The following is a 116328-nucleotide window of genomic DNA, read 5'->3' on the forward strand; positions in this document are numbered from 1 at the left end:
TTTTTTCATTAATATCCCATAATTCATCCACTATACAATTTTCGTTTGAACATTTGTCAAAACAGAATTATAAATGAATGTAAATCCAAGGCAAACAAGGTAGATTACGATTAAAATTCCATGAATTAAATGTAGAGTTTTATTTAGGAGACTGTTAAAAACGGGGAACGAAGAAACGTAAACGAATGATGTTTCCGTATGCAATCTTATAAAAATATCTCCGATGAGTTGGATAACCTTCTATTCACTTCGATATTTGTACATGTAACGTAATAAACGTCGTTTGATCAGTAAAAAATATAGAAAATCTGCTATTTAATATATAGCAAAGTAATTGGAAGTGATTTATTTCTTCTAAATTATAAAGTGCCCTTACTGCAGTGACGTCATTTAGAACTGTTCTACAGTCCTGACTGATTAAGTCAGTTCTGCTGACAGTTCTACGGTTAGAAGTGATTTGGACAGTTCTACCTAGAACTGATCCTGACAGTTCTACCCTAGAACTGATCCTGACAGTTCTACCTAGAACTGATTTAGTCAGTTCTACCTAGAACTGATTCTGACAGTTCTACTTAGAACAGTTCTAGGGTAGAACTGTTCTAGGTAGAACTGTTCTAGGACAGGTTAGAACAGTTCTATGACAGAATAATCTGACAGTTCTAATGAGAGGTTAGAAGTGATCTCCACTGTATAAATAAACAAACGAATGTGAGGAGCAAGTGCGGAGAACTAACTGAAACCGACTGTCTTGATTTTGTCATTTTTTTGTTTACTACCAACATCGTTGTCAGTTTGTTTTCGAACATAGATGGACTAAACCTTCATCTATGTTAAGACTTCTGAGTTTGAATATACCTTTGGTATCGCCTGTATCTCTCTCTTAATACAAGTACAGATGAGACGAACCGATATAGAAAGAAAAGAGACCCACTGAGTGTACCAAGTTAAAGACAAAGTTGGGCTTTTGTTACGTGACCCATATCTGAACCTTAGAGGCCACTGAGTGGCCAACTGACGTTCAACTTTTAAAGTTCATGAATTCATAATGTGTATAATAAATTTGTAACATGTTACTTTTTTGAACAGTTTCGTGTATTTTCTTGCATTGTTAGTAATAACTAATTATGGTGTCAAGTTGAAGATATTTACACCTGTTAGAAAAAGAAAAAGAAATACTTGAACTAATAAAAATGAAAACAATATCTCCGTAAATAGTTATCAAAGGTTCCAGGATTATAATTTTATACGCCTGACGCGCATTTCGTCTACATTTGACTCATCAGTGACGCTCAGATCAAAATAGTTATAAAGCCAAACACGTACAAAGTTGAAGAGCATGAGGATCCAAAATTCCAAAAAGTTGTGCCAAATACGGCTATGTTAACGTAACACTTGATTTAAACTTGATTGGATTGAAAACTTCCTTGAAAGACATCTTAGTATCACTATACGCTGATATACTTCATTCCTTTAGGATTTGTCTGCAATCGAACAGAGAACCAAAATGAAATAGTGATAAACCAAGTGAAACATGTGAAACAAATAATTTAGTTCGATCTTAAAATATCTTAAGAGATGTTGATCAACATGCATACAATCTCATATTGATAGGCTTTGCTCATTGTTGAAGGCCATAATGTGACCTATATGTTTATTTCGGTGTCATTTGGTTGCGTGTGGTGAGTTGTCACTTTTATAAGAAAAAAGTAAAATCACAAAAATACTGCACTTAGAGGAAGATCAATTGGGAAAGTCCATAATCACATGACAAAATCAAATAACAAAACGCATCAAAAACGAATGGACAAAAACTGTCATATTCCTGACTTGGTACAGGCATTTTCAAATGTAGAAAATGGTGGATTAAACCTGGTTCATGTAGAAAATGGTGGATTAAACCTGGCTCTATAGCGCTAACCCATAAGTGTTTTGACATGTTTTATGTTAAATAACCAATCAATTGAAGAATGTTAAATGTTATGATTTCTGTCTTCATTGGCACAACTGTTTGCCTGCGGATTAAATGATCGGGAAAAACAGTCTTAATGAATTAATTGAATAATAGCATTTACAATGAAGATTACAATTTGAATTCAAAAACAGTTGTCATTTTATCATATGCAATGTTCAAAAAAATTATAATAAATTGTTTATTGCACTTATTCCTAAAACATATCGCAGTTGCATATTTATTATAAATCACAATGATGAAAATGACAGAAAGATGCATTATCATTTGATTCGTTTGAGAAAATGAACCCGGTCGCCTCGTTCCATTAGCAGATATTCACATATGCCTTTGTAATTGATTTTCAAGAATTATTTGTTCAGTTGAATATATGATAGATGTCATTATTAATGAAATAAAAAAAATCCAAATCCCATTTATAATACATTTATTACTATTATTTTAGGAATAAATTGTTCAGCGAAAAGAGAACCCATCTGTTTGGCGAAATAGCCGCATTCAGTGTCCTTAGGTATATGAGACAGATTAACAGTCTTACAGTTACGTTATCGATTGAACACAACTTTCTGCGGCATGCGAAATCATGTTTTGTTCAATATCGTTTGAAAATACCTTTCAGTGTAGGCCTGTCCCATTGCCATCACGAATGCGACAATTAAGAATCTTTTAGATTGATACTGATAGAAATATAAAAATCAATATGTTAAACAAAAGAATTAGTGAAATGCTGTCAGGTGTAACATCTTTTGAACACAAACTTATAACTTATTTACACATGTCACTTTTATAATATTAACAAAACAATATGTTACACATGTATCATGTGTATAATTTCAAAGTTTAATAGAGTTTTGTTTTCAGTTTTAATAGAAAATAGTAGAAATCACTTAAATTGGCGTTTTATGTAAACATAGATGAACTCTTATAGTAATGTTCAATTTGATGACGATAATTAATTGCTCATGAAACAACAGGTAAGCCTTTCTTTAATTAGAATATTTGAATAGTGCCTAGTTTTGTTTTGGGGTGTCACTCCACAAAAGGGATATTAAAAAAAAAAGGAAAAGAAAAGAAACTTATATTCAAATGCATACTTGTTTTATTTTAGATTAAAAGGTATTTTCCACCAAGCATTATTTTTGACCGTGAAGGGAATCGAAGCTACTCTTAGATTTCAGTTCTTTTTCAATTTGATATGAGCGTCACTGATGAGTCTATGAAGACGAAACGCGCGTCTGGCATACTAAATTATAATCCTGGTACCTTTGATAACTATTATAGTAGTTTTTCATGTTACTCAGAAATAAGAAAGTATATAATTATTTATGTGACTGTATCTTACTATCCTTTACAATAGATAATTTAGCTAATCTGTAATCAATTCCGTCTCCATGTTTATATGTCATGTACTGTGTTACAATTCTAGATTTGACTGACGAGGAAATGTAAAATAAGGCCACCGAGAGCTGAATCTTTAATTCAGTCTAGGTGACTGAGTTGTCTAGAGCAATGGAAACAGTGCAGACAGTGTTGTCTCGATATCACAAAACCATTAGTTCGAATCCCTGTGCGGGAAGAACAAAACTTTGGTTTCTGCAAACTTGCAAATTTTATCTTGCTGATAAAAAGAATAAAAAGATTAATTATGAATATAGTATGCTTTTTCAGCCATTAGGCCACACCAATTTAATTTCTTGTTCTACGGATTTTTGGACTCCAAAAATTGGGGCGAGCGAGCGATTTGAAAATTTTAATAAAAAAATATTTATTTTGCAAATTTTTGAGGCGAAGCTTGAAAAGTAAAGGCGAGCGATTATATTTTTTTTTGTAAACATAAAATAGTAGGTTTTGACAATTTTAAAACTTGATTTATCACTTATACTTTGGCATTTCTTTAATTTATGAAGTATTTTTCCCTGTTCACCAATAAATAATTGAATAATTAGATTTGGTATATGTATTTGTGCCAATTAATGAGACAATTCTCCATCCAAGTCATAATCAGGTTGGGAACAACCCCTCAATTTTATAAATATCCTTTTTAAAAGGGGTCAATATAAGTTGCAATATATTTTTTTTGTAAATAAAACTTTTTAGTACAAAAGAGCTCATATTTTCCCAAAGAACTATATATCTATCTGGTATTAAATGGTCAAAACATGCCGAAGAATTTTGTAATATTCCTGGACTTAGGCCATGTTAACACATTTACTTTAATATTATTCAAAATAAGTGGACCTCTCTTTAAGAATAGTAATGTTGTTTAAAATATGATGTATTTCTCCTCTTTTTAAGTAAATTTTTTTAAGTTCTTCAAAGGATTTGTATAGAAACACTATGCAAATCCGTGATATTTCTTTTTTTCTTTTTTACAACAGTAAAATGACCCCATATGTGCTCTGTCTGAGGGATAATAGCAAATACAGGTCATAGTACGTACGGTAGGGCTTTGACCTAGACCAAACAGCAAGCTATAAGGGACCCCAAAATTATAAGTGTACACAATTCGAACAGGAAAAACAACGATCTAATTTATATATTATATACAAACGGGAAAATACCAAATAATATTTATGAACATCAACCAACAATATCTAACTGCTGAACGACAGGCCCCTGAATCAATCAGGACAGGTGCATAAACATGCAGGGGTATGGATAGTTTTGTATCGCCAGCATATTGCAGTTGAAGGCATTTCTTTCCTAAGTTCTTTGAAGTTTATTACTAACAACGAACATATTTTAATAGGGAATGTAAGTAAGGGGGAAGGAAACCAATGTTTTGTTCTGTACAGATATTTTCTTCTGTTTTCTATTTATATCGGAGCACTCCCATTTGGAATAAATGGGTTTCATGCTGAATCAAATATTATCACAGACATTGACATAGTGTACTTGGGTGTTTATAATATTTACAAAAAAACGGTGCGGGAAATGGACACGATTAAATTTCCGGATGCGGGAAGCGGGAATATAAAAAAAAAAAAAAATCTACTTTGAAAAAAATAGGTGCGGGCGGGTCCGTCGAACAAGGAATTAAATTGGTGTGGCCTTAAGACCTTCATTTGTGGCCCATGGATGGATCTGTCGTAGAGTTGTCACTTGTTTAGACGTACTTACCATGTGCTATGATGTAGTTATAATTGTCTTACTTGGTATTGAAGACTGGCCTAGGTTTATTGTAGAAGTGATTTTAAGCAGTCGATTTGAGTTTTACCAAGAAATCAATTCCTACCAAACTTTACTACGTTCAACAAAGGACATTGCAAAAATAAGCAAAACATGGCACAGCTACCGCCACGATTCTTGCCTAACTACGGTACCTCTTTGGCGTTTACGTTAAGTTACTAGAACGAAAACGTAACGACAGACATTGACCATACACAACCACTGAAAAATAGACTCCCGGCTTAGGACATTTAGTTCAATGTTGGTTGTGTTGTTTCTATTTATTTATTTGATTTTGAAGATCAAGTCAACTGAGGAAAGTTCAGGGGGAAAAGTCCGCGTCCATGTTAGGTTACACTAAGAACACTGCATTTTTCATTTCCAGACCATTTTGATAATACTCATTTTGTTTTGAATGTAATTTCATTTTTGACTACGAAAAAAAAAACTTAAGGCCTCTATCCTGATTTTGCATAATTGTTCTAGATATAGACTTAGTTCATTTGACCAAAGACGATTGCGTAATGATAGATTTTCAAAGGAGTTAACTGCTTTTGATTTTGATTTGTTTTGCCTGTGGAATGTGTAATAATTCATAGTTGCTTGGTTTATAACAAGCACCAATATGAAAAAGCAATACGGCATATCATCAACTACTTAAATATGCAATAATTTGACTTGATTACGTTTATTTCAGTAATAGGAGTTATAGATAGATAGAATATAAAGTTATGATTACAAGACATAAAATTTGAAAAACAAAGTTCACTAATCATAATTAACCCTTAAAGTTTCCTCTTTTGTACATTTTTACGAAACAGATATGTCTGGAATTAACTGTGACCCATGTAGTCGAATGGGATCAAACTGTCCAGCACTTCAATGGTGTTCAGCATGCCACGAACTTCTATGTACGCGTTGTTATTACTACCATAAAGTGCACGGTATTACAAAAGACCATACTGTTATTACCGTTGAGGAGTATGAAGCAATACTACCGTTTATAGCATCAGTTCAAATTAAATGTAGAGGACATTCAAATAAAGAATACAAGTATTATTGCAAGACACACGATTGTACCTGTTGTGCTATATGCAAACGAAAGTATCACTTTGAGTGTAGTAATATTCGGAAAATAGAGGAAATCATAGAAGACATAAATACACAAGAATCATTTCACGGACTAAATGATAGGACTCTACAAATAGAAAAGATTCTGAAAAAAACTTGCATATATTACCGATACGAACATTTCTATATTGGATAAAAATAGGAAAGAACTTTTCACGCAGTTACCAGCCAATCGTTAATCAATAATGCATTGGATAGTTTTGAAGCAGAAATAAAGCTCGAACTTAATCAGAATTCTGACTCATAGAGAAATAGACTTTTAGTTAGACGAAACGATTATCTACAGAAAATGGACGAGATTAAGAAAGAAAAACACATCATTAGTAACGTGGCAAATATTGAAATCAAATCAATCAAACAATTGTTTTTACTTCAAGGACAAATGAATGATAAGCTGAAATTAAACGAAAGTGCAGTTAAAGATTTGATCACTTCCCTCGAAGATGTTAGTTCAGAATGCAATGTTGATTCGGACATTGATAAGCACTCAGGTTGCCTAATGTTGACGAGAACAGTCGCCTTTCGCAGAAGTCCATCTGAAATAGATTTAAAAGTATTGCATATTGAGAGTGAAACTGAAACGATAGAAGTTATCGAAGAAGATGAAATACAATAGTGTTGATGGGACAATAGTCCATCTTGAAATTTCAGACTAGTGAATACTTGTATTTATAAGGTTGATTAAGACAGGGGAAACAAATTCACAAAAATGTAAACTTGAACAGTAAAGTCATTGAAAGTCGTCATAAAAACTTAATTTCTTCAATTAAAATTTGTCTACAGATTAGTGTGAGGGATGGTATAGTATAATGATATATGAATGTAAATTGGAAATATATTGTGTAATAATTATGATAAAAAAAGTAAAAGATTGAAGACATTACATATGTGCAGATGGCCAAAAATGTTGAGCAAAACGACTGCCTGTGTGCTTAACTGAAGCCACCCGAATCTGCTCAATATGAAGCTATTAAACCAAGAGTTCCAAATTGTGAAGTTGAAATAATCCCTTCGTAAGTTTACGGACGCCATCACGAGTTGGTTGACCATTATGGAATATCCGTTTCACAGATGTTATCGGATATGAGACTTATTCCATAACTAAAATTACGATCTCTTTTCACGAATGCATGTGACCTACCGAATCGACTATTTTCCGGGTTTGTAATTAAATTAACAAGAGGACGGGTGCCACATGTGGAACAAGATCTGCTTCAATGCATGGAATTATTAAACTGCATTTTGGATATATTTAACAGATCTTTAATGGTCTCATTCCTCACATCTCATCTAGACTAATGACAGCTTGATATATGACCCTAAGATCATGTCTATTTTGTAAGACTGTATGTTAACTCTAGATGTTTGTTGAATTTTTATATTGTTGGGTTGCTGTCAAATTAACATATTCCCTCAACAAAAATACATATTCTTACCCGTCAATGGTTGAATTTATGAAGTACCATGTATATTTACAATAGATTCTTTCTTGGAGCAGGATCTGCTTACCCTTCCGAAGCACTGGAGATCACCCCCGTTTGTGGTGGGGCTCGTGTTGCTTAGTGTTTAGTTTTCTACGTTGTGTCGTTTGTAGCCTTAGATGAATTTGGCTATTTATTTAGGTATTTTTGACATATAGCTCTTTAACGATTTTCAGTACTTAAACATCTTCAGATTTCAAATGTTTAGCTTTGAGCTTCCCGATGAAGGTAAATCCAGACAAGCTCTTCGGATGCAAGAAATCATTAAACGTGTTGTTTTCAATTTTGTACCAAATACTTGTCTGTTTGCCTTTTTCTTTTTTCGCCATGGCTTTGTATGTCCCTCTTGTATCCTTTGCCTCTGTTATACCTCTCTTCTCTATAAACATGTTACCCGGGGTAAAAAAAAACCCGAATAGAATGCACCTCCTATGTAATAATTAATAAAATTGATAATGGAAATGGGGAACGTGTCAAAGATACAACAACTTGACCATAGAACAGACAACAGCAGAAGATCACCAACAGGTCTTCAATGTAGCGAGAAATTCCAGTACCCGGAGGTGTCCTTCAGTTGGTCCCTAAATAAATATATAAACTAGTTCAGTGATAATGAATGTACGAATGTAAAAACTGTTCAAAGTGAATGAAAAACATTAAATTAAGCTTAAAGAACCAACAGGAATCATTGTAACAGATCCAGAAGCTATATATTTGTAAAAATGTATATGCAGCATTTACAATATTTACTGTTATGGAGGTAAAATAAAAGAAACACTGGGATGAACGTCAGTTATTATGTCTTTAGAGGGAGAACATCAAGTAGGCTTGTGATTAGACAACTGTCTCCACATTTTTTTAGTGAGCTACAAAACCAGGTGTAATCCACCATTTTTTATTTGAGAAAATGCCTGTACAAAATCGGAAACATGACAGGTGTTGTCCACTCATTTGATGTTTTTGAGCTTTTGGTTTTTAGCCTTTGATTAGGGACTTTCCGTTTTGACTTTTCCTCGGAGTTCAGTATTTTTGTGATTTAGTTTTTAATCATGTAGGCCAAATTATGTCGCACCTGTATTTTACAAAATCATCATACATCTGTGGTATGTTACTCTTGCAAAAAGGATCTAAATATCCATCTCATTTTCTGAAATATCATTTAATTAATTCTTCGAAAAAAAAATCACATTTGTAGAGTGTAGAAAAAACAGATAAAAAATTGTGAAAACCCTTCAAATTATAAGAATTGTCTCAAAATGTATTCGAAATGACATGCTATAGCATTACAAAAGGACTATGTTACGCCTAGTTAAGAAAGTTTTACCATCGTTTTTGAAAGATTTTAATGGCAGTTGTTATCTTATAGATCGTTTCTGTGTGTGTTTCATTGTCATTTGTTTTTGTTACACTTCAGTGTTTCTGTTGTTTTATTGCTTTACTGTTAAAATTGATGTGTTTCCCTCGGTTTTAGTTTGTAACCCGTATTTTTTTCTCTCAATCGATTTATGACTTTCGAATAGCGGTATACTACTGTTGCCTTTATTTACTTACATTCTTCATAAACGTTCAAACTTTAAAGGGATTTTCAAACAATCATTATTTAACTTTTAAAAGAGCTGAAGGGATTTATTTTTAGATTTTCAGTTACAGTTCAACGTGCCAAAGTTGATGCAAAAGTTTACCAAAAGCTATAACATAGTCTATTTTCATATGTAAAATGCAAAACATGTGCATGCAGTCTGCAGTATGTTAAACTTTTAAATGTATGCATTTTTGGAGACTATTTTCTGAATATTATTCAATGAATAAGATTCAAATTTTTAGAGAAACAAAAACGTCCGTTAGAAATCCACGCATTCGAATGGATTTAGATTCATATGTTAACTTTAACAGTAAGTTCCTTTTAAAGGTAAAAGCCCATTTCAAATTATATTGGTTCAATATTTTACTTCCTAAATATTTTTTAGTTTTTAGATGTACGACCAGCATCCTACACCAGAATCCATTAATGAAATATGTTTTAGATACTTCGTCTTGGTTATCTTGCGACTTGTACATTTTAACCACGGCATATAAAACAATATTTAATTTATGTTAAAACTACTTAGAGACTTTAAAAGAAAATGTGGATGTTTATTCTAATATTTCAATTTTATTTATAATCAAAAGTGTATGTAAATTTTTTTTTGTATTTGCACAAAACAACATGGACACAAAAAATGTTATGCAAAGCTCTACGTTTTCGGTAGGTTCATCTTAGTAAGAAATCAAAAGACATTTAAAATCAAAACAGTACATTTATATTGTTACTTATAAACAACGATATTACTCGACAGAATTATTGTTTTATTTTTAGTTGCACACATCTGTGCAGAAGAGAAATCCTAGCCTATGTTACATTTCAATCTTTTGTTTCGATATTAACCATATTATTTTGACCCTTCTATTTAAAAGTCAGCATTACAAAAAAAACCATGTATTTGATTCATTTTACGTTCGTAGTAACATAGCACATTCCATTGTCGGTCACCTGTGTCAATTCACGTGCACACTACGATTGTTTTGTTGTATTTGATTCGTTTGTGATACGCTAGAATGTTACCAATAAATTACCAAATGCTAAACTTGACTGCAATGCAGTGTAATGACATCAGGAAACGTGTTTTACGAAACACATCCGGATTTATAATGCGGCGAACGCATCAACAGTTAATGTCAGTCTTCAGGGTTAATATGGAATTTCTTGAGACCGAAAACATTTCATAAAATAATAGTACGGCGATGTTGTCGTCGTCCGAAGACATTTGGTTTTAAGACAATTACTTGAGTAAATTAAGTGTTTTGTATAAAATGTTTCCTCAGGGTTTCCTACCACAAAAGGATGAGTGTATTGAATTTCGGGCTTGTGGCTGGATCCACATATAGGATCAAGGGGCACAAAAGGGGTAAAAAAACCCTATTTATGACCAATGTATGACCAATTTTATGACCAATTTCAATTGGATTTTAATTATCTTTAAATATGGGGTACTTAATTTGACCACGATTAAGAATATTGATTTTTGGGTCGTGTTTTCGTGTGGTTTCAAACTAGGGTACAAACGAAAGTTTTATTGATTTCAATACGCTTGATGTAATAATGTATCTTGATTTGGCCAAATTTTTAAAAAGGTCAACACCATGCTTAAATGGGTACAAAATTATTTTCCCCCCCAAAATGGAATAGTAGGGTTTATGCTATGCTGAATTACTTATATGTGTTTCGTTTGTTGTTCTCTTTACATAACGAGTTTCACCCTGACAATGCTTTATCCTATAATATATGTCGTACTTTAAGGTGATGCGCAAATGAGAAGCGGTCATTATATTGTTTAAAATTTTAATATTGAACCATAGAATGTAAAAGTCCAATTTCACTTTTGTTTTTTTCTTTGACCACATTCAATCTCTTTCAGAAACCATGCTGTCTCAAAAGTTTAATCACATTCCAAATTACGAGCTGTATAAAACTTGAATGTACTGTATATCTGTATATCTGTACTTACACAAACTCAAGGTTCGACCTCTGCGGTCACATCAAGCTGCCTCTTGCGGAATATCAGCAGATAAGGTTGCCCAAAATTATTTTAACAATTATGTCTACGAAGTAGAGAGACATCCAGAATCGAAAATTATTATTATGACTACCTATAAAAAAGAAGATGTGGTATGATTGCCAATGAGACAACTATTCACAAAAGACCAAAATGACACAGACATTAACAACTATAGGTCACCGTACGGCCTTCAACAATGAGCAAAGCCCATACCGCATAGTCAGCTTTAAAAGACCCCGATAAAGCCTTTTAAATAAAAATGAACGAAAAACAAATATGTGATACATAAACAAACGACAACCACTGAATTAAAGGCTAGTTTAATCAATTTAAAATACATAAATTGAGCATGTAAAGCATTGAGTTGTTTTTCTTTATATAGCTTCATAATGTATTATGATTGTTGTCTTTTTTAGTCTTACAATTCATAAACTTTCAAGAAAAAGGCTTATTAAATGTTTAATCGATCATATTTCAATGATATAATGATTTATGATTATGTTTCATGGTTATTATAGTTTGTTTAAACACTAGTATAATTTAGCAATACAGATATCATGACCTCAAAATAAAATGTTCACCCTCTATACAAATGCAAACAATTTAATCAATAATGAATGACGCAAAAAGCACGCACTTTACTTCCCATGATAACATTTTTGTTGAATTGAATAATCTTAGATGGTACGTTTTAAATCTATATTTAATATTTACATATTTCTGACTTGAGTATAAAAATTTGACAATCTTCCAAATAACGATAAAAAAATGAAGATAAACAAACCAAAGACAAAAAAACAGTAGTTTACCGCTGTTAAACATTTATGAATCGATTAAGAAAAACACAGATCTGGGTTATAAAAAAATTTGAGGGAAACACACAAAATATAAGAGGAGAACAACGACACAACAGAAACACAACACTAAAATGCAACACACACAGAAACGAAATATAACAATGGCCATTTTCTTGACTCCACTTTTATGGCAATGTTAAATATAACATTAAATGACAACATGACAGGACTACAATACAAACTAGAGGCTCTTAAGAGCCTGTGTCACTCACCTTGGTATATGTGCATACATGTATTAAACAAAGGACACAGATGGATTCATGACAAAATTGTGTTTTGATGATGAGGATGTGTTTGCAGATCTTACTTTACTGAACATTCTTGCTACATACAATTTTCTCCATCTATAATAAACCTGGCCCTTTAGTTACAGAGGAAAATATTTTGTAAAAATGAAAAATTGTTAAAAATTGACTATAAAGGACAATAACTCCTTAAGGGTTAAACTGACCATTTTAGTCATGTTAATCTATTTGTATATCTTACTTTGCTGAACATTATTGCTGTTTACAGTTTATCTCTATCTATAATAGTTTTCAAGATAATAACCAAAAACGGCAACATTTCTTTAAAAATTACCAATTGGGGGGCAGCAACTCAATTCATCGGAAAATTTCAGGGCAGATAATTATTGACTTCATCATCAATTTTACCCCTTGTCAGATTTGCTCTAAATGCTTTGGTTTCAGAGTTATAAGCCAAAATCTACATTTCACCCCTATGTTCTATTTTTAGCCAAAAACAAAATTTTGAGCTAAAAAATGGGAGAACATACAGGACAAACAAACACACAAATAACAGATATCAAATAGTACCAGGCTTATAATTTAATACGTCATCATAAGACTCATCAGTGACTCTCCGATAAAAAAAGTTCGAAAGCCAACACAAGTACAAAGTTGAAGACGATTAAGGACCAAAAGTTCCAAAACGTTGTGCAAAATACGACTAAGGTCTGGGATAAGAAAATCCACATAAACACATACATAGAATTAATTGCATAACAGTGTGGTCGACAGTAAAACGTTTGTAGGTTGTAACTTGTTTGTCAACGGCTATGATTTTATGCTCACCCAGTCTGTCAGAGGCCTTCCAGTGGGGATTGAAATATTCACTTGTTACACATTCCGATACATAAAATGAAACTTTCTTTTTACAAAGCTTGAAAGGAATTTGTTTTAAATATTTATTATAATCATCACATACAACCGTGTCATTTATAAGAATGATAATGTTCAGAGATGATATTATTTAAAAATAATAAAACAATAGGTTTATCCATTGTAAAAAAAAAACTATTAAGTTGATGGGGTTAATTCACAAAATATCTCATTGATTAAGAGCACAACTACTTCTACGGTGTGACCATTTAAGAATGGCCTACTTTTTATTCAATGCGTATACATGTGGGTTTTGTTTGTGAAGAGTTCTGGATAATTAAAAAAACATTTGATTTCTTTGTTTAATACCATAAAACGATTCATTCTTTCAGGTATTTGTCACTTTGCCTTATCTTCAAGTCCAACACAATTTCTCACGTTTCTTACAAAACTTATATTCTTCTGATGTATTCTTTTGTTGAAAAAAAAATTATATAGATATAGATAGATATAGGAAGATGTGGTATGAGTGCCAATGAGACAACTCTCCTCCCAAGTAATAATTCATAAAAGTAAACCATTATAGGTCAAGGTATGACCTGCAACACGGAGCCTTGGCTCACACCGAACAGCAAGTTATAGAGGGCCCCAAAACTACTAGTGTAAAACCATTCAAACGGGAAAACCAACGAGAAACGAAAAACACATATGAACTACATAAACAGACGACATCATGCATTGTAACTTTTAAAGCCAATTAAGTAAAAAAAAAAATCTGAAAGAACGTGCGATATCATATTAGGAAAATTGATAGTCAAACCATAACAAAAAATCAAGTAAAGAATTTTAAGTATTCAACCTTTATAGCTTGCTGTTCGGTGTGAGCCAAGACTCCGTGTTGAAGGCCATTTTTATTTATTTTCAAATTACAAAGGTTATTCCTGATTAGTATTTTTAATTATTTTATTTAGGCGTTTAGAACCTTTGGTGACCTCACAGTTTAAATTTCTATGATAAGTACGTCGTGAGCAGTGGGCATTACAGACGAACGTTTACCTAATTTTCCCCAGTCAATGAATGGCCATAGCTACACTGTTATGAATTTCATTCTACTTTTATTGTGATGAAATTTGTTTACTATATAAAATATCACGTAACACATCCGGGTAAAAGAGTAAAGCAGAAAGGGAAAGGAAGAGAAGATATGCACAAATAGCAGTAGTATGCACAAGTCTCGATCCTGGACCATATGCATCCTTGAAAAAAAAATGTGCAAATAATCGCTAACAACAAAACCGATAACAACAACACAGAATGCTACCGCTCACAAGTAGAAATTTGACATTATAGCCAATAATTAATAACTGTAGTAAAAGAAAACATTGATCTTCGGGCGAGGTAACAACTGCAATATTGATTGGTTGATTGTTATTTGATGTACGTCAAGTGGCAAATAAATCAGACATTATGCGGGAAAAGGAATTGATTAATAAAATTTAACCACGTGGACTGTGCTTTGTAAATCGACACAGGAAGAAAGGCGCGAAACACAGATTGGAACTATCAATGAATTTATACACGAGACTTTATTCTCTTTCAATAGCACATAGTCGATATCACTAATGGTGGACTGCTAGTTTCAAAGTGTATCATCAGGTCAGTAGTGAGCGTTTCAGTACTTACATGATTTATCATACACTTTTTGTAAACTCTCCGTTGATATGTTAGGTCAAATTTTATAAAATAAGATAACAACTCAGCCAAAGTCGACATTAGGTAATTTGGTTATTCGTTTTAGTGAAGCTGCAATTTTACTTTCGACGAAATATTAATGCTGTTAAAGGTTGATTTATCTTTTGTGTTGGTGTATTTGATATTCATATATATAATTTCCTAGATCCTTGTTTGTTTTGAACAGAAAAAAAAGTATTTTTTTATTAAATTTTGTGAACCCCCATCTTCGCTAGCCAAGGGTTACGATCCACTTCCCACCTCTACACCCTTGGCAGGGTAAGCCAACATTTATGATAACAATGTTGCGCCACTTAGTGCTAGATTAAAGTCACGCCCATTCCGAATACATTATTCTTGCCTAATGGTAGCACTTGAACTTTTCAATTTGGAGGTAAAAACACGGTATCGTCTAGATTCTACACACTTGGTAAAGCAGGAAACGAAAATAAACGTTGACATTCTTGCATTTGTGCAAGAAACATACACAGAAACTTCTATAAGTTGATTAAGACATTCAAATTGCCACTAAATATGGTCGTATGTTTAGGAATGTAAAGACTTGTTGCAAAATAAGCACGTGGCAATTGTTTACACTTTCTAAATTTACATGTGGTCATGTTATAGGCGCTTTTTGATTGGATGTAGCGAGTTTCGACTGCAACCAATAAAAATTATTACCTTGTGTTCTCCGAAATTCTATCTCAGTCCGCCAAGGAAGAGGGGACGGAAGTGGATCGTAACCCTTGGCTTTCGAAGATTTTGAACCCCTTGTAATTTAAAAATTACCATTGAGCTTGTAGTTCACAAGGAATTGTGTATATGATTAAAAAATTCCTACAAAACAGTTCCGGTCTGCATCTTCATGATAGTTTTTAGCTAGAGTGGTAGACATGGAGTAATTGATTCCTTTTCTCTAAATGTCCTCTTCCCTTTACCAAACAACCCACTTCCCTTGCCAAACACCCAATTACCCGAATTCCAATCATTTCCTGGATCCAATTAATATGTCCACCACTTGTGGAACTGTAAACTCAGTGTGGATATTAAATAGGTATATTGCATATAATGTTCTCCAGAAACCTTTGATAGCAACCTATCTGCACCTTATTCTTATGGTGTAACTGTCAAACATGCATATTTTCTGTAGCACTGTACACTCTTAAGGTTAAGTATCTTCATATGCATATGTAATAGCTTGTATGGAAAATTATAATTATTGTAGGAGTTTTCCACCTAAATAATTTTCTTTGTCAATTTTTTGTGGTTACTACTTAAATGTAGGCTCAGACGTGAACTCATACTGTCATACATATCTATCATGTACATGTCATGTAAGGTCTAACTACATTGTACCATAATCGAACAATAATGTTAGATATATACCTTCCTCGAACAATTTCGGATGCATTATCGTCCATTGTGTGAAATGCTTAATCGTCTGCACAAATCATCATTTCCTTGACTCAATACGCCCTCTCTGTAGCTGGGTAATTAAAAAAAAATGTAGAATTTTGAACTTGAAAAATTTATTAAAAGTTACTTATTCAAACAACCCTCTACATAAGCAAATCAAAACAAACAGTACTTAATTAAGAACAACATATTAAAAGATGCAATCTTAATGATGTCATACAAGAATATCTTTTGAATGGTGGTTCAATATTTTGTCTATCCTGTTACCATTTTCAAAAGAAATTTTAGGTTATTAAGAAAAGGTTTAGATAAAATTTTAAGCTTGTTTTACGTAGCCAATTAGATGGTTTTCAAGAGAATAAACTTCTATATATATTCATTCTGTAAAATCATAGATTATTTACCAATTTTCTAGGTTGTACTGAAAAATGGCTCTAAAAATTGGTTTTCAAAGGTTGTAAAAATTACCACCAGTAATGCAAGTCTAAGATAGCAATGTATATTGTTCGGCTTTTTGTCACTCTTTCAAATAAACCCAACATCAAGTTAATTCCTCATAAGTTAGTTTACTTTTCTCTTTATTTCGTTGGTAACAGGAACGTACGAGTTATCACTATATAAAAGTCTATCCTGTTACCTTTTTGTCTATCCTGTTGCCAATATCAGTATTGCACCTGCAAATGCTTAATTGGGAAGATTAAGACGTTATAACCTTAAGATGAGTTCAAACAATGAAATATTTCATTCGTTTTCCACCTATATCATGTTAAGATAAAACAAAAATTAACGACGTTTTTGTTTACAATTGTCTATCCTGTTACTGTAACCATAGCAACCATAGTAACAGGATAGACATAACAGGATAGACAAATTTCTTCGTTTTTGATTGTGAAATAACTAATCCCTTTGGTGAAGTGATTATGGTTTTCTATTGTGAATTTGGTTCCCAACCCGTTATTGCATTTTTTACAACCATACTGACAGTGCAATTAATCAAAATGGTTGTTAACAGCATAGACACATGAAAAAAAGTACGCACTATGTTTTTCACTAAATGTCTTCAAATTCTTTTCTATACACTGTCTTTCAAGAGACGAGGCGTTTTAAATGTAAAGATTACTTTGCACTTTTGAAATCAACACTGACTGATTCAATATTCATAGGGAGAATAATTTAACGACTGATTTAAGTAGCGGTAACAGGATAGACATGAACCTCCCGTACGCTGGTTGAATTTAGTTTGTAGATAATCTGTTACATACAATGATAAAGAAGCTACGATTTTTCTTTAGAGTAATAATTAACGTTCTTAGAAAGTCCCTTTTGCAGATATCAAAGCGATTAGAAAATCGGAAAAAAATCATTTTAAATGTGTTTTTCTGACACCGTACGCACAAAAATACCCCCAAAATCGGACTTAAATGCAGTTTAATCTTATCAAAATAGATGTAAGGTGTGTTTATTAGTAATGTTCTGAATCACAAATCCGACAAGCTTTCATTTAAACCATTACAACTGAAATTTCCATTAGAAATACAAAATTAGCATGGGTGTACTGAAAATTCGACATTTTTTTAAAATGACCCAGCTATGTAGCAGTCAGTTGATATTTTAACCAACAGAGAATAATTTTCCCGCTAAATTCATAAACAATCTAGAACCCGTCAGAACGGTTAGATTCCACTTTGTAAGAAAGATTTTGAATGGTAGACATAAATGCAAAACTTTACTGTATGGAATAAAAACGTAAGCTATAGAATTGAAAACTATCGCGTTTAAGCAAAGAACGCATTGAGAACTCATCGGGTTGAAATGAAAACAAACGTTGAAGGTACACAGCCAATTTTGCATAGGTACTATTTTTGTACTTAAAATCTGTAGTACTGAAAATTTACTTTTGATATTTAGTACTATTTCTTTACTTTAAAATTATTGTACTATTTACGTACCTGTATTTTACAGTACTTGATTTGTACTTAAAATTTTGGTACAGAAATAATACCAAAAGCGATCACAATATTCCATATTTGAAAATCATAATTTTAAGAAATTTGAAATAGACATACTATCAAAATGCTGAAAATGAAACGTTGTAACCAAAACTATGTAGTACTTAAATTTTCAAGTACAAATCAAGTACTGTAAAATACAGGTACCTAAATATTACAATAATTTTAGAGTAACAAAATAGTACTGAATATGAAAAGTAGATTCCCAGTACTACAGATTTTTGGTACAGACATAGTACCTATGCAAAATTGGCTGTGTAAGTAAAACCAATGCGATAATAATTTCATACGGAATATTTATACCGCTATTGACACAAACAGCGTCTCATATTCCCGAGTTGAAGTAGAAAACTAAAAAAAATAAATGTATGTGTTTATCACCGTTTACCAAGTCAGGATTATGGCAGTTGTTATCTAATATTTTGTTTCTATGTATGTTGCAATGTCGTTTTTTTTTGCACTTCAGTGTTCTGTTGTTTCGTTGTTTTCCTCTTATGGTTGAAGATAGATGGATAGATAATTTTTAGACAATTTTATTAACCAATCATGGTGCCCAAAATTTGAGCTATAAAATCAAATGAATTACAAAATAAAGCACAGAAAATGATTAGAATGATTAAAGTACATTTAAACAAAAAACCACATCAATACACATTTACGCTAATTAACCTGATATAAACCAAGTTATTAACAAAATATAGTTGTTATGGGTGCCACTGTGATCTGGAGAAATTACATAATTCTTTATAGTTCTAGGTCTATGGGAGACAACTCCTGATCAATTTTATTTCCTATATATATATCTATATATACTTTTCTTCTATTTTTTTTTCAAACAACAATATTTTCTATAATTTTCTTTCGTTCTTCAAAAAGGGAGTGCAATAAATTAGATAAGTTTGAAGTAACAAACAAATCTTCAGATGAAAGAATGCAAACAAATTTCATTTCATCAGATAATCTTGAAAAATTTTTGAATTTAGAATTTAAATTAGATAGACGTTGAGATCGAGTATCTTTTAGAACAGGAGTGATTCCATCGGTTTTACTTTGTAACCCTGATTTGTTTTCTTTCAATCGGTTTATGACTTTTGAACAGCGGTATACTAATGTTGCCTTTATTTATCACGTGTATTGTCTGTAATGCCAGTTTTTAATTTGAGTTCCAAAGGGTACGGATGACGATCAATACAGAATATTCACCATTTATTTTATCCTAAAGTTACATCCGTATTCAATTGACTTCAGTGACCTAAAGAAATGTTCTGTTGTTCATCGGAATATTGATCACGCTAGTTACATTATTAAACTGTACGGAGAAAAATATTTAGCTATTTAGGCTGACGTTCGATCAGCATTGAGATAACTACCTATCTCGCCAATTGATTTTAATCGTCTTGGTTTTAAAAATAATCATGATTTTTATTTTGTTTATCTAAATCCCATTTTAGCGCTTCAATATATTTGCCGTATTTAATGAGTTATCGTACTTTCTTCATTAAATATTTCTGTAAGACAACCCAAGGCAGGTATTGAACGTTATCTTGATGACTTTTTTTATTTTTGGGAAGGGATGGAACCAGTCAATTTGCTGACCTGCTTCAAACTTGTAAGGTTATTTTCAATGACCAGGGGATTCAATTAGCAGACGAGAACACCATTTCTCCCACGACATAAATTACATTCGTAGGTGTAGAAATTGAGATAAATATTTATGGCCTAACTTTAATGCCAGATGGACTTTGGACATCTAATGAAATAAAGAAAACTTCGAAATCATCAGATTTAGTTCTAGAAACTTTACATAACAACATATTATTTAATGAAAAGCACGTTCCAGGAAATTTAATAGTATAGCCGAAGCAATTTCTCGTTATCAGTATGGTATCTATAACAGAGTGATCTACTCGACTATTTTCCTACTCCAAATCCGCTAAAAATCACGGAAAAACTATTCAAGAGCTAACTATGTTCTTGCGTCAATCAAAGTTCAATATACATTGGAAAATGTATGGACAGTTCCTGTTGAAAAGTTAGTACAATTGATAAGTTACTTTTTTTAAGCACTTATCTTTAGCTACAGTTCGATCATATATAAGCGGCATATCTCTTTCTCACAAGTCCCACAATTTATAGCATGCTGATGATATTAATAAAGATTTATCATATCTAAAATCATCAATGGTTCACATAGAAGAAACCAACAAAAAGACAACTGGGCCATTATCAACCACTCGTCTGCACGTCAACACGCCTACGGTATGGCTGCATGCTGCACTTTTATCATATTATATTATTATCCCATCCATACGTTCTGACTTCGAGTAAATCCCCCTTCAGTATATTAAAAGGTCAATCGCTATTGTTTTTGAAATCGCAAACATTGAAAATATCAAGTAAATTTAGCTTTTATTTATAAGGGAGGATTTATTTCTATCAACCTCAAACCATTTCTCGCGACATTCCTTCTCTCTTTTCTTTGGGTTCATTTTGTTTTGCAAGCCCCTTGCACCCTGTAAGTTGTTCAAATGGAAGAAATATTAAATATTTGAGTAATTCTTATCACTAAAGGAATATCAATAATGAAATTGACTTCAATAAATTAAGTTTCCAAACATATGATAGGTGACACATGGAGCAAGTTTACGTTGATTTGGTACTGTGTGCAGAGCACAATCAACATTCAATTGATAAACTGAATGGTAATTTAAAAATTTATACATCACTTTTGTGTTATAATCCTAATTTTACAAATTCATTGTAAAACATACACAATTCCGTAACATAATACACCCAAAGCAGACATTTAAATAAACACAACAAAATAAACGATAGTAATTATATTACCTTGTTTATTTAATTATACTAGTAGTACATATTTAATAAGTGCAGCTTAAAAGTTTAAATCGATTGATAAAATTTACTGATAAAAACTGTCAATGGTGTCATTGTTAGGACACGTATAATATACTGAGCAATTGAATAAATATACCATAATGATTATCAAAGATCAATTCTTAAAGAGAAGAGAGGGATAAAAGTCTCTAAACTTAACTTATAATTTCAAATTTTGCTACTATGTTTTTGCTATAAACAACGATGGAATGCTCAAAATATTCAGGTGCGCCATGAGCTCATGAAATATATGTATTGTGCATTTTACAATTGTTGTAAGAATAAAATGAAAAATATAGATGCAAACTTGTAAATATGTTAGGAAATATTCGAAAAATTCTGGACTATGTGAGCCATACATGAAAAAATTGCCTTCATTTGGACTGTTTAAATTCCGTAACTCTGGAACACTATTAAATTTTTAAAATCAAAATGGAGCTTTCCTCCCCTATCCTAATGTCGTGTTAAATCATGGAATAATTGTTTCTATCTCGATTCTTTGATGACATTACATCTGAACATCAATTATTGTTTTTCAATTATATAAAACACGATACATAAAACAATTTTCTATAAACTGTAGTACAAAAACTTCTATTTTTTTTCAAATGACATGATTTATGAATTTTACCGACAACAAAACAAATTGTAAACAGTTGTTAAATCTTTGTCTTTTGATATTCACCCTTGAAAAATAAATTTTGTTCATCAGCGTTAAGTTTGATTAAATAATTGAAAAAAGGTAAAAATTTGAAAAGGTAAACATTTTGAAAAAAGTAAAGTTAATGTTTAATGAATTGGTACGTGTTTGTAGTTGACAAGTATACATGACCATTCATTAGTGTTGTCATCGGAACGGAAGAAACATTTTACCAGTAGGTAGCTTTATTTAAAGTATATAGCTTTTATAGAGTTTTATCAATTAAAGCGTGTGTATTTATTGGCATATTGTGTATATATTTGAAATCAGTGACGAGCATATGTCGTCGATCATGAAACAAGGTCAGCAATCATTTCTTTATTTATTTTCAGTTGTGACTAGGCCACTATATTTATGTTCAAAATCCCTAAAAAATAATAAAAAAAAACAACTTAATGTCACGCCAATGTGGCAGTAAAAAGGCATACTTGGGTGTAGTAATAATAAAATAAAGACGATCGTGATTCAAAACCTTTGATATGCTGTATTCGAATGTTATGAATAGCAAACAAACAAAAACAAAACAAACAAATAATTTATTAGAGTCTCACCTCTTTAAAACATTTGATATACAACACAATATAATATTAACAATTTATAAAAGAGCCACTCTAAAAAGAGTTATAAGAGACTGTAAAAACACAGATTAAAATACATTGATATTACATCTATTACATATATCAATATATCTTAGCATAAAACAGCATACTATTAAAAACAATTATACAAAAGAAAACAAACAACATTATAAACACTTATTACGAGTATAAAATACACTTTCTCTTAAAAAGTACTTCATGGCAGATTTTGGCTGTAAAATAACAAACTCTATCATCATGAAACATAAAATCTATTATTTTAGCAATTATCAATCTCATGATATTGCCATGAATCAACTAAAAATTGCTTTCGTCATAAACACTCAGACAAATGTAAAGCACCACCAGTTTTAATATTCAATATATTTCTATCAAAAAAAAAATTATAAAGATCAAACTATCTCATCTGAAAATCGTTAAATACGGGTTACTTACAGATAGGGGTGACATTTCAACTGGATCGATTCGATTGTCCAAAACAGGTTTTTTAAAACATTTATTTGACAATTTTCATGCACTGATTTTTAAAATATAAGTACTGTTCTGTAATGGCTGCATGAATCGACCAAGACGAGAGTCACTCTGGTTAACATCGGTTGACGGAAGTGTGTGAGTTTGAAGAGATAAAAACATGGTCAATAAACAATAATGTTCTTGTTACATGAGTGTTAAGAGACGATATTGTAACAATAATGTGTGCTTTAGACATGACTGCATTGTGGACATGTATATTCAGGACAGTACCCTGAATGGTCAAACGTGCCTTGCTGATATTCTTGTTTGAACTGTATTTTGTTGGTTATGCGTTGACCGATAGCCCAATCTTTAAACATGAAGTTGTTTGACCTCAACGTGCTTAGATTATGAGAAATTTCTAGAAACTGAATCTATTTATTTAAACGTGATGAACAACACTTGCTTTGTTACAAGAATGACATGGGATCCCACGTTTAAACACTGGCATCCTTTCAGAGGATGAGAAGACGTGACATTCTTCTACACCAGAATTGCGGGGTATCCCCGATTTTAACGACAGTGCATGTGTGACACTAAGTTTCAGGAACAACATTTTGCTTAAGTTATGAAAAATAAAATCAGCAAACAATTTAACGAACATATGGTTATGTATTATTCATTGATATTAATAACATCTGTGCTTTTACTTTTTCAAATATCAATAGTTTTAGAACTTCATACTAACACATACTTAGTGCAACCTGATAATATACATAGTTATACAATTTACAATACAAATATCAGTCAGCCTCCATAGGCGTATGAAGCACTTTGTTCCCAATTTGGCAACAACTTTCACTCCTGTACTGAGTAATAAATAAGTTTTTAAGTTTGTCCATATCGAAAAGATTTGTAAGATCATATAAATTATATTTGCTTTGGATAATAAATAAACTCATAATAGAAACCAGGCTTTTACTTTTATATTATAGCATGTCACCTTGATGAATGTGTGTGCTGTAAATGATGAGCAACGGATTACAAAATGAGTCTCGTCTTCAACTGAACCTGACTTGCATATGTTACACAAACGTCTTTCTGCAGAAATTCTTCGACGGTCACATTCGATTCCAAGCGGGAACACTCGGCATTTAGTCGAGCAATCACTATCTTTCTTGTCGAAAAATTTCCATTTCACATACAGTTGCACCGTGTATCAGGAATTCAAGTGCTTATAAGTCCGGAGTTTAGACATTTCCTCTTCACTGGTGTTTCCACAACAGCGGGCCCTTAACGATCCTGACAATGAAAGTCCATCAGTACTATGAGAATTTGAAAGTCCACAATCGTTCATAAGCGATTTGAAATTGTTACTACACGTATCACGATTACAGACAGAAAAGCGGCTATCCCGTAATAAGGCTCGTAGAGGTATTCTCTTCTTGTTTATGACTACTAAGCGACACCAAATTTTTATTTTCGATTTTGACATCGAACTGTAAAAAGATACTAAGCAACAATCATCCGCCAATGTGATTTCACAATTGAGAGAACTAATCTAAGGAGCTAGGTCATTGATGAATATAGCAAACAATGTAGGTGCAGGATGATCACCTTGCTTGACCCCTTTGCTGATTGAGATCCAATCTGTGAATTTTTCATTAACTCGAATACAACTATTCAATCGTGAACATTAATCACGTGGAAAGCATTCGATAAATCTACGAAGCCGAGAAAAGTGTCGAGTTTAAGTATTTTTCTTTGCGGTAGAATTGTGTGCAATTGTGTGCAATTCTACGACAAAAAGAAATTTATGAAAACCGTTTTGTTCATTACAGAGAATGTTTTCTTCGGATAACTCGTTAGTCTTTTGTTCAGAACTGATTTAAATAATTTAGCTACCGTTGACATCAAGCTGATACTCATATACCCATATGGATCACGGTAGTTTTAACCAGTTTTCAATATTGAACAAATTATGCTTTCAAACCATAACTTTGGAACCATTCCACGAGAAAAAGCACAAAGTAAATAATTGGTTTAATACGTTGATTGAATTTTCATTTTGTAGAATCTCTTTCGGAATATCACCAACTCCAACAGTTTTTCCAAGTTGTAATGTAATCATTGTTAGTTTCGTATCTTCTACACTAATTGTCTCATTCAGTTCAATGTTTGCAGACGGTCTGTCATTTGCACTAGTGTACATGTTAAGTAATTCTGCCTCCACTTTTGCATTCAATTGTTCTAGATTTGCTAATAGTGTGTCAACAACCTACATAATGTCTGAAGAGAACAACTGTGAATATTTAATACGCCTGTGATCTAAGACTCCGTTGCTATCATGTGAAATGTGCCCATTCTCCAGGAAAGCACTATCATTTTTTGTTGTTCCTTTGTTGGTGCACGCTTGATTTTTTTCCTTCGTCTTAGTTCTTCCCGAGTACGTTTGTTCCAGCGGCATCGTAAAACCTTACTTTCCGACTCTTGTATTCTTTTAATATTGTTTCTTTCCAGTAAGGTTTGTTTGTTTATGTCTTATTGGTTTATCTTGTCTGTGCTGCAGAAAATATACAAACTGTTTATATAGGTTGGTCAATTTCTTTGACTCCTTCGCGGAAATTTGGACTGCTTCAATAACATTCAACAATGCATATTTTAATTAATCATTTGAAAATATATCATTTGGAACCAGGTTCACGTTGTATTTCGTCTAGTTCCATTCAAAGTCACAAACTCATCATTTTTTTGTTTCGGTATTGTTGAATGCCATAGTCACTGATTACATTAGAAATCAACTTTACTTGGAGATTTGAGTATTTTTGGAGTTCGTTACGAAACTGGCCCATAATCCACTATCGACTTTCCTGAACTTTTTGATGAACATATTTTCTTTAATTATTTGAATTTCTTCACTTACAGTTTTCCCATTACATCAATGTGACGACCAATTAACTAAAGAAGTGCCAATAAATAAAGAAAATATGTTCATCACAGAGTACAAACCAAGCTTAAATAGATAATACACTACTTATGTGAGCGTTACGTCCCTTTTATGGATGGTTCCAGACTTATTATCTTGACGTTACTTAACCATTGACTTAATTTGTAGTGAACTAAAGGACTTTTAATAGCATTTTGAACTCATTTCTTTTTAATTTTTATTAGTGTGGACGCAGAATTCAATTTTTAGCGTATATAGTAATACTTATATTTGCGTATTTTTCTCTAGTTTCAGACAATAATGGAAAGGATTAAATGTGAGACGTGTAGCCAGTTAAAAAGAAATAGAATTGGAGAATATTGGTGTATATCGTGCCAAGAACCTTTATGCAAAACATGCTATAACTATCACAACGTCCTTACTGCAACAAAAGCTCATAGTATAGTCTCTATTGACAAATACAAATGTGTTTTGCAAACACTTGCTGAAATACAATTCACATGTGATGAACATCAAGAAAAGGATCTGCAATACTTTTGCAAGGTTCATAATTGTCCTTGTTGTGTTTTATGTAAAGATAATCATCACCAGTTATGTAAAAGTGTTGTCCAAATAAAAGATGCTTTAGAAATTGGTAAAATCAAAGAAGTGTGTGACAATTTTTCTGTTCGAATAGAGAAGAACTTAAGCAATATGCAAATGCTTACAGCAAATGCAAACACAAACATTGCAGAAATTGCTACGAAGAAGCAATTGTGTTATGAAAATTTGCAGACTAACAGAGAGAAAATGTTGAAGGCCTTAGACACTTTCGAATTACAAACAAAATGGGACATTGAGAAGTTATTTCAAGCACAACAAGACGTTATTCTAAGGCAACGAAATGACTTTTCTGAAAAAACGAAAGAAATTGAAAAACGTCGAAACACAATTGAAGATATATTTGGTATAAACATAATTCCGAATGAAAAACTATTTTTACTCCAACAGAAATTAGGAAAAGATATACATGACGACGAGTCTGTGATCGAAACATTCATAGCTTCGTCCTCAAAACTAGATTGCAACTGTTTAATCAATACTGAAATTGAAAATGACAATTGTTCAATGAAGATGACAAAAACGTTTGAATTTAAGACAACACCACTCCATCTGATCGTTGATAACGACAGTGATTTGGAAGTCTCTTCAAGCATTGCATCAGAGGAAAATCCAGCTAAAATGCCAACTTTCCCAGGATATCGAATTTCCCCTTTACCTCATTGCAATGAAATTTGCAAAACCAAATTGCTAAGTTACAAAAATCATTTCAAAATAGAGAAACACGATAATCTGACTGGAAGTGATATTACATTTATCAAAGTCCTTTCTTCAAATCGTGTTCTTATTGGTGGATCTACTATGAAGAAATTAGTAGTGTACAATAAATCTGGAGGTAGAAAAGGTGAAATTCATATGGATTTTGCGGGAACTTCTGCTGTTATTATCGACAAAAACACAGCAGCAGTAACGGCACACAGAGCCGTCGTAATTGTTGATACAACTTCCTATAAGTTCAAAGGACTTATCCCAGTTAAAGACATATGTATTGGTATAGCGTTTTTAAACGGATTTCTTGTTGTTAATTGTGAAGATCGAGGAGTAATAATTATGGACATGAAAGGAAAAAAAAGTAGAACGTGTTCACGAATGAAAGGTACTATGCAATTTTGTTCAATAACCACTGAATCAATTGCAGCAGTAAAGCTTCGCTCGTCCAAATTAATTTATCTTAATGTTAACTCTTCAGATATCAAAACCAGTAAAATGGAAACATTCGGAAACATTAACTGTGTCACATCTGATAAAAGCGGGAGCCTTTTTGTTTCGTCCTGTCATCAAAATAAAATCGGTGTAGTTAATATTTCACAAGAGAGTTGTGAAGTAGTGTTGAATGACAATGAAAGAATTGATAATCCAAGTAGTGTTGATTTTGACAGCGAATTGAATGAACTGGTTATACTAAATAACAATGGACGTACCGTATTCATATTTGAAAGACAAATTTGACTCATCTTTTTTCTTTATAATATTTAAAAAAAAATGCACTCAATTTGAAGACAAAAGGCTATCGACTCTATTAGTTGAAGATATTTAAAATGTTCTATATATGTATTTTAATAATCTTCATTTCAGTTATCATATTTTGTAACTCTATTATTTTTATGAATTGGAAGCTTTAGTCATTAAGACATCTGTATATAGCTCTTGAGCTATTAATAGCTTAATATTAATCTAGCTGGTAGATCTAATGGAACGGTCAGTGATATTTACCTACTTATGTATTAAGATATCACACCTTTTACCTGAATCCATCACTTGGCGTCCGTCGTCAAATAACTTTTACAAAAACCCTATCCTCTGATACAACTTGGCCATATTTAACCAACTTGGAAATAATCTTTATCGGTGTTTCTAATTTAAACAATGTTAGGTCTGCCTCATATCTTGACTTGCATCTAGAAATGGACAATGAGCGTCGGTTGAAAACAAAAGTGTACGACAAAAGGGATTTTTTTGGATTTAAAACTGTGAAGTTTCCATTTCTTCAGTAGCAACATCCAGCAGCGCCTACATATGATATTCCCGGGCTGGTATTTTTTTATCATGACTGTCTTGATAAAGAGTTGCTGCTCACAAGGAAGCTATCAAACCAAGAGTTCCAAATGATGAAGTTGGAAGCATGCCTTCGTCAATTTTATAAACGCTTTTAAAAAAAGTAAAATCACAAAAATACTGAACTCCGAGAACAATTCAAAACGGCAAGTCCATAATCAAACGGCAAAATTAAAAGCTCAAACACATCAAAGGAATGGATAACAACTTCCTTATTCCTGACTTGGTACAGTCATTTTCTTATGTAGAAAATGGTGGCGTGAACCAAGTTTTAGAGTTTAACTTCTCACTTGTACGACAGTCGCATCAGATTCCATTATATTTACAACGACACAATAGGTAAAATGTCACAAATATTGATAGCACCAGGAACCCCACTAAAAACTAGGGGTGATTGCAGGTGCTCCGAAGGGGTTAGCAGAAACTGCCGGAGTACCTGAGATCATCCCAAGTTTTTGGTGATGTTCGTGTTGCTTTTTCTCTAGTTTTCTATGTTGTGTCTTGTGTACTATTATTTGTCTTTTTTAGTCCTGGCGTTGTCAGTTTATTTTCGATCTATGAGTTTCAGTGTTTTTTTGGTATATTTCGCCCTCTGTCAATTCCTATGTCAAAAAGGTTTCCATTTGGAGGGTTGTCTAATTGACAATCGAACCACATATTCTTTTTTATACGTATAGTTTCTAGAATAAAATAATTGTCTACGGAAAAATATAAGTCTCGAAAACATTGGTTATTTCAGAGACATAAGGTCGAGGATGTTAAAAGTTCTACGCTCTTATAAACACAATCAAAGCACTGCATATGAGGGCTAAGTACCAGAGGTAAAAACACGTATTTGAAAGAATATTTATTTTAAGGTTGCTTCATTATATATAAAGGCATTTCAATGGGGACAATTTTAATGACACTTATTTCTGGTTTCAATAAGTTATTACGAGGTATAAACATTCAATATTTTGATTGAAATTGACGAATAATTTACCAATTTTAAATACCACAAAAGTAAGCAGAAAAACGAAAAAGAAAAACACTAATTTTGTGTTCCAAGTTTCAAATGTCCCCGTACACCAAATATTGTGGTGGCAAGACAATTAAGTTATAGCAAAAAAACAACAGATGGAGCTTCCATTGAATATTGACATGTGACCGTCACGTGGTAGATTAAGGTATATTACGCAATCAACTCGTGTATGAATTCGTATGGTGGGTGGTGCATGCATAGCAGGAGACGCTTACCTAATATACAAAAAAAATGCTCGAAACATCAAACTATTGTTGTGTTGGTTGATATCCGAGTTTGAGTACAACAGTTTTACTCTAATTTGTTATAGCATCTTTTGGAGTTCATACGATGCTTTCAATTTTCGTTTTGTTTCACTGATTCGATTTCTGAGACATGAACATCGGTTAACTACTGTCGCCTTAATGTAGCTGCTGCATTTTTACATGTACTTATTTCCATAGTATTACTTTGGTTGTTTTGAATCAAATGAAATGTTTGGTGAAAGTGTCATCCAAAAAAGTAGATCATCCCGATCATAAAAACACGATGACTTGACCAAAAAAAATAAATTCCAGATTTTAGACAGGCATATTTATTGAGGAATTTATAGTATTCTATCCCCCTTTCTTTTGTCAGCTGAGAGTTAAAACATGTAGATGGACGTCTACAAGTAAGGCAGTAAGTCGACAATATTGGTGTGACGTTAATTTCAAATGAATTATCGATGTAAATTATTTTAGATGAAATAAATCTGCCTCAAGGATGTACTTAGGTGAGGTTAGGTAAAAATTAAGAAATTTAGAAATTAAAATTGATACTATAAGCAGCTGGTGGAGCATCAATTAAGGATAAAGATAAGCTAAAAATATTGATAGGTCATGGACCTCCTTTTCGAGATATTTGAGATTTATATTTGCATTGGTATTATTTATCTCAAAACAAAAGAAAGAAAATCAAGAATCTTCTAAAATTTTGGTAAATGACCTTTTATGAGCTATAAGTCTTATATGACATTGTATTGTATGGAAAAATGCCAAGGAGTCTGAACCTTTGACACAAATCCTAAAACCTCACCTAAGTACATCCTTAAATTCAATGAAATGTCAAAACTTGACAATATTGATTGGAATATTTCGGTGCATGTACAACGGTATAGACATATAAAGGACCCGAAGGAGTTCTAAACATTCAATTTGCGCTGTATGTTAGGGACGTATTAATCCGTATAGCTAAAATGGTTTTATATCATAGTTGTGACGTCAGCAGATTCATAAACCGTGCTGTTTTTAATGAAACGGCGACTTTCCAGTCAGAAATGGATTCATATGCTTTAACTTTAGAAAAAGTACTCAGTGATTTGTTTCATAAATTTGCTTAGTTTCGATTTATTTTTGTATTACTTGCAATTTGTATCGCCATCTGATTTTTTTTGACAGATCAGATATTTTAACAAGTGTAAATGCGGTTAAATAATTTGCTTGAGTGGTCCCATAGGAATCGTGTATACGAACTATCTCCCGAAAGAAGCAAACCATGAGTATGTAGGTAAACTGCACAATAGACAAAAGGATGGACATGGGATTCCGTCAGACAAAAACAAACAAAACAAAACAAATATTTTTTTTAAACACAATAAATAAATAATTAAATAGATACATTTAAACTTAATAACATTGTACTATTCATGGCCTAACATTCTGGTCATTAATTACTCTGTACCAGATTTTGAGCTCATTTTTAGCAAATACATTTTTACATTTCCATAATTCATGATTGTCCTTTTCTTTACAAAACCAATCGTAGCTCTAACAATACTACAGAGATTATAAGATGATAATCCCTATACACTTCAATCTGATTAAAATATAGATTCTAACTCAACTAATAATCTTTTTTTAATGCTGTACAATAATGATACACAGAAATAAGAGGGTACTGGAGGTATGCTGAATAGAAAAGAAAATCACAAAATCCATTGAACAAAGAAACAATAATGGATCAAAAGAGTTCTTATAATTAACGAATGAATAATTAGCCATGTGCTCAAATATAAAGAATAGAAAATTATGGGCCAAATGATACATAATGGTGAATAATGTAGGACTCCACTCCTACGTCAATTAAGACCGTCATTTAGACATATGGAAGCATTCACAAATCTTGTGCAAAATACATGTATATTACAAAGCGACCTAAGTGATTGGTTTCATTAAAATTGACAACAAATTAAGACCAGATAGATAAATAATTTGATGCATAAGTAATTCATAGATATCTATCAAAAATGTCTACTTATTTCATACGTAACACATACACTGTGATTTATATAATAATTTAAGGAATATCGAAAGTATTTCATGAGTGCACCGGTGATTTCACACTGATTAGTCCTCTGTAGGAAACAGGAACTAAATTTGATACAAAGCTGATCAATATATCATTTTTGTCGCTTTAAAAACACTTTATCAAGCAGCGACCTGTGTTAACACTTTTTTTGTTGGTTTTTTTTTCTCTTCAGTTTATTATATCAGAGTTTTAACCTCTCACAACTGATTCCCATATCGAATGCATATGGTATCAGCAAAGAAAAATAACGACGATTGCGTACACAGCACATTTACATCACATATTTGTTTGTGATCTTCATCATTTTTTAAACCAATTTCAAAATGCTTCATTTCCTTAACTTAAAATATTCGATTGCAAGTACTATATATAAGTTATGTAGATTCCTCGGTGTAATCGTAGAAATGAATATGTTAAAAGTACAGGTTCCAAACCCGTTTGGGAGGAAGTAAATAATAATATCTACTCTAACATTAATATGTTGATTTTCAAGACACTTTATTCTAACGCCTTGTATTTGTTAATCATAAGATATCAGATGGACAGGGTAATATTTGCAGTTGTCAATACACATACACAGACATATCTTAATGGAAATCACAGTGAGTGTATTCTAAAACAAAATCGCATCTTGACATTGGGCCATTCCAGTTAATATCTGCTAAAGGGGGATGGATGGTCCATTCTGAAGGGTGTAAAATGTATACATCTTAGGGGTGAAATTTTGGGGTTTGTTCATCTGACACGAACACTTATACGCAAAAATTTCTGAGGGTCTTGCAGCAGTAAATAATTAAAAATAATTACATCTTAGGGGTTACAAAAAATACCTATTTCAGATCTTAGGGGTGCTTTGGAATGTAGAGAGTTTCGTATCATGCATTATCTGGTATTGTATTTAAAATTCTGATGGGTACAATACTTGCAGTAAAAAGTTCTGATAGGTCAATTTTTCCCATGAAAGCCCATCCACTCAATATGAACAGAAACTCTATATCTGATAGGTCTTAATTTATAGATCTGATAGGTAGTTTTTCATGATGTTTTTTTCTGGTAGGTATGAAAAAAATCTTCCCATCAATCCCCACGTGTCAGAAATTAACTGGAATGGCCCATTATACTACAGAGATGATAAGATGATAATCCATGTACACTTCAATCTGATTAAAATATAGATATATGATGTCGTTATACTTCATGCATTGTGTTTAGTTGTCCTTGTATAATACCAACGAGAACGTAACACCAATGAAATTTTTAAAGCTGATTTTAATCACCTATAGATAAAAAAAAAGATGATAAGGCGTTTGTGTATTGCTTTTTAATGTTGACGTAGAAGTGAGAAGTAGTTAAAATACAGGTTCTTGCCCGGTTGGAGAGGTAGTGAATAAACTCATTGTAGATACCAGGACTACAATTTTACGCTTTATACGCCAGACGCGCAATGATCAGATCTACTCTGACATTGTTTGGTTGATTCTCTATAAAATTGAGAATAAAAATGGGGAACATGTCAAAGACACAACAACCAACCCAAAGTGCAGACAACGCTATGCCTATTATATTGTCTATGTGTTCAAGTGTTTTAGAGCCCTGGACACGGTGTTGTCTCGATATCCCAGTAGTCGGAGTTCGAATCAAAGCTAGAGAAGAACGTCTTTTTAATGATAATTTAATCGTGTTTATATATTCATAAAAAAAACATAATTGTGTTAACAACATGCTTAAACCAAATTATTCCAATACATACAAAGGTGATTTGAAGAAATAAATATTTTGTAAAAAAAAAAAAAAAAAAAAAAATATTTATAAATAAGGAGATGTCGCATCACTATAAATGAGACTATGTAGTATTCACCAAAGGTTTAAGTGATGTGAATGTAGACCATGCCTACCTTGCAGTTTTGGTTTTTGTCTTGAAGCTTTTTGTCCTACATTATAACAACCCGAATAAATAAAAATAACTTTATATGTACAAACAGATCTTTGAATATAATAACTGATAACAAAATTTAGATTAAGTGACCATAAGAGAGGGACGAAAGATACCAAAGGGACAGTCAAACTCATAAATCCAAAACAAACTGACAACGCCATGGCTAAAAATGAAAAAGACAAACAGAAAAACACACAACATAGAAAACTAAAGAATAAACAACACGAACCCCATCATAAACTAGGGGTGATCTCAGGTGCTCCGGAAGGGTAAGCAGATCCTGCTCCACATGTGGCACCCGTCGTGTTGCTTATGTGATTACAAATCCGGTAAATAGTCTAATTCGGTAGGTCATATTCATGAAAGGGAAGGGGATTGTAGTTATACAAATCCGGTAAATAGTCTAATTCGGTAGGTCATATTCATAATTTATTAATAGAAAAGGGAAGATACCTTAAAATACCAAGAGAAGAAAGATTATGCAAAAACTGTAAACAAATTGAAGCTGAAATTCATTTCTTTTTATATTGTAATAGAAACCATAATAATAGAAAAGTTTATTTTGATTTTTTGATAAATGAGAATATCCACATTATAAATTTAAATGACAGAGATAAAATAACATATTTACTCAACCCAATTTCACACATTCAGGTAAATAAGCTAGGATCCTTTTTAAAACAGTCTATTGAACTGAGGACAGGGGACTCTTAAAATATTTACTTTTATTGTGTATATTAATGATCTTGTTGTTATTTTGTTTTTTTCATTTTGTTATGTTGTGTCACATACTAGGAGATTACAGTTGTAGCCCTTGCATATGGTTGTAATGTTTTGAGCTCCGATTGTTTAAGTTGATAATAGCTCTTAAAACTGCATTTTAATATTTGAAAAGTTGTGGATATTGTGACAGGAGGATTATCTTCGTCGTATGTGAGTTTTGAATATTTTTGACTTTTGACAAAAATCTTTTCTTTGTCACATATTATAAACATTACATACACCACAGATGAACATAACTCACTAGGCATTTAAGTGCTGACTATCGTAAAGGATTTATACGGAGTAATCATTTGGTATTGGACTTTGGACTCTGTGCCCGTATCGTTCCCTTAGACGATCAGAAGATTAAAAAAGACACTGATTACAACACAATGAAATCGGTAGACCTAGATACGAGTGAGGTGATATCTATAACACATGACGTTATTTATAATGATAATGATGAGTCTATCTCCGTTGAAAAAGATCGCACTGAGAATAGTAATTAACGCAAACATTCTAGTGGCGCTAGTGGCACAGTTTCCCCCAAAATAGCATCTGAAGTTATAAAAGTACCTGTAAGTAAAAAGGCACGGAAACAGACTGGCGAATCGGCAAAACATCCAGAAAAAAAAGTGCACCAACAAAAAACAAATCTCCAAATATTGATGTCGAAGCAGACATACATATTGATACAGAACTCACTCCGGACACCGTTGTCATGACAAAAATGATAAGTAAATTATCAGCAGATATGCGGACAATGTTTAGTGACGTTAATGATCGAATAAGTACTTTAGAGGGGAAATTAGAACAAAAGTTGACCCAGAAATTTTATCAGATTTTAGATAAACGGGTAAATAGTGAGTCATCAAAAATACGTAAGGATGTAAATAAGATTGTAGATGCACTGAGGTCAGATATTGATCAAGATCTTAAAGTAGTTGAAGATAAGTTAGATGGAGTCTCTAAAACAGTAGGTGAAATAGGTAGTAGAGCAACAAACCAAGCACAAGATATTTCAAAAAACGTGATAATTCGAAATCTTCCAGAGGGTCGGAATGAGAACCTAAAATTAAAAGTAGCGGCCTTATTCACCGAGGGTCTAAAAATAGCGAGAATAGGTACATTTAATGTTGAACGTAAAATCAACAAGTCTGGCCGGGATGGCGTAGTTGTCTCATGTAAATCAAGAGATGACCGAGAGAGTATCTTGTCAGCTAAAAATAAACTTAAAGTCAGCAGACAATATACAAATGTAGTAACATTTATATACACCCTGACATGACCCTGCAACAACGCATTGAATCTGAAAATATGAGAGTTCTAGCTAAAACTCTGAAATCTGTTAACCCAGATCTACGTGTGAGAGGATCTAGACTTGTTGACGAATCTGCCTGTTCAGATTCCCAAAGTAAAGTTCGTTCAAATAGGCGTCGTGAACATAATAGTCACACTGGAAGTTACGATCGTCATTCTTCAACCAGCCGACACAGGGACAGTTCCGATTACCGCACACAACGTAGTAGTTACAATGAAAGCTTCGACCGCCGATCACCAAGACACGACAGTGAACATTACATGCAAGACAATTCAAATCAATACCATGGAGGGAGATAGGTGAAAATAGGTTTTTGGAATGTCAACGGATGGAGTAAAAATACATTTTCTGACAATTTTAATGTTCGTTTAAATTCAGTTTCATGTTTAAATCTTGATGTTTTAGGTATAGCTGAAACTCATCTAAAGAAAGATGAAGTACTATGGAACGCCATGACTGCCTTATGTTAATGACTAGCATTATATGCAGTGCTCACACCTTTATATGCAGTGCTTACAACATTATATAAAGTGCTCACAACATTATATTAAGTGCTCACAACATTATATAAAGTGCTTACAACATTATATTAAGTGCTTACAACATTATATAAAGTGCTCACAACATTATACTAAGTGCTCACAACATTATATCAAGTGCTCACAACATTATATGCAGTGCTCACATCATTGTATGCAGTGCTCACATCATTATATGCAGTGCTCACAACATTATATGCAGTGCTCACAACATTATATTAAGTGCTCACAACATTATATTAAGTGATCACAACATTGTATGCAGTGCTCACAACATTATATGCAGTGCTCACACCATTATATGCAGTGCTCACACCATTATATGCAGTGCTCACACCATTATATTAAGTGCTCACAACATTATATTAAGTGCTCACAACATTATACACAGTGGTCCAAACATTATATGCAGTGGTCACAACATTATATGAAGTGGTGAAAACATTATATGAAGTGCTCACAACATTATATGAAGTGGTCACAACATTATACGTTTTTTGTTGTATGATGAGATTGATGTATGATGAGATCATTCGGTAAACTTCGTTTTTTATCGGAAATTACCGAATCCATAATTGGTAAATTACGGAAAATTAATGCCCAGCAAACAAATTTCAACAGTAATTATTATATATGTTTTCTTAAGGCAGTATACAATATTTAAAACTGATTGAAATAAGTAAATTAAGAAGTATGATCAATTTAACACAAATTTATTCCACACCAGGGCAGTCTAAACTTATTTTGAGGATCAGTTTCACCATATTCACAACTTAAAATGTATATAAAATTATATTTAAGTCTTTATTAAATTGCTTCGCCGAACGCAGTTGGATACGACACCAGAGGTCCAACCCTGAACAGTTCGGACAAAAATGGACACACTATTCACGCTTGAGTCAGGTCTGAATTTGGAATGTAATTAAATGTTTGACACATAATAGGTTTCTGACACAGAATAACTGTAGTCAAAGAACTAAAAATTGGTTATATAATTTGAATTTATACTTAATTTTTTGCTTTTGAACTACGCTGTTGCGAATTGCCCCACCCCCTCCAAAAATTAAAAAAATACCCTCCTTTTTTGTTGTTTTGTGCAATATACTATGCTGTTGCATACTGACCCCAACCTCAAGAGAAGAAAATGTATCCCCCACTTTTTTTCTTTTTAATTTCTGAAATCTGATATGGGAAAAAAAATCTTTACATATAATTTTAAAGCAGTGTAAGGGAGGTAATCAAACATGTCTGGATTACCTTAATATATTTGGATTACCTTCCTTACACTGGTTTCAAATTGTCTTAATTGACCAGTAACCAAGAAACCCTTGTTTTTCCCTCGTTTTTGCCTCTAATTCCTAAACGGTTTGAGTCATAACACCTCCCCCACCTACCCCTCCGAGCAAATCATAACCATCCCTTTTGTAGTTTGGAAACTTGTGGTATAATTTCAGAGAGATTCATACACTTAATGACTGGAAACTACAAAAATGTTTATTTCGACCCCCTTTTTGGCTCCTAATTTCTAAAAAGTTAAGACCATACCCCCCCCCTTCCAATTCTTTCTTTAGTGGTTATAAACCTTGTGTTAAAATTTGATTGAATTCTATTTACTTAAACAAAAGTTATTATCCGGAAAACATCTGTCTTCATCGACGCTGACGACGACGACGTGATAGCAATATACGACCATTTTTTTCATTTTTTCTTGCAGTCGTATTAAAACATGTAGATTTATACACATATATTGTGCATTTCTGAATAAATATATTCAGGTTAGGCCAAACAAAAAAGTACGTGTGGTTCCAGTTACATCTGAAAAAAAATTTGGGTAGGTAGGTAGGGATTTTTTTTTTATTTTATGTTTTTTTTTTTAAATTGAGTCTATGGGAGCAACATTCTGACTTTAACAGTGCTTAATGAAAAATGACAATAAAATCTTTAGGGTAGGCTATTATTAAGGCGAAAAAGTAGGGACGGTAGGGTTACTTGAACCACACATATATTTTTATTTGGCCTTACTCGGGATGGTAATTAAGATATGTTATGACCCAGTATTTTTCATGGAGAACCAAATATCTGTCAGAAGTATACTGTTCATTGCATTTTTTTATGTTATCAATGTTGGTCAGCAATTGCAAATAGAATTTTACTTAAACATTTACGATTTTCAATCATATTTTAAAAAGGCATGTCACAGCAATGTTTGGTGCAAAATAACAAGTTTGTGAATTTAAATTCTTTTAAGAATATAATTCGGACTATGCTATACATAAATGTCAAATTAGTTTCGACAATTTTCCATTTTTTTCCGTGAGTGATCCACATGAGAAAGAAGCCCCACAGAAACAATCAAGATCCGTCGTCAAAAGTTACTTTCCAGATAACGAAAAAAATATTCAGATATGAAATTTTCAACCTTTTACACTGATCCTAACATGGGATATGGGAAAAAAAATTAGTAGCAAAAATAACAGAAATCCCCAGACTATAGACAAGCTTGTATGTGAGAAAAATTAGAACGCCAATAACAACAACGAGAAGAATTCACAGGAAAACAATACTAGAAGTGTTCCATTAATATAATTATATTACAATTATATACTGACATAATAACGAGTATCGTTTTTTTTTGTGCTTCTGTTACAAAATAAATTGTGTGGACTTAAAATAAAATCAAAGAAGTGCTCAGCAGCAAATAGCATTCCTCTTTTATGTGTTGTTGCTATCATCTGGACCTAAACACAAATTTGAATCTTTTTTCGAGGTCCATTGTTATCAAAGAAGTGCGATCTAAAAGATATTATTCTTCTATGACTTATAGTTGATTATAATTATTTTGTATCTTAATGTACCTTAACCAGAATTAATTTAGGTCAAGTAGTTATCAAAGGTACCAGGATTATAATTTAGCACGCCAGATGCTCGTTTCGTCTACATAAGACTCATCAGTGACGCGCATATCAAAATATTTATAAATCCAAACAAGTACAAAGTTGAAGAGCATTGAAAATGACTCTTTTTTCATAGACAATCGTTACTATCCAATAATAGTAAATCATTCTTTTTTACTCACAGTTTGTTTCAATCTTTACCTAAATGCAAAACTTAGATGCATTTTTTATTTTATTAGTTGTTAGTGGCTTTGAACTAGCTGTCAGTAACTGCGATTACTCTTAGATCAGTACTTATAGTGTCTTTTTGTTGTTGGGATATACAAGTACCCGCCCACGTCCACTCTATTTTCTTGTTAGATGTATTTATATTTGTACCCATCTGATGAGTTAAGCCTTTTACAACTGAATTTCATAGTTCGTTCTTATGTTGTTCTGCTACGCCACTGTCCCAGGTTAGAGGGAGGGTTGGTATCCCGCTAACATGTTAAAACCCGCCGCACATTCTGTATATATGTGGTTGTCCCAAGTCAGGAGGAGCCTTTATTTCAGTGGTTGTCGTTTGTTAATGTGTTATATACATGTTAGTTTTTCGATCGTTTGTTTGTACATAAATTAGGAATGTTTTACGTTTATCATTACGGGGCCTTCTATAGCTGACTATGCGGTATGGGCTTTGCTCACTGTTGAAGGCCGTACTGTGGCCGTTTAGTTGTTAATTTCTTTGATGTCATTTTGTCTCTTGTGGAAAGTTGTTTCATTGGCAAGCATACCACTTTTTTATATATATTAACCGTGCAAACTGACGAACAAACTTAGTAAACGTTTTATTCATCCCCACAAACTCAGTTTTCATAAGAGATGATAACTTTAAATGAAGATGTTAAACTGGGTCTTGAAAGGGTAAATTTTTCTTATGAAAGTTTATATGTCTATCTATATAATACTGCTGATCATATTTAGAAGACAAACTACTTGGCGTGCTAAAAAGCTTGTAAAAAAATGGAATAATTGATGTAAAGTTATGTTAAATACCCATTTTCCATATCTGTTAGATACTTATTCATGTAAAATGCCAAATTCTGAAAATCGATGCCAATATTGACTCTATCATGACATATATAAGCTAGCGTAATATGGCACTTATGTGTTATAGAAAGCCGACTGTTTTATTTAAAAGGTAATTAAGCTTTTTAAAAATTGAGTACGGACTATAAAGTGGCACCTTGCTAAAGTTCTTCAGTAGAAAATGAACTCGAGGAATATATCATCAAATTTTCCTTCGATATTTCATTAAATAAACATTTTATTATTTAACTTGCATTTTGCCATTCGTATTTCTTACGACGAATAGAACTACTTCAATCATTCACCTCTTAGTTTCATCTTTTCCATACTTATTTCAATCAGTTTTAAATATTGTATACTGCCTTATGATAACATGACTTTAATAACTGTTTAAATTTGTTTGCTGGGCATTACCGTAATTTACCAATTATGGATTCGGTAATTTCCGATAAAAAACGACGTTTACCGAATGATCTCATCATACATCAATCTCATCATACAACAAAAAACGTATAATGTTGTGAGCACTTCATATAATGTTGTGAGCACTTCATATAATGTTTTCACCACTTCATATAATGTTGTGACCACTGCATATAATGTTTGGACCACTGCGTATAATGTTGTGAGCACTTAGTATAATGTTGTAAGCACTTAATATAATGTTGTGAGCACTTAATATAATGGTGTGAGCACTGCATATAATGGTGTGAGCACTGCATATAATGTTGTGAGCACTGCATATAATGGTGTGAGCACTGCATAATGGTGTGAGCACTGCATATAATGCTGATCATTAACATAAGGCAGTCATGGAGTTCCATAAAGTACTGTTTGTAAATGATTTTAAATGGTTTGGTCATAACAGAAATGGCATACATAAAAACGCCAAGTGTGGGTCAGGTGGAGTTGGTTTTTTAATTAAAGATTATTTAATTGAAATTTTTGATATTGGTATTTTAGACCAATCTTTTGAAGGTATTTAATGGTTGTACCTGCATCACAGGCTGTCAAATTTTAGATTTAATATATGTGTTTGCTATCTCCCACCTGATCACTCTACTAGGCAAGTAGACAAGGAACTATTTTTTGACACATTAATTTCAAAGTTTATGAATTCCAAAATGATGGTTTATTTTATATTTGTGGAGACTTTAATAGTAGATGTGGCGATGAGTATGATTACATTCCTGGAGTCGATTGTATAAATATGAGAAGTGTTATAGATTTTACACGTAATAGTTACTGTACTACATTTATTGATTTTTTAACAAGTAGCAATTGTTGTATGTTGAACGGTAGAGTTGGTACAAACAATGACTTCACATGTGTTTCATCAAAGGGTCAATCGGTTGTTGATTATTGTATTACTAGCTATGAAAATCTTCATTTTTTTCAAGACTTCAAAGTTATTAGAGCTTCGGACTTAATTATAAAATCTAAGCTTAATATGACTGGGTTGGATGCGAGATCGATACCCGATCATTCTTTGTTGTATTGTGAGTTAAATATCGGTGCCTCATTACCGTCGTGTCATACCTCAGGAAATCGTAGTCCTGAATTTATTAAGTTTGATGTAAAAAACATACCTTCAATTTTTTGTAACGGCGAATATATACATTTACGACTTTTAGATACTATCAATGGTCTTGAAACAAATGAAGTATCCCAATGTAATATTGATCAAGTTTATACTGATTTTTGTGCTATTGTCAGCGAAGAAATGAATCAGAAATTGCATTCAAAAGTAATTGTCATGTCTGATAGTACGTATTGTAATAAGAGAAAGAGAATTAAAAAACCTTGGTGGAATGATAATTTAAGTGTATTTTTTAATGATATGTGTTGTGCAGAAAAGTTATGGAAAAAGGGCAAATTGTCTCGTGTGTCTAGTGTTGAGTTAAAGTCCAGTTTTGTGTCAAAACGAAGGGTTTTCGATCATGAGGTTCAAAAAGCAAAACGTAAGTACTGGTACACATTGCAGCAAGAATTATTGTTGGAATCAAAAACTGATCAACAAACGTTTTGGAAGAAGATAGGTAAGATAGGAATTGCTTCGGAACGCAAAACTTTAATACCAAGGGAAGTTGTAGACGCAAATGGTAATGTATCTTCAAATGTTGATGATGTTTTGTTAAAGTGGAAATCGGACTATGCCGATCTACTTAATCAAACAGGTAACCAGGTTACTACGGATAGGAACATTCCAGTCGATCATACCCCTGCCGTTTTGACAGAAAGCGACTTTCTTTTAACAGAAGAAATTTCGTTTGAAGAGGTTTTTAATGCCGTATGTAAAAGCAAAAAAGGCAAAGCCTCTGGTGTAGATAATATTCCAGCTGATGTTTTATGTAACCAGAATTGTATTATATTTTTACATAGATTGTTTAATTGGTGTTTTAAAACTGGTAAAGTCCCAGAGATGTGGAATAATATAATTATTAATCCGATACCCAAAAATAACATGTCAGATAAAAGAGACCCCTTAAATTATAGGGGTATTGCTTTAGCCCCAGCTTCATATAAATTATATTGTAACATATTAAACTTGAGGTTGTCTCAATGGGTTGAAGATAATAAGTCCTTAGTTGATGATCAAAATGGGTTCCGGAAGGGAAGGAGTACCATAGATCAAATATCTCCACTTACTAGTTTAATCGATGTTCGCAAAAAACTACGAAAATCCACCTTTTGTGCATTTATCGATTTTAAGAAGGCGTATGATACGATTAATAGGACATTGTTATGGGAAAAACTCACATCTCTGGGGGTTGATGTAAAAATGTGTATGGCTATTAAGTCCCTTTATAATGGGGTCAGGTGCTCGATCAGAGTCAATAACTCAATACAGATTGGTTTATTGTGAACTGTGGTTTAAAACAAGGTTGTCCACTTTCTCCTTTATTATTTAACATTTTTATAAATGAATTAGCTGTATACTTAAAATCATTTGATTTTGGTGTTGACATTGGGGGAGAAAAAGTATGTATTTTATTGTATGCTGATGATATCGTACTGTTAGCATATACTGAGAATGAGTTACAAAACCTCTTAGATGAGTTATATCATTGGTGTACTGACAATAAAATGACTATTAATTCATGTAAGAGTAATGTTGTCCATTTCAGAGCGACCTCATTTGAACGATCAAGTCACGTCTTTAAATGTGGGGATATGAATATTGCTACTAGCAGCGAATATGCTTATCTAGGCCTTAGGCTTGTTTTAAATGAGTTTCTAGACTTTAGTATTACTGCAAAAGCAGTTGCTAGGTCAGCAAACAGAGCTCTAGGTCTAATTATAGCTAAGTGTAAAGCTATTGGTGGCATGTCATATGGCGTCTATAAAAAACTATTTGATGCACTTGTGAGTCCTATTGTTGAATATGGTGCCGCGATTTGGGGCTGCAAGAATTTCTCATTTATTAATGCGATTCAAATGAGAGCGTGTAGGTTCTTCCTTGGTGTTGGTAAATATACACCTAATCCAGCTATTATGGGAGACATGGGGTGGATTCCAATTTACCATACTCAATGGAAAGTAATTGCAAGACACTGGCACAGATTAGTAAATATGGAGCCAGATCGTATTAATAGGAAAATATTCATATGGGCAGATGAGGTCAGTCTGAAACATAGAATTGTGAAAAATTGGAATTTCATTGTTAAAAAACATTTCACGGAACTTGAATTGGTTGACTTTTGTAATACATGTACAAACACTAATATTAATAAAAATATGTTTATTGATACAGTCATGTCAAGAATGTTTGATATTTATATTGAAGAATGGAAAAGTATTGTTAGTTCATCCTCTTCCAGACGGGGAAATGGGCGTAATAAATTGAGAACCTATAATATTTTTAAGCAGGAGTATGTTGTAGAAAACTACTGCAAACTGTTAATGCCTTTTTGTGAAAGAAGCACCTTTGCAAAATTTAGATGTGGGGTGGCTCCTATTAGACTGGAAACTGGGAGGTATGAAAATTTGCCGCTGGAAGAGAGATATTGTTTTAATTGTTTTAATACTGTCGAAGATGAATATCATGTTATTTTACATTGTCCTGTTTATAATGATCTTAGACAAGTTCTTTTTACTGAGTCTCTTAAAATTGATGAACATTTTAATAGTTTTACAGATTGTCAGAAAATGGTATTTTTATTTTCGAATCAAGATATTATAAGATTATGTGCCAAAACCTGTAATTTTATTCTTAAACGACGCCGAGAAGTTTTATATTGTAAATAATAACTAAATACTTTTGTTGTATAATTTTACCATTCAGGTTTAATATTTATTATGTACATATACATATTCTTTTAAGTGATTATCGTCTCTCATAAATCTGTACAGATTGGCTTATGTATACAAAATGTATCTTTTATAAATGTATTTTATACATAAGGTGAGACGTAAATAAAGTATTGAATTGAATTGAATTACTGTAAATATGTAGTTTTAATGGCAATAAAGATTTGAATTTGAAATTGAATATAATGCTCAATATTTGCCATTTTATTGTTCTTCAATACTTTTTAAAGATTGGCACGATATTAAATCTAATTAACTAGGTTTGTGCAACATATATCAGTACTTAACTGATTGTGATTGTATCAAATTTCAAGAATCCTCATCCTGTCGCAATAGGGAAAACATAAATGTCGGAACATATAAAGTCTTTTTCTGAGAAAATCAAAAATAAAAAAGTTACTATACATCGAAATACTAAACACAGTTTTTTCCTGATTGCCAAAAACGGATTGTTAAAAGGCATCCTTATTCCTGGAACTTAAATATGTATCAATATAAACACTCAGTGGTGCTTTGAGCTGATCACTAGACCGATCGTCTGCGTTCGGCTCGTTTGCATTTTTATAGGAATCATATCATATCATGTATCATGGACGGTAAGAAGTTTTGCAAATCATAATCAACAAATTATGATCATTGTTTTAATATTTAAGTGACATTTTTTTTTTAAAACAATTTCAGCTAAACGTTTACATTAGTAAAATTGAATACCGTGCTCATAAATTATATCACTAATAATGATTTATTTCAGTAATGACTCATTTGGTAATTCAAATTTTGATAAATTATTTTATAAAACAATGAATGATATAATGAAGAACGAAAGGAAAAGAGAAGAAGTTACTTTCAAGATATAGTTATCTTTTTTTCGTTATGAATACTTTAATTTCTGTTTGCTTAATTTTACGTTTGATATTTCTATTAATTAATCTTTTGGAACGAGACGCTTCATTTCTCTCAATACCGTATGTGTTGTAGCTATAACAGAAATAATAGTCCGGAAAATTTTATAGTTTTATTTGAATAAAGTATATAGTTTTATTTGAATGAATTTTAGTAGCATACATTAAAGTTACTGAAAAAAAACCAAAAAATATTATTGAAATCTTATTATCACTATTATATTTTAGCTGAAAAAGTAGTAGCTTGCTGTCGCTCTACGTTCACGTTGGAAACGCTTGAAGATGCTGCTCAAGATTTAACGTCCTTCCTATTTAAGAAAGTTTTAAATAAATGCTGCAGCATAAATACGATCTTTTTGATAAGATTTTGGTTCGGGATAGCAGGTAGTGTTGCTGCAATGACGGCGGTGTATTCCAGAGAATGCGAGGCGAAAAACACAACTGGTATTACGCTATATATTGCTGACACCTGTGGAGCCAAAGGAAACTTATCCGATGTGGCAAGCGATTTGACCGTTGATATAGACCCTGCACCAATTCAATGGATTTTCAAAATTTTGATGATGACAATGTTTGTATTTCTCATGGTGCAAACTTCATACAGTTGTAGAAACTGTTGTAACTGTTGCAAAGCGTGCTTCGTTTTGTGTCTTGAAGAGGGAACAAATGCCAAGAGATTCCGTTTTTGTCTTGTAATAATTTATAAGTTTATAGTCATTCTAGCAGACATCTTTGTTATTTGTGTGATCCTTATCGTATGGATACATAAAGGTGTAAACGATGCTGTTACATTCCTTCTATTTATTTGGGACCTTATCAGTCTTGTCTTAGCTGTATATCAAATATACAGCTTGACGAAGAAGGGTATAAACAATAAAGCACTATCTGACGAAATTGATTGCGATGTTGCACTTTCTGGCGAAATTGACAAGACAGGCGTTAACAGTTAATTGGACCAGATTATACATTGTATTCCACTGTATAGAAGGTTACCCGTTCTAGCTTTAGTAATATGTTCGTAAAATTTAATGCTTGTTTTTCTGTTTTTAGTATCATTATACAAATGTTCAGATTTTTATATTTTTTTCTATTTCTGTGTAGAAAAGCATATTCGAGACGATCCAATACTTCTCTGATTGGTCATTATAAAAATATGATTTCGCATGATTGCCAATGATAGAATTGGCCACTAGAGTAACTAGAGTAAGATGACAAAGAAATCTTAAACAACTATATGTCACCGTATGGTCTTCAAAAATGAGCAAATCCCATGTTGCATAGTAAGCTGTATAATACCTCAAAATGACATAATCAGAGTTACATTGTGTAAACAGATCAAACGAAAAAAAATAAGTGCTTTTATATTAATGAACAAAAACAAACACAAACATAGCCTATTTTTTGGCACTTTATCCTTAACTTCTGACAGTGGTGTAACTGTACATCATAAGAACAACGATAAAAACTTGTTGAAAAGGGCTTAACTCATCAGATTGATTACAAAGCACATGAAAACGCTAACAAAAACACAAAAGACACAAATCACAAATCTGAGAGTACTTGCAGTTACTGAAAGCCAATAAATAACCAATAAAAATCATGTGTCTAAGATTAAATTAGTATACATGTGTATGGATCGTTTAAAAAATGTTTAATGTTTAGTACATCTGACGAAAAATATTCCGATGTAAGTGTTACATGAAAATTCTGTACATCAAACAATACACTGGTTTGCACCTATTGTGATGGACGAAAAGGATATTTCATTTAGAGTTTGGCGTAATTCATATGCGTACAGTATTAGTGTAACATATTTCGAGAAAAAGAATGAATCAAGTCTTCTGATTTCATGGAAATCTTTGTTTGCTTCACGTCGAAAAATAGTTGGTATCTCGGAGAACAGTAAATTTGAAGGTACCCACACTTAAACAACAGTAACAACAAAATCTTACCGAATTACGTCGTATTGCAACGTGAATTCCCACTCGGCAAATTAAAACTGCCATATTCGGAATCATATTTTGTTTGATACTAAGCAGACCAGACGAAGAAGATGGTAAACCACGACTTAGGTTTTGCTAGTTAGTGTAGACACAGTCACATCGTATAGATCAACAATTCGTGCAACATCTAGAGGTCAACATACTTATGAAGTAAAGCAACATACGAGTGCACGTGAACAGTGTACCGACTGGTCTGGTCCTATAATTGCGTTTTGTTCGTTTGAAACTACTGATAAATGTATTTAAACATCGCCTACTGGTGTTTTTCTTATTCTCTTAAGAAATGGCAATACTGTACTAATTGAATTCTAGAACAGAATTATAGTTTGTAGGAACTGTTTATGTATGTTGCAGTATATTTGATATTCTCAGATGGTTTACTTTTTTCACGCTAGTATCAACATAATAATTTGACAAAATTAAAATATACTCAAAATAAAATATATACACTTCATCTGCTGATAACCTGCGAGTTAAATTGAAGATAAAAAAGAATAATCTAAATGTAAAGAATCTCGTGAAATCGTCTAGAGTTCATAAGTCAGTGAAACCCTTATTTTACATAAATATATACATAAACTATTGCAGAAATTGTAATCTGTAATGCATATGAATATGTGAAAGTTTACAAATCAGAGTTTAGTGTCACACTTGTCTAAGATGAATTCGTAGTGGTTACATGTACTCTCTAATTGTAGAGGATCTAATGTCAGTTCTACTTGATCTAATTTGGTTACGTCATTGGCCCCTAGTAAAGTATTCTGTTTACCTCCCACTTGGTCATCACTATAAATGTGTTGTGAAGTGTTGCACCCCACAGTCCTTTTGGAATTCTGAAGTCGACTTGCGTGGTGTACACAGCAACATAAAAGAAAGAGAATAACGACCCACAAAACACCTCCTATGACACATATGATTATATATGGTAAAGGGAAAAAATCTTCAGTCTCGTTTTCATTTAATCTCTTTTCTTTCTTCAAACTGGTTGATGTTTCTGGAAAGATTTAAAATTACATTGATAATTAATTATGAAATAGTTGTATAATCATGCAGCAAAATTAAAAGTTCTTTCACTTTGCTCTTGCTCTCGATAGGTATAAACATAACTTCTTTTAACCCACAGGGTTGCGATTCTGTGACCGCCGTTTGCCAAATGTGTTGTTCGTTTAAAAGCATAAATTATGTCGTCAATTTTCTCGTTTGAATAGTTTGATATTTTGTCACAAAGGGACATTACAGCTAACTATATGATAAGGGTGTAATGTTCAATGCTACAATATGGGGATCTATAAATGCTTACTTCCCAAGCCTGTGGCCACGGGCGGATAGCTGTCTCATTGTAAAGTATATATCTCTTTATTTTCATTTTACAAAAGGAAGGAGCGGAAATAAAAAGGGGGTAAATCTAGAATCCGAAAAAAAAATTACAAAGAGGGGTAAACGAATGATAAACCTCTTTAAGTAATTTTACATCCTCAGCTTTCAGATGTTCGGCTTTGAGCGTTTCTGATGAAGGTAAATCCAGAAAAGCGCTTTGGACGCATGAAATTATTTACGTGTTGATTTCATTATCATAATATTCTGTTTCTACAATAATGACATACTGAATGCAAGGCAAATTTATAAATTTCTAAACTAAAAAAATATATATTTGTACAATAAGAAATTAACAACAAAGGTGCATGAGTAATATATATTTCTAAGAATATACCAATTGAATTCTATAATAAGAATATACCAAGGGGAGTCGAATAATGATATAGAAAAACTTACCAATAGTAGTGGAACGAGGGTATATTTCTGCAAAACAAGAAAAAACAAACTAAACATTGAATTTGTCTTAATTTAATATTTGAGAGATGGAATGAAAGTAATACCTGCTTTCTTAAAAGTATAATTGTTTCTCTGAACTCCAATCTTTTCAACATAACACCTTCTCTCCACTTTTAATATTTCAAACCAACTCAGTATCCATACTACCGAAAAGATAACTTCATTTGAAACTCAATACAGGAAGTTTTTATGATCATCATTTTCTTTAGTTAAACCGTTTTTATAAAGTCAAATGATTACATTAATTTTTTTTACTAGTCAAGCCTTTCACGATCTAAGAACGTTTTTGACATACTAGGGAATTACCTGCTCCTGTTATTGTGATATCATCAACCGCTATGTCCGATACAGCACTTCCTACCATTGCTTGGAATCCTATCTTTAAAATGCATCGATAAAGAGTTTACTTTAACAGTTACGTGATTGAACATACAACTTTTGTACTATGACAATTGCATTTCATCGTGCTAATTCATATTATATGAAAGCTATTAAAAACCTTTTGGATGATATTAAAGAACAATCAACAGTTTTTAAACATATATTTCCATATTTCTATCATTAAATAAAAACATTCTTTTATTCGCGACTGTGTTGTCAAGTAAGCTATCTAGCCTATGCCTATTTTGTTTGTACTGCGATATATTCCAATTCCAGTTTTTTGTATTATTGAAGGTTCTTTTGTTGCCTCTAGATGAACGATCAGCATATGGAATGCTGGATTTGGGTTGATGTGTGGCTCACATTAATATAGGAATAATCTTTAAACAGAAATTACCGTTCATATTAATGAATGAAAAAAAATGCTGTGTATACGTAGATGGGTTAACGATACAAATACATCTAGATGCCATGAACGTTTTAAAAGTCAAATTCAATTCATGTATGAAGTCGAAAATTAAACTTATATAACCTTATGCTTCAACACAAATACTGTCACAAAAGACCTAGAATATTTTACTTACTTTGAAAGGCCCCATATGTTCCAAATATGCCACAGCTTGTTTCCATTGCTTTCCTTGTTCATTATTAATAGCCTTAACAAGCTGTTGGTCTCCATTACCAGGAAAGACATATACTTTGAGACTCTGGATAAATATTCCATGCATGTAGTACCAAAATGTGACATTGACAACCTGATCTGTTTGTATTTGTTCTATGATAGGAGAATAAAACATGGCAATGTCTCGATGTTTCTTACTTGTAGTTTCCATAAAGATGTAGAAGCCATCTACAAAATAGATAACACATATGATGAGTAACTTAGGACGAAGTCGTGATACTTTCATTGACCTAGGTCTTAGACCTATATAGTTGTAACGTGCCATAAACTAAACGTCAGCTGTTCTTTATGTGTGTATTGTGGTATATTTTTTTAGAGAGAAAACGAGTTTCGAACTAAAAAAAATGGCAAATGTGAAAGAAGACGAGTGAATTTGGGCAACGCACCAGCATTCGTTTTGAGGGTCACAAATAAAGACTTTCAAATGAAAATGTTACATAAAACAGTTAAAACTTTCAAATTATTCATTAGCTGAGAAAATTGTATGTAACATTTATATTTTTAAACTTTCAATGTTTTTAAATATATTCATGTTGGTTGTTAACTTCTTGCATTTAAAGCTTAACTGAAAAAGCTTTAAAAGTAGTCTCAGTTTGAGATATCATCATTAATATTTAGTTGTGAGCCAAGGCTTTATCCAAAAATGTATTTTGCTAACTAAAGATATTTTTTTTTCAATGATGATAATGTGGGTAAAATATCTATCAGGGTAAGGCCGTGTCTCATATTTATTTTGACAAACACATTGTGTAAAATGGTCTTTTTACTTCATATGTATACGTTTAATATGTAATAATCTAAATAATTGTTATAAGGATTCGGATATTTTTTTTGAAATCGCCATTTTGAATTTAATTTTATCTTAATTTGGTCATACTTCAATTTTCCGTGTTCTGTTATCATAGGGGCTCATGTGAAGTGAACTTTATTCAGAAATGGTAAAAACTCATTTTATTACACAACCTTTCTTAAAATGGTCCCTCTGTGGTCCAGTGTTCGCTGTCAAAGTTGCACCTTTCCAGATGGTCCAGTTAGCAGCATATATTGTGGAGTTTTGTTCGAAGGTCCAACCAGAACACATACTACCCTCATTAAAGTCGCAACTGATTTCACCAAGCATAAGTTTTACTGTTAAATAAAGAAATAAACATCTATTTGTCAGTCTCTACTTAGTTATTGATGACATTGGTAAAATCCAACAATGAACGATAGCAAACAGCTAACAATAACCATCTAAAGCTGAAAAGTTAACCCTTTTCTACATTTACGGTATGTGGTCTAGATCGGTAAAAAATTAAAATTTAACTTTATAAAAAAAGTTTTTGTACAAAAAAAAATGAATTTCTGTATCCATATTTACCTCGCATGCAGGCCAAAATGAAACAAAAACAAAAAATCGTTCCATGTAAAGTATATTCCATAATGTTTACGAATAGATATATTCATGGTTTAAACAGTACTTCTGTTATCAGGTTCTTACAAATAAAGCCTTTAGATTTTATAAAGAAATTTATCTTTAACATAAATAGGAAACGTTAGGTACGACATATCCACATCCGGGTGTTCTATTCATGTAAGGTCGATTCGAAGTCGTCTGCGGTAATTTATTAAATGGTGAAATCAATTTCTTATTTGTACTTTAAAGGAAATGTTGTTACTAAAAGTTTAATGAAACTATTGCGCATCTAATACATTCGTTCATTTACTAGATAAAAATAACATGTGAAAACCTTGTCGTCACATTTACAACTGCACCGCATGATTCAAATAGTGAGTGTAATTTATTAAAAATATAGAGATGCACAGAAACATGCTTTATATCCCTTTCCAAATTGCAAATGCCCAAAATGAGCAAATTAGTTAAAGAAGGTAGCGCATAGATATAGGAAGATGTGGTGTGAGTGCCAATGAGACAACTCTCCATCCAATGAATATAAAAGATAAAATAAAGAAAATGCAAAGATTTATGTACTTATCAAGAGGGATGTACAAGTACCCAGGCACATTCACTGTATTTGTAAGATAAATTTCTTTTTGTATCCATCTGATAAGTTAACTAAAGCATTTTGCTACTGGGTTTTGCAGTTTGTTCTTATGTTGTACTGTTACACAACTGTCTTAGGTTAGTTGGTTGCTCGCTAACATGTTTACACCTGCTACAGTATGTATGTGCCTGTTCTAAGTCAGCAGCCTGTAGTTGCTGTATTGCATATTTGTTTTTGATTCATTATTTTGTACATAAATTATGCCGTTTGTTTTCTGGTTTGAATTGTTTTACATTTGTCATAACGGGGCCTTTTGTAGCTGACTATATGGGCTTTGCTCATAGTTGAAGGCCTTATGGTGACCTATATGTGTTTATTTCTGTGTAATCTTGTGAAAAGTTGTCTCTTTGACAATCATACCACATCTTTTTTCTTGAATATAAGAAAGATACCCAAGGGACAGTCAAACTCATAGATTGAAAATAAACTGACAACGCCATGGCTAAAAATTAAAACAACAAACAGACAAATAACAGTACACAAGACACAGCAAAGAAAAGTGAAGAATAAACAACACGAACCCCACCAAAAACCGGGGGTGGTCTCAGATGCTTCGGAAGGGTAAGTGCTTCAATATTAACGCATAAGAAACATTTTCGCGCCCACAATTATAATAATGTTCAGTTTTCAATCATCAGACTAAGTTTAAAGAAAACTTGTATATAGCATGGACCATACCTACACTCAATACCAAACCATGAATGGCCTGAATGGCCTCGTGATATCATGCTGATACTCAATTAAAAATATCTATATATATATTGCTTTACACAACTACTTGATGTAAGTATAAGAAAAGGTTTGTAGGCTTAGTGGTAGTTTATGTAATGTAATATGCATAGTTTGTCACCCTATGGACTGTTACATTGTGAGATAGAACGTTAAATCTTCTAGTAAATTATAAAACGGGGAATCAGAGTTCAAAGTCAAATCCGTCAACGTCCAAATGAATACAGTTAAAATATTACAGGCCGAATGACGAACAGACAGTCCTATACAAAAAAACCATTCCAATATATATATATATATATCTTTCATATTTGTCTTCTTTATATTACTCCTTTACCATCAAAATATAAAATCAACTTCCCATTCGGAAATAGAAGAAGACCGTTTAATCCGGATGCGGGATATTTTCGCTGCATTGAAGACTCATTGGTGGCCTTCGACTGTTATCTGCTCTTTGGTCGTGTTGTTGTTTCTTTGCCACTTTCCCCATTTCCATTGTCAATTTTATTCAAGTTAAATCAGGCATGTATGATGGCCTTCTTGTTCAAAATCTTAAATTATTTGATTATTTATAAACAATAATTTTCAAGCAAAAACACAAAAACATGTATTTAATTTTTCTTGAAACCATGACAAAAGAAAATGAAGTAGAGCAGAAAAAATAGACATGAAAAATATAATATAAAAAGCAGCCCATGTTCACACATGAAAAAAATTTGAATATTTCACAATTACACTAACCAGACACTAAATCAAAATAATCGAAAACAAAGCAAACATGACATGCAATACTTATCTACCATACAAATACTCATACATTTATGACAAATACAAAACAATTACTGTTTATTACTATATGTATACTCGCACCTATTTACATATCATAAAAGAATTACAGTATGTTAGAATGAGATATAGAATTGAACAAAGAAGGAACATGCATTGTAGTCTGATTGTATGTTTGGTTATCCTTCATCTTATAACAGACGGTCAGTCATACTTATATTCACTTAATTTTAAACTATTCTTTAAAGATTTAATTTAACTGTACTCTTCTTTTTTTTCTTTTATCTTTTCCAAAGAATGTTTGTAAGCTTATACGGAAACATTAAGGTCTTTTATAAATTAATGAGTCACGTGTCCGATTTAATAAAAAAAAATTGGACGAACAGTAATTTTAACATGCATCATGATTAAAATATCATGTTTATTTATTTTGGTTGAGAAATAATAGTTTCACATTATCTTTAAAATTTACATCCATTTCAATAATGAATTATGTATTTTGAAAATTAATACCAAGTGTGCCACGCATCCAAAAAACAACAACAACTGCATTCCTGAAGTTTCTCAGTTTGTTTTGAAGACAACCACAAAATTCATTTTTCAATAACTTACTTTCTAATGAAAGACTGACATTTCTTCAAAAACATAAACTATGATTTTAAAATGCGTTCCAAAGTTATATTAGTCGTACACATACACGTTGAATAATAAGAAAATGATCATTGTCAGCTTTGTCTGAAAGAGTTACAATCCTAATATATAATTTTTCTATGCTTATTTTACACACAAAAAAAAAACCCCAAAAAACTAAATAAATATTTACATTAAAAATTTGGTATAACAATAGATACAGGTATATGGTGACAACAAAAAATGAAAATGATAACTTCGATACTACATTATTTCCAATGATCAACGCATACAAATTGTCATAAATAAATAAAAACAATCACTTTCCTAAAACAAAACCCTGAAATACAAACAAAACATCATGATGATGATCACCTCAAAAAGCCTTACAGAGGCGATAAAAGGGACCATCAAAGACACCATTATTTATACTAAAACGATCGAGATATATCAAATGCATTGGTAATATAGGCTGAGTGGCAAAGAAGAAAAACACTAACAACTGAAGCTCAAATTATAATGAAATTCAAAACAGTGTGGCTGTGGCCATTGATTGACACATTAAATTCATCCATTGACTGGGACAATTTAGGTGAACGTTTGTATGTAACGACCACTGCTTACTATGTACTTTTTAAAGACACTTAAACTATGGGGTCACCAAAGGTTCTCAACACCTTAATAAAGTCATTCGAAAAACTAATCAGAAATAAAACAATGTTTTTATTTATATCAATTATATAAATCAAAACATAAAGGTTATTCGTGATTAATTTTTTTAATTATTTTATAATTAAAGGCGTTAAGAAACCTTTGGTGACCCCACAGTTTAAATGTCTATCGTAGGTACGTCGTGAACAGTGGTCGTTACAGACAAACGTTCATGTAAATTGTCCCAGTCAATGGATAAATTTAATGTGTCAATCAATGGCCACAGCCACACTGTTTTGAATTTCATTCTATCTCAAGCTTTATGAAAAGGTGCGAAATTACGTATTAAAACCGACTGTGAAATGAAGTAAGTATACCGTGGCTCGCAAGCTCTTAGTACTGTTCTGCGTCTTTTGTTATGTCGTCTTTTAATTAGTTGAATTTTGTGCTTCATAAGGATTTTATAAGTTAAACCTTTTCAACTGAATTAACAGTTTTTATATCAGGTGCTGTTACAGCACTGTTTTATGTAAGGGGGGAGTTTATCACCATTGCATGTTATAGACCTCGTTCAAGTCAGGGGCGTTTTATTCAGTAGAAGATGTTGGTCCCTGTCTGTCATATTTGCTTTAGCTTTATGGATTCATCATAAATAAGACCGTAGGTTTTCTTATTTAAATTGCTTTACATTTTGGTATGCCTTTAATAGAGAACAATATTTGATTTGTGTTTGTTCAATCATTGTGTAAGGTCGAATGGTGACCTATAGTTGCTAACTACCACATCATTTTGTTTCTGGTAAAATGTAAATATAATAGTTGTTTGACCATCTACTGATAGTCAGCATGATTTATATCTCAGGTAAGAGTTTTCCAGGCCCTCCATTACCAGATATTGATACCTGCACACCTAGGGGAGGTATTTGTGTGAATGATACATCATTATGTAAAGGATTTACAGATACATGGGCTCTCTGTCGTAGCAGTCAGACATGTTGTAAACCATCTCCGTCTACGACACATCCGGAACCACCATCGCCAGGTAAAAATACCAAATTTAGCGGTAATACTTATGAAATGCTTTACAGATACATTAACTAATAATCATATTGACCAAAAGAAAATCTGATCTCTAAGTAAGGTTTGATATATTTTGATATCTCGTATCTACATGTAAAAAAAATTGTTTGGCGCTGACAGCAGAAGTGCATGTGCAAAACTAAACTCCATGCTACATTGAAGATCACTTCTAACCTGTCATTGAAACTATCAGAATACTCTGTCATATAACTGTTCTAAACTGTCCTAGAACAGATCTACATAGAACTGTTCTGAGTAGAACTGTCTAAAACTATTCTAGTTAGAACTGTCCAAATTAGTTCTAGTCATAGAACTGTCAGCAGAACTGACTAAATCAGTTCTATTCGTAGAAATTCCAGCAGGACTGTCTAAATCTGTTCTAGCCGTAGAATTGACCAAACCTGTCAGGATTGCATAGAACAGTTTTAAATAACGTCACTGCAGTTAGGGTGACTCACTGGTCACCATTCAGTGTTATTATTATCGTTGATAAAGCCACACGCAAATAAATATATTATATTCTTTTGACTGATCTATATTTAAGACAAATAGTTCGTAAAACTATGGATAGAACTGACTAAATCAATTCTAGCCGAAGAACTGACCAACTTAGTTCTAGTCGTAGAACTGTCTTAATCAGTTCAAGGTAGAACTGACCAAATCAGTTCTGGGTTAGAACTGTTCTAGCTAGAACTGTCTAAAAGGTGTCAGGATGACAGTTCTACATACATGTCCTAGAACAGTTATCCTGACAGATTCTGCCAGATTTAATGAGAAGTTATAAGTTATCTCCCCTGTACATGCAGAGCCAAATTCAGTATAATCGGTTATTTTATTTTATTAGATATCATATATAAGTATTTATAATTAACTTTAAAAACTAAGTAATAAAATTGTGGAACTCTATTCAGGCATAGATTATTACCTTAGCCGTATTTTTGCACAACTTTTTGGAATTTTGGATCCTCAATGCTCTTCAACTTTGTACTTGTTTGGCTTTATAAATATTTTGATATGAGCGTCACTGATGAGTCTTATGCAGACGAAACGCACGTCTTGCGTACTAAATTATAATCCTGGTACCTTTGATAACTATATTCACGTAGTGACATTAACCATGAACAAGTGATCAGTATATATATTAAAAGTTTCTCAATGACTTTAAATGTTGAATTGGTGCACATCTCCTAGCCGACATTTTCTTATTGTCCTACGAGTAGGAGTTCTTCCAGACACTTGTGAAAAACAAGAATACCAAAAACGCTCTACTATTCATTTTTCATACAGGTATATACAGGTATACACACACGTTAATTTTTTTTTTATCTCTAAAGAAGTCGCTCCTCACTATTATTCTACCTGTCGATACATTTGTTTTGGCATTGCATAAGTCATGTCTTCTCTGACTGTTCATGACGTTAAAATACTAGATCCCTGGGATGTGTTTTAGTTGATTTTATAACCCAGTCCCACTAGGCCACGATCGCACTAGTACTACGATCTGTGAAAAAATGCCAATTTTGATGATCGTAGTGCGATCGTGTAGATCGCAGTAAGGTCGTATCACGGTCGTGGTGAGGTCTTCAAGATCGTGAAGAGCGTGGCCAACTTTGAACATGTTCAAAACAATCGTGGTGCGGTCGTGGCGAAATCAGGTCGTAGTAGAAGCGTAGTGAGAGCGCACTAAGATCGTAGTAAGATCGCAAAGGTCGCTGTACAATCGTAGCGAGAGCGTAGCGAAAGCGTGATTCTATTCGGAGAGACTGCGCTACGATCGCACAGCGACGTTATCACGACTTCACTACGACCATCACGTTCTCACTGCGACCCAACTACGCTTGCACTACGACTATACCACGCTGTTCACGACCATAGTACGATTCTAGCACGCCCTTGCCGTCCTCATCACGCTCTTCTAACGACCTGACTACGTTCACACTACGACCATCATTCTCATTGTAATTTTCACATAAAATATATAAAAAGGCTCCCTAGATTTTGTTTGTTTGAATGTAATTATCCATTTGCTCTAACGGCTCAACCATGCTTCTCGTTTTTATATAGATTAGACCGTTGGTTTTCCCGTTTAAATGATTTAACACTAGTAATATTTTGGGTCCTTTATAACGTGCTGATTGATGTGAGCCAAGGCTCCGTGTTGAAGGTTGTACCTTGGCCTATAATGGTTTACTTTTATAAATTGTTACTTGGATGGAGAGTTGTCTCATTGGCACTCATACCACATCTTCCTATATATATTGATACATCTATGCCATCTCTGCTATCGTTCACTAAAATATCGTCATTGAGCTTTATGGACCAGCAATATGTTGTAATTTAGGTTGGATTGGTCGGTCCGACATCTCTGCTTGATCAGGATTCGTTACTTTGGTCCCTCTGCCTCTACATCAACTCCTAACACCATGCCCACGTGTTCTGGTAGATTTTGGTGGTATGACTGTATTGTTTCCGGGAAATCTACGATTTAATCAGAAATAGAAGGAACTGAACTGTATTGATATGGAACACGATGTTGACGTTATTGCTGAGAACGTAGTAAGATCGCGCTATGAACGTAGTATAATCGTGGTAAGAACGTGTTATAATCGCAGTAAGATCGTGTTGCAATCGGATAACTCGTGGTATGGTCGTAGTGAGAACGTGAAGAGCGTAGAAAGATCTTGATAAGCGTACTGAGGTCGCAGAATAAGCGCGGTGAGAACGTGGTATAATCGTAGCAGGATCTTTGTAGAAGCGTAGTAGCATCGTGAAAGCAACGAAAATTTACATTTTCATGCCGCTCATACCGCGACCTCACCACGATCTAAATTTATTTTAGATCGCGGTGAGCGTGGTGCGATCGTGGTCTAGTGGGACTGGGGCTTTAGTCTCTGATGCATGATTTTTTATTATTCTATTAATTGTTTTTGGCTTTTAACTGTAACTGCGAGTACTCTCAAATCGTATTTTCTTGTTAATTCGACCTGTCGATACCGTTAATAATGTGTTTTTTTTGTAATGTTTCATTAATATGGATCTTGTCTATATACCAACATTGATTATTTGGAATATCTACTAATTTTCACTTCTTCGTACTACATTTGTATGAATTCAAGATTATTCTCCTTAAATCCTGTACAGGGAAGTTTTAGCTAGCTCTAATTGTATAGTTTTATTGTTGATATTCACCCAAATTTGTATCTAGTGTTAAATTATGTATTTATATGACAGAACTTTCTTGGTATTCTTAATTATTGGAAGAACTTTATACACATAAGTAGTATACCTAAAACGACAAAGTTATTTTTCATTTACCTGTAGATATTATTAAAACAGATTTTTTCAAAAGTGATTATTTTCGAAGGGTTAAATATTTAGCGGTGGTGTCAGTCATGGCTTTGTTTGGACTTGTTTGTTTGCTTTTTGGCCTTGAATGTTTGTCCCTCATATATTATTTACTGTGCATTCGGGTATCGCAGATAAAATTTATTCGTTCATAGTGTGTTAATTTACGTTTTTTGATTGAGTTAAGCCTTCCAATTGATATTTTATCGTGTTGTTTTCTATGTTGTGATGTTATGTTATTGTTTCAGGAAAAAGGGAGAAGGTTTGGTACCATTAAAACGTTTTATCCCGCTGCAAATGTTGTCCTAAGTCAGGAATCTAATGTACAGTAGTTATCCATTGTTTATGTAATTCATACGTGTTTATCGTTTCTCGTTTTTTATATAGATTAGACGTTGGTTTTCCCGTTTGAATGGTTTTACGCTAGCAATTTTGGAGCCCTTTATAGCTTTTTGTTCGGTGTGAGCCAAAGCTCCGTGTTGAAGGCCGTACATTGACCTATAATGGTTAACTTATTATATAAATTGTTATTTGGATGGAGAGTTGTCTCATTGGCACTCACACCACATCTGTCTATATATCTATATATTAATACTTTCTTTTCATTCTCAATCCATATTTTTATGATTTATCTAATTGGGTCCCATTCCTCTTGAACACGAAGTTAAGGAAATCAACGAAAACAGATACTCTTCCTCCGTATCATTTGTTGACATTTACCTCAAATTTGACAACAGCGATCATCTCAATAACAGAATATATGACACGTGAGATGATTTCAAGCTTGAAATATTAAAATGTCCTTACCTTAGCAATAATAAACATGTATCAGCTTCAACCGCGAATAATGTATATATTTCTCAACTCATTTATTATTCGAACTGCCACTTAGAATTTGCAAAACGTCATCGGTGTCTGTGCAAAGAACTGTTTTGCCAGAGTTTTGTCAAAGGAGGTCTCGTCCGTTTTCTCAAAAAGTTGATCGGAAAGTATCAAGATTTCAGAGATACATATTCAGTGTTTATTTCACAAATAATTCAAATTACTAGTCTTGAGTTCAGGATTCTAGGACCTGAAGTTGTGTATCTTTTTGTTTTAACTTTAGTTTCTCCGTTATTTGTCTCCGTGCCATTACGTTTCTATTGGTAGCATGACTTTTGACGGGACTCTGTATTTATGCATCCCGTCATCGGATGTTGACTTTTTTTAACTTTTGTCATATCTGGTGCAGGTAGGTCCTGAGGTGCAATTTGGACACTAATGATTTTTCTGGTTGTTTATGTTCAATTTGGACACTAATGATTTTTCTGGTTGTTTTATTTGTGTACCCTTGTTTCTATTATTTTTACCTTAAGTTTGTACTTACATTTACTTTATTTTTATTTTATCGAAAAAGTGTATTTTTACGGTATGTATTAAAATAGCACGGCCATTTTCTTATGTCATTGTGGCTTTAACATTTATTTATGTGCTTATAATCGTTGCTGAGTGTGAGTTTTTTTTCTGTATTCCTGTATCGTAGTGTTGTCATTTTGCGTTTTTTTCAAAATCATATTCAACCCACAATATCATTTTAAAATGTCCTGTACCAATTCAGGAATATGGCAGTTATCAAATAGTCCGTTTCTTTGTATGCTTGTGTTTGTTTGATTATGTCAGATTTAATGGACTTCCTCTTTAGGAATTTGCCTTGGGATTACAGTTTTACTAATATTGTCATCAGCTTGATTTGTTGCTAAGAGGAAAAATTGCAAAAAATTAAATACTTATCAATATCTATATTTTTTTAAAGAAAAATCACATAACTAACCTTGATATATAATATACGTAGTACTTGTAGACAATGGGATTTAATGTATAGCCACTAGTAACCCGAATTTAACTTGATCGGACAAAAACGTGTTAACGCTATTTAAATGAGATTGATCGTTATTTGATAAAGATTGACAAAAATTAAAAATTATATTTAATTCATTTCAATTCATATCAATTTATTTTAACGCCAGTCAAATAGATTTCTCTGCAGTCGATCAATTGAAATCAAGTTAGTGGTTAGTTGCGTCAAACTAATAGGCCACGCCCCTGTTGGGCGCACTACGTTTGCGCGCATTTGGGGATTAACATATTTTACGTTTGCGCGCAGCTTTTGATTACATTTGCGCGCATTCATTTTACAGGTAATCTCAGGTAAAAATAATAATTCATATATATTAACACAATGATTAAATTAAAAATGACTATACTTTATTGGTATTTTATCAATTATTAGTTTTGAAAATAGTTTGTTTATTCAAATTATATATTGTTCATATTGAATTCTAAAATTAATTTAAAACCCCGTTATATATATCTTAAGTTTAAATGATAAATGGGCTATGTCACAGGTTTCTTAAACTTTTGTCTACACCTTTGACTTGTTGAATTGTATATGAAAATCGAAAAAAAATATGCGTCTTTATCTCCTTTTTCCCTGCCTAAGAAGAGACTTAGACTAACTGAAGGGGTACTGATAATTGTAAATAATTGAACAAATTGATAAATAAATAAGTATTATGACCTGTATTTTCCCTAAAATATTATTGATTGAATTCTTTCAAAATAGGTACCTTAGGAGACTTAGACTAACGGAAGGGTTACTGATACTTGTAAATAATTGAACAAATTAATAAATAATAAAGTATTATGACCTGTATACCTGAGTTTACCTGTCAAAAAAATGCGCGCAAATGTAAGCAAAAGCTGCGCGCAAACGTAATGATTTTTGCGCGCAAATGTAATGGTAATGCGAGCAAACGTAATGCACCGCCCCTGTTAAACTATTTCAAACATGCATTAATTCGTTTTAAACATGGATGAGACCCGGGCTATTTACAGGTAAATCACTCAAGCAAAACGACCTCGATGTATCTATCGTAAGTAACGTGTGGTCCTTTGCAACTATTTACGAAACTTTATGTATTCCTGTATATTTACCGTTTTTCTTTTTTTCTGTTTACTAGATTGTACTCGTAAATCAAATGTAGACACGGAAAACTACACAGAAATTATTTATTGTGTTCATAATTTAAATCGATGTGTCTTATATTTCCGGGAAGCAACATAATGCATTCTCTTGCTGTATATTGATATTTGGAAAAGCTTCTAATGAAAAACAAGATATTGTTGAATAATAAAATTGACGAAGATAATATTGACGTTGAATATGATAAACAGAAAGGCATGCTCAAAATTCTAAATGAAGTAGCAGCCCACTGAACTTTTAAAACTGTGTTAAATTGTAATACCGGTCACATCTTATCTATCTGTGGCTCAAACCGAAACGAGACGGGATAAAAAGGGATAAAAAACACCCTTGTTTTAATATATTTATAATGGGCTTAATATGAGTAAGAAAAGAGTAGATTACTGGGTCGCGTTTGGGTATAAGCGTGGTATTTTTAAAACGTAAACAAATACAGTTTACCCATGATCCTTTATTCTACAATAGACATACCCGCATATGACTGTCACAGTTAAAATGAACTAGCTGGATTCGCACTTTATATACACTGTTGACACATCATGGGGTAAAGACATGTTTTCAAGGCGTTCATACGAAGCAATCTCTTTCTCTGTCAAAATTATAATTTTAGCTCTAAATAAACACAAACTGAATTTTTTTCGTGAATAATGCACTAAAAACTGTGGAACATTTAAAACAAAATTGTCTTTGTTATATATTTGAAAATGAACTAAATCTGACTAAAAATCTGGAAATGATTTTTTCAACTTCTTTTACTTTTAGAAAAAAAAGTCGAACATAAACACACAAATAAGTACCGCATGAAGCCTTTGTAAACAGATATCAAACTATTTGAAAGCTAAGTTGTTTTGATTTAAATGATTTAAATATAATTTTCAATTTTTGTCAATCTTTATCAAATAACGATCAATCTCATTTAAATAGCGTTAACACGTTTTTGTCCGATCAAGTTAAATTCGGGTTACTAGTGTATAGATATTCCCCAAATAAGTTAGCGTCACTGATGAGTCTTTTGTAGACGAAACGCGCGTGTGGCGTATATAAAAAAATTAGTCCTGGTATCTATGATGAGTTTATTATTAACTTGTCAAAGAGATATCAAGAAGTGTGACAGTTTACTACCAAAGAATGCACTATATTAATTTTAGAAAACAACATTTGTGGAAAAGTCACAAGAATAGCAAATAAAGATTTCCTTCAAACATCTAGAATAGTAGGAGGTCAGTTTGCAGAAGAGGGAGAATGGCCTTGGATGGTCAGTCTAGATGATGAAGATGGACATTTTTGTGGTGGGACCCTTATATCTAATCAATGGATCGTTACCGCTGCCCATTGCTTGGAACGGTATATTTCCCGTTTATCGTAATTATAAAAGTCCTCACTATTTAATTGCTACCACAAACTCTAGTTTTCATTATTTCCTGTGCTATATATATTTTAAATTATTTTCAATATATTTCTTTTGCTTTTTTAATTTGATTCCCTTTATTCAACATGCTCTATATTATACCAAACCAACCTTAGTTTACAAATATCCCCTCTCAACTCTTACTCAATTTTACTATACCTTAGTAGAACGGGATAATCATGCAACCAGGGCATGTTATAACTTCTTAATATGTGAAACTTTTTCTAAACACCATTCATTATAAATATTATAAATAATTGCCAAGGACACAACCACCGGTCACAGACCAAGCCTATTAACAACCCTGAGTCAATTTGTGACCTTCACCAATGAGTATAACATATTCCTTATACTGAGCTATTAAAGACCAAAGGTTACAAAATTTGCAACAATGCAACAGGAGAAGCCACACCATTATTTATGCTAATTACATTAAATGAAAAGCAATTAATTAGACCCCTTTGACTATATGCTCCTGGCTAAGGACAGGCACATATAACTGAAATACATTAGTCTTTACTCTTACCGCAGCAAAGGCAAAGCTGAAGTGAATATAACACTTGGGGAACACCATCAAGTCGTTGTGACTGGTAACGAAGAGCTAGTACAGATAGACACCTGGATCATTGTAAGTACTTGATTTAACATACATCGAACAAACACATAGATTTAAATTTAACCTCTATTGCTGTTTTGCTTTCGATACTGGCTTGATTAAACATATCCAAACGTGCAGTAAAAACAGAAGATGTTTTATTTCCATTAATTGGGCTCATAATATAACCTTGTTGAGAAAAAAACATACACATTGTAATTTTATTTAGGTTATTTTGAACTTGAAATTGGTAGACGTTAGTTGCTTTACGTTTAGTAAAACTTTCATATACAAGGCACAAACGTGTTAACTATTCGACATGTATACAAAAAGAAACTTAGAGAGGGGACAAACAAATCTGACTGCCACTTGAAATCAAGGGATATAATGCGGAAATGCTGCAGATGCAGCACGGTCACGTATTGCTATGGATGTTCTTTTGACATGCAGAGAGTTTTCTCACAAATATATTGCATTAATGTAAATAAAGTAGACACACATTGAATATACGAAAATGTAACAGGGATCTTCCGGTAAAATGGTTGTGGACTAGGTAGCTATATTTCTTACCCCGGGTAACTTAATGGGATTTATATATCAAAAGGACTACATACGAATATTAATTAAAAAAATCATCATGTAATACTATATACAATAAACGCTGTTGGAAGAACGGTCTGACATGAATATTATTTAGTAATTATCATTCAACTAGTCGATTTAATTTTAAGAAATCATTTGATATATTCCAAATATTTGTTCCCACTTGCAAATGTTGATTCATAATGACACAAACATAGGGTACAATAATTTTAACATCGGTTTACTCTAGAACTTTCATAATTGGAGTATAAGTTTTTATACATAAGTGAAACAAACATAAATACTTACCATTTGGATTTATTTTTATCTGTAACACCAAAGCATCCAGACTACATTGAAAATGTTCCTGGTATTCCTTACGATATTGCCTTGATACGACTCGTGAATCCTGTCGACATTTCTGATCATTACATTAGGACTGCCTGTCTCCCGCTCAGTAATCTCACTAATGATGATTACAGCCATTTTGATTGTTACATCAGCGGATGGGGATCCACAAAAGGTAATCCATATCACGTACGAAATTCTAGTGTTTTGTATGTCATAACATATGTGTATGATATGTCCGTTGATTTGGAACAAACGTCGTCACTTTGAACACCAATCATAATTATTATGTAAAATATTCTATTACTGACGGCATGGATGGTCAACGGACCACTTATTTGTGAAAAGGGTGTCTTGATTATATCGTTATAAGATACATAAATGTAGTACCATGTAACATTACAAACAGAGATTTAGAGGTCACAATACCATATTAAACAATAAACACGAGTATATATTATGTATTCACCAATTAAGGAGATCAATTTACGAATTGTTTGGCTCCGATTATGAATGATGCATTCAGTCAGTTATTTTATCTTGAAAGCACAAGTTGTTTCCATGCTTCCTCGCAGTATTTAAGTTTACTTAAGACAAATATCTATATTATTATATATTAGAATATGTAATGTCAAAGACACACAATTGTTCTTATAGTTTTAACGATGGCGTTGAGTTCATTTGATCTATTCGTTAGTTTTTCTCCGATGTTACCATGCATCCTGAGCTAGAGTGCTGGCATTAACAGTAATGTATGTTATATTTGCCGAAAATCTCAGATTACGAATTATGTAGATGTTTTTAAATTTAATTTGCAATTTTCTCGTGTGAAGTTTGGCGTCTGTTTCGACATTTCCTTTTTTGAAGCCTGAACGTTTTATATTATTTGTTACAAAAACAAAAACTAACTCCAAGGATAATCAAATCGGAATGTCCCTTTCAAATGGCAAGATCAAAAGCTGAAACACATCAAACAAATGGATAACAACTGTCATATTCCTGACTTGGTTAAAGCATTTCCTTATGTTGCAAATTGTTGCTTAAACCTGGTTTTGTAGCTAGCGTAAACCTCTAACTTGTATGACATTCGCTTAACATTATATCTACAACAATGTGTGAACAAAACAAATAGAAATGTTAGGTAAAATGTCAGAATATGAGTAAATAAACTCATCATAGATACCAGGACTAAATTTTATATATACGCCAGACGCGCGTTTCGTCTACAAAAGACTCATCAGTGACGCTCGAATCCAAAAAAGGTAAAAAAGCCAAATAAAGTACGAAGTTGAAGAGCATTGAGATCCAAAATTCCTAAAAGTGCTGCCAAATACAGCTAAGGTAATCTATGCCTGAGGTAGAAAAGCCTTAGTATTTCAAAAAAATCAAAATTTTGTAAACAAGCAGTGAACATGAAATTATGAAAATATGTAGAACTCTTTCGTCAAGAAGTTATTTCGAGAAACGTGTGAAATCAGTACCAAACGTTTATTGTTAGCCAGGCTCACTTACTGAATACAGATCATTAAACTGAATATGAGTTAACTCCGAATTCATATATTATTGTAGGTGGTGCTGATAGACGCCATCTTCAACATTTAGATGTGTCTATTGTATCTATCGCCAACTGTAATCAATCCTGGGAAGGAGATATACTAGATAGTCACATATGTGCAGGAAATGGCAACACCGGATCATGCCAGGTAGTATTTTTGATGCATTGTTTTCCCCACAATGTGTATCCTTCTTAACAGAAAAACCAAGGCTATGGGATACCCACCCATGACACAAAAGCAGTACAGATAAAAAGGCAAAGGAAAGGCGATTTTAAGATGGCTTCTAGCAACGGCTTGAGCGAAATTCTATGATAATACACTATAAATAGACTTTGTCAGATGTTACATCACCAAATCGGACCCGATAAAAAAGATACTGTAAATGTGTAAAACCAAATAGTTCGTACGCATAGGTGTAAATACAAAACTATATAGAATATAATATTTTAGTTATAAAGGTATCAAATGAATGGCTAAGGATTTGTGATACTTGAAGAACACATTCTGACTGATAATTTGGAATAATTCTAAAATTAAGCAGATACATTGGTGATTTCGCAGATATGAAGTACCCTGTGTATACAAAATTCCGGTAATTAGTACGGTCCGATGTATGAATTACATCACGAACCCCTTGAAATGCATATGAAATATTTAAATTTAACAATGAATACAGCATATTGCTGGTGATGTTTCATATATCAGATCATAGTCTTGTTGATAACATGATATTGTGATATTATGATTAGATTACCTGGTAATGTTTGTCGTTTTGCTCAAACGTTTTGGATAAACGTTCACCAAGTTATCAAGTATTGGTTGAATATTTTCTTACCATGGTAATCTATTATTATTACAGTAGCAATATTTTATATCTTCAAAATTTCGCATTTGATTGTCAGTATTATCAACCCCCCTCGTATTCGATTTTCTGTCCACAAGGGTATCGTCAGCTAAGCAGTCATTACTCAGGTTAAATCAACCTTCTTGAAGCAAAATGTACCTGAGCTGTAGTTTGCTGTAAATTTTAGGAACCTTTTTTCATACAGCTCTTCACATATTCAGGTAGTTGGGCATCTTTGTCTTTCCGTTTTATAAAAACGAAATGCTTCAAACTGCTGCTAGACTGTTAATCCCAAATAAAAGTAATCACTTCAGTAGTTCGTGATTCAGAACAGGCTTAAAATATACCGATGATGATTAAGAAATTTTAAGAAACTTAACTCAAAATACCGAATAGCGCTTAAGACGCACCTGATTTATGAAGTGTAATTTTCAATATATATTAGTGCCATCATTTAATTTCTTGATTATCAATATATAAAAAAAAAAATAACAACAAATGCAATGAATATTCTACATGGCATCTATATATTCACTCAGTATACAAAACGTCCAAATACGGAACACAAAAGCCATTATTTCATTTAGTTTACACCGGTTTTCTCTAGAACAGCTCATAATTTTCTCATTGCTTACTGACACATAAACATTAAAACATTAATATTTAATTTGTATTATATCTAGGGAGATTCCGGAGGACCACTTGTATGCAATATTAATGGCCAATTTGTTCTGTATGGAGTGACATCTTGGGGAGATAGATCATGTCGAACGTTTCCTGACGTTTACACTAAAGTGACTTCATACTTATCCTGGATTGAAAATGTCATAGAAACACATGATCATGTAGAACAAAACCTTGGTGAAATTATTGGAAGTTTCATTCGCAAAATTTTAGATATTCTTATAAACTTCTTAAAAAAAGCTGTTGAAAAATTTCAAGCAAATAAATGACATTATTATAGAAATCTAACACATCAATCAATTAAAAAAAAATATGACAATGACGGCAATAATTTTACACAAAGCTTAATAAAGTATATTAATGTTGGCAAAACATTTCCGAATGCCGTTGACTGTATCCTTGAAATGAATAAGTAAACTATCATGTTTTTTGGTGTGAACTTTCTAAAAAATATAATAGAAAAGCAAAGGATATGATTAAAGTTTATATGTCTTTTTTTTTTGGTTATTTTCCCAATTACTTTTAAGACTGGAATAACTTATCTGACGCCATCAAACTTCAGATTTCAGTTCATTTGAGTAAAACTCAGTGTGAATAACCAAGTAAATCTCTCCTATCAGTATGCCAATTGATTCATCTTTATTTTGCTCTTTTTGTTTAGTTGAAAAGAACCATATTTCTTGTTTGAATCAAACAAAACCACTAAATTATTAACACTTACAGTAACAAAAAAATCAATATCAGATACGTATTTTGTCAGTTGATGTATTTTCAGAATGCTTGAGGCCAACATCATTAAAAGTATAAAATCCATTACAAACGTGTAAAGGTTAATAAAACCATAAATGACCAAAAGTAAAACCAAATTCATTAAAAGAATCAGAGCTGTGCACAAGAAGATGCATTACTTACTTTAAAATGATTTTGAAATTATATAACAAACTCAAATTAAACAACTTTCATGCCGGTACTGAGAACTGCCTATTAGGTTGTTGATACCCCTGGGAATTGAAGTCCTCCAGCAGAGGTATCGACACACTGATAGTTACTGTACATTGGTTATATCATTATAAGTACTAAAATTTTATCAAGGGTACCGGGATTATGATTTTTAAAATACGCTAGACGCGCGTTTTGTCTACTTTAGACTCATCAGTGACTATCAGATCAAACTAGACTAAGTTATAAAGCCAAACAAGTCAAAAGTTGAAAAGCCTTGAGGACCCAAAATTGAGGACCCAAAATTCCAAAAGGTTGTGCCAAATACGACTAAGGTAAACTTTTCCTGGGATAAGAAAATCCTTAGTTTTCGAAAAATTCAAAGTTTTGTAAACAGGAAATTTATATAAAAAAAACCCTTATAATTGATATGCATGTCAACACCAATTTTACTGCACCCGATGCGCATTTCTTAGATTAACGTGGAGGCTTCTAATGAACAGATGTAATACATATTCATCAAATTTATAATGCACTCTCACATTGTAATTGTAATTATTACATTTTGTTGTTACTTCCGTTTTTTTGGTTATACATTTTTGGCGTTGCTCGGTACTTATGTGTTGTTTTTCTGTAGTCATGTTTTTGCATTCTTGTCTTTCAACTTCTTTGTATGTGCTTTGTCTATATATATTTTTTTTTTGGTTGACATATGTTTTTGTTTTATAGTGATTAAGAATATAACACTATCATTTATATTTATACTTGTTTGGCTTTCTAACTAGGTTGATCTGAGCATCATTGGTGAGTCTTATGTAGACGAAACGCGCGTCTGTCGTATCAAATTATAAACCTGTTACCTTTGATAACCAATTACACCTATTGATATTTCTGTTTGTTTTGTTTACACATTGTTGTCAGTATAGTAAATTTTTATTCGACTGTCATAACCAGGACAGGATTAATTTAGCATTTTATACATAAGAAAATGACTGTACCAATTCAGGAATACGACTGTTGTTTTCCATTCGCTTCGGTTGATGTGTTTGAGTTTTTGGTTTTGTCATCTGGGACTTCCGATTTGTATTTTTTCCTTGGTAATTTTGTTATTTTACTTTTCAATAAGGAGAAAACACAATAAAATTTAAAAAAAAAAAGGATGCTCTCTTCTGAAGTCAATCAAACTAAGCAACACATATTTTATTTTCAACATTTATTACAAATAGAAAATTAAGTAAAACGATTCTTCTTTTTAGCACAACAAGTTCCGTTCCATGTAGTTTTAAAATACTATGATAAAAATGGAAATTAAATGATGTGAATAATGATTTAGTTCTAAGACTTCTGATTTGCAGTTGTTACCAATTTGTAGAATGTATAAAGCTGTCCGAAATATTTCACTTCTTATTTTCTTTCCACTAAATCTAATAGTCACATAATATGAACCTAACATACATAATCTAATTCATATATGTTTTATTTTCTTCATTCTTTCACACACTGGAACTGATCTTTTGACTTTGCTAGGATTATAGAATTTACTATCGATACTTTGACATTCAAACCAGCTGAACATATCTGGAGATAAATCCCTGAAAGTACACAATTGCACAAATATGTGTTTTACATTCATGTTTATGTTTATTTCATCAAGTATTCTAACGGGTTGATAAATGGATGGACGGCTGTTTTAACATCCAGTGTCATTTTTTTTTTATTTTGACGGAAAAGACACACTTATACAACAAACTGAACCAGCATCATTGACATCGAACGAATTCATCACAAGAAGTGTTGCATGTGGTTTTGAAAAGACAAATACCATGAATAGCAATAAAGTAGCTTAAATCAAATGATAAGGACAATGCGGAGAATTACAAAATCATTGCACTATCAAACTAGTGATCGATGTAACAACATGAAACCAACAAATACCAACTGTCTTCATGTTACACCTTTCTAATTGAAACACATTTTGCATTTGCTCATATATTATATTTTAGTGATGTTTTATATTTCTATGTATGCAGATCTTTATTACTGAGTGATCGTTAATCATTTTTGTTTTCTTATTGAGTCTGAAATATTGTCGTTTTGAACCGCTGTCGCTTGGTTCTTTTACAGATCGAATTGAAAACCATTACCAAAAACAGTGTGTAGGTGTGTTACGTTATTCATTCACTTCATTTTGACACTTAAACATAACTTTGGCATTACGGAACAATCCTTTGTGGTCATTTGATTCTATTAATACTGTAGCTATTTAAAGATTAAAAATATTAACTACATTCAATATAATTAATACTTATTGCATTATCTTAATCTTGTAAAACGTATTATAAAGGATATACTAGGCCTATATTTGACGTTTTAACCTTGTAATATATGTTGTATAGGAATTGTTGTTCTATACTTACTGTGTCAAAGAGTGGTACACGGGTATTAATGGTAGCACATCAGCTGAAGATACATCAATCATTTCACTGGTTAATGGTCTTAATGCCCAATAGTTCATGTCGGTCATTTTCATCTGCAAAATAAAGGCAACAGTAGTATACCGCTGTTCGCAACTCATAAGTCCATTGAGAAAACTAAAACTGAGGGAAACGCATCAAATATAAGAGGAGAACAAATAATTCTTTTAGTTTAAAACAATTTTACAGTCAAAAGAAATTATAATTATACAATTTCAACACAAACGTGGTAGTGGCAATTAACAGTGGCATTTATGCATAAAAGAAACTTTGTCATTTTAGGAAGACATAAAGTTTTAAATAGTTTACCTGATATGGCGTTTACATATGATCATTCAATCAATACCTTACGGTTGTGCATTATCACACTTTACGGACTGCATTTACAGGGATGTTCCTCACACGAAAAACTGTTTGAAAAGAGTCATCAGGAAAATCTAACAAGTTTTCCGTCCATCATCACGAATTGATTGACCGATGCGATGTGTCGAGTTCTCAACTCAGTAGCGACATGTTAGCTCGGTCTTAGCTATTTATATACCTGAATAGTCGTAAGATCGTTTATTCTATCGGGAATGATATATGTTGTCTGCGTGTTGATTCACATAGCGGGAATGAATGCTGCTAGATACTTGAACATCGGTTAACTACTGTCACCTTAATTAACATACCTGTTGACCACGATCTGGTGTAAATCTATCAACTCCAAATCTATCACACAGATACGATAGTGGTACTTTTCTTGGTGGGAAGCCATGTTGTTCCAAAATAGTCGAAAATGCTAACTGCAAATGTTTAACACAAATCAACTTTACATTTAAACAAATTTGATTGGTTTAATTAATTATAGTTACTGTATTTACTTTACTAATATAGAGTCTGAAAATGCGTTTGACTGTAACCTAATTAAGAATATCGTTATGTTTGAATAATTATTAAAGGAAAATCACACAACACATAAACTGGATGAATGCATGGAGAATGATTGCATGATATATTGTTCATTTTCTGTTAGTATTTGTCCGAACTAATCGATACAAGAGTCGTATACATGATACAGTAAACGTTGAATCAATATATAACTGGGGGCAATACAGAAACAGCCTGTTGAGTTTGGACATTTGACTGTTAACTTAAAGTTAAGTTCGAATACCTAAGTCATAATCCATCTTCAATAATGGTCATGCAGTCATTAATATAAGTAATATTTCTGATCATGCAAAATAAAATATCATATTTTTGTACCAAGCCAATAGTATGTCCAGTGGGTTTTTCTGACAGATTGACTATCATATCTTGCCTATGCAATTTACGTTTCTCTGTCAATATATGTGAAAGCTTTGAAATTTTCAATCTGGTTATTTTCCTATAGGGTTTTACATTTTATAGTTCGTTTCTGGGTGTTTTGTATTTTAGTCTTTCTGTCGTGTCGTTGCTCTCCTCTTATATTTGATGTTTCTCTCGGATTTGCTTTATTTTGTGGCCAGGATTTGGTTTCTTTTTCTCAATCGATTTGTGAATTTTGAACAGCGGTATACTACTGTTGTCTTTATTTACTGAGGACTTCAAATCGTCATGAGAAATTATCTTGTGGTAATTAATCATTTTTAAGATTATATCATGAAATTGTTAGGATTTTATACCTGTACATCAAAATAATTATTGATATCAACGCCGTAGATTTTCTTTAATGCAGAACTGTCTGCTTTGCAATCATGGAAGACCTGAAATGACGAAGGTAATTACCTAAATCACGAAACTTAAATGGATAAGATAATATTGAAACGCATACCAGAGAAGGCATTTGTAAAAAAATAGAACGGGTTCAAGGGTGTTAATAATTGTAGAATAAGTCTGGGCACATACAAATAGAAGACTGCATATTCCGGCATTTCTAAATAGTAGTGTTTATCTTGTCATCTCCAAAGATGTTATAAAAATGATATATCGTAGAGCTTATTTAAGCTGCAGCTATAAAAATTTAAGTTTATAATTTTGAAAAAAAGAAACGAAAGACGCTTAATAAATACGTCAAACAAAATGTATTAGAAAGCATAGTTCAAGCTACTCGTTTTATTTCTTCGGAGGATCAAAATAGATAAACCTACAGATTACTATAAATACAATTCAATTATTTGGGTTATCTCTCTTCTTAAATAAAATTGATTATACGAATCAAACGTAGAATGTGTAAAACCATGATTACTCTTAAATGTTGTTCAGTCTTTGTAGTAATCGTTAATATGTAGGCTGTCTTTTTGTGTCGTTTTATGTTTTATAACATGGTTTGTCTTCAACTTGTAATTTTGTGGTTTTCCCTTTGGTGTATTCTGTCTTCTATTTTACAATGAATGTCGTTCTGAGATGAACATTCATGTAAATGCATTAACTGCAGTATAATATCAGAAGTTATCAAATTCTGTCAAAATCCTTGAAGAACATTGCGATTTAAGTAATTATTTACAAAATCAATTAAAGTCCATAGCTTATTATTTGTGAAGTTGATACAGAATCGTTATCAAAAAAGTCTTCGTATCTTCCGATGAACGTTTTAGAAAAAGGACGAGACGTTCTTTGACATAAATTCCTTCAAGACATTGGTGACTAGGTCTTAGGTAAAAATCATATTTCCCACATAATATGCTTACTTTCAAGAGTATCTCTCTTGGTTTAGGATGTTCCATGTTTTTATGTAGTAGTTATGGGACTAAGTTTGTCTCTTCGTGGGGTGTTGTCTGGTTTTCTGCGAAGTTTGGTTTTGATTGCACAGTTAATACTTTCTTCGTGTTTGAGAATAAAAAGATAGAAATTTTAGTCAAGATGTTATTCATTTCACATCGTAATTGTAGTTCTTGTAGTATTTTGTTTGTTAAACGCTATTGGTTTAATTTACCTTGACTAGTTCTCGGGATTGGAATAGTCTTATTACAGCTCCGTCAATAATTATGTTTGGTTGGCGTCTAACGTCAAAGATGTAAACGTCATCACAACAGGTACTAATTGTCACCTGCGTTATCCTACCTATGAGAAAGATTTTAAAAAATGATGCATAAAAATAGCAATACCAGAGGACAGAAATATGTGGTATAACTTAATAGAATGCCTTTTTTCGTGTTTTTACGATAATGGAATATTTTGGCGATTATTATATATTGTCTCAAACAATTAAATGTTGATTAAACATCAAGCATCAAACTAAAATAACGAGCTTAATAAATCCCACAACCCGGATCTATCATGAAAATTGTTGGCAGAAATATCAAGATGAGTTTTGAAAGTACTTCGACTGACCGTTTTAGAACGTTCTTTTGTCTATATTTATTTTATTTGCTTAAATATACAAAAGGGATGATTTTCAAGTTGATCAAGAGTATAACGATGTTTACAAAGCATGCATGCGAACAATACATCATATATATTGGATATGAAAAAACACAGATCATTAGTATACATGTATTATTTCTTCTCTATAGCAATAACACATACCATGTGGTCCCAAATCAGCACCTTTACAGTTCACTCCGATGACAGGTTTATCCAAACACAGAAGGGATTTTACAACTTTCTCTGATGTTTCCAAAGATGATATTACTTTTATCTTCGGCATTTCATCTAATGTCCGTCACTGAAACATAAACGGAAATTTATCATTATGTTTATGCTTATCTATTATATGCATAAAAAGTCAGAAAAGGAACATACTATATTTTGGTATATATATCTCCAGTCGTTAAATTTCCGTACGAATCTGCCGAGAAATGCCGAATGATGGAAAGATGCCAGTTGCTAAATAGCTCGACCGTTTTAACGTGTATAAATAAAAGGAGATATTGGATAAAACTTCAATGATAGGCACCAATGTATCTATATCACATAAAGCTGTAGAAATCACCAAGAGTCGATACAGTTGTACATTATACGTACTATGCAGAAACAATCAAAGATTTTCTATAAACACCAGTAAATAAAATTGAGAAAGGAAATGGGGAATGTGTCAAAGCGACAACAACCCGACCATAGAGCAGACAACAGCCGAAGGCCACCAATGGGTCTTCAATGTAGCGAGAATTCCCGCACCCGTAGGTGTCCTTCAGCTGACCCCTAAAAATATGTGTACTAGTACAGTGATAATGGACGTCATGCTAAACTCCGAATTATACACAAGAAACTAAAATTAAAAATCATACAAGACGAACGAAGGCCAGAGGCTCCTGACTTGGGACAGGCGCAAAATTGCGGCGGGGTTAAACATGTTTATGAGATCTCAACCCTCCCCCTATACCTCTAGCCAATGTAGAAAAGTAAACGTATACCAATACGCACATTAAAATTCAATTCAAGAGAAGTCCGAGTCCAGTGTCAAAAGATGTAACAAAAGAAAATCCCTCCCGTTAGGGGTTTAGTATCATACTATCATAAGATATATGAGAAGAACATAACCCGTGCATTTATATTTCGTCTATAGTGTTCTTTTATGTAAATGTAAGGGAAAATGTAGCATTGTTGCCAATGAAACAACTAAAGACCAAAGAACGAGAATATAAACAACTAACCCCCCCCCCCCCCCCGGGATATCAAATGTCAACATTCCGAAATTCAACTGCCAGATGTATGCTAAAACAATAATCAAAACAACGTTATGAAGGACAGCAACCAACGAAAACCACTGGCGGGGTAATATATAATAGTAGGTCAATGTCAGGATTGTATGAGGCTGAGAAACGGGGGAAGGGCGAAGTTCTACCGATCCCTTCCCCAGTTTTGTGCCGAGTACAAACAAGTTTATATTTTTATGACATGGACCTAATATTGTTTTTATACTGCAACATTGATAGATATTTTTAAAATCGACACAAATTCTAAACTTTTGTTCATCCCTTAATGAACCCCTGACTGAGGAAAAAGTGTTCCATGATGAAATTGACATTGTACAAAACATAGCTGTGTTACTATATGTAGGAAATAAACACAACTAGTTGCAGTATAAAACGTTTTATGGACGCTCGACTCCTTCAAATGAGACAGTGGTTTATTAACACAACATGAACACATACTATAAATTCAGTATGTTGGCAAGGTCTTGACTCATCAGAATAGTACTAAGAACAAAAAAAGTTATTGATAAAGACAACGGAGAAAAAGTACCAAATCAATATGTGTACTCGCAATGAATGAAATATAATTAAAATCCCAATTTCAACAAATGGTTTTCAATGACTTATATATCAACCAAGTTGTGTTTGAATTAATATAACGTATTCATACATTTGATATATATATATGCTATAAACCTAAAAGAGAAATAGCAACAGATTGTAGGTTGCTTCAATATATACAGTTTAAAAAATATATATAAAATACGTCAAAGGTCATTTGTATTTTTAAGATTCATAAATACTGAAAGTTTTAAAACATCTTACCTTGATTCTCAGATAACTAAATATTTAATTGAGTTTTCTTTCATTATTAATGATGTGTATTGATTACATGCCTAAATTGTAAAGATTTATATGTGTAAGTAGTGCAGGTCTCTTGATAAGTTATGTAATGTGTTGTTTAAGTTGTCAATAAACCTCCAATTTTACTTTTAACAAACCGTGAAAGTAGATCATGATCAACTATATTAAAGGCCGTGGAATTCGTACTTGTAAATCTATACAAAAACATTATCGAATATCTAATACTTGGGAATGTAGACAACCAAATTTCATTAAGAAAGAAGGTTGTGTGGTTTATACGTTTCATGTGACATTGTTGCTTAAACCAACAGCAAAATAAACCCTTTAAAAAAAGAGAAACAAAAAAACAAACTCACAAACACATATACAACAAACAAATAAACAAAAAGAAGAAGAAGAAGAAAAAAAAAATCAGAATGCAATATTTTAGAAAAATCAACACCGTGGCAATCAGTTCCTGCTCCACTAGTGACACCCGTAAATTCAAAATTTAATTGCTATTTATAGATATGACTTTTTATTCTCTTTGTTAAAATTGTGATGCTTATTCTAAATACAAGATCATACTTATAAGTTTTCAAAATCGATTACTTGTAATAAAACAAATGAAAATAGCATAGTGTACTAGTACATGCGTTCGAAGCTCATTCTTGGATGGTCTTTCATTAGGAAAGTTCAACGTTAAATATTCCAATAAGAATAAGAACCGAAACATATGAAGAGCTATATGTCAAAAAGGGGTCATGCAAGAGTAATATTCAAATTCATGTAACTAAAGGATATTTTCATATAAGGTTATAAGAGTAAATAGACGTCTTGTGAAATTTGAAGTTTCAAATTATTTGTTGACTAAGTCATACTTGCATGTACAGTTTTTATAAATGTCTTGATTATAAAACTACTAATGTTTTCTTTTTATTTATAAATGTAGAGCTCCAAACTATAAAATGTTTTAAAAAAATGAATTACATGATATTTGTGAATTATATTGTCACTCTTTTAAATATCTTACCTTACTCAGATGTTTTTAATTGAGATTTAAATTCTTTTATGATAATGGTGTGTCTGAAATACCTCTATTGTACGGACGAATATTGAAGAGGTGCATTTCGTTTGACAGTTATATAACCATAAGATTCGTTGTCAAGCTGTGAAAAATAGAACATTTTTTCGTCACCGTGTATTGAAATAGTACGCTTTATATGGCTATTAAGTTTTATAGTACTTTTGATAGATAAGTATTGATCTCCTGAATTTAAAAACGATTGATTAATATCGAATTTATTTTCAACAAAATCGTCCGGTATTTCTTTAATTTGATGTAAAAAGAACATTGGAGAAGGCCCGGGTCACATGCACACTGAGAATTTTCCATCAACATTTCTAATTCAATATTATTATTAAAGTGTTGCTTGCATAATCAGAGGTAAATATTTAGGGGTATGTACTTTGTTTTTGTCATATTTAAAATTTGCATTCAGTTTTCAGATTATTTACCGCGTTTGTAGCAACACGAGCAACACGACGGGTGCCACATGTGGATCAGGATCTGCTTACCCTTCCGGAAAACCTGAGACCACCCCCGTTGTTACTTAGTCTTTAGTTTTCTATGTTGTGTCTTTGGTGCTATCATTTGGTTTTTAGCCATGGCGTTGTCATTTTATTTTCGATCTATGAGTTTGACTGTCCCTCTGGTATCTTTCGCCCCTCTTTCAATCTACAACATTGCTGTAGACTCAAAATAATTTTGTACTTGCCATATTGCCATTGGCTCGGACTGTATGTTAAATTAGCCCTAGTCAAGCTTTAATACTTTAAATTTCATTTTTTGGGCTCTATATATATGAACTAGTCCATTTCGTGTTCCTGTCTCATTGATGAAATATAACAACTGCATTTTATATTGAAGTAGGAAAAAACAAAGCCAGATAAGAAATTTTATAAAAGAATGTCTATTGAAATCTCTACCGCATTAGTTATTTGGTATTTTAGAATGGATATGGTGGACTTGATGTTTCATAGACACAACAACCCGCCCAAAAAGCAGGAAACACCCCATGGTGTTCAGCACAGCGAGAAATCCCGTACCCTGAGAGGGGCTTCCATGCGCGTAGCTACGTTTACGTCAAAACGCCCGGGCGTACACTTGAATTTTGAAAATAAAACAAATAATCGACATAGAATAAGAAAATCTGATCAAAAGCACATCAGCCTTGTGCTTCTTTGTTTAATGGATTGAAATTTTGAATAAAAAGGGACTAACTTTACTCAAATAGATCATTTAATATATTTGTTCGAATCTTTTGTAAAAGTCTGAATCCACTATGAATTCTACCTTCTTTTCTTATATTCAAAGCAATTCACTATCTGCTCAGATTCGATATGCTGTTTGTATTTTTGTCGAGCATGTGATTTATGTCCCAAAAGCGAGACAAAGCGGCGTCAATATTCAGGTTCCGAATGTGGATAAATTCTTTTAAATGACTCCGACCGTGAAATTTTACGAAAGTTGTACTGAAACTGTTTATGATCAAAAGAGTATTCAGAGCAATATAATAATGCAATTATATCTTTAATTTTCCCGCATTTTAAGGATAAAATGTATTTCTTTCTGCAATTAATAAGTGGTCGCAGTTTGGGCTTACATTTTGTTATTTCTTCTACTTGTCGAACCTTCATCGAAATTTATGAAAATGTCGAAGAAACTTTTTCTATGACTAAAGCATTTGTTTTCGTTCATTTTTCGGTTCTTTTCTGATAGACAGATAGCCGGACTCTTCTTTACGTAATTACATGCTCAATTTATAAACCTGCATAGATTGTCGTGAAATATTCCAGATCAAAAGAAAATTACATTTTTTTTTCAAATCCCTTTAAATTGTGGAAGAAATCCTAGGTGTTCCAGAATTTTTTAATATTGCACCTCTTAGAAATATTTTTTTCGTGTTCATTAAAAGATGCTTTTGTTGATTATATGCTCACTCACGGCACCATTTAAACTTATCTAAAAGTAATATTGGTTTGGACGTTTTCTCTAAAACCAATGACCATTGGGCTAGCTTCCAGTTTAACACGATGAATAAGTTAACATATTACAAAATTTAACAAAAAAAGAAAAACCATTTAGATTCAAAAGTATGTTGTTATCAATGATTTTTTACTGACAGGAATCATATGGCATCTCATTCTCTATAGCTTTCGGGGGCTTCGTCCCTTTCGAACCCACTACCAACAGGTGCTTTGACATTGAGCGGTTGGCACCCCTCATATCCCTCGCCAAGGTTCGGGCGTACACGTAAAAATGACCCAGCTACGCCACTGGCTTCAGCTGGCTTATAAACACAAATAAATAGGACGTCTTTTAATAAGTTGGAAGTTTCTAAGATATAACATTACGAGTTTTATTATAGTTGTGAAAAAGGACCGAGATAATTTGCTACGGGGTAATCCAACACAATGGCCAAAAGAAAACACGAACAGGCAAAAAACAGTCTATTAAACACTTCTTAACTTGCGAAGATACATGTCTATAATATACTGAAACGTCTTTGATAAAGGAGAAAACTACAACTTTTTGAACAGTAAAGTTTTGTGTTAGTATAACTTAATTTCTGTTTTCAAAATGAAAAAAAAAATGCATCAAAATACCAAATCGATCTTACCTGCAACCATTCCTTTTATTCGCCTTTTAGTCCAAAGTGTTAATTATTTCGTTAATATCAAAGAGCTACCTGAACAAATTCACTTTTATGTCATCAATGTTATTGAGAAAACACATTTAAACCTTCATATAAATGAAATCGAACAATAAGAAGTAATTCATATTTACGTTTGGTATATATTTCTACCATTGTCAATGTTTAAAAGAGCAGTTTAAATACCATAACATAGATCTAGTGTTAAACAGACCAAAACGTTTGTTTATAATAAAAATACTGTATAATTTAAATCCAATTAAAGTTCAGTTATACAGATAAAGAATTTAATTTGTATATACGTCTTGGGAAAAGTGTTAAATTAAATTAATATTTTAAGATCGTATAAAACAATGCCTATATATAGTATTACTTTGTTGCAAAACAATTTCCTTGTATTCGAGATCTGGCATTGTGCATGTCTTTTAGATGTTCCTTGTTAAAAATACTGACTCGAAACGTTTTGTCATTGAATGACATGAAGTGCTATTACATATATATATCTAACGTCATTGGCGAATGATTCGATATTGTATGATATCCCTCTATAATTTCTTCATTGTAAATACAGTCAGAAACATATTAATTAGATATATACTGTTCCCAGATACAGTTGAGAGCTTCCGAGAGCAGTTCCCCAACACCGTCAAATAGGTCTCTGTCTCTTTCTCTCATATACTAATCATATGTTTTATTTCAAATCTGTTCTTTACACACATTAGATACACTTTACATCATGACAGTAGATATTGTGTAGCCCTATAATATAAGAATCTGCAGGTTCATATCATTCATATTCAACCATTCAACGTTTTTATCGGATATTTTTTTTTTACTATCAATGTTGAATCGGAGGTTTGGTCGGTTTTTATATGTGATGTCTGTATGTTTGTGTTGTATGTGTATCTGATGTTATTACATGTATGTTTTGTTTATTAATATCAGTCGGTTAAAGAGCTTCTAAGAGCTCATGTTCTTTGTTATTATGTATATATGCAACCCGACTTTAAATAAAGATTACTTTACTTTACTTTACTTTATACTGATTTTTTTTACTATCAATGTTGAACCTAGCTCCGATTCAACATTGATAGTAAAAAAAAAATATCCGATAAAAACGTTGATGTAAATGATATGAACCTGCAGAGTCTTATATTATAGGACTAGAGATGGTGTTGACACGTCATAGAATAGAATATAAATGGGCCAAACAATTTATAAATTATACTGAGAAACTGAGACATAAAATATTATTTTTAACCGTCACAGGCAAAATAATAATAATAAATAGAACATTATGGGGAGTGAAATAATGGGCTAGTAAATGCGAATAGAGAAAATGGGCATACAAAAATTAAAAAAAAATAAACAGAAATGAAGACCCCTAGAGACCCTCACATCAGAATTTCTACTTTCAGTTTCGAACTTTCGATTCGAGGAGGCGTGGCTTCCCGTAAGGGCGCATGTCCGGGACGATGTTATTGTAAACTTCCGACTTCCGTGTTGTATCCTAAGGAAGAGAAAAAACTTACAGAAACTTCAGAGAAATGTCGAAACCACGACCTGGCAGACCTCCTCCACCCGTTCCAAAACCTGGTACAGATCCTGTTTTCAACCGTCATACCCTATTTCCAATTTAAATTTGTGATCAGCTATGTTAATTTGCTAAATTGTACTGATCTGTCAGGCCGACATCCCTCAAATGTGCCTAAAATTGTTTGTGTAGTGTGTTTTTATTCAAAATTATAAAGCTTGCACGATTTCGAACGTGTACAAGACTAACCAACGTTTGTAAGTATTCTAGGTGTTTAACTTGACTTCAGTTCTACTGACAAATGATTGACCAAAGTAATCTCTTGGTCGTCGTAGGAAGGCGTCCCAGAAAAAAATAAAATAGCCTTGCCAGACGTCATAATTATTTGGACTAGTCCTTTTATAGCTGAGTAAAATTGGTTAGTCCAGATTACTCTGATGTCCAACGCATGTTTTGCCAGACAAGCTGGGGCTGTGGGATGTCAGAGATCGTCCCATATAAGAAAGTGGATATTTGCCCGTCCAACAAATATTGTATCAATAAGTGTTTTTATATTTTGTAATTAAAATATCTATTTAACCTTTCTTCCATGTACATGATGTATGAGCTACAACTCATATCATCGTATTTTATAATGTAACGAACGTGAAAAAAAACCTTCTTACTTCATATAAAATTGATAAAGGAAGTAGTTTTTTTTTAAGAATACAATAGATACAAACAACAGTTTATGAAATGACCTGTACCCAATGGGCAATCCTACCACATCTGCTTTTTTAAAATTTTAAAATCCTACACAATATATACTGATAATTTATTCCTCTAATGAAATACCATCCTTACATGCTTAAGTTATAAAACATGCCTTTTTTTTCATTTTACAACGTATCACATTATATTTGTTTACTTTCAGGTCAGGTCAAAGTTTTTCGTTCTTTATATCCATACACTGCTCAGCAGGTAAGCATTTATATGTATAAGCATCTTTTAGTATATCATGATCTTAATGATGATGATGATAATACTCTTGCTGAAATTTTGTTGTGAACATAAGTCATGTAAGTTATTGGTCTGTACGTATACATTGGTTTATAATTTAATGTTTTACATTTTCATGTAAATTTCAATTTTTTTATAGTTCAAAAATGTAGAAATTTTATGTTTTAATTCTTCTTTTCACTCATTCTGCTGCACTTTATAGTATCTATTCAGAAAAGAGATGAAATTTTGTATGCTTGACTTTTGTTTTAATAATTGGTTGTATACATGTATGAAATAACAATCCTTTGAGTATTTAATTTGACCTTTATTTAATTTATAAGATCTTGGGATTATGAATTTGAATGGGAGGTACAACTCTTGAATGAATGAGTCTATGTACTGTTCATATCTTTGCAGACTGATGAACTATCATTTGATGAAGGTGATACATTATATATATTAGATATGACTAGCAGTACTGATTGGTGGAAAGCAAAGTGTGGCAATAAAGTAGGACTTATACCTAGTAACTATGGTGAGTAAGGTGATAGGAGTGTGCCAATTAAGTAATACCTCCTCAAATGACTATGAGATAGGACTGGTGTCTCGTATCTATAGACAGTAACAGTTGGCTGTGTCAACAAAATTATCAAACCAGTAATTGAAACATAATATAAATATAGGAAGATGTGGTATGAGTGCCAATTTTTGTCCGACTGATATGAGTGTCAAACTTTGAAGTTGAAAAGGGCTTATGATTAGAATGACTTATACTTGAGTATGAAAGGAATTCATGAAATAAAGAGCTACATAAAAAAAATCTTTCCTTGTACAATGTACATATGATATCATGTATGTCATGTATGTAGTAACGTGATACTGTAATTATTGATATAAAAGTGCCACAAAGATTAAAATCTTAAAGTCAGCACTATTGTTTTCTACATTCTGTTTAATTTGCTGACTTCACTGGTCCACCACATTTCCACTAATCATGATATTTTTCCAGTTTAAAATGAGTTTCCTCATTGTTCCTGGTTTGATGATCCGAAAAAAGATGCAACATTTTTTGTTCGTTATGATAGATGTTTAACATGTTTAAATTCAGCCTAAACTTTTTATCAAACAGCAAAAATATGGTAAAAAACAAAACGGAAAAAATTGACTTATTTCTATTTCACTCTTTATATGCTTGTGTGGAAACTGGAGTTGTATTAATACAAGAATATCTTATGTATATTCAATAACTTCCAGAATTATAGAGTTATCCTTCATTGAACACTTTTCTATTTTAGTTGAATCTAGTACAGAATCTATAGATTTTCCTTTACACGAAGCAGCAAAGAGGGGCAATGTTCCTTTCCTACAGGAATGTTTGAATAATAATGTAAGTAAATTTATTACTCGCATTGTTTTAAAGGGATAATTCGCGATTTTTCACTTTTCATCTTATTATGTTCATATTACCATAAAAAACATATTCACCAAGTTTTATTTTGATATGAAAAGTAATAAAGAAGAAAATTGGGAATTATTAATTTTATTTTTTCAAGCTTCCTGACTTATGTGACGTAGTTTAAGTCTTTGAGCATGCTGGGAGTGAAATTAATCTCATTTAAGTCTTGTTCGTTAACCATCTAATAACGCTATTTAAAGCGCATGGACGACCTTTGGTGTAGCTATCGATAGTGTATTAAAAAATACATGTTTGTATTCTGAACTTTTTGCGTCATTCCAGCAAACATTTTCACTTGCTTGTATTGTGGAAATAAAATGTGTATTAATTTGTGACACTTAGTGAATGTTGAATGCGTAGTTAAACTCAAGGTAATTAAAAGATTAGCATTATGTAATTCTAATCTTTTGATCTTCATTCAGTGACATTTAGGCGTCACAGTTCACCATTTCAGGTGTGAACAACATTTCGTATGAATGATATACGGGAGTCAGTTATAGTTTTAGACACAGAAATGTAAGAAAAAGAATTAAAATGAATTTACGGGAGAAATAAGGTCACACAATAACTGGATAGCTGTTGTATATTTTTATATAATTTGCATAAGCTCACTTTTAAATGAATTATGACTTCTGATTACTTTTGTAACGATAAAATACTGAATTATTTTAATTGAATGAATTTATAAATAAAAATAGCCTTCTAAACACGAGTGTATGAACTAAAAATTGTACTTTTTTAAATTAGAATCGGCAACCTTTAATATTTCAAACAGATTGCAATTATATAATTTAATCCATCCAAAGCGATCTTTATTTACCTATCTAGGAATTAATGTTCTCATCAAAATATTTTAAATCTCGCGACGCATGAATACTTCAGCTATATGAAAAAAAGATGTTTTAAAAAATTGAGAGGAAATTTAAGGATCCTCTTCGAATGGAATCGAAAAATTACTCTTTTAATTATTCTTTTCAAGTGTTGAAAAACGTCAACCAAATTTATTCATAATCGGGAGCGTCCTTATTAAAATAGTCTTCTTCTCACAGCGTATAATACTTTAGCTGTTTGATCAATGATGTTTAAAAAAAAAAAGACAACGAATTTAATGTCATCTTAAAGTCTGTTCAACTGGCAAGAATACCCATAAAGCGGACAAAAAGTTTATTCTTTAAATTGCTGTCATTGAATATCAAGAAAGAAAATTTAAAACTTTAATACTCAATACTTTTCCTAGAAAATATTCACATCCCTTGGGGTTTGTAAGTGTACGTTCAGTTGCATATATTTTACATGAATTTCGGATCAATTGTGAAGAAGTCGAATTTCTTCCTTTATTTGAGAATTATCTAATTGATATATAAATTTGTGATTTTACTATGTTCATAACTTCGATGAACTGAAGCAAGTTATATATCGACCTGTATTTAAATCAAATTGGTCCTCTTTTTCTTCTTTTGGTATACAATAGTCTATCGAATTCGATGATTACATACTGTTGGCATACGTGGACTAGTCTATTTACAAAACTGTTACCCCGATTTACACAAAATGTATGTTTCTTTCTTATGTTCAATGTATACATGTATATATTTTAAATTGCGATATAGCTCCGTAACTTCACGGCTATACAGGCGTAGAAACGAATCGTTGACAAGTGCGTACATTTTTTTTAAATCAATATTTCTGGTATGTTCCAATCTGTCCTTAACTATTGACAACGAGTATATATTACATTTTCCTAAATTAAACCTTGGAAAAAAATGTAAATAGATTTATATTTCATCAAATCTTTTTTTTATTTTGGTATTATTTATATTTTTATAAATAATATTCTTTACACCAGTAATGTTATTTATAATCAAGCGTATGAGTTTAGTAATGACTAGTATATTATATCACTTTTGGACACGCAAGACAGAGATGTATATTATACACCTGATAGTTCAAAATGGAGAGTTATAAGTTATTGGCCGTGTACACTGATCAATACCTACAGAAGTGAAACGATGCATGAACTTGCAAGCCCGACAGGAAATGGCTTGAATACCTGGACGTGTCACCTCACAACCCTCACAATACCTTTGGGAGTAATATCTTTAACCATGCTGGTGATCAGATGAGGGAAGATACAAATTTATTTGAATAAAATTTATTACTTTGAAGAATTATAAACGAATTAGATTTTCGAAAACAATTTTCACGGAACACTTATTTATGATTTGAAGTTTGACTTTTTAACTAATTCCAATATTAACAGTTTAAAAAAACAGACTATGGTTATTTAAAAAAAATAAGAACATTTTCCGTATCAAGTTAGTTAGTCAGATAAAACAACCGTACTATTGACCAGATATCGACACGCAATTACGACAACATCTGTTACTGTACTTTTGGTCCTTTGTGGTTTATAGACATATCGTGATTTATATCGGAGAAGATGACAAAATGGCGGAACGCAGAGAATTGATACTCTAAATTTAAAATCGATGGTGATCTCTTATCTAGGGGAATAAAACTTTAATATCTATAAATTTGAGCATTTCTATACAGAATGGACATAATATCAATTTTTGATTTTTTTGCGAAGTTTCCCTTTAATATGATGACCAATATCTACATTTATTGTGTTATAATTTCTGAAACATACTAGAAGTACAATGTAGGTAAAAAAATCAGGCCGCATTTTTTTTTATCTCTTATAGTTATTTTATTCATTACTGGTTCATCAATTATGACCTGTAGAGGTTTGTATATTCATGTGTTGTACTCTTATCTTTAAAAAGTTGTTTGATTGATCCATATGAATCACTTCCTTAATTTTCAATATAAAATAAAAAATAAGGGCATGATAATTGGATTGCTAAGTTTGATCTAAAAATTTGTAAGTTTTGTATTGTTAATAGATAGACAAATAGATATAATGTAGGAAGATGTGGTATGAGTGCAAATGAGACAGCTCTCCATCCAAATTACAATTTGTAAAAGTAAACCATGATAGGTCAAGTTACCGCCTTCAACATGGAGCCTTGGCTCACACCGAACAGCAAGCTATAAAGGGCCCCAAAAATTATTAGTGTAAAACCATTCAAACAGGAAAACCAACAGTCTAATAAGCATATTTTACCAAACATGTAACTTCAGCAGGCTACCATACCTTCCTAGAATACAGGGGCCTCGGAGTCAGACTGGTGTAAGTAGTCCAACTGCTGTATCAGAAAAGAAAATAGCCAGTAAACACTGATTTCATGAGTGGAATCCTGTACGGGCAAGGTGCACTTGACTCCAATCTTAATTGACTAGGATTGTTAGTTTTCCTACATTTTGTACATAAGGTTGGTGGTTTGATCCAGGCACTTCAGCTTCCTCCACAAATAAAAACTAGCCCCAATGAAATAGAGCAATAGTGTTGAAAGTGGTGTTAATCATGAGGTACAAGATACATGTAATGGACCTGAATTGGCTTATGTCATTTCATTGAGAGTGTCAATCTCCCAGAGGCGGATTTAGGGCCCCCTTTTTGGGAAAAAAATTGGTTGCTTATATAGGGAATCACTGAAGCGTGACTGGAGTGGTCCCCCTCTTAGGCAGTCAGTGGGCCCCCACTTATGAAAATTTCTGAATCCGCCACTGTCTCCCTTGATATAAAGATGTAAAATGATTTGAGATTTAATCAAATCTTTTATGTTACAGGTTTCGGTGAATGGTTTAGATAAAGCTGGATCAATACCTCTGCATTGGGCTTCACATGGAGGCCATATAGACTGTGTAAAGATCTTACTAGCTGTGCCTAATTGTCAAGTAAATGTTCAGGTAGGCATAATGAATTTATTTAAGATATAAATACATGTACATGTCACCCTTAAAAATGTTTAGCTTTATGGCATTATTGACACATATACTGTTAAATCTACATTAGTCATAAAGATTTAAACGATTTTGAGAATTTTTGTCCTTTATAGATGTTTTTTTTTTAACTATACTGTACTGAAACGTTACTGGTTTACTTTATATTAGATTTTAAAGTCATGGTCCTCTTTATATTGTAGGGGCCTAGGTGGCCGAGTGGTCTTAGTAGTTACTACTAGTGTTTCCTACAGGTGGTTTTGGCGTGTAATGGCGCCCTGCCGCGATTTCTCGACGCCCTGCCCTTTTTGGGAAAAAAAATTGGCGCCCTGCCCTAATTTTGTCGAAATTCCTGACGCCATGCCTTTATCGTCGTAATAAACAACCGGTACTGAAAGACATATTTTATGAATACCGCTCGAGTTATTTCCCTTCAAAACAAAAGTTCACTAGGTCGCCATTTTGTAATCGATTTCGTAATAAGCTGATTAGCAAACTGCAATAGATTGAATAGTGAATACAGATACTAATCACGGGTCCTGATTGTATCCCCCAAGTCCCAGAAACATCGTTTTGCCTAGAAGATTAATGATAAAACATCGATGTGATGCTTAGATAATTTTTTTTTACAGCTGATAGATTTCTAATTTACATAATTTACATTGTTTGCATGGTTGAACAAGCCAATGAACGGCGATCATGAGACATTTGTCAAATTGAAAAGTAAAAATTCTTTGCAAACTATTTTTTAAATACAAATGCTTGACTGTTCCTTAAATGAAATGAATAAAAATCCAAACTAAATTATTAAAAGCAGAATAATCCAGAAAATAAATGAATTCCTTGATCAAATGTTTTCTTTTGTTTACAAACATGTCACATGATCATTTTAGGCGGGAAAAATACTTGGGAAAACACCTAAGTAACAGACAACTATGTCTGGCTATTTATAGACATTTAAAATATACAGCTGATATGGTAGTGCCATGAAAGTAGTAAAACTTGTTGTATCTATATTAATTTAATTTGGAAAAGGGTGTAGAGGGGAAGGGGTTAATTTGTAAAGTTATTTTTTTTTGTAATTTAATAAATTTTGGTTACTAAAAATGAGCCTGGATATCAGGGAATGTGTCAACCTGTTTTTAGGGAAAAAAAGGAGGATTTGTCAATGACAATTGATATGACCAAAGCAATATTTTTATATACATGTACATGTATATGACATAGTGCTTTCTTGTTTTTAAAGAACTGATTTTGTTTTTAATTGTGTTTATTGTTTTAAATATTTCATATATATATGTTTTAAACACTTTTTCTTGTTTAACAATTTGTTTTAATGATTGATTACAGATGTATATGTCCTTTTATAGTATTAAACTAGTATGTTTTAAATGAATCCATTTTATAGAAATTGCCTGTTTATGTTAAGTAAGTGCCCTAAAATTGTTGTCCATCGCGCTTAATGTGCCCTCTGAGCTAACAATTACCCTGCCCTTTTTAAAAGCTGCAGGAAACACTAGTTACTACATGTACTGTAATCACTACTCAGTCAACACTAAGGATATGAGTTTGAACCCCGTTCATGCGGGTGTACTCGACTCCAATCTTAGTTTACTAGGATTGTCAGTTTTCTTATTGAAGATTAGTGGTTTTCTCCGGGCACTCTAGCTCCCTCTGACAATAAAAACTGGCCACCACGAAATAGCCTAAATGGGATGCTTAAAAGTTGTGTTAATACACAAAAAATCAAATAAAAAATCCTCTTTATATTAGAATATATGACAAGTTATATAAACTGGGAACACAGGTTATTCCTCTTTGACTTTGTTTCAATGAAATCAGAATTGTTGTTGGTTATTTGTTTATTTAAAGGCTGAAAATGACATGTATAGTTTAAAGTACTTAGATTCATGTCAACCCAAGTTTTACTCAAGTAAAGGAAATTGATATGGTGTTACTATATATGTAATGTTAGGTCTAACACATTTTTTTGATAAATTATGAATAATTTTAAAAGTACAGACTGAGATTTCTGGTTTGTTTTATAAAAGTGAAGTGTCTGTTATTTTCATTTACTTGTACACTGTCTCCCTACACATAAATTTTGAAAATTTTTCCAGAGTGATTGACTTGTATGAGAAACAAATATATGAAAAATTACAACATTTTAACTATTTTTATTAGAAATATTTTAGTTATAATTTTAATTTTAGAACAAAATAGGAGATACTCCAGTACACTCAGCGGCATGGAAAGGTCACCCAGAAGTGGTTAAATTATTAATAGAACATGGTAGGTTTGTAAACATTTATATTGTAATGGAATTACCTTGTATAAAAGTTAAACACTGTTTTTCTGTTCTGAATGATGTAATTTCTTAAATGTATCTTGATCTAATATTCTAAAGATTGATATTAAAAAGATGAGATCTAAATAAAACTACTCTGTAGTCCAAATGCATGTATCTGTCTGAGTTTTTAGTTTAAAAGCCCATAAACTTCTTTTGGTAAATGCAATAAATAACCAACAATTCAAGTTAATTGATGTCATCAGAGACAACATGGTATGTCTCTGATTTCACAAATTTATGAATAATTTGGATAGTTTGAAAAAGATGACCAGAATTGTATGAATTTTTTTCTGACCCTTGATCATGATACCAGTAACGAATAAAAAACCTTGTTTTTAGGTGCTCAGGTCGATGTGAGAAATAATGAAAGAAAACGTCCATATGATTTAGCTAAAGATCCTGAAACATTAGCACAGCTCAAATTAGCAGGTACATCTTAATTTGGTTCTGTTATTTAATCACTATCTCGATATTCTAATTTTCATAACAAGTGTTCATCTATGCAATCACAAAAAATTAAGAAAAAGAAGTTCTAAATTCAAAAGCTTATTTGATATGGATAACTACATAGATTTCATATACACACCAGGCCTTGTGGTCATAAAACATTCGAGCGCAATTATCATACTCAAGACTCAGAAATCAAATTTTTTGATTTAATGTTTCCAGCAGAAATTTTGTACTCAAAGAACCAAGTTGAGTTTTATGACAGAGGGACCAGATTATATTATATAATTTAGTCATTATTTGGAAGGCTGAGGTTTAATCTTCTTCAACTTGCTTTCTGAATAGTTTTTTGGAAAATGACGCTTTCAGCGTCTTGTTCCAATACTGCTGACCTGAACTTCCATTACATTTCTCTGCCTTCCGCGCTTGGTTTCATATATTTTCTTTCCCATAATTACATTTCTCCGCCTACCGCGCTTGGTTTCGTATTTACTATTTTACATACAAACTGGAATCTGCTTGTAGGTATTATCATGTGTAGTAATCAACCGGGAACCAGTTTACATACCTCCGGTCCTTCTTATTACCAAAAAGATCAAAGTTTACCAACCAATGTAGTTAAGATACTCATAAATCTATTTTTATAACTTTATTGATTATGTGAAGTAAAACTAAAACATTGCTAAAACATTAAAGATATATAATTAATCGGGGAATACTTGATAGTCTTTTCATTTTACAAACAACTGCCTTTTTTATAAGAAAATATAATATGTCCGTGTTGGTCCACTTTCTACTGGTTATAAGACAGATCGAAGTACCGAAAAGCCGACTCAATCTTTGTTTACAAAGTTACACCTGTAGAGTCTGTAACAGACTGTATCTGTATGACATGTAAATAAATTGTCGATATAGATGCTGGCTTTAATACAAAGGTTTGAGAGAGCGCCGCCGATTTATTGGTGGGGCGGGAGAACAGATTTGAAGCTCTACGTTTGATGCGTGCACAACAGTGTTGTCATAGCTGATTCGGGGCGATCACTGTCTTACAAAGGATGAGTTTGCATAATGTACAGTGTTTTACTTAGTGGAATGTCAATAAACTCACAGTAAGAGTTATTCTTTACTTGCTTTTCCATTGTTTTCCACAATAATTGTTGCGTGGTATTCTTTGAATTTCTCTGCAGTTATGGTTCTCTTTGGACAATTCGTCTGGTGCAATAGCGTAAATCAGCCTCTCAACTACTTTTTACATAAATACTAACTTTGGCTTTAACTCCTTGTTCGTCCTTGTCTAGAAATCTTGTTGAAGTTCCAGTTTGGCAAGCATTTTGGAGACTTATCCATCCTCTCTTGACTTGTAATCTCTGGTGATAAAATTTGCCGCTTGACATGTTTTATTTTGTTATCGAATAGGGGTCCCATACTATGGTTCCATATTAAATAATGAGATCAATTCCTGAAGGTCTAGTTCATTATCCAATCTGACACAAATTTCAATAACTGGAATGCCACCCAAGTTGAATATATGGTGACCCACTATAACAGCATAATTACTTGGAATTGTGTTTAATACCATGGTTCAAAAGCATAAACTTAAATGGAGACAGAAATTTGACATGAAAGATTGTGGATTAGTGTAAATTAAAATTAGCTTGCTATGATATATGGTCGAATGAATATCAAATTGAGCAGAGTTGTATTAAAATATGAATATGACAGAAAAGTGGTTTCAAGTTTCATATAAGGGGACCTGACTGACATGAAATGAAAAATCAAAGGAGTATCCCTATTTGTCTAATCTTCAAGGTGAAATAAAACAAGTATAACAATATTATGCTATTGTATAAATCTACAGAAATAGAATTTGCTTCAAGTAACAGAAATAACTATGCCACTAGTAACTTATTTAATGAGTATGTGGGTAATTAGTCCGATAACATATGACCTCGGGAGCATTATTTACTATTTCTATTTACTGTTCTGATAAAAAAAAATACTATCAATGTGTCACACTTCGCATTCAAAATGATAAAAAAAATAATGAAAATATCAGTATAAAAACGTTAAAAATTGAATAAGAATGCGAAGTCATATGTTATAGGACTAGTGGGGTATAAGAGCTTGTTACAACAGGCTCTTCATAATCATTTGGTTTGAAAGGATACTAGTCTACTTGTATTTTTGTCCGTCTGATGAGTTAAGTCTTTTTCAACTGATTTTTATAGTTCGTTCTTATGTTGTACTGTTACATGTATACCACTGTCCCAGGTTAGGGGAGGGTTGGGATCCCGCTAACATGTTTAACCCTGCCACATTATTTATGTATGTGCCTGTCCCAAGTCAGGAGCCTGTAATTCAGTGGTTGTCGATTGTTTATGTGTTACATATTTGTTTTTCGATCATTTTTTTTTAACATAAATAAGGCCGTTAGTTTTCTTGTTTGAATTGTTTTACATTGTCTTATCTGGGCCTTTTATAGCTGACTATGCGGTATGGGCCTTGCTTATTGTTGAAGGCCGTACGGTGACCTACAGTTGTTAATGTCTGTGTCATTTTGGTCTTTTGTGGATAGTTGTCTCATTAGCAATCATACCACATATTCTTTTTTATAGTAGTCTGTATTCTTGATTTAGAAAAATGTAATTGCAAGAAAAAAATTACACATTAATCAGAGTACTTTAGATCATTCAGGTAGTCTTTATTTAGTATGTACAAAAGAAAAGCCAGTAGCCATTGGATATTGTAGATCATTTAAATAGTCTTGACCTTTTTATTAGTACAAAAGAACAGCTAGTAATCATTGGATATTGTAGATCATTCCAGTATTCTTGATCACCTATTTATTTGTACCAAAAAACAGCCAGTAGTCATTGGATACTGTAGATCATTCAGGTAGCCTTGACTCTTGATCTGTTCATTTGTATTAAAAAAAAAAGTCAATTGTCATCTTTACTTCACACACACATATACGAATATCAATTATATGCTTACGAGACATGTTGCAATGTTAAACTTATTACGGTATGTGAAAATCAAGACTTGCATAAAAAATATCCTAATATTAGAGGCAGTCAGACATGGGGTCAATTACATTTGAAAGTAATTAATTACATTCAATTACAATTACAAAATCTTCAATTAAATTACACATTACATTTGACTTTTTTTACCAATGTAATTAATTACATTCCAATTACTTGGCAAATGTAATTAATTACTTCAATTACATTTGAAAGGAAATTTAAGATAAAACATTGAAAACATGCATTTATTCTATGATATGTACATAAGTATTATACATTGCTCTATAGTTATAACAATTAGACAGTGTTCAACTAGTATATACATTTTTGTATTGTGTCATATAACTTATTTAAGCATTTTCCCATTACATTTGACCATCATCAGCTTTTCAAATGTTCCATCAGCCAGTCTGCACCTTTCCGGCCTAAATGTTTTTCCAGCAGTGCTAAATAAGCGTTCAACTGGTGCAGATGTGGCTGGAATAGCTAAATATTGCACTGCTAACTTAGCTAGACGTGGTAAACGTTGACAGTTACTATGCCAATACAAAAGAGGGTCTTTTGACATATCAATACAATTATCTGACAAGTAATCATCCATTTCTGAACTTACAGAAATCCCTGAAGGGTTTCTTTTTCTTTCCACTGATGGGGCTGGCATGAAACTACAAATTACAAAAGGCCTTATTTAATATCTTGAAAATATTAAATTGTTTTAATTTACCTATTGAAATTTTACATTTATTTAAATTTATTTGATTGTAAATGATACAAAAAAAGAGCACTATTTTTTATTTTTTGAAATGATTTTCATTTTTATCCCAGCTTATTCAAATTATTTATCTTAAATAAGTGATTTAGAAATCTGACTTCTTAAAACAAAAATAAACTTTAGTTTTAATCACAACTAATTAATTTAATAAACAAAATATTTTCCAAATTTAAATGTAAGCTATTAGAGGATATAAGATAAATGAAATCTGATTAGAAATGAAAAAGAAGCATTATGAATTTATTAATTTTTAAAATTCTTATATAGTATTACCTTCATATGTGTAACAAAGTTGGATGTAACTTTATAACTTCCACTAATGAGGGTGCCACAATGCATACATTTTCCTTTGAAAGTATTTCCATTTTGGAAGTCATCAGGAACAGTAAAATGTTCCAGTACACTCTTGGAGCTCATTTTTAAATCTGATAAAATGTTTTCTTTCAACATTCATATATATAGTGAACAAATTTTGCAAGTGAGATTTTGTCATATGCATTATCCCTTCAAGAATTTAAACATGTACCTATAGGCCCTAGGGGTATATTTATCTCTCTCTAATTAGCCTTATATCTGTTTAACATAACTGTTATAAAAACAGTCATTATATAGTTTGTAATAAAACAAATAGCCAGAGGTTATATTTATTGGTTATTTAAGTCCTTGAATAAAGTTAATTATGTTAAATCAATGTCTTAAAATATCTATCTAAATCTACTAATTAAGGTCAAGACAGTGACTTCCTAGTGGTTTCTTTTAAAATTATGGCATGTGTCTACATTTTTTTTACCATTCAATACAAAATGAAGAATCTACCATGGTTGTGTTAATACAGAAAGTATACTGTGAAGGCTTTTCTTTGTCAGCTTACAACATTTGTTAAGATTATTGCTTTTAATAATTTTTTGAGAAAACACAAGATTTAATCTTTTGATCCAAAATTTCAAATGTAATTGACTTGTAATTGAAAAGTAATTGTCAATTACAGGCAATTTTGGCTATGTAATTAATTACATTCAATTACATGTAATTGAAAAAATGCTCAATTACACATTACATTCAATTACATGATAAATTGTAATTAATTACAGTCAATTACAATTACATATTTCAATTACCCCATGTCTGGAGGCAGTGGCGTCATTTTTCCTCAGACCTTTCAGCTCTTTGATTAAATGTGTTTAGTTTGTAATGTTTGTTATGTATATGTTAACATTTCTGAGCACTGTGTCTTTGTATTAACTTTGAACTATTATCAATATAGTGTTTATTTATTTATTTTTTGTATGTTATTGTGTATGTTATTTGTGTATATTATTGTGTATGATATAAATGTATATTATTGTGTATGATATAAATGTATGTTATTGTGTATTTTATTGACCATTACTGTGTTTATTACAGCTGCACCACGGACAACGTCACAAGATTATGGAGATGAAGAAGACTCAGATTGATACTATTTCATTGTCATTATACTGCCATATGTTATATATTACACACTTTCACACAATTTTGTTACAATTTTCAAATAGGTTAAAACTCAATCATTTTAGAATAATTACATGTCAAGTATAAATTTTATATTTCACATACAGGAATTTCTTACAACTTTCACATATCCCTTGAAAACATTTGAAGTTTGTCATATTTTTCTTATTTAAAAAAATCACACTCTAAAACTACATAAAAAAGGGCATTTTTCTATTAGAGTTCTAACTTCTAAACAAGACTCTTACATTGTAAGCTATATAATTATGTTATGAATTGTGTAGAAGTTAAACAAATTAATTATATTGATAACTTGATAAAGATATCCACCACAATTAGGAATATGTGCATACAAATTATGTTTATTAGGAGATATAGCAACAAAAAAAGATGAACAAAAATGCATTTCAAGTAATAGAAAACAGTTTCCATGTAAATTACCAGTTTCTTAATTAAACTCGTTGGATAGCCAAATGTTAATACAACATGAAAATTAATGGAGACTTTTTGTCCTAAAATCTATGCTTGCTCTACAAAAAAACGGAATTTAATTTTTGTCTTGGTAATAAGATTTTGTGAAAGTGATTAAGACGTGTATAATTTAAGGATATGTAACCATGATATGCTTATTTATGTAAAGAGGTAGGTGTGATAAGGGCCTTATTTGACTACAAATATCAAGTCCTATGCAAAATTCAGTTAATTCATTAACATGTCTCATGCCTTATCTAACCTACTCTTTTGATTAAACAATCAACCAAGAAAAAGAGGTTTATGTTATAAAGGACTTTAGGTCATTCTATTTGAAAATGCAGTATCAGTAAATTCATAATCTTACCATTATTCCAATGTAAAAAAAGTAGTATATTAGAAATAATCTAGCTTTTTTTATTGAAAGCTGATATATATAAGGTGCATGCATTATGTTTATAGATATATTGATAAATTGTGTACTCTATTTGCTGAAGACTGTTTTCATATAGATCCAAACCATTTAAAATGTATGTTAAGCTTATGCTTGCTGTGTTTAACAATACATTGTACCAAAAGTCTTGTGTATTTCCTTTGAGGTGTATTCTCAGGCCTTGTTATAACATTTTATTATGTGCATTTATTTAATTTTGAAAATTCAATGCTGTTAACATATCATGCTATGTATTATATCAAACAGCTATGTTAAATATGTCAATACTAGATATGGAAATTCAGAGACTCTGATCTCTTTTGATGCAGGTGAAGTTATAAAATGTTAAAAACCACTCTAAAGTACTAGTGCAATATAAAATTTGTGATAACAATGTCAAATTTAAGAAATCTATTTATGGAGTTCAGAGTTGTTAAGTAAATGAGTCTGTTATATTATGAATTGGTGCAAAATATTGTATATTTAAATTAGTTCTGTATTCATTATGCATTAACTAATTTTCAGGAGCTAGAGAGGTATATTGAACCTTTTTTCACACTGGTTTAATCTTCTACAGTTTCAATTTGCTATTAGAATATAAAAAAAATATTTTATGCAATTACAACTTTTGTTGTCTGTGACATTCAGACACCTGAAAATGAGACTAATGTTTCTTTTGGATGAGTTGACAGTATTGCTGTTAATAAATCTGTATGTTAAAGTCAAAAATATCTCTAACCTTGATGATTTTGAAAATGTTTACATTCTTTAATATCTGCAAATATAACCTACTTCTTACTCAAGAAATGTACTTGACCAGAAATCTAAATATTGAGAAAGGTTATTTTTTTCAAATTCACAAGATCATGACTGAAAATTTAGACTTCATAATTATTTCACTGAAACTAAACTACTGTTCATAAATTTAGAAATTTGAGCTACACCTATGAATGTTGCAGTCATTATAACTATGTGTTCTAAGGCCAGATATCTGCACATGATCAATTCTGTTTAGAACATTTGTATATAACATACTGATGCTTCTTATTGTTTTCAAAATTTATGCTTAACAGATGACCAATTTGTGTTTGATTATTTGTTAGTTAACAATTGGAAGTATGATACTGAAAACTAGTGATCTGTTTGATTAATTGAACTTTGAATCTTTTGATAGCTGCACAATATTGATGAAAATACTACATGACTGCCAATGTCAAAAGGTCATGTGACCCAAAATCTCTGATCAATTGTTGGAGAAATTCAAAAAGTATGATTAGTAGAAATGACTGATGTATGTGCATGTCAGAAAAAATTTCTGTTAAACATTTTCTGACCATTTAAATAAATGTAGTTCTCAAAACGTACTTCCTACTATTGACTTTTATTCATTTGAAGTAATAACAGACAAGGCCAAACTTAAGTGTGTACTTCTGATTTATGACATCTTATTTTATATTTCTATAATTTCCTTTCCAATAATGAGTTTAGTCTGAGTTATGCCATTACATCTCTCATGTGCCAAATCTCTAATGAATATTATATAGTATGTCAGACATTGAGCTTGGCAATGCTAAATAAAAGTAGAAATTTTATTGGATTTTTACAATTATTCAATATAAAATATAGTTATTATTGGTATTGTATATTATTATATCATATCTTGAAACATTCCAGAGTATTATTTGTTACAGTCAACATTTGTAATACCATTTTAAGATTATTAATCAAAGTCAAAAATTATTATTGTTTTTAAGATTAAAGAGATCATATTTATGTTGTAATCTTATTATTGTTTTAGATTTGCCCTGTATATAATTACACTTTTGTAGACTATGTCATTAATCCTCAAACAATCTGACATAATATTGACCCACATTTATAGGTCATAATATGTAGGAGGAAATATTTTCTTTCACATTATAATAGTATTTACCATGAAATATAAAAACAATGAAAATATTTTATCCGATAAAGTTGATGCTCTGGTAGTTAATTGTAAAGACAAGAAGTAAACATGAAAATTGATACAATATGAAACATATCACACCAGAAAATTCAAAATTTGTTTTATTATTTGGTTTGTTTCAAAGAAAAGTTTGAAATATGATACTAATCTATTTGATTTACTAAAATTTAACAATAAGTCTTACAATATCTGCACCAAATTGTTTCTGGTCGTATAATTGGAAGAGTTTTAACCTAGCATATAAAACACATTTCTGCACAAGTTTTGAAATTTCATACTGATTTCACTTCAAATAAGATGATATGCAAATTGAAATTATAATTAATGTGGATTTAATTTTCACTAATTGGAAATTTCTGAAAGAAATATGTGAAATTAGGCAAACGACATAGAGGTTGCTTTTGCATAAGATTTACAATTCTTGGGAGATTTGCTGTAGTCATGGGAACATTAAATTTCTTTTGCTGAACAGTGTACACAAAAATTTTATCAAAGAAAGGCTTCAAACAATAGTTCATTACACATAACAGAAATATATATATTCTAAATTTCTATGGAATCAAATTTTTGTTGAAATTTCATTCAATTTGATTTTTCAAGATTTTTATGAAAATGTACCTTCAGACCAGGCAGGCTTATAGATGAAGGATTACATGATCCCTTACAGGTGTTAGTCGTTGTTGTCCATAGTTATACACTTATAAAAGATTTCTTTAAAAGTACTTGGCCATATTTAACCAAACTTTACCTGAATGCTTCTTAGGATATATAGTTTAAAAATTTTGTTCAAGGATTGTATCCACCAACAGACATGAGCACTGTTGCTAAAATAGATCATAGGGGATAAAATGCTTTTGTTGGCTTATACCTAAATACTATAGCAGATCTGACACGTGATAAACTTATCAGCAGGTCATGCAGTATATACCCTTTAAGATTTATGGAAAATCGCTCTATTCAATATGAAGTTATCTAACATGTCTAATGTAAATTTCTAAGGTTTTGGCTTTGTATATCTAATAAAATACATGTTGATCAAACTTGGTATGCGGACTCATCATCGGTTAAAGGTGTGTAGACTTCCAAAGTCACACTTAGATTGTGAAATACCTTTTTATGCAGAAGTATTGTACTAACTTTGAATTTGACCTATGACCCCTACAGTAAAACATTGTCCAATTCATATCAGGATCATAACTTTGCATCTCAAAACATAAGCTATCCTTACTTTGCCTACTGCGATAATAAATCCTTGTACGATCTGTCTTCTGTACATAACGTTTGAAAATTTTTTGTATGCAGATGAATAATGGAATTATTGTGATGAGGATGGGTCTTATATCAAAGTAAGGTCACTCGGGCATTGACTTTGACTCCTTTGGTAGTCAAGTCGGCAATTCTGATTTTCATTCGAAACATAGGCTCTGAAGCGTCATACTTGAAGTTGACATTTCTTTATATGCAGAAGCATCATACTGGCCGTGTATTTGACCATTGACTCTATGGAAGTAAAGCACTGTCTGGCTATGGTGCATAACTTAATATTGCATCGTAGTCCTTTTATGGACAAAACTGTACATGCAAAAGCATCGTCGCATCGGGGTATGTCAAATATACCAAAATCTGGACAGTAGGACTATCACATTTACTATTGAACACTAAAGCTTTAAAGCCAACATTCTTTCAATGTCGTTGTCTTAATACTGATTTGTTTTGCCGCTACATTTAAAATGCATGTTCGGATATAGTTAGTTTGCTATGCGGTAAATTCTTATTTACTTTCAATTAGCTTTCAGTAACTGCGAATATTCTCATGTCTGTATTGTGTGTTTCTAGTAAATGCCTGTAAGTTGTATTTGTGATTTGTATCGAATTTCAAATCCCTTGCAGTAACATAGAATAATGCTAAAACTATAAAGTAAAAAATATACAGACTATATAGAACTATTCACTATTGATGCTTTAATTTGATAAACCTTTGTAATTTAGTTAGATAAATGTTTAAGCACAATAATTAATCTGATAGCTATCAAATTTAACTAGATCTTTTATCTGATACATTGACAATTTACATAATTACATATAAATGAGTAGTAAATGGCACACTTAATTGGATTTACCAAGTTGGATCACAAACCATAAATTTTTGAATATACATGTATACTTCAGCTTAATTTTCTGTATCGTGCACATTGTTTTCTAGTTCCAGGTAAATAAACTGAATTTGACTATTTTTCATAAGAGAAGGAAAACAGCAAAATCTGCTTGTTTTCTTTTTTTAAATTGCAATCGCATGTGAACAGTGACATTTCACAGATGATATGTTCCTTATGTCGTTACTTCAATCCCGTTCACTTTTCACGAATATGACCTACCGATTAAGACGATTTACTGGATTTGTAATATCATGAGCAACACGACGGGTGCCACATGTGGATCAGGATCTGCTTACCCTTCCTGAGCACCTGAGAGCACCCCCGTTTTTTGACGGTGTTTGTGTTGTTTAGTCTTTAGTTTTCTATGTTGTGTCTTGTGTACTTTTATTTGTCTGTTTGTCTTTTTCTTTTTTTAGTCATGACGTTGCCCGTTTATTTTCGATCTACGAGTATTAATGTTTCGTTCCTCTTTTATAATCATGGGTTAGAATAAAACACTGAAATATTACACATAGAAGATTAGTAAACACTTTTCACCATTACTTCGAAAGAGATATGAGTATAATGTTATTTTATTGTAAAATATTGTCTTTTGAACAATATAATCTGATCATACAAAACTAATCTCGAGAAATGCAAACATTTACATCAGCATATGATTTCTGAGAACATTCAGTTTGTCAACAAAATTACAAAAAAATATTTCTTAGATATGCTTTGTTCCTCTTACAACATCTTTTATTGATTGTTATTCGCAAGAAGTGGTTTTAATGAGGGAATTTCTTTAAGATAAGCCTTTTGTAGTTCTATGAAATCTTCGATAGGGTCCCATTCAAACTTTCCCAAAAAATCTTTTGTTCCTTGTCGAATTTCTGAAATGTTGCTCCAAGACGACATGTTTTCTTCAATAAGTTTTTCGACTTGAGGGGTTAGATCGTCGACGAATTCGTGCATTAAGATGAGATGTAAATTAACAGGTAAAACATTTTCGACAGTTTGCACACTTGCTTGCCATGACACCAAATCTGGGGTCGGATGTACGACCCAATTATTCCTACCGACCATCTTTTGCAGCATTTGACATAGCATTTTAAAAACTCTGTTATGATGCTCAAAAAGGATCGCCATAACAGCAGGCGATTTTGTTTTTAATTTGTCTGCCATTTTCCATCCGAATATGTTTAGGTCTTTCAAGAAGTATTCAGGCATTATTGCGTTGTCTAAGCAATCAGATATATAGCGTAACATTTTGATGGAACACTGATTACCCGAGTCATTGCATTCTTTGATGTGATCTAGAACAGTTGTTTTGATCATATACGAAGGTAAACCATGATATGCATCAATGATGTACTTTAAAAATTTCTGGCAATTCTTGTGAACAGGGTCCATCTTTTTCAACATCGACACTTCAGAAGGAGCAAAATCTACAAGCCAGCATCCACAGCCTTCGTTGTCCTCATTTTTCTGACATCCTTTGGGTACCAGATAACACTTTTGATTGTAGCTGAAGGCCCGGTCTCGACTATGGTTATCTTTGAAGATGGATGTTACCAGTTTTGTTTCTAGATCAGTAACTTGTGATTTATTTATTTCTATTGCCGGCATAGTATCAACACTTATGTCAGTACCATTCCACTGGAGGTTCAGGTTCCATGCCTCTATTTCATGCTCTCCCATAATTTCTAGCATGAAATGTTGGTATTTCTCTACAACGGAAAAGTCACGCTTTGCTAGTTTCAATTGACCTGACATCTGCGGAATGTCTCCGACCTTTCGCAAAACCGGCAATATACATGTTCGAAAGTTCCAAGAATTGAGTTGCCCGTTATTGAAAAGTCCTTTCCATTGGTGCTTAGGGTTATTGGAAAATAATTTAACGTATCCCGTCTTACAACCAACTTCTAATCGAAGGTTGCTAACGTCGAGATCAGAAATCTTCAGAATCATCATAAAATCGAACTCATCAGCCTTGTAAAGTCTGCTTCCTTCTTCCATGCTACCCACTGGTATTATTTCTGACAGCATGAATTCTCCTTTTGGAGTGAGAGCTGCATTCCAGAGTTGCGATATCATACGTCTTATAGATCTCTGAATTTCTTCAACTTCCTCTGTTGGGGTTTCCATCTCGGTCTTTTTCATCACGTAGTGAAAGTATTCATCAAATTTGCTTGGGAATTGTGTAATATCCATTGGGAATGCCTGAAATACAATAAATTCAAAATAAGTTATAAAGACTTTAAAATCGGCCTTGTGTTTGGAGGAATGCATTATAAAAATACTTAATGATACTTACGTTGTATGGGTGTCTTTCGTCATTTTGGATTTTAAAAACAGAGAACCTAAGGTCCCGATTTTAAAACAAATTATCAAAATTTGATGCAGGAATGCAGATAACTAAAGTGAATTCATTTAAAAGATCGAATTTATAAGATTATAACTTTTACCCAAAAAAATATTTAAGGATTCATAGCTTCATAAATTTTAAAAGAAGGTTCTCAAATTATTTTTTTTTACTTAAGCTAATAGTATTGTCACAAGTTTTTCTTTGTTAAAGTTGTATTTTTGTGTGACCTGACTAAACAGCATCAAACATTGAGGGTCAATTTTAACCTTCGTGATACTTTTAAATTGGCTCGTATCACTATAGAGAAACGAAAATAAAATCACACTTATACATGTATGTTGATACAAAAGTAGAACATGTTAATTCTAAATATCTGTATTTGTTTTGGTGAGGCGAAAGGATGCAGCATTTATGACAACATATGTCATTTAAAATTCTTGTATCATGTGATACAATAAATGATTTTGATAATTTTTGGATTTTATTTAAAGAGATTGTGCAAATATTGAGAACACACAGTTTGAAAAAAAAAATTAGTTTAACTCATGGACATACAGTTCTTACATCTATTCATTACTAAATTAGCAAACCAAAATGAAGATATTGACATTTATATTGTACATGAGTAAATGAACACCAAATACAAAACACTGAAGCTAAAGCTAAGAAATGCAAGAAATTAACATGCAAGGGAAAACATTTATAAAATCTTTTATAATCATTGCACATATCACATATATCTATACTTTTGTACATTATATCTTACTTACCAATTATCGGTACAACCTGTACACAACAAGGAAGTTACTCTGATAAAGTGTTCTGGTGACAGTTTTATAACTTTTAATATATTTGCACAGGTTTAAAATATTTCTGAATTGTTATCTTGCACCAAGGTAAATACTAGGTTATTACAGTTAAACTTCCTTTTAAATCGTAACGTCACACAATTGTTTGCTATTACAATCTTGTTAAGCTTACATATTTCGATACAATGATATACATTAAATATGGACAACTCCAGTAGTACCTGCTGCCATTTCATTATGATCGTTTATCACTTAAGTCGTACATTGTATCAGTATACATAGTAACTGATGCGACTCAATTTATACCTGGTACCACTCGTGTACTACCAAGTATCACTTCAATAGTATCTGGTGCCACCACTCACTCCAATACTGTGTATCACTAAAACAATACCTAGTTCGACTCCATCTATAGCTAGTGTCACTGCAGTAGTTCTACGTATAACTCAAGTAGTACCTAGTGTCACTCCTTAAAAGTACCTAGTGCGACTCCCTTTGTTCTAAGAGTATCTAGCTACACTCTTGTAGTACATTTGCCACTGCAATATTATATTCTGCCACTCCAATAGTATCGTTGGTATGTCACTCCAGTAGCGCCTACTGCCACTCTAGAAGGACATCGAATCCCTACAGTAGTACCATTCCCCGTGCCCATGCTGTTGTTTCTTGTATCTCCCTACTAGCTGCTCGTTTTACTCCAGACATACATAATACCACTTCATTATAACGACGTGTCACTCCAGTAATAAATGCCACAACAGTAGTACTTTGTATCACGTCAGTAGTATATAATTCAACTCCTATATTAAATAATGCCATTGCAGTAGTACTTCGTATCACTTCAGTTGTATCTGATACCACGCCGGTAGTTTTCTATATCTTTCAAGTAGTAATAACTCGTGCTGCGCCATAAGTACAGAGAAACCCTAGTTGTAACTTTGATCACTTAACAGTATAAACCTTATTACATTTTTTGTAGTCTTCGAGTATGAACATGACCTCGAATATATAAGACATGCAATATAGTCATACATTCATTATCAAAAGTTTGTTTACAATAAATTTCGTCTTAATATATAAAAGCATGTGACCAAACTCTTAGTTGATTAATGGCTGATGTGAAATAAATGCATTGACATATTGTAGTCACCTTAATGTTACATTATGCATAGAACAATCCAAATGAAACCCAATCAAAGTATGCCGTCGATGAAATAATTAGTTAGTTAAAACCTATTGCTTTTAATTACTCGGACGGTTATTTTTGCCATGGTGATAATACGCCTATCTAATAACTGAATCATGGCAAATAAAGATATGATTCAAAACATATTTCAACGGACGAAAACAATATTCTTTGAAACGACAAAATAAAATGACTATGAATGTTTAACGTGTCAACATTTCGAAAAACGTTAATAGGTCTTCTTCTTATGGATTTTGATTGTTCCTCTTGGTTCCCCTTGTTTTGAATAAATTTGTAACCTACAACACGGATGTATAGGTTAACTGTTACGTTAATCGTCTGTCTTATATGGTCATGTTACCAGCCTATTCTCTAAACTACACACTTCACAGGGAATAACGTAAAGAACAAAACATAATTATTAGAGTTAGATAATAGTTCCCCAGACGCCTAGTTACATGACAAAATAAATTTGGTTGTAACCTTACATTGTTTAGCAATGTCGTTATTTAGAAATAAAAACCGCGAAAACTGTCTACTCGTATTAGCTACTTCTCAACAATCTTAATTTTGCGTGCAAGATGACATAAAGCAAATTGACATTTTCTAAAGTTTTCCTATTATACAAATGTTTATGGCCTCTGGACAATAAAACCAACATTTATAGAAAATAACAAGTCATTTAGTCAAATTGACCTACAAAATGTACATCAATACTCCGTGGTTGTCTGTTTAAAAAAAAAGTATTATCTTGCATAGGGTCAAAATGAAGACAAATGATAAACAATCAAGGATAATGATATCATTGTTTCTTGAAAGTGACAATACAATTTAAAAGCGTTCCATTATGTACAAATAATCTGTAGTGAGTAAATAATTATATTGTAGCAGAATGTTGTATTTATATTCTCCGGTGTGAAGCGTTATTGCTCAAATGAAGCATTTCTGTTGATTTTTTTCCTTAATTTTGAACACACAAAAGACGACAAGTGAAAAATCCCGTGAAATCCTGTTATGATGTCATTGATCGATTCTGCACGAACCTTATTCAAAACTGAAAATGGTAAAATATCCTGCTTTCATTTATATCAATCTTACACAACATGGTAATAGTTTACACTTTCTGGTCATAAACCTTAACATTGCATTGTATGGTCATATATCCTGCTATATGTTTAGAAGGGTTGGTGTTGTTCAGTATTTTGGTTTTCTTCTAGTGAATAAGAAAATATTGGTTATTTCAAGCCTTTTTCAACATTATATATCTTTCTCGATAAAACCACTTTTATTACTGAAAACTTCTATTGTTAATCATATTTGTTTAAAAGAATCAATCGTCCTTTGAAAACCATTCATACTTTTTGTATTACATTACCTTAACAAATCAAACGGCGCGACAGGCATCAGAATCAATGATAAAGTGTTGTTTAATGGATATTTCGGAACCATTGTCAGATAAGATTATTATGTTCTGGTGTGACTTTATAGACCTACATATACCTAATTAACCTTTACGACAAACAATGCTGCTTGGAACAGAAAACTAATCAGTTTGTGTCTATCTATTTTGTCCTTGACGTATATCAAAACGTCAATCATTCTATCATTTCATAGGGTTAGTTTATATTTGATATGCTGAAATGAACTGTATTAATTACAGCGATACATATTTGAAAAGACTCCAAACATTTCAAAGCATAATGTTTTCAAACTAAAAGAGATATGATTGTACTCGGGAAAATTGCGCTAAAGCTCGAATTAGAGCTTAGAGAACTTTCAATGTTAGTAGTTATTCTTAAGTTGGTTACTAGCCGGTTCGAAGAAGTTAACAACAGAGATGACGCTTTCTGAAAAGATCGTTGATACTCCTTCGAATTGAAAAAAAATGGACTAACAAATGCACACTCATTCTTCATTTATCTACAGGACCTTATATATATTTGGAACATAGCATTGCTGCTTTGTTTTTAGAGTAATATTTCTCATCAGGAAATAGACGTAAATAAAGTCCTGACTTCCCACATATTATGTTACTTAACTGATGTTGCAGTTCGTGATTTCACATGAAAAGTATTATATGTGGACTGTTTGTCATAATGTAACACTGAATCTCGTGTATATTCAATCAACAAGTATCGGAACATGTCCTAAAACATAATGACATTCAACCTTCATTTACACTGTATAACACAATTATAACGTATTATATTTTATGTAAAAGTTTAAGCTTTCACGATTTGAATTGGTTTTTTTTGCAAAAAATAATTATGACAGTTTATGTTATAGATTCATCATATGCTAAAGCACCAGAACCAAAAAATAAAGGCAACAGAAGTATACCGCTGTTCAAAACTCGTAAATCGATGGACAAAAAACATAATCGGGGTAACAAAGTAAAACTGAGGGAAACGCATTAAATATAAGAGGAAAACAATGACACAACATTAAAATGTAACACACACAGAAACGGACTAACCATAAGACAAAATCCGATGAGAATAAGAAATATACCATCAAAACCAAATACATGAATGTGGGATAGAAAAGTACCGTGACACGTCTTAAAGTAATGTGAATTCACACTCAAATATAAGAGAAAACAAACGACACAACGGACACACAACGTTAAAATGTAACACACACAGAAACGAACTATAATAAAATAACAATGGTCATATTTCTGACTTGGAACAGGACATTTTTAAAGAATAAAATGGTGGGTTGAACTTGTTTTTGTGGCATGCCAAACCTCCCGCTTTAATGGCAATGTTAAATATAACATCAAAATGACAACATAACATTAAAGGACTACAATACAAATAAATAGGAGAACATATTAGACAAAGAAACAAATGAATAATAGCTAACAAAAGGCACCAGGTTTAAAATTCTATACGCCAGAAGCGCGCCTCGTCCGCACAAGTGCACCAGTGACGCCCATATATAAAAGTTTGAAAGTCAAAACAAGTACAAATTTGTACAGCACTGAGGATCAAAAGTCCAAAAAGGTTGTGCCAAATACGGCTACGGTTTTTTGCATGGGGTAAGAACATCCTTATTATTTAGAACAATGTAGTTATTGCAAACAGTAAATTTTATCAAATGAATATAAAAGATATACATGATACAACTGAAGTATTAACTAATTACAGAAAACAAAACCTGAATACTTTACATTAACCAACAAAAAAAAAAAAAAAAAAAACCCAAAAAATTAGACACACCCGACGTCACATACGAGGTGGTGAAAAGGGACAAAAATTACGTAACATTGGAAATTTTGAAACAGCACACAAAAATGACGTCACATTTGAATGAACAAAACTATTTCTCGAAGAAATGATAGAATTAGGATTGATTTAAGATTATATTTGAACAAAATACTGATATTACATTTAATAATAATGCACATTGCAATACTTATTAATAGCAAACTAAGGTAGCAATCAACTATATTATATAGCTATGTCCGTTTATGTTTGTTTTGAATCTAACTGCAAATGTAAAACATCGTACAAATTGCGTTGAACAAAATAAAATCTAATAAATGAAGGCGAAGATTAATTTTCTTTACCATAACACATGAATATAATAGAAAAGACGTCAACACATTTGACAAAATCCGATTAAAATTACAAATATAGCATCAAACTAAATACATGAATTTGGGATAGAAAAGTACAGTAACATGTCTCATAGTAATGCGAATTCACACTCAGCAAAACAGTCACAATCGGGAATAAGTCACATTCAGTAATTAAAAGATTAGACGACGTAATGACAAACCACAATCTACCATGTGGTAAAAATGTCCTTAGCTAGTTTGGTCAAAGACACATTGTATGGATCAACCAATTGGTGTTGGTGTCCATAAAATTCACGGAGTGTCAATTTTAATCTGTCCTCCTCTTAACTTTGTTGGAGCAGTTTATGCGTAAGAACACACACTCCTGTATATGAAGTCAGTATAGTGTGAACAAGCACAAGAATAACGTATCAATTGAGATATGTAAACACCATACGAAGGGGTTACTGCTGCTGAGAAATGGGAAATTGATAATTGGGAAGTTGAAATCGTCCCGTTTATCATAGATTTTCGTGTGAAATCGTCCATCTGCGTCAATATTGAAGAAAAGACCAAGGTATGAAGCAGTCCTTTTAGTATCAGTAGTATCCTTAATTTCAAGTTCACTTGGATATATGAGATGTAAGTATTGGCTGAAATATGGGTTACTTAATGATAGAACATCATCAATATATCGGAAAGTAAAATTAAAGAATTTGGCAAGGTGCTTTATCTTTTTGTCTTTTAGAAGGTTCTAAATGAACTCTGCTTCATACGAGTACAAAAACAAATCGACCAGCAGGGGTGCAGAATTAGTACCCATTGGAATACCGACTGTCTGATGATATATAAATCCTCCAAACTCAACAAATATATTGTCGAATAAAAAGTCCAGCATTTTGATAATATCATCTTCAGTATATCTTCTGGAAGATTCAGTGTGATTCTTCACAAAATATGAATTATTGTAACCCAAAACAAGAAATTTGTATCTATGATTCCTATGTTGAATCAACATACATTGAAGACCTTTATATGAGTATGTTACATTTTATATATCCACCTCTTTATATGCTCATTTAACATGCTTACATCGGTTTTTTTGACTGCGAGTTAAGGGGAGTTCAGCAATCTTATCTAATTTTCCGAATTTGATCTATAAAGATAACGAGTAACAAATCGTCATTTATGCGAATCATAATGTTAGAAAAATTACAGATAGGGTTTAAGTTAAATCATCAGCGCGTTTAATAAAAGCTTGAATAACAGATTTTAAGAAGAACTATTCAACAGGGAATACATGTAAACCCTTGATTAAATTCAGTGCACGATAAAACTGAATCTGTATTGTATATTACGCGAACCCATTATTATACTATAATGTATGCAAACTATTCAGACAATTCCCACGAACAGCCATCTGAGACATATTAGAGACAAATGATCATATTGTCGCATACCAAGTAGTTGTCCATTCCTGAAGCAAAAATGTCAGTTTTCTGGTCAATAAATAGAGAGCCTAGAGATCTACATTATAATTGTGTCCAGCGTTAATTGTATTCATTAAACAGGAAGACAAGTAATTCTCCGCGGGACAGATTGTGTCAATTGACGCAGAAACTCGTCTTTTATTCCATTATTCTAGACATGCTGTAATTGACATTTTGTGTAGTGGTCAGTATAATATTGTTCGTATGTCAGTTACAACTGCTACTAGTTAATTATAATATGATAAAGCATGAGAAGGCAAATTAACTACATCTTGAAATAGATATTTTTAGTTGATGCGCGACAACATTAATTTGTGAACAACATATTATTATTCCCTGTTGGATTGATGTCTGGTCATAAAACTGATGGTGTTATTCCAAAAGGACATATAGTTTCTTTATATAATCAGTATAAGAATGACTATAATCTGACAGGATTTTAGATCTATTAATTTTATGATCATACTCACGCGTACCCCACATTTTATTCATATCTAAAATGATGTTTATACCGGCCGTTTGATAACATCACATGCAATGCGAATCTAGACTGCTAAAAATGTATAGGGAATATTATAAAACTGGTAAGTGAAAAGAATAGACAACGATGAAAAATAACCTTAGACGCGAATATTGGTAATACCGATTTAACTGGCTTTGTTTCGATTTATGTTGATTTATATCCGTACTATCGTCAGGGATTCATTTGGGGTCAGGAACGCTAAATGTTCATAAAGTAAAATGTGAACATGTCAAGTGTAATGATTCAAAATAGACATGTTCATATCATTTAATTGGATAAAGACTGTGTGACTACCGGAACACGGGACGAACTTAATCGTCACTTTTGTAGTAGATATAAGATAAACGATTTTATTCTTGTGGGTCTGTTTTAGTTCAAAGAAGACGACCAGATTATGAAAATATCTTCTTTTAATGGTTTCGCAGATCTATGTGTTTCTTGTTGAAATTTTGACAAATTATTATTTATTACGAAATTGTATTAACATCTATTCTCATTGAAGCTCTAGTATCCTCCTTTTACAATTTTAGACTACCGACTTTCTGCCCTTGTAAATATATCTATTGTTCCTTACATTTTTTTCTTATCTCCTTTTGCTTCCGAACAGACACGGTTGTATCATGTTTTTAAAGTCTTTTAGAAATGTAAATCAAAAGTTTAAGTTGATTTAGACAATCTATGTCAATGTCGTTAAAATATCTAGGTAAATCAAATAATGCACTTTAGAAATACATCATTTCTGATTGCACTCAAATTAACCGTTTGACCCTCTTGAAATTACTTAGAAAATTTTACATCTAATATAATTGCCATAACGTGATAAAGAGCAATCTTAACATACAGCTAAAGCTTAACGATCCTGCTCTTATATTTATTAATCTGATTATACGATTTGAGTAGAGTCATCAAACTCAAGTAGAAACGCCAATATAGTGTAATTGAATCTAACACTAATTCTAATAGAGAACGGAGAAATCGGACGGGGATAAAGTATTGGCGTCAGCCAAAAATATTATGTCATTTGTTAAGAGAAACCAGAATGTAATCATGCACGTCAGGTTAACGAGAAATGATTGAACCATCTATCGTACGTCAAAAGTTTAACTTTTCCCATTTAAGCGATTCCAGACCCGATTGTTGATAGACTACAATGTATCAATTGAGCAGTCAAACAACGTGTTATTATCATTCGAAGAAGCATAGATAGCAAAATAAATGAAACTTCAAATATTTTCCCATGATCGATAGAGTTTTGACATATCATACAGACAAATATTAATATATTTGTCTAAAAAAAGACGATATCCAAGTAATAACGTAGAATTGATCCGTATCTCACCATTATGGCTTTTGTCTTTAAAAAACAGATTACTGCAGTTAACAGATACAACCATAATTGAACACTAAAACGGTTTTTTTCGAGGAAAATTTCTCATAAACATCCATTACCAAAAATGTTAACCTCACCATACAAGTAAACTTTATTGTCAATTAAGTGATTGTTAAAGTTACCAATTATGGGTATGTATATGTTAGATAGTAGTAAAAGTTTTCGTCATTTGGTCTCTGATGGAGAGTTGGCTCATTTGCATTCATTTCATATTTTCTCCTTTTGTGTTTATATTTTGCATTATTTTCTTCTCACAATTACTGTCTACGTGTACAGTACTATGGGTGCATAAACATTGTCTTTCATTGCAACGAAATGATTTATAAGAAGAGTATTGTTTCCCCTTCAAAACTATTTGATTTTTCAAATGAAAATATTTTATAATGCTGCTACTGATGTTCAAGTTCCCATCTATTTCTAATTGAGAGAAATACTTAACATGTAGATTGACTTTTTATGTTCTTTTATGGGGTTTTCGGTTTTATACAAAATTTCAATCCTGGTATCTATGATGATATTTATTTACAACCTCTAGGTCGATGCCACTGCTTGTAGAGATTTTTTCCCCGAGGGTATCACCATACCAGTCGTCAGCACTTCTATGGTGACATGAATTATCATTGATATGGTCATGATTTTAAATTAACTCATTACAAAACTATGAATGTTTCAAATACTTAGGCTATTCTACATCAGGGATAGATAACCTTAGCTGTATGTGGCAGAGCTGTTAAGAATTTTTGGTCCTCAATGCTATTCAACCTCGTTCTTCATTTGACTTATTTAACTTTCTTTGATTCAAACGTCAGTGATGAGCATATTAAAAATGTCAGTCTCAGAGAATAGTTTATTTGAATCAGAGTGATTTTTACAAAGTAGCAGTTATCCCTTCCTACTACATGTATCTGTGATATAGATACAATGGATAAGCGTTGATTCTTGAAAAAGAAACCATGAGCCCGGAGGGCGAATGGTTTGTTTTTCATGAATCAACGCTTATCCATTGTATCTATAACTTAAACTATTGTGTTAATGTCTTGTCAAAATTAACGCCTATTCTTAATTAGAAGGTATTGTAAGTGAGTTCAAATAACCATGTTATCGTGTCAAACGATCCATTACAATTAAATATCACAAATAAATGTTTAAAAATACAAATACATTATTACACAACACGTCTGCCCTTTAAGATCTTCATATTATCAGGCATCTGAATATTATCTGTTTATACCAAATAAGTTCTATTCGGACTCATTTCTATTAAAATTGAAAATGGAAAAAGATACATATAGTGCATATAATAAGTGTGTTTCCGAAATTTTTTAACACGAAGCCTAATTCTAGGCACATAACGATTTTCTAGCATAGGAATTTGCGAATTAACATTTGTAAAATTATGTAGTAAAACAGATGAAATCATATGATATTAATTTATAAAACAATAATGGACAAAAATAATGTATTCATTTTTATTTCAAATGAGACAACTCTTATTATGAGACCAAAATAACACAGAAACTAACAACTATAGGTCACCATACGGCCTTTAACAATGAACAAAGCCCATACCGCATAGTCAGCTATAAAAGGCCCCGAAATGACAATGTAAAACAATTCAAACGAGAAAACTAATGGCTTATTTATGTAAAAATTGAACAAAAAACCACTGAATTATAGCTATGCTCCTGACTTGGGACAGGCACATACATACAGAATGTGGCGGGGTTAAAAATGTTAGCGGGATCCCAACCCCCCTAACCTGTGACAGTGGTATAACAGTACAACATAAGAACGGACTATAACAATCAGTTGAAACAGGCTTAACTCATCAGATGGACAGAAAAACAAGTGGACGTGGAATAGCCAACATTTATCCGATTATAAACGACTAAACTCGCTTTTATTACACAAAATATCCACAATAACATACAAAACAAGAACAAAAACTGGAAAACCAGAGATTATTGACAACAAAGAGAATTCAGGGATTCGAACCTAAACAGACAAGACCTAAATTTTACCTCATTAATCTTAACCATGAAACCTCGTGGCTACCAACTTATACTGTACGTTTTCCTATTATTAATATATAAAGGTACAAACCCTGTGTGTATGTTGAACCGATGTATATCATTTATTCATTTTTATATATAAAATAAACATATAAATCGTAACCAATTGGTAGCCCAGAGGTTTCATCGATATGTTGAAGTCAGTAACATTTAACAGAATTCATGGACGGGTTCGATTCCCAGTGAAGGCATAAAGAAATTACAAAAATTAAAGGTAAGTTTTTAAAATAATTCCATTTGTGAACAGAAATCAGCAAATTAGTCAATTCAACCTTAATGAAATAAGACACACAAATGAAACAATAGAATATAATCTGGTGAGTCCATTTCAGCGACGGATCTAGGAAGCGTAGATTCTAGAAAAAGAATCCACGGTAAATGAATAGGCTGACGTCACCATAATGGTTTAAAAGATGTGGAAGATCCAGTTTATCTTTGGTTGAAATTCAAAAGAAACA

General features: G+C 32.1%; 6 protein-coding genes and 1 long non-coding RNA gene across 9 annotated transcripts; 4 read left to right on the forward strand and 3 right to left on the reverse strand.

Moving 5' to 3' along the window:
• Positions 1–22182: 22182 nt before the first annotated feature.
• Positions 22183–28230, forward strand: LOC139518400 (uncharacterized). Its single transcript, XM_071309949.1, has 2 exons — positions 22183–22228; positions 26341–28230. The coding sequence occupies exon 2, from the start codon at positions 26353–26355 to the stop codon at positions 28099–28101; it is 1749 nt and encodes a 582-aa protein (XP_071166050.1). The 5' UTR covers positions 22183–22228; positions 26341–26352; the 3' UTR covers positions 28102–28230.
• Positions 28231–45334: 17104 nt separating this feature from the next.
• LOC139519238 (uncharacterized) lies at positions 45335–46867 on the forward strand. Its single transcript, XR_011663542.1, has 2 exons — positions 45335–45483; positions 46018–46867. It is a non-coding gene; the product is annotated as an uncharacterized lncRNA (long non-coding RNA).
• A 1244-nt stretch (positions 46868–48111) lies between these two features.
• LOC139519237 (neuropilin-1a-like) lies at positions 48112–65982 on the reverse strand. 2 transcript variants are annotated; one of them, XM_071311179.1, is made up of 6 exons: positions 65870–65982; positions 51652–51816; positions 50591–50856; positions 49932–50004; positions 49566–49592; positions 48112–48786 (listed from the first exon to the last, which is right to left on the reverse strand). In XM_071311179.1, exons 2-6 carry the CDS (start codon positions 51806–51808, stop codon positions 48425–48427), a joined length of 885 nt encoding a protein of 294 aa, XP_071167280.1. In that variant the 5' UTR covers positions 51809–51816; positions 65870–65982; the 3' UTR covers positions 48112–48424. The 2 variants fall into 2 exon arrangements, with proteins under 2 accessions (XP_071167280.1, XP_071167279.1); XM_071311178.1 differs by lacking the exon at positions 65870–65982 and adding an exon at positions 52049–52266.
• On the forward strand, positions 54377–69417 carry LOC139519236 (trypsin-like). Its single transcript, XM_071311177.1, has 7 exons — positions 54377–54451; positions 56391–56570; positions 64124–64319; positions 64915–65011; positions 65903–66083; positions 67478–67611; positions 68992–69417. Exons 1-7 carry the CDS (start codon positions 54400–54402, stop codon positions 69259–69261), a joined length of 1110 nt encoding a protein of 369 aa, XP_071167278.1. The 5' UTR covers positions 54377–54399; the 3' UTR covers positions 69262–69417.
• A 1699-nt stretch (positions 69418–71116) lies between these two features.
• LOC139519239 (piRNA biogenesis protein EXD1-like) lies at positions 71117–81704 on the reverse strand. 2 transcript variants are annotated; one of them, XM_071311181.1, is made up of 7 exons: positions 81527–81704; positions 75892–76030; positions 75299–75426; positions 74049–74129; positions 73077–73190; positions 72349–72461; positions 71117–71523 (listed from the first exon to the last, which is right to left on the reverse strand). In XM_071311181.1, exons 2-7 carry the CDS (start codon positions 76010–76012, stop codon positions 71397–71399), a joined length of 684 nt encoding a protein of 227 aa, XP_071167282.1. In that variant the 5' UTR covers positions 76013–76030; positions 81527–81704; the 3' UTR covers positions 71117–71396. The 2 variants fall into 2 exon arrangements, with proteins under 2 accessions (XP_071167282.1, XP_071167283.1); XM_071311182.1 differs by lacking the exon at positions 81527–81704 and adding an exon at positions 78877–78985.
• Positions 81705–82999: 1295 nt separating this feature from the next.
• LOC139519240 (osteoclast-stimulating factor 1-like) lies at positions 83000–100139 on the forward strand. The gene is made up of 8 exons (XM_071311183.1): positions 83000–83155; positions 84007–84053; positions 84492–84609; positions 85370–85461; positions 89224–89343; positions 91590–91668; positions 92066–92155; positions 97376–100139. Exons 1-8 carry the CDS (start codon positions 83107–83109, stop codon positions 97426–97428), a joined length of 648 nt encoding a protein of 215 aa, XP_071167284.1. The 5' UTR covers positions 83000–83106; the 3' UTR covers positions 97429–100139.
• A 2962-nt stretch (positions 100140–103101) lies between these two features.
• Positions 103102–105847, reverse strand: LOC139519241 (uncharacterized). Its single transcript, XM_071311184.1, has 2 exons — positions 105606–105847; positions 103102–104690 (listed from the first exon to the last, which is right to left on the reverse strand). The coding sequence occupies exon 2, from the start codon at positions 104679–104681 to the stop codon at positions 103227–103229; it is 1455 nt and encodes a 484-aa protein (XP_071167285.1). The 5' UTR covers positions 104682–104690; positions 105606–105847; the 3' UTR covers positions 103102–103226.
• Between the last annotated feature and the right edge of the window lie 10481 nt (positions 105848–116328).

This window comes from Mytilus edulis, chromosome 4, assembly GCF_963676685.1.
Source record: "Mytilus edulis chromosome 4, xbMytEdul2.2, whole genome shotgun sequence".
Taxonomy (NCBI): Eukaryota; Metazoa; Mollusca; class Bivalvia; order Mytilida; family Mytilidae; genus Mytilus; species Mytilus edulis.

Bases quoted from the DNA above. Each gene is read 5' to 3' on its own strand.
- LOC139519239 (XM_071311181.1), bottom strand. From the start codon at position 76,012: ATGCCGAAGATAAAAGTAATATCATCTTTGGAAACATCAGAGAAAGTT. The intron at 75,427-75,891 runs GTATGTGTTATT...TCTTTCTCATAG, and splicing joins TGCTGATTTGGGACCACATG to GTAGGATAACGCAGGTGACA. The intron at 73,191-74,048 runs GTATAAAATCCT...AAACATTTGCAG, and splicing joins ATAATTATTTTGATGTACAG to TTAGCATTTTCGACTATTTT.
- LOC139518400 (XM_071309949.1), top strand. From the start codon at position 26,353: ATGGAAAGGATTAAATGTGAGACGTGTAGCCAGTTAAAAAGAAATAGA.
- LOC139519241 (XM_071311184.1), bottom strand. From the start codon at position 104,681: ATGGATATTACACAATTCCCAAGCAAATTTGATGAATACTTTCACTAC.
- LOC139519237 (XM_071311178.1), bottom strand. From the start codon at position 52,109: ATGGAATATACTTTACATGGAACGATTTTTTGTTTTTGTTTCATTTTG. The intron at 49,593-49,931 runs GTAATTCCCTAG...CTTGTTTTGCAG, and splicing joins TATCACAATAACAGGAGCAG to AAATATACCCTCGTTCCACT. The intron at 48,787-49,565 runs GTAAGTTTTTCT...AAATCTTTCCAG, and splicing joins CCCTCGTTCCACTACTATTG to AAACATCAACCAGTTTGAAG.
- LOC139519240 (XM_071311183.1), top strand. From the start codon at position 83,107: ATGTCGAAACCACGACCTGGCAGACCTCCTCCACCCGTTCCAAAACCT. The intron at 83,156-84,006 runs GTACAGATCCTG...GTTTACTTTCAG, and splicing joins TCCACCCGTTCCAAAACCTG to GTCAGGTCAAAGTTTTTCGT. The intron at 91,669-92,065 runs GTAGGTTTGTAA...CCTTGTTTTTAG, and splicing joins TAAATTATTAATAGAACATG to GTGCTCAGGTCGATGTGAGA.
- LOC139519236 (XM_071311177.1), top strand. From the start codon at position 54,400: ATGCATTGTAGTCTGATTGTATGTTTGGTTATCCTTCATCTTATAACA. The intron at 54,452-56,390 runs GTCAGTCATACT...TTTATATCTCAG, and splicing joins CCTTCATCTTATAACAGACG to GTAAGAGTTTTCCAGGCCCT. The intron at 67,612-68,991 runs GTAGTATTTTTG...TATTATATCTAG, and splicing joins GCAACACCGGATCATGCCAG to GGAGATTCCGGAGGACCACT.